The 144,179-nt window shown below is 34.7% G+C and overlaps 8 protein-coding genes, 1 long non-coding RNA gene and 8 pseudogenes across 11 annotated transcripts in view; 12 read left to right on the forward strand and 5 right to left on the reverse strand.

The window, feature by feature from the left end:
- Nucleotides 1-2,351: 2,351 nt before the first annotated feature.
- LOC120213000 lies at nucleotides 2,352-4,349 on the forward strand (annotated as a pseudogene).
- Nucleotides 4,350-9,072: 4,723 nt separating this feature from the next.
- LOC120213007 (sec1 family domain-containing protein MIP3) lies at nucleotides 9,073-14,021 on the reverse strand. Of its 3 annotated transcripts, none has more exons than XM_039211160.1 (9): nucleotides 13,930-14,021; nucleotides 13,674-13,765; nucleotides 13,127-13,270; nucleotides 12,407-12,556; nucleotides 11,667-12,176; nucleotides 9,630-11,159; nucleotides 9,465-9,533; nucleotides 9,153-9,290; nucleotides 9,073-9,114 (listed from the first exon to the last, which is right to left on the reverse strand). In XM_039211160.1, the coding sequence occupies exons 2-8, from the start codon at nucleotides 13,719-13,721 to the stop codon at nucleotides 9,162-9,164; spliced, it is 2,580 nt and encodes an 859-aa protein (XP_039067091.1). In that variant the 5' UTR covers nucleotides 13,722-13,765; nucleotides 13,930-14,021; the 3' UTR covers nucleotides 9,073-9,114; nucleotides 9,153-9,161. The 3 variants fall into 3 exon arrangements, with proteins under 3 accessions (XP_039067091.1, XP_039067092.1, XP_039067090.1); XM_039211161.1 differs by having other exon boundaries at nucleotides 13,674-13,726; nucleotides 13,930-14,017; XM_039211159.1 differs by having other exon boundaries at nucleotides 13,674-13,796; nucleotides 13,930-13,990.
- A 1,826-nt stretch (nucleotides 14,022-15,847) lies between these two features.
- Nucleotides 15,848-19,135, forward strand: LOC120213006. Its single transcript, XR_005524752.1, has 3 exons — nucleotides 15,848-15,967; nucleotides 18,262-18,347; nucleotides 19,019-19,135. It is a non-coding gene; the product is annotated as an uncharacterized LOC120213006 (long non-coding RNA).
- Nucleotides 19,136-19,564: 429 nt separating this feature from the next.
- LOC120213017 (F-box/LRR-repeat protein 14-like) lies at nucleotides 19,565-20,261 on the forward strand. Its single transcript, XM_039211166.1, has 2 exons — nucleotides 19,565-19,693; nucleotides 19,803-20,261. The coding sequence occupies exons 1-2, from the start codon at nucleotides 19,565-19,567 to the stop codon at nucleotides 20,259-20,261; spliced, it is 588 nt and encodes a 195-aa protein (XP_039067097.1).
- Nucleotides 20,262-22,276: 2,015 nt separating this feature from the next.
- LOC120213003 (protein LIGHT-DEPENDENT SHORT HYPOCOTYLS 10-like) lies at nucleotides 22,277-24,425 on the forward strand. The gene is made up of 2 exons (XM_039211158.1): nucleotides 22,277-22,885; nucleotides 24,317-24,425. Exon 1 carries the CDS (start codon nucleotides 22,371-22,373, stop codon nucleotides 22,881-22,883), a length of 513 nt encoding a protein of 170 aa, XP_039067089.1. The 5' UTR covers nucleotides 22,277-22,370; the 3' UTR covers nucleotides 22,884-22,885; nucleotides 24,317-24,425.
- A 21,735-nt stretch (nucleotides 24,426-46,160) lies between these two features.
- LOC120213009 lies at nucleotides 46,161-47,605 on the forward strand (annotated as a pseudogene).
- A 1,844-nt stretch (nucleotides 47,606-49,449) lies between these two features.
- Nucleotides 49,450-50,970, forward strand: LOC120213008 (cytochrome P450 89A2-like). The gene has a single exon (XM_039211162.1). The coding sequence runs from the start codon at nucleotides 49,450-49,452 to the stop codon at nucleotides 50,950-50,952; it is 1,503 nt and encodes a 500-aa protein (XP_039067093.1). The 3' UTR covers nucleotides 50,953-50,970.
- Nucleotides 50,971-51,478: 508 nt separating this feature from the next.
- On the forward strand, nucleotides 51,479-56,540 carry LOC120213010 (annotated as a pseudogene).
- LOC120213018 (probable LRR receptor-like serine/threonine-protein kinase At1g56140) lies at nucleotides 55,549-56,690 on the forward strand. Its single transcript, XM_039211167.1, has 4 exons — nucleotides 55,549-55,591; nucleotides 55,925-56,156; nucleotides 56,353-56,407; nucleotides 56,469-56,690. The coding sequence occupies exons 1-4, from the start codon at nucleotides 55,549-55,551 to the stop codon at nucleotides 56,688-56,690; spliced, it is 552 nt and encodes a 183-aa protein (XP_039067098.1).
- Nucleotides 56,691-58,070: 1,380 nt separating this feature from the next.
- LOC120213012 lies at nucleotides 58,071-65,645 on the forward strand (annotated as a pseudogene).
- A 399-nt stretch (nucleotides 65,646-66,044) lies between these two features.
- On the reverse strand, nucleotides 66,045-66,905 carry LOC120213013 (photosystem I reaction center subunit N, chloroplastic-like). Its single transcript, XM_039211163.1, has 3 exons — nucleotides 66,522-66,905; nucleotides 66,312-66,437; nucleotides 66,045-66,222 (listed from the first exon to the last, which is right to left on the reverse strand). Exons 1-3 carry the CDS (start codon nucleotides 66,816-66,818, stop codon nucleotides 66,133-66,135), a joined length of 513 nt encoding a protein of 170 aa, XP_039067094.1. The 5' UTR covers nucleotides 66,819-66,905; the 3' UTR covers nucleotides 66,045-66,132.
- A 466-nt stretch (nucleotides 66,906-67,371) lies between these two features.
- Nucleotides 67,372-70,077, forward strand: LOC120213019 (chromatin assembly factor 1 subunit FAS2-like). The gene is made up of 9 exons (XM_039211168.1): nucleotides 67,372-67,540; nucleotides 67,760-67,871; nucleotides 68,220-68,246; nucleotides 68,355-68,427; nucleotides 68,676-68,779; nucleotides 68,869-69,083; nucleotides 69,150-69,246; nucleotides 69,526-69,595; nucleotides 69,799-70,077. Exons 1-9 carry the CDS (start codon nucleotides 67,427-67,429, stop codon nucleotides 70,022-70,024), a joined length of 1,038 nt encoding a protein of 345 aa, XP_039067099.1. The 5' UTR covers nucleotides 67,372-67,426; the 3' UTR covers nucleotides 70,025-70,077.
- An 829-nt stretch (nucleotides 70,078-70,906) lies between these two features.
- LOC120213014 lies at nucleotides 70,907-92,310 on the reverse strand (annotated as a pseudogene).
- LOC120213020 lies at nucleotides 79,088-80,770 on the forward strand (annotated as a pseudogene).
- On the reverse strand, nucleotides 88,669-110,135 carry LOC120213021 (annotated as a pseudogene).
- Nucleotides 110,136-140,597: 30,462 nt separating this feature from the next.
- LOC120213015 lies at nucleotides 140,598-142,631 on the forward strand (annotated as a pseudogene).
- A 1,152-nt stretch (nucleotides 142,632-143,783) lies between these two features.
- Nucleotides 143,784-144,179, reverse strand: part of LOC120213016 (fibrillin protein 5 homolog) — a 1,534-nt gene continuing 1,138 nt past the window's right edge. Inside the window, exons 5-6 of the mRNA XM_039211165.1 lie at nucleotides 144,132-144,179; nucleotides 143,784-144,053 (exon numbers count right to left, since the gene is read on the reverse strand). The exon at nucleotides 144,132-144,179 is cut by the window's right edge and continues 26 nt beyond it. Coding sequence (XP_039067096.1) covers nucleotides 143,951-144,053; nucleotides 144,132-144,179 — 151 coding nt within the window. The 3' untranslated portion in view covers nucleotides 143,784-143,950. The remainder of the gene's footprint in view (nucleotides 144,054-144,131) is intronic.

The following is a 144,179-nucleotide window of genomic DNA, read 5'->3' on the forward strand; positions in this document are numbered from 1 at the left end:
ATGTTGAGATTAACTCATTGTTTTTTTATACATGGATATATCCATTTACATCCAGTGTAAAACTCTTGTTTTACACCTTTTAGGACCATTGGATTGAGGGAAATCAAAGGTTGTGATTAACAATTGGAAATGAGAATATATTCACTAAAAAACAAGGAGTTAATCTCACCTTTAATTTCCCTCAATCCAATGGTCCTAAAAAGGTATAAAACTCTTAATTTTACACTGGGTCTAACTGGATCCTAATCCACATGGGGGCATGATCTATTTACACCCAATGTAAAACTAAGAGTTTTACATCTTTTTAGGACCACTTGATGAGAGAAATCAAAGGTTGAGACTAACAGTAGGAAATGAGAAGATATTCACTGAACAAAATGAGTTAATCTCAACCTTTGATTTCCCTCAATCCAATGGTCCAAAAAAGGTGTAAAACTCTTAATTTTACACTGGTGTAAGTGGATCCTAACCCATATAGCAGTATGATACATATACACCTAGTGTAAAACTAAGAGTTTTACATCTTCTTAGGACCATTGGATTAAGGAAAAATCAAATGTTGAGATTAAATCCTTTTTCCCCAGTGAATATCTTCTTATTTCCTATTGTTAATTTTAGTAGTTGTGATTTCCATCAATCCAATGGTCCTAAAAATGTGTAAAACTCTTAATTTTGCACTATGTCTAAGTGGATCCTAACCTATATAGGGGCATGATTTGTTTACACTAGGGCAAATTATTAAGAATTCAATACTGTGATCAGGGATAGACTGAGGAAAACGGGTGGGACAGTCGTCCCCCTAAAAATTTAAAATCATCATAGATTATAGATTTTTTCTATACATTTACTATTGAAAATATGTTTTCGCCCTCTGAAATTTTAAAGGTTCAAGTTTACCCCCGAATATAAAATTTTGCATTCGTATAAATAAATATGTATAAATTATGTTAATAAAATTATATTAGTCTAATTAATATACTTTTTCTAGATTTAATCCATATATGTAATTGTTATTATACTTTTAAATTAAAAATATATATGGATTATTTTAGATACAAGTTTTATTATGTTTATATTAATCTGACCTGTAAAATTTTTATGAATTCATCATTAGTTGTCGATCCCCACGACCTTTCAGAGTACGAATCTAGTCTCCCATATCAATTCTCCAGAAAAGTGAAACTCTCATGCGTTTGGTGAGCGGTAAAAGCTAAGAATAACTTCCAAGAAAATCTATGAAAAAGATGGAGAGAAAGTACAAAGAATTTTCTAAATTTACTTTTTGAATTTTAAAACGACTTGTTTTGATATAAAATTAAAATTTCTAAATTAATTCCGTTTTAGTATTGTATTTATGTCATAATTTCGTTAACTTTCCAGAGAGGATGGATCAAAACAAGAGCAATAAATTTTGTGATTAAAGCGAAAAGTTTTAAATTTCAATGAGTAAAATAAAAGTAAGAATAATGATAGTGGGGAAATCTGTAAAATATCCTTTATATTTTCTAAAATTTCGAAAAAAACCCTATGATTTTATTTATTTTAGAGTTAATTATATACATGTTTTCACAGTATAACTCTCATTTTAAATTAGTTTTCAAAACTTTTTGAATTTTCTAATTTTAACTTAAACTATCGTATATACTAATGACATCTCTTGTTAATAAAATCGTTAGGTCAAGTAAGGGATTTAAAATACGATTGCGGTCACGTTTTGTTTATCGCAGTTGCAAATACAACAAATGTTATTATAGTCATTACGTGTATTGTAGTCGTGATTTTTTCTAAAATATTTATTTTTTTAAAAAAACTATTTTTAAAAAAATTAAAATAGCGAAACAATAGGGGATAACAATCCACTATTGTCGCGATTGGCTACTATCCATTTAATTGCTCCCACGATCCACCATTACTAGTGTGATTTCGCTCCACACTATTATTTTATGCGATAGCAGTTTCGACGTTGTCGCAATCGCGATATAGCGTATGCTATTCCACTATCCGACCTCTATTTCAATCCATGGGCCAAGTTATATTATTATATGTTTGAAAAACAAATTTTAAGTCAAAGTATGGTTGAAACTAATTACATGTTTGGATAAAATCGGAAAATTCAAAAGTTTGAGGACTAATTTGAAAAGAGAGTTATAGTTTAGGGATTAGAATTTCAAAAGTGTAAGCAACCATTTAAAATGGAGTCATAATTTGGAGATGAAATTAGAATATTCAAAAGATTAAGGACTAAGTTAAAATGATAGTTATAATTTGGGGACATAGGATGAAATTAACTCTTTATTTTTCAGATCAGAATATGTAAATGTTGAATCGAGTTTTAGAGCGTTGTTGAATTGTTGAGTAGTGAAAGGAGGTGAGTTGAGAATGGAGCATCCATATGTGCCCAGAGATCTGCAACTGCCCGGATATGTGCCCGTCTCCCTCTCTCAGTCCACCATTGTCGGCGTTTATGGCCTCTCTCTCTCCTCGTCGTCTCGCTTGTCTGGTTGCTCTCCGGTTTGTCCTCCTTTCTCTTTCTTTTTCTCCGTTTCTGATCAAAATACCTTCATTTTCAGTACGGATTCTGCTGATTTTTATGTTTTCAGATTCCTTTGGGTTTGAATTTAGCACCATCTGAAAATGGGTTGACTATTTTTTGTACTTGTTAACTACTTCTCAAGAGTATGGATCTACTCAGAGACTGAAACTGTGTTATACTATGCTTTCTTTGGGAATTAATCCTCAATTTGGTATTGAACTTTTGAGTGATTCAAGATCAAATCTTTCAAATAATTCGATCAAGGATCAAAATCCCTTTTGGACCTGTTTAAATAACGATTTCTCTGAGCAATTGTATCACCCTGAACTGTTATTTACAGGGCATTCAATCGAGTCGATTCAAAAACTTTTGAGTTATTTAATCTTATTTTATAATTTAAACTTTTTTTGAAATTGTTTCAAGTCAAATGAAGTTTATAAAATTGAGTAAAGTTGAGTTAGTCGTTTAAATTTAATTATAAATATTTATAATAGTACGGTAGTATTTGATTTTAATTTAAACGGTTTTTTATAATATTTATATTTCTTCATATTTTCATTAAGTGATATATATATATATACTTGAAAACCAATATACTAATCACTAAAAAAATTGAGTTATTTTAGTTCTATTTTATAACTTGAATTTGAATTTTTTTCGAGTCAGACAATTCGAATCGAAAAAGCCAATATTTTTAGTAGAGTTTTGCTCACCCCTATTTATTTGAGCAGATTCAAAAAATCTGTTGTTCAGCTCTTTTACTGAACAGGTCTTAAAAGGTTTGTTCTTGATTCAGGGCCTTAAAGGTTTAGGTACAAATGGAGCATAAGCTAAGTAGAAACATCTCTTATTTGGTATTTTAGAAATTTATAGAAGAAATTGTAACACTGATCCGAGACATGATCGATAATGTGTCTTCTTCTTCATGTTAGTTTCGAATGGATTGTAAACTTGTTTCATTTAAATATTGACTTGTTCTACCAGGGAGATCGCGCAACATATCGAAACTCGATAGGTTGCTCATGTGCTGGTGGGCTTTCACGGGACTTACGCACATCGTTCTCGAAGGTTATTTTGCATTCTCTCCCGAATTCTAAAGACAAGACTGGATTTTATCTAGCTGAAGTTTGTAAGTTCCCTTTTTTATGGTTTTCTAGTTTATGATAAATATTAATAGTTCCTACCTTGCAAGTGCTTAAGTGGGAAATTGATTCATACGAATACATTAAACCGCAGGGAAAGAATACAGCAAAGGTGACTCAAGATATGCAGGAAGAGATTCTGCAATTGTGGCTGTTGAAGGAATGACAGCAGTTTTGGAAGGTCCACCTTGCCTTTTAGCAGTGTATGCTTCATGCCTTCATACACAGTTCCATATATTGAATTTTCATCGCCTTTTTTCCGTTCCCGTCGATTATTCTCGTTGTAAAATGTTGTTTTCTAATCTGGCAGGTATGCTATCGCCAAAGGAAAGGGATATAGCTACATACTTCAGTTTGCCATCTCCCTGGGGCAGCTCTATGGAACTTTTGTATATTTCATAACAGCTATCTTGGAGGGAGACAACTTTTCTGCTAGCCCGTTTTATTACTATGCATACTATGTTTTGGCAAACTCCTTCTGGATTCTGATACCCTCGCTCATCGCTATCCGGTGTTGGAAGAAAATTTGTCTCGCGGTGCAGAGCCAAAGCCAGAAGAAGGTTAGGTGAGGTAAGACTGCATCACAGGCTGCAGAAGATTTCTTTGTTTAACAAATGTCTTAGTTTGTGCACTTGTGTGGCCCGAACTCGAAATCATTTAGTCATTCCAGTTAATCGGTTATCCATTTATGGACCTTAATTGTTTCGGATAGATTGCATGACGATCGTTTCCTGGTGGATACAGTCAAAATTGCTTGCATAACATATTATGATAGGGAAAGTCAATTATTGTGAGCCTTGGAGCTTAGCTGGTTCGTTGTACTCATGCCTCGATCGTGTATCGAACTGTGTGAAGTTCGGTACGAGAAAGCTGCATTTGTTCATGGTAGCAAGCTATGTTTATTGATCTCTTTCCTGGTCTTCCCTTGGGAGAATCAATTTGTCATTTGAATGCATGTTTTGCTTGGATATGTCCAACTATTTATAGAGAATACTGGTCTCAAGATTTTATTATTATAGATGTGAGGGACTAAAAATGAAAATTTTCAATTAATCAATGGCCTCCTTTTCATTAATTAATCAAGTTCTAAATTGTCAAGATTTATTTATTTCATACGTTGGAGATTGCGATATGAGTTTTGTTATTTATTTTGTATGTTTTAGATTTTAAGTTAAATTACGTGTTTAGTATCTAAATTATCAATTTTAGACTATTTTAGTATCTGAGCTTTTATTTTTTTCAAAATCATACCTAATGTTTAGTTTTTGATTCATTTTAGTATTTCGTCATTAAAAACTTTAATTTTTGTTTCGTATTAGTACTAATTCAAAATTTAACGTTAATTTTTGGAAATTTTTTTGAAATTTAGGTATTAAACATATCGAAATTGATAGTTCAGGTATTAAAAGTGTTAAATTTTTAATGATGAAATATTGAAATGAAATGAAAACTAGACATCAAGTATGATTTTAAAAAGTTGAAAATTTAAATATTAAAACATACCAAAATTGATAATTTATGTAATAAATGTTTAGTTAACCTTTTGGTTTAAGAGTCAAATTGATATTTTATCTAAAGAAAATAAATCAATATTTCATTTAAATTCCAGACATTAAATTAAAAATTAACTAGTGGTCGTATGAAGGATCCATATGAAATTCTCAAACTAGCTTCATAGGTAAAAAGCAAAAGGGAAATAAAAACCCGAATAATCCCTAAGGCTCAGGCCTTGGGCTCCTCGATTGCATTACGGAACCAAGAAAAGAAAAACCATAAGCCTCGTACGTAGAATTCCTTAATTTCATCACACTATCCAAGGTAGGATGTCTGAGAAATTACTTGACCCCCAGGCCCCAGTTGAAAACTGATCGAACTTGGCTTGAAAGCAAAACATAAAAGTACAAGGAAAACAACCCAAGATACTAAACTCTAATGTAACTGTAAAATACTAAATATAATTGTAGTTCAATTAAACATCAATGGTCTCTGGCATATTTTACATTGATCTCAAACTTTGAAACATATCAATTAAATCCCATCGGTCGAAAGAACTGCTAAAACTATAAGGGCATTTCTTTCTAATCATGGATATGGGAGGTTTGTTCCTACAAATATGTTGAGGGGAAAAATGAATGTACTGATGTGGTTTACTTCTGAATTCCCAGTTTACAACTAGTCTGGTTTCAGTTTTGTTATAGTCCTTCGACTTGATGATGCTTGTGTGAAGCGTTGAGTAAATCATTACCTAATAAATTAATCATTACCATACATATGTGTAGGACCCATCTATAGGTTGTGTAAATAATGCTTACTAATAGTAATGGATAGGAGCTTGACCTTTGTGTGAAGGTGTGTGATATTATTGGTTAATATGTTTGTATTTGCCGTTGCTGTTATGAAGGCACATCGGGAGTCTACAGGGACAGTATCAAGCAGCGACATCGGCATAGGAGAAGATCCGGTGGGTGCAGCCGAAGAAATAGCGTTCTGCAGGGCCTGTGCTCGATTCGGTCTCGGGCTGTATCTTTATCATGAACAACAATAGAAACATACACAAACAGATGCTGTAGAGAAAAATGGTCAATCTGTTCTTACTCCTACTGTTGAAGGACATTTCCATTACCATGAGGGAGCGTTTGGTTCATGAAATGTAACATTACCTTCGGGAATGAAAATATTTATATAAAAATTCATAGAAAATATATTATTGTATTATTTTCAATTTATATATATTTTATTACATTTAAATTCATAAAACTTATATAATTTTTTTCCAATATTTAAAAGATAAATGGGCATATTAAAAGTGTAAATATACCATATATTCTTTTAAACTTAATTAATTTTTAAAAAGTTATGATAATTTGTGAATAAAAATTTTGAAAAAAATTTGTGAAAACAAAAGATTATAGCTTTTAAATAAAAGTAATGATATTTTTGAAACAAATCTTTTGTTTCAAGGTCATTTTAGTCTAAGTTGAAGGGAAACAAAAAATACCTAAGAAAAACATGGGATTAGCATTCCCGTAAGGGGGTGATTGCTTCAAGGATTTCCCACATTCCCATGTTTGATTGGCCGGGAATCTCATTCCCGGTAATGTTTTATTACCAATAGTAGATTTTTTGGGGTATATTACCGGGAATGTCATTACCTCCCTTCCCTTAGGTATTGTAACATTACCGGCGTTTTGGACTAAAATGCGCTTAAATTTTTATTTTTTTCAAAAATATCATTCTTCTGTCATTGAATAATAAAAATTCTACGAAAGTTAAATTACAAATTTAAATTTATCCTTAAATTATTTTAGATTTACAAAAAAAAAAGTCTATAATTAAAATTTTATATGAAGTTCAGGGGTTAAAAAAATTTACCCTTTCATTAAACCTTTTTATATTTTAATTTTGTAAAAAAAAATTATATAAATATTATGAATTTAATTTTTTAAAGAAAATATATAAATATTTACAACTTGTAATATTATACAAATATATAATAAGGACAATTTGGTCAATATACATTCCAATAATCTTTATTCCTTTAACCAAACATGGTAATCTTACATTCATGCTAAACCAACCAAACACAAAATACTACATTCCCAATAATCCTATTCCCTGGTAATCTTTTATTCCCACTGGTAATCTTACATTCCGTGAACCAAACGCACCCTAAAAAGAGGAAAATTTTTACTGTTGGGAATATTTCCCATCCAAACGTGGGAATTTGAATCTGGAAAAAAATCCCACCAGGAATATTGAATTCCATGATCCAATCACCCCAAGAAGGTTTTAAAATTAGCTTACTCTGAAATTATAATTATTATTATATTTATTTTAGAAAGTTATTTGCATGCATGCATTATAAGATATTTTTATATAACATACAATGTTATAATGTATTAAATAAAAATTATCATGTATATTGATAAAGGAAATGGTAATTTACAATGTTATTATATTTATTTTAGACTGTTTGTATTTAATTTAAATTCTATGGTATGGTTAAAATCAATATGATATATGTTATGGAAATTTCAAAGTATTTATATTAAATAAGTTTATTTATTTTTTAGGATTAATAAAGTTCTATGATGAAGCAATTTCAATTTAACTTTTATTTATTACCGAATTAATTCATTAACAAAGTGTTTTGACGATATTACATTTCCTAGTTATGGATTTGATAAAATTTATTAATTATTTCACCCATTAATTGCAAAGTAACATAATTCAAAAGAATAACTATTGTACATGATTAAACCAATTGTTGTAGTCGTTGAACTATTATAATGTTAAATGCAACATCATAAAAATTGATGGACTGAAAATTAATACTAAAAGCTCCATTTTTCCTGAATAGTATCTTATAATATTATGGGTAAATTTTGTGTTTAGTACCTAACTATCAGTTCGTTTTAATACTTAAACTTTTATTTTTTTAACGTTTAGTTTTCATTTCATTTTAATACCCGCCGTTTAAAATTTTAGTTTTTGTTTCATTTTAATACCTCTGTTCAAAATTTAACGTTAAGTTTTGAAAAAAACTGAAAGTTTAGGTACTAAACTCGTTAAGTTTATAACAGAGGGGTATTAAAATGAAATGAAAACTAAACGTTAGGTATGATTTTGAAAAAAATAAAAGTTTAAGTACTAAAACTGATATTTTAGGTACTAAATAAGTAGTTTACCCTAATATTATTGATTCTTGTACTTTCAAGTAGCGACCCAAAAATTAAATTCAACATTCGAATGGTGACCTATTTTTGCCTCATTATCCATCCCATTCCCACTCATTTGGTTACACTAAAGAAAAGTGGGTTTTATGAGCCTTTTACTCGTATTTTGCAGGGTCCTATGTTAAACACGAAAATATGTTCTCCTCAAAATTTGTAATGGAGCTTTTGTTACCTCTTAAATTACACAAAATATTGGACGGCTGAGATGACAAAAACAAGACCATCCATGGATTCATATTATGAAAACAGTACACCAGTTTCCTCACCACTTCATTCTGGCCATTTCTTCTTTCCCATTTATCTATACTACCAACTCATTCGACTGTCCTCGTCTGTCGTCCAAAAATTTATCTTTCAGTGCTTTAATCTCCCCCCACGATCCTCGACGGAGCTAATTTTGATATATATTGTTCATCTCCTCAAAACAATACTCATAACCATTCGAATTTTAGCGTATAAGTAACCATAAAAACACTGAAAAACAACAATTTCCGATGATAACTGAAATTGGATAAAAGTTCGATATCCATTTGAAGGTCATTGGATTTCCAAATACCAAACATTTAGTATGAACAAATAAATTAAAAACCAGACACAATTACGCTAAATACATCATGATACGTGTATCAAACAAACATCAAGACTCTACTTATGCTTTAACCATGGGAAAGGAACATGAAAACTTTTAGCTTATGTTAGACAGGTAGAGAGAGAGAGAGAGAGAGAGAGAGAGAGAGAGAGAGAGAGAAGTCAAATGTAACTAGGTTGTCCCAATAGCAAATCAAGCATGTCATCGGGAGTTAGAAAAGTGGTTCCACCCAGAATTAACTCGATATCGGGTCTTCCGCTTTCTGACAATGCCTCGTGTGCTTCTTGTACCTTCCAACAATCGACAACAAAACAATGTGTCATTTTTATTCGGGTTGAAGGAAAATGTTTTTATGAAAAAGAAGTGGAAATTTTAATGAATCATTTTTCTAGTCAATATGTTTATACGTGGGAATAATGAAAATTTTCAAAGAAAAAACTGTAGAAGATGAAAGAAATTCAGACCTCAACACCATTAATGCCTCCAACAACAAAAACCAGAATGACATTTTGGTCTGCTACACTTGGGTTTGCCTGTAGTATTTTTTAAAACAAAGTTGAACACGTTAAAACTAATAAAATATATGCAGTAGGTAAGTTACAAAAAGGATCTGTGGGAACTAGAGTTACCTGTCCAAGACCAAATCTTCCAAACCCACTTTTAAACAGTCGACCTACTGTAGAGGAATGGTACTCCAATCCTGGCACATCAAACTTGCCCAAAATCTTTGTTAGAAGCTTATAAAGTAATCCTTTATTTGTGTAAGGATCGCCAGTTAAATTGCTTTCTGAAGCCAATGGTCCTTCTCTTAAAGGTCTATTCTTGCTCTTTAAACTAGAAAACTTGTGAAGATATTTGAAAAGGGTGTCCACTCGGTCGCGCAACTCCAACTTAAGCTGCATGTCATCATATTCCAGCTCTTTATTATCATTCTCTTCATCTTCATCTCCCCATTTGCCCCATTGTTCATCGTCAAAATCATCGATGTCTAAATGATCTATTGATGTTTCTTTAGTTACATCTGATTTAGGTTTGTTTAATTTGGCCTCAAGTTCTGGTGTTAGACCATGAAGAAACTTCAACCTAGCCACCGATGGGTTTTCAAGTATTGCATCCAAAATAGCTTCTTTAAGAAAATGCTCCTCTTGCCAAGAAAAAGGGCCACTGGATCCAGAAGTTGGGAAGTTTTCACCAGCCAATATATAACCAGTAATTGTGAGGAGCAAAGCATCTTGAAAAGAAAGTAGCCCATGTGAGAGTTCCTTTTTTTTGCCATCTGATCCTGCAAAAGCACTCTTATTGATCAGATCACTTATTTGAGCAGCCAGACTCTGGCTCGTGTCCCCGGCATTAACGCTCAATATTTTCTCTGCGCTGATAAATGCATCCCATCTGACACTACATGATTCATCAAGGGCAGATAATGCAGCTGTAGCTAACTGAATAATTCCTCCGTTTCTAATTAAGGACGAAGGCCTTTTAGCTAATGCTTTAATCATGGTTTTCAATTCCGATTTTGAAGCCAAACCAGGGCGAGTTTTCACATAAGTGCTCATATTTTCTCGACGAAGAGTTTCCTGAAGCCACTTCTTCACCAGGATAGCCCCATCTTTTGTCCTCCTATCTAGTATGGCTTCCAGATATGGTGTTCCACGGAAACTTTCGGTAGAAACCAAGGACCCCTGTAGTAGCTCAGCAGGAAAAATCCTTTGATCACTAGCTTTTTTACAAAGATTAATCAAATCTACCATTTCAGGAGCAGAGTTATAGGAATCCCAACCACAGAGAAAAGCTTCAATTCTATTTGAAAGACCAGAATCATCAATTTCGGGATCTTCTTCAGTTAAAATTTCTCCAATTGGTATCTGAACCTCGAGGGAAGCACGCTCTAGGCTTCCAGGTATAAGTTGAGCCTGTGAGCTTTTGATACTTGTAGAAGATGATATTCTTTCCTTACGGGGCAAAGCAGAAAAGATACGATCTACAAGTGAATCTCCATGACAGCATGGAGTAAGAAGGTCAAGAGTACGATCAATAAGTAATAACCCCACCGTTCGTTTTCGACGTCCTACATCATAGAGACTTGACATGTCTGTCAAAATCTTCCCAATAGTTTTTGACAAATCACCAAGAGAAAAAATTTCCATTTTCAAATCCATCTACATGTTTTAAAAGAAGATACAACGGTCATGATTCTGAAAAACAGCATGGCAAGCTATAGTGCAATATAACAAATTCAGGAGGTAGAAGAAGCTGCTACATGTGTGGTAAAATAGATTTTCTTTTAGTAATAGTGCAATACGAAAAATTGCTGAGATAGAAGAACAAGCTGCATGTATGGTACAAAAGATTTCTTTAGAGCCTTTTTTTGTTCTTAAATTTAACCCTTGGTGTTAGACGGTACAGAGTATAGTTCTTAAAAGTTCCATATAATTCAAACCAAATGATTATCATTCTGTCACAGGGAATTAAAGTAATTCCATGAGCTTCACCACACAGCTTTCACAGAATCTGCACTTTGAGTGGTTTCTACTTTCTACACTAAACTAACATATAGAAAATACGAATGTATCTGAAACAAACATATGCAAATCAATTGGGAAAAAATATACAAAATGCTACAGAAAAGTACAAATTTGGGTTTACGGCTGCATAGAACTTCTTACCTTGGCAACCAAATGATACAAAAAATGTGCAGTAAGCGTTGCAGCAGGAGGAACCTCATCACCATCTGATGGCAATCCGGTACTCAAGGAAGGCAATCCAGCACTGAGAGAATCCTCGTTCTCAGCGGATAAGCATGCTTCGGCAATTGATCCCTCAGAAGGTAAGACAAACACTTTAGGTGAAAAGGGGCATAAAATCATGGGGAAGTGATGGACAGAAACAATCAGTTTTGGCCCCAAATCTACCATTTTCTGTCTTGGATTATTCCCATATAGATTTTTCCCAGTGGAACTAGCCTCAAGGGAAGGAATATCTTCTTCAGTGGAGGTGACTCTGGACCATCCTTCATCTTCAAAGGTCAAATTTTCTTTTGTATTATTATCAACAGAACGTCCAGACTTTAAATCAGAATTTTCAATAAGCTCCTCATAATCTTGGAGAAGCAAGGATTCATACTCATGGAATGCATCAGGTCCAAGAGGTGAATCAGGATATGCTGAATGAGCTACCTACAATAGCGCAACATTCAATACGGTTCAACCACAGTGGACTTAAGAGATGAAGAGAAAACAATAGCATTGTAAGTGAATGCAAAAAGAAAGATCTGAAACACATAAAAAACATGGCACAGTATTCCATCAGTTGCGCCTTTGCAGAAGAGTAAAACAGAAGAGACTGCAATGATCAAATTAATAATATCTACTAATTGAAAGTATAAATGCCCAAAACGAGAGATTACCTCTGAGATAGATGTAAATATCGAACAAAACAAAACTCCTTGATGCATGCTCAGAGTACGTAGAATATAACGGTGTGCATCACTTAATAAACGAGAAGTCATAATTACAATTTTCTTTGCTGGGTCATAATTTCCATTCCAGTCAGCTACCTAGAGAAAAAAGGCATGTAGCAAATGAGAATTGAAATGAATATAATAAAGGGAAATCTTGTTAGCATTTCCTAACAAAACAAACAGGGTTGATGATTTGATAGATAACAAATGGATTCTAGCGGCTGTAATTCATAGCATTTGTCCACCTTCCTCTACTCTTAGTCAAGGTGTAGAACAACATGGTGCAGCTCAATCAAAGGGAAAATTCTGGTGCACAATTATATACATAAAACTTATTATTTAATGGCAAGAAATATTACCTAGAAAAGGAAAACATAATTAATTAATTAAAAGATAATGATTTGGTACATTTAAGTTTTGAGGTTTTGAGATAGCACACCATTCCTTGTCCGCATTTTAACATCCTGGAATACATAACTATTCACAATAACCTTCTTTTCCCATATTTACAGATTTAGAGCTACAACATTCTTGTTAATAAAATACAGGACAAATTCTGCATCTCTTTGGAACCAAGGACAGGTGGGAAACCAGTCGATTTTATTTTCAAGCTAAGATAAGAAGCACTTGAAAGAGCTAAGGTTTCATGTGGCATGACTAGCTTACCACATCAAGAGAATACGTGTTTTCCAAGCTACAAACAGCACGCACTCCAAGGTCCAGGAATATAGGAAATGCTCCCACGAGCTGGAAACTTTCCGTGCATCCAGCATCTAGGTAAACAATTGCATCTTCAATGTGTTCTGATATCTAAAAGGACAAGGAAAGGACCATAACATAACTTAATCCAAAACACATAAGGATAGTCATTATTCAAATCATACCAGATCTATGCATATTTAATGATACAACAAACTCAATTGTAGATTTGGAAGATCCATTGCCTGACCATTCACTGTCTTAGGCACCAAAAATTTCAGAGCAAAGAATTCAGGTACAATTTATAGATAAGATAGATACATGCCAACAAAAATCTAGCAGCAACAGGAATTTCTCACTTTGTTCACTGAAAGTAATACCTAATGTAAGATATGTTTCAGTTTCAACCAAGCATCTACCGTAGTTAAAAATCATAACGGAAATAGAATTACCAATACGCAATCGATACAAACGGAGATGCTTAATTCAATAATAGATAAAATTAAGAACTTACTTGGCGAATCGAATCAAGGCATGATTTGGTTACATCAACAAAAGCCATCAGATCTTCAACCAGAAGAGAAAATCCGTCAGATAAATCAGAATCTGAAGAAAAACCATTCTTCACAAACAGCGCCTATGAGGGCTTAAACATTATTAAAATTCATCTTCTTTTTCCGAAATCCACCCGATGAAACTCGACTGAAATCAACGGGTTATCGGGGAATTCGAATACCGAACAACCAAACCTTGTGAAATTAACGACCTACCTCGAATGAAACGTTGCACAAATGCTCGATCTTTGAGAGCATACCAGTGGCCTAAGCTCCTCTCCAAGCTCGGATTCTACCCTTCTTCTCCTTCTCTTATTTGCATCATAAAATAACAAATGAGTAAACTATAAAAGAGGTTGTTATTGTTTTGGTCAATTTTATTTTACCATTAATATTTAAGATTATTATATTTTAATCATTAATGTAATCAATTTATCCTAAAATGATTAAATCGTTAATTCTTATAAAATTAACGACGTGACATATTAATAAAAAAAATCCGTATCTAAAACATAATTAAAATATTAGTTTGATCCTTTAATAATTTTAATTTTGGATCACTTAACATTTAGATTATTTTATATTACAGCCATTTTTAAGTCGTTTGAGTTTAAATCAATCAAATTTAATATTTTAAATTTTAAAATATATATATAATTAGTTTATAATATTAATATTATTAACATTTTATACTTGTGATTGAATTTGTTGTACAATTGTGACTTAATCGATTCAGAAGTTAAATGATGTGATGCAAGGTTTTCAGTGGATCAATAATTTTGTTTTAACTTTACTCGAGCTAATTTTAAATTTTCTCAACAATTTTTTGGATAAATAGTTGTTGCTTATATTATTAAAAAAACAGCCCTCGGAGGGCTAGCCACTATCTCTGCCGGTTGCTTTCATACTGGTCTTGCAGCAGGCAGCAGTGAATTTAGCAATTGAGGCTCTGTCATTTTTGAGCTTGATTCCTCGGTCGTTGTTAACAAATTCAATAGGATGTTTCAACGCTTGGAGTTCACACGGGGGCCTATTCGTGCAAAATGTAATAATTTTTCCCATTGTTTTGTTGTGTATGTAAATCGTACAACGAATGCAATGGCACATTCGCTTGCTACGACAGCTCTACGATCTAGTATGTCTTATTATTTGACTCAAATTACCTCGAGTTTATCATACTGGATGTAACGAATGATATGTTTCCTATGCGATCAATGGACATTCTTTTTACTTATAGGACCCCAACGTAATGTTAATAGAAGAAGTTTTAATGAGACCCTTTAATTTTCAAAAAAAAAAAGAAATACAACCTATGTAGGTTTATCTCAACCTACGGGTCCTCAATCCATGCACAAATACATATTAATCATCTTGTTCATGTCTATACAATTTAATGAGTAATCTCTTTTATACACTCTACAATGTCGACAATCGTCTAAACTGTCTGTGATTGCATTCCTCCGAGACGCAATACAAAATTTCCGTTCAAATCAACTTAAGGATTCGTACAAGAGAAGATCCACGGCCTGTAAACAAAATATCATCCCAACACATAGTCCTACGAAACAATCTGTAAATTTTGCCCTGAACCCTAAGAACAACCAGAAAATGGGCCCATAGCAATTCCACATAAATCATCTGTAATTATTTTAAGCTGAGCTAACCTATCTGTAATAGACAGCCTATCCAAAATGATCATCAAAACAATAATAAAATGTTTAAAAACACGAAAAGAGAAACATATAAACCTGTGCCACTACATCTTATCTATTTTACCCTAATATTTTCTCAAATTCAGCCAATTAATACTAAATCATCTCTCTCCCAATATATTTTATAAATTATAAAATCGATTTAAATTAAATAAAATATTTAAATTTTTATATTATTCCGATTTCGATTTTTTTTTCTAAATATCTTATTAAAAATGGAGGTGAATAGACCCTACACATTGCTCACGCATTTAATGTCGTTGCAGCTAATTTGTTCAACTGCATTCAGTTCGACCCGCCTCGTAATTGACATATATACCCCTACTCTTTCCCATATGACCATAAACTCTTCTCACTTTCATTGACAAAAACCATCTCGCCTTTCACTTCCCGTTTCAACTACGACCTTCTTTGTTGGCGGTGGAGCTCGATTCATGTCGTGGTGGTGGCGTAACGTGCAGCCCGCCCCCAAGGATCCTATTCTTGGTGTTACGGAGGCTTTTTAGGCCGATCCCAACCCCGATAAAGTCAATGTTGGAGTCGTATGTTTCTTCTCTTTCTTTGCTCCTACGCTTTTCTGTTTTTTGAACGACTTACTGATGTGATCACAACTACACAAATGGATCATGAAGTTATGCCCAAAGGACCTATCACTCGTGCAAAGGCAAAACAATTCAGGGAAGTACTTTCTCATAAGTGCCTTAATGTTTTTAAATCTTTTAATGAGAAAGAACCATTAGATAATAGGTTGTTTAATATGTTACATATTGAATATTAAATAACCTATAGTCACATTTTTATAATATACACATTATATAAGTTTATATACTTAGTTTATTTTCTTATGATATGCATGTAGGCACATTCAGCCAACAATTAGGAGCTGCATTGGAGCTAAATGGAGCATGTAACAGCAAGGAAACTTACATGGGATCGATTAGGAGAGCACAAGGAACAATTGGTGAAAAGTTGTCTGGAGGCCGTGAGCTCATAGCTGAATTGAGCTGAAGATTTGAGCTACAAGATGACCTCATTTCAGCTGGGGAATTGCACCATCATCATCACCACTTAGGACGCTTCAAATATGTCCTAAGTCAAAATTTGTGAAATCGTACCTTTTCGCGAATAGTTGCCACCTCAAGAGGTACCTTTTCACAAGGAGCTGCCCAAATGTTCACCATGTTACAAGTCATCTAAGGCCAGCTCACCACCAGCTCATTCACACCCAAAGTAGCTCAAACATGAAGGGTTACCTTTCCAAACATTGTGACCTTTCATGAATGATGCTGCCCATGAAGATGCCTTTTCAATAAGGAACATGTGGATGAAGAGATCACACCTATTGGAAGCTTAAATCACCAAGAGATATGAGCTAAAGGATCCATGCCTATTCGGCCACATCACATGCCATGCACATGAGAGCCTTTGGCGCCAAACATGAAGAGACACACCACCATTCGGCCAAGGGAAGAAAATGGCGCCAAGATGAACAAGCATGCCCATTCGGCCAAGGGAGATATCTTCCCATCCTTAGTCGAATCATTAAGGCCTTTCATGAAGAGTTAGCCGAACCATCACAAGCCCAAAGGACTTATTCATTCATCTCAAGCATTATGTGTTTTCCTAGAGACATGTATCTAGCTGAAACAACTTGTAACCATTCGGCCAAGCCCTCTCATTTCCTATAAATAGAGTGGCTTGCCTTCATTTGTACTCATCTCATCTCTTATATAAAACATACTCTTGTGTGTTAATTTCTCTTCAAAGTTCTTTGTGAACTTTATCGATTAAGCAAGTATAATTCATATACTTGTGGCGTCATTCCTTCCATTTTGATTCCAAAATTCCTAGATTGTTATCTAGTGGGTTGAAGACACTATCACCACCCCTCAAGCAAGTTTGTGAAGACCGGGACTGTGCTTCATAGCATAGTTTCCTCTTTGGCGTGTTTGAGATACAACATCACCACCATTGCCATTTCATCATCACCATCATCCATCTCTTCCATCAATTCCGCAGCCATCTCTATCATTTCTTTATTTCATTTCATTCTTATTATTTCTTTTCATTACTTATATTATTATTCACTTATTAAGTCAATTATTAATCATATTTTTTATCTTATTTTGCAGCCCAAACTTATAAATTTAAGGACATCAGTACTTGTCAATCCTAGATCGGGACACAATAAGACTATCTACTCTCTTCCATCAAAGCGTGTAGATTCGCCTTACATCACTTACGCTAGCGTGTTTTTTTCGTTTTTGCATTCTAAAATATCTGTACCACGTTCCAGACTAATTACGTTGATCTCTTCTGTTTGGATTTGTTTTGTAAGTTTCTCAGCTACCAAACAGAAGAGGAGTTATTCACTATTGCTTTTGTTATTTGCTGTATGTACTTGATTGTATATTTGTCGGATTTTACATTTTTCTATTTTTTTTGAATTAATTATTTCAGTTGACTCCTTTTGGTTTATATTATAATTTAATCCTATTTGCTTGTCTTCATATTTGATTTTCTATTTGTTGTTTCAGGCACATAAATATATTAATGTTTGTATGCATGCATGCATAAACTTATATTTGTATATTTGTTTTATTGAGGCGGAATATGTTTCCAGAGTCCATCCAGGTAATAAAATAAATAGTTCGATTAATACGTGAAAGACATATCATGGCTCACTAGTTGAATTCCGCGGTGAGGACTAAAGTAAGGATTATTCAATAGTAATTTCAAGCACGAACAAGATGAATTTGAAACCTGTTGACAGAGATACGCAAATTTCTTTGTGTTGCTGAAAATGCAAAAGCAATGGTACAGGACTTGTTTTCAGGGTGCTTACCGTGATGATAATGGGAAGCCGGTTGTTTTGGAATGTGTCAGAGAAGCCGAGCGACGAATTGCTGGGAATTTGAACATGTAAGCCGTTTTTTATGCTAAACATCGTTGTTCCAAGTATAGCATAAAACTAAACTAGTTAGATTTTTTTCGATTATTATTATTTATTTGTACAAGGAAAGACAAAGCTTTGTTAATGGTATTACTAAATTTTGTTAGTCAGCTTGGTAAAATTAGAAGATCAGAGTTAGATAAACTTTTCGGTTTGACTCCTTGAAGTGGATTGTGTTGGGACCTTCAAAATTATAAACCGATTTCTGACTTACTGGTATATGTAACTGTTTTTGTATCCATTCTCTCTCTCTCTGTAAGTCTTTGGGTCTACTAGTCCTAGGCACAAGCCTTAACAACAAGTAATGTAGGACCATGTTTTGTTTTCTCATTTTGAAGATGGTACATAGAGAAATTTTCTCGCACTATTCCTTTTCTTGTGCACATAGTTCATTCATATCCGATTCCTATGAGAGCAAGGTGCATATAACACATCTATTTGTTGGACTATGCTTACTGAACTTCTTTTGCATGTTCTTTACCATCTTATGGGAGGATTGTATTGGAACTCGGGGATATTTAATCCTTTTCAACAATCATTTGAAATACTCGAACCTATATTTGTAATCATTTCCGTATTCTTTTATTATTTCTATGGACTTGATAGAAATGTTATCCATGTGTTTTTTTTTTTCTACCAGGGAATATCTTCCTATGGGAGGAAGTGTGAAGATGGTGGAAGAAACACTGAAGTTGGTCTATGGTGAGAATTCTGAGTTGATAAAAGACAGAAGGATAGCAGCAGTGCAAGCACTCTCAGAATGATTAAAAAAATGAACATCATGTATTTTCTAAATATATCAATATTTTAGATGTTATGGGGTGTTTTAACATTTTCCACACGTAATCAACTCTCGAATATCATTTTTTTAATTTAATATCGAGACCCATTTTAAAGTTTTCGATCACATCTAAACCAAAAGATCGACGAAATCTCCATTTTCAAAATATATACACTTGCTATAATTATTTTTGAACTACCTAATAGCGGTTTCCACCGTTCTTTAAATTATTAACTAAAATATTGGTTTAATCATTTAAAAAATAACTATAATTAAAAAAAACTTCAAAAATATCAAAACATTTCATAAAATGAAATCAAAAGTTAACCCAAAATTCTATTTCATAAAAATTTTAAGTATGAATCAAGCAATTTAACTATTAGGTACCTAATTGCACCAAAAAATATGCAGGAGCTTAGCTTGGTAAATTGCATCATCAGCCCTGGAAGAGGACTGGCTTGCGTATTAGGGAAGTTCCGGAACTTGGAGAAAATTCGCTTGGACATGCGCGTTGGAGTAAGAAACTCTGACATTGTAAGCTTAGCACAAAAGTCTAGCAATATTCGGTCGATATCCCTCCGAGTTCCTTCTGATTTCTCACTGCCTTTATTGATGAACAATCCATTACTCTTTAACTGATGAGAGTCTAAAAGTTATTGCTCTGAACTGTCCGATGCTTGAAACGGTGAGGATATCATTCTCTGACGGGGAGTTCCCTTCGTTTTCATCGTTTACTTTAAACGGTATTCTTAGTCTGATCCAAAATTGCCTAGTTCGGGAACTTGCTCTCGACCATGTCTATTCCTTCACTGATATCGGGATGGAAGCTCTATGCTCAGCTCAGCATTTAGAAACCCTGGAGCTTGTGAGATGCCAAGAAATAAGCGATGAGGGGTTGCAGCTAGTAAGTCGGTTTCCCCGTATCCGTGTTTTGCGGCTGAGCAAATGTTTGGGGATTACAGATGATGGGTTCAAAACTCTTGTTGGTTCATACAAACTGGACTTATTGGCTGTTGAGGATAGTCCTCAAACTTCCGAAAGAGCAATCTACGGTGCCGCTAGATCGATATTGTTCCGGCGAGATCTGTCATGCATGTATTGAACTATTTGCAGGCTTGAGTAGTAAAGTGTAATTTATATGTTTCCTTTGGTTTGTGCAGCCTTCCCAATTTCAATGAACATTTCTGCATCTCATTTTGGTATTGTATTTTCTTTACATGTAACAGTTGATAATAACAATTACATTTGTATATGCTAAATTCTATTATTGATTGCTGAAAATGCTATCAAAGGGAGATCGTTTGACAATAAACGCTTATATATTTGTATACATAATATTTAAATTCGAGACTTTAAGAGATATAATGAAATCTCTTAATTATTTATATCGTTTTGCTCTTGTGATGAAACAATATGGGTTGGAAAGAATTGAAAAAATAATAGAAGAAGTAATAAAGTACCTATATAGAGATTTGGGCATTGATACCAATAAGATAATACCGATATTCAATATTAGTACCAAAATCAATGGAGTATTATGAAATTTGATTTTGACTTTGGTATCAATACTCTTCCGTTAAAGAAAGTTATGCCTAGTTTACGAGGGGCTATAGATCTTGGTAGGCATGGACCTGATATTTTTAGTGTACGGACTAGATACCTCAAAAAATAACAATAATTAATTTACCATGAAAGTAGTTTCGTTGGCGTAAAACTTGGCTGCGCAGCGCAGATAGAGCTGGATTTGTTGAAGTGAATAGTACATAGTATGTTATGTATTTATTGTTCCACTGCCTTTGAAAATGACACCCAAAACAGCAACAACATATCTCCACAGTAGATCGCATTCACATCTAATGAGTCAAACTTGGAATGGACGGAGCCACCTTTAGAAAATATTGTAATTTTTTATACAAGTTTATTAAAAAAATAAAATTAACCCCATTTTAAAAATATTTTAGAATTATGATCAAACTAAAACAAAGAGTAAAAATGAGAATTAAAATTTGTTATTATTTCAATATTATTAATTGATACATAATCTTAAATTACTTTTACCTAAAAAATAATGAGCTTATTATCTTTTACTCAAATAATTATTTCGTAATTTTTCATAATTAAAGGAAGTAATAAAAAATACTATATAGGGACTTTTCTATCGTTTATCCTAATGGTTTATGTCGACAGAGAAAGATTCAATTATTATGTGCATGGACTTATATATAGCGGATAATACAGAAAGGGTAAATTACAAGTTTCATCACTTAACTTTACTATTACTTCTATTTTAGTCATTAAAATTTATGTTTTTAATTTAATCATTGAGTTTTGGACAATGCATTTTTATCACTCCACTATTAAATAGTTATGATATTGATAGGAGACACCAAAACGATGATGTTTTAAAAGGATAAAATCTTCATCAAAACGTCATCATTTCTGTAAAACTCGTTTTCCCTTCATTTACTCTTTGTTTCTTTTTTCTTTCTCTCCATCTACAGAGACTCTAGTTACCACATTGATCATTGCTTCGACCGCTGTCGACGATAACTGATAGGTCCCAAAATTTTTCTTCCACGCTTCTAAACACAAATTTAGAACATTTGATTAAAAAAACATTTAAAGTTCATAAATTTAGTCTTCAACTATTTGGTTTCTTATTCCTTGATCTATGTCGTCTGTTGTTAGATAGAATCCAATCGATATATGTTATTTTCCACCTTAAAATGAATCTCTCCACCGTAGAGATCTTCAAATAGAGACTTCGATTCTCAATCCTATCATATAAGAGTATGAGTTTGAGATCCAACTTATTTTCTCAAATTTTAGGGATATTGTCATTTACGTCGATATAGTCAATAGGTTAAAGTCCAACTCAGATTGCGGTCAATTTTTTAATGAAAAATGACGAGTTTGGAGTATAATAAATAGTTGGGTGACCATTTTATAACTTTTAATAGTCGAGGGAATCGAAAAAGTAACATCTTATAGTCAGGGACCATTTTGTAACTTTACCCTTAAAACAATGAAGGAAGAAGGAAAAGAGTAGTAGAAAGCAACATGTTGGTGATGGCCCAATGGCATGTCTAACATGCCCCATTGATGTGGGAATTCGTTTTCCTCCACTCTTTGCTTCCAACTATTCCTTTTCCCCTCATAATTCCTCGCCTTATTTAGCAAAAGTTTATTAATCTTCATCGATCTCAACGATATGTCGAGTGAGCGAGGCAAGCATATAGCTGAAGGATCATCAAGGGCTGATGATCCTCAGCAGCAGCAGCCGCCTAGCCGGTACGAGTCACAAAAGAGAAGGGATTGGAACACTTTCGGACAGTACTTGAAGAACCAGAGGCCACCGGTCACTCTTTCGCAGTGCAACTTCAACCATGTGCTCGACTTCCTCCGATATCTAGATCAGTTCGGCAAGACCAAGGTCCACCTGCAGGGCTGCATATTCTACGGACAGCCCGAGCCGCCTGGTCCTTGCACTTGTCCCCTCCGGCAAGCTTGGGGCAGCCTCGATGCTCTCATCGGGCGGCTTCGAGCCGCGTATGAAGAGAATGGAGGGTCACCCGAGACGAACCCTTTCGCTGGCGGTGCCATTCGAGTTTATCTTAGAGAGGTCAGGGAGTGTCAAGCTAAGGCTAGAGGGATACCTTACAAGAAGAAGAAAAAGAAGGCCAAGGGGAGTGATGAATCAAGCACATCCATTCACTTGTCTTGATGGTAAAATAATTTATCACCCCTACTTTCACTTACAAAATGCTTAGATCTCAAGAACCCTAATTTGCATTTATAGTGGCATGTGGAATTTTTAAACGGAAGAATAACAAATCAATATTATAATAGAAAAGATTACGAATAATAAGTGAGATTTAACGAGGTTTAACCTTGACTAGCTACAAGAAGAATAATAATTCACTATGAATGTAGTGATCATTTAACCTTGACTAGCTATAAAGAAGAATGAGAAGAATAATAATTCACTATAAATGTAGTGATCATGAATGGTACAAATATATGATATCCTATGTATCTAAATTCTAATATCTATATCAAAATTCGAAATATCCTAAATCACTCTTTCAATACCTCAATAAAACTCATTTTTATAACATAAACTCCTATAAAAAAAACCATAAAAGGAGTACATTTCTCATAATTTTACAGGTTAAGACTTATCATATTTATATAATAAACTCAATCACCAAAATAATCTTCGACTATTAAAATTACTATAGACAATATACAAATGATAGAAAGCAAACGACTGTTGAGCGTTTAAGGTCTCTCAAGAAATCACCGTAGATAATATTTTAGTGGTTAATCCATGGTTTTTGACATTTTGGTCGATTAAATTGACAATTAAACCAATACCCCACTTGAAATTTTCTTTTGCTTTTATCAAGTGCAGAAGATCATTGCAAGGCTAGTTTTGAGATTTTGCAGTAATAAATTAATTGTACCTTGCATAGATTGCATGTTGTCCAATATGGGATTTTGTGGGACACAGTTATATTCCATCTGCATTATATACATTCGCTTTTCTGATTAAAGATTTCGGTGGAGCTAAAGCTTTCGATGGGTACGCGCGTTCATCAGATAAACCGACCTTCAGACATCAAAAGAATACATGTTTGTTTGTTTGTCTTCATGTTTTTTCTCACGTGTTCTTGTCGTTCATCATCATCACCATGATTCATATGAAAGATATCACAGATCCTATTTATCTTTCATGGAATTTCTGCGGCTTATAATTTGCACGGTCAATTAGTTTTCCAATAAATTCAAAGGATCTGTTCCTTAATGATCGTTGGTGCTCGAACCCATGACCTCTAGGGATAATAATCATCATTTTAATCACTAAAATCACTTAGTTCGTGTTGGAGTATCCACGTTATTAAGTTCAGTTTCTTTGATAGTTTGTTCTTGGTTCAATCTGAAAATTATAAGTAAATTAGCGATACCAAATCATTAAAAATGAAATTATTTATATTTTCTCTTATTTCTTTGTACATATATATTGATATTTAATTTATGCGTACATACAAATTATTGTCACAACTATTCGAATTCAAATATTTAATCATTGAAGTTACTCGATGTGTTATTCAATACTTACAACTTGATGAACTAATGAGGTATAGTTTGATGCAGGGATTACAGGAGAAGAGGATCAAATGTGAAGGGATCATAATATGATAAAAATCAATCCAAGATTTAGCTGAGTTTGGAGTTTTTAATATATTTTTTGGGGGGTATATGGCAACTAGCCATAATCAAGGGATCAGTTGGGTGCCTAAACAATAATATGATCGTATCATTTGTAACAATTATATGAATAACATCTCTATCGTTCTAGTTAGGGACCATATAATTTTATGTTAAGGAGTATAAATTTATATTTAGAGAAAGAATTTTAATAATAAATTTGTGATTAATTTTTTATTATCCGTGAATTTTCCATAAAATTTCACGTAAAATTTATATATTTTCACATTACGATTACCCATATTTACTATTATTGTCCCATATAATATAGTGAAGTATTAAATATGATGTTGTTTAGAGACGCACATATGATTTTATGCTAAATGGACGAACCTCTTAAATTTTAGGCGGTGATAGATTTATAAAATTCCAATGAGGCAAAAACAAGTTCCCACCCATCCTTCCTCGGATCCATCTCTGGTGTTATTGATTTTTTATTTGAAAGGAGACAGTCGGCACCTGATGTTCATGTACAATTTCATAGACATAGTGCAAGCTAGGATTGTAAACGAGTCGAGTCGAGGTCAAATATTTTTAAATTCAACTTAACTCAAAAATTCACGAGACTAAAATTTTGAAGTAATAAATAAACGGAACAATGAGAAGTTGGAATGCAGTACTTTTAGGTATGTTTGAAAAGACCTGATGAACAAATGGGGACAAACAACTTTATACGTAGTTATGTTACCTGCATCAATTATTCTTACAAAACAAATACCAGATAGAGACTATTCCTGTTCAAATGTTTCTGGACACTTGTTTCATCTGCCCGATACAAATGGGAAGTTCTAAAACATTATTATTTCTACATAAAATATCAATATTTTTTAATATTTTTGGTAAAATGTTCAACAATAATAAAATCGCTAGAAAAAATAACAAAACCGGTAGAAATAATAATGTTTCTGATAATTTTTTACCGGTTTTGTTATTTAAATAATAACAAAACAAGTAACACTTTTTTAGCAGTATATTAATGTTGTCGCACGTGATCATTTCCCGATACAAATAGATTGCTACTTGTTTAACTCTTTCCAAGATAGCTCAGAAGAAACAATAACTTCATTTATTAAATTATTCGTTTAACGTTGTTTTATTAAGTTAAATAAATGAGTATGAATAAATTTTATACTCATTGAATGAACACAAACATGTGTATGTTCGATTTATTTATATTCACAAACAACTTGTTTATCGAATTGTATATAGAGAAAATAACCTCAGTGACCAAAAATCCCATATAATATACGATTTTGACCAACTTTTTTTGGATTTGCGAAAATGACCAACAAAATCGCAATGCGATCTCTAATTCGCATTGCGATCTCCACTATCGCAAATTCGCGTTGCATTTCGCGTTGCGATAGTTGAAAATCGCGTTGCGATTTTTCATTTTGCGTTGCGATAGTCTACAGTTGTCGTTGCAATTTTCCAAATTCGTTGCGAAAATTTGTTGTGATAGTTAAAAAAAATATTTTGTTTCTCTAAAAAGATAGTATCCGCACGGACGTGTCGAAGACACGTATTACCACGACCACGACCACGACCACGACACGACCCGACGACGGCGGCGGCGCACGAGAGTCCCCCTTGTTCTCTATCACTCAACAAGGAAGTGAGAAAGCCAAGCCTTAAATACTATTCCCAATAGTGTTTCCAATACTATGTGGGATTTGAGCATTACCAACACTTGTTCCCAATACTATGTGGGATTGAGCCTTAAATAGTGATATTATTTTTTGAATGTTTTGCTTAAAATTGCAATAATCGCGATTGATTGTAGATTGACTTTTAATTATGACATATTTAATCGTATAATACTAACGCAATTGGTTGCTAATTCAGTTGTGTTTAAGGTGCATGATTGTTAATTGTTTCCTGAATAATCACATTGTATTGGAAACAAGTGTTGGTAATGCTCAATCCCACATAGTATTGGAAAACACTATTGGGAATGGTATTTAAGGCTTGGCTTTCCCACTTCCTTGTTGAGTGATAGAGAACAAGGGGGACTCTCGCGCGCTGCCGCCGCCGCCGCCGCCGCCGCCGCCGCCGTCGTCCGTCTCAGGTCGTGGTCGGGGTCGTGGTCATGGTAATACGTGTCTTCGACACGTCCGCGCGGATACTATCTTTTTAGAGAAAATTCTTAAGAAACAAAATCTTTTTTTTAACTATCACAACGAATTTGGAAAATCGCAACGACAACTGTAGACTATCGCAACAACAACTGTAGACTATCGCAACGCGAAATGGAAACTATCGCAATTTGAAATGGAAAATCGCAACGCGAAATGCAACGCAAATTTGCGATACTGAGGTTTTTTCTCTTGTATATAAGCTCGTATATTCGGTTATTCCTTCCCTTTTTTGTATATTTCAAATATAGACGAAGACAATGACTAAATTGAATATAAGATGAACTTTAGTTTACTATGAAGTTTAGACATTTAAGGACTATGGATGTAGTTTCACCATATTCTTTGGCTTGCATATAAAAGGAAAAAAAAGAGAGGGTTGGTTATCCAACATGTTTACGAAGTTAAACGAACATGTTTATGAACGTCAACGAACTCAAAAATAAAAACGAACACAAATATAACTCGATTCATTTAGTCCTAATTACATGTTGGTCAAATAATATAGCAGTTGGTGGCTGCTTGAATTTTCAAAGGGGGTGCTTTAAATTTCAAAGTTAGGCAGCCCATATTTTTGAATTTAAGCAAGGGTTAATTATTTTTTGTCATTAGACTTTAGGGTATTTTCAAAGATTAGTCCCTAAGTTTCAACTATAAATACCCTAGCTCATTTAGCTTGAAAATCATCCCAAAACATTTCTTTCTTCCTATACTAGAGAGCTTTCTTGTGAGTAGCGAGTGTTTTGTAAACACCTGTAAATTTTCTCTCTTAGTAAAAGATCTGCAGCAGTCCGGAGACGTAAGCAAAATTGGCTGAACTCCGTTATCAATTTCGGGTATTATTTTTCCGCTTTTATTTTGCATTCTCACTAATCTGATTATAGGAAAATTACTTGTACTTGGCTTATTTCCTAACAACTGGTAATCAGAGCTTTTGGTTGTGAATTTTGTCAATTGTTGCGAGGTTACTATTCATTACTATTCACATGAATAGTGAATTTTGTGAATAGTAAAAATTTTGTCAGCGATACGAGTTTGTCGACGGAGGTGTTATAATACACGGTGGTTCGCACAAATTGTTAGAAACGATTCGAAGAAGCCAGATTCGAGTGGGAGCGATGGCTGCAGACGAAGGAAAGGTGAAAATTGAAAAGTTCGATGGTGCGGACTTTGGCTTTTGGAAGATGCAGATTGAAGATTTTCTGTACCAGAAAAATCTATATCAACCTATTTCAGGAAAACAACCAGAGGGCATGAAGAATGAAGACTGAGCTCTTCTCGACAGACAAGCCCTCGGAGTTATCCGACTGACGTTGTCCCGAAATGTTGCTTTCAACATATCAAAGGAAAAGACCACGGCGGGTCTTATGACGGCTCTCTCCAGTATGTATGAGAAGCCATCGGCCTCAAACAAAGTTCATTTGATGAGACGATTATTTAATTTGCGGATGGCGGAAGGGGCATTAGTGGCTCAACACCTAAATGAGCTCAACACAATCACAACCCAGTTGAGTTCCGTGGAAATTGAATTCGATGATGAAGTTCGAGCTTTAATTCTCTTATCATCTCTACCAGGCAGTTGGAATGCTACTGTTACAGCAGTTAGCAGCTCATCTGGAAATAGTAAATTAAAATTCGACGATGTTCGGGATCTGGTACTGAGCGAAGAAATTCGACGGAGAGAATCGGGTGAATCATCAACCTCCTTAGCCTTGCACACGGAGTCCAGAGGGAGAACTTCAGAAAGAAATTCAAATTGTGGCAGATTGAAATCCAGACGGGGAAAATCAAGAACGGGAAAGAAAGATTTTACCTGTTATAATTGTGGCAAGAAGGGTCACTTTAAAAGGGATTGCCAAGCACTAAAGAAAGATACTGGCGCATAGAAATCTGCAAACATGACAGAGGAGACAGGTGATGCCATGATTCTAAGCGTCAACAGTCTGATTGAATCCTGGATCTTGGATTCAGGGGCATCTTTCCACTCCACCCCATGCCGAGAAATCATGGAGAACTATGTCAGTGGTGATTTTGGGAAGGTTCATCTAGCCGATGATGAAACCTTGAAGATCATCGGAAAAGGAGACATCCGATTAAAGTTGCCAAACCAGACCACCTGGACGCTGAAAGGAGTGAGACATATTCCTGGCCTCAAAAGAAATTTGATTTCTGTAGGACAGCTTGATGGTGAAGGATTTAGCACAACCTTTTCAGGCTGTGAATGGAAGATTACTAAAGGAGCACTCTTCATTACTCGTGGTAAGAAAACTGGTACTCTCTATATAACCTCAAATTTAGAGAATATCATTGCAGTAGCAGATGCTGATGGAAAATCAAACCTATGGCACCAAAGGGTTGGCCATATGAGCGAGAAAGGGATGAAGACACTTTTGTCAAAGGGGAAGTTGCCAGTAGCAGATGCTGATGGAAATCAAACCTATGGCACCAAAGGGTTGGCCATATGAGCGAGAAAGGGATGAAGACATTTTGTCAAAGGGGAAGTTGCCGGATCTAAAGAATGTAGATGTCGGACTATGCGAATATTGCATCTTTGGCAACAAAAGAAGTCAGCTTGCAAAGATTGGTAAGACACCCAAGGCTGAAAAGTTAGAGTGGTTCATATGATGATGAGGACCATCTCCAGTTCCATCTCTTGCAGGCTCACTATATTATGTCACCTTCATCGATGATTCTACAAGGAAGGTGGGGTTTATTTTCTGAAGAAGAAATCAGACGTCTTTGATACCTTCAGAAAATGGAAGGCCATGGTGGAAAATGAGATTGGCCTGAAAGTCAAGCGGTTGAGGTCTGATAATGGAGGAGAGTACAGAAATAGGAGATTCAGAGATTTCTACGCAAACAATGGGATCAAGATGGAGACAACAGTTCTCATGACACCGCAACAGAATGACGTAGCAGAGCGCATGAACAGAACTCTGAATGAACGTGCCAGAAGCATGAGGATACATTTCAGATTACCCAAATTTCTATGGGCTGAAGCTATCAACACTGCAGCTTACCTGATCAACGTGGGCCCTCAGTTCCTTTGGATGGCAGAATACCAGAAAGTTTGGAGCAAGAAAGAAATAAACCTTTCACACTTAAGAGTGTTTGGTTGTATTTCTTATGTACACATAGACTCTGCTAAAAGAAGTAAACTTGATGCTAAGTCCAACAAATGTGCCTTTGTTGGTTATGGCGGTGATGAGTTCGGTTACCGGTTTGGGACTATGAAAATCGAAAGATCATCAGAATCAGAGATGTCATTTTCAATGAGAATGTGATGTACAAAGACAGGTCAACTGTAGAATCAGTAGCTCAAATACCAAAGTTGAACAAAGGAATTTGCTGAGTTCGAGGAGATTTCTAGAATGATGTTCAGATCAATCCTGAAGCAGTTCAAAAGAACCAAGCACACCAGAATTAAACGCTCCTCCAAAATTCCTAAACCAACCCAACGGTATTCTCCTTCTTGCACTACTTGTTGCTGACTGACAATGGTGAACCAAAGTGCTATGATGAAGCAATGCAAGTGGAGGATTCAGTCAAGTGGGAGTCTTCCATGAAAGATGAGATGGACTCGCTTATTTCAAATCAGACGTGGGAATTAGCTGAATTACCACTAGACAAGAAAGCGCTCCACAAGTGGATTTACAGGATCAAAGAAGAGCATGATGGGAGCAAACGCTACAAAGCAAGATTGGTTGTCAAAGATTTTCAGCAAAAAGAAGGTATTGACTACAATGAAATTTTCTCTCAGTCGTAAAACTGTCCACAATCAGACTGGTGTTGAAAATTGTAGCTGTAAGATTTACATCTTGAGCATTAGATGTAAAGACAGCTTTCCTTCATGGTGATTTGGAGGAAGAAATCTATATGAGGCAGCCAGAAGGCTTCATAGAGGCAGACAAGAAAAACCTGGTATGCAGGTTAAAGAAGAGCTTGTATGGTTTAAAACAAGCTCCTAGACAGTGGTACAAGAAATTTGATAGTTTCATGGGTAGCAATGGTTTTACCAGATGCCAAACAGACCATTGTTGTTACATCAAGAGGTTCGACAATAGCTTCATTATTTTATTGTTGTATGTTGATGACATGCTCGTTGCAGGCTCAGATATGCAAGATATTATAAACTTGAAGCAAAAATTGTCGAAGCAGTTTGCTATGAAGGATCTGGGCGCTGCAAAGCAGATTCTTGGGATGAGGATCAAAAGAGACACAAAGTCGGGGACTTTGATGTTATCACAGGCTGAGTACATCAACAAAGTACTCTCCAGGTTCAATATGCAAGATGCTAAACCAGTAAGTACACCGTTAGGTGTGCATTTCAGACTCTCCAAAGACCAATCACCAAAAACGGAGGAAGAACGTGCACACATGGTGAAGGTGTCGTATGCCTCAGCAATTGGAAGTCTGATGTATGCCATGGTTTGTACCAGACCAGATATTGCTTATGCAGTGGGAGCTGTTAGCAGGTACATGAATAATCCGGGCAAGGTACACTGGGAAGCAGTCAAATGGATCCTTAGATATCTACGGGGTACCACAAACAAAGCACTTTGTTTCAAATGTGGAGATACGATACTGACATGCTATGTAGATGTTGACTTAGCCGGAAATGTTGACATCAGAAGAAACACTACAAGGTATGTTTATACTCTAGGAGGAACCGCAGTGAGTTGGGTTTCTCAACTACAGAAGATAGTTGCTCTCTCCACAACCGAAGCAAAATATGTCGCTGTTACGGAAGCCAGTAAGGAGATGGTCTGGCTCCAAAGTTTCTTGGAAGAGTTAGGCAAGAAACAAGAAAACAATGTCTTGTATTGCGACAGTCAAAGTGCTATCCATCTAGCGAAGAATCCCGTCTTTTCATTCCAGAACGAAGCATAAACAATTGAGATATCATTTTATCCGGTCTCTTCTGGAAGATGGGATTTTGAAACTTGAAAAGATTAGTGGAGCTCAAAATCCGGCAGACATGTTGACAAAGACGGTGACCACAGATAAACTGAAGTTGTGTTCAGCTTCAGTTGGCATGCTAGTATAACAAGACCAGAAATGCTGCTGCATTGATCGAGGTGTGAAGACAGATTAAAATCAATCTTCAAGTGGGAGATTGTTAGTCAAATAATATAGCAGCTGGTGGCTGCTTGAATTTTCAAAGGGGTGCTTTAAATTTCAAAGTTAGGCAGCCCATATTTTTGAATTTAAGCAAGGGTTAATTATTTTTAGGCATTAGACTTTAGGGTATTTTCAAAGATTAGTCCCTAAGTTTCAACTATAAATACCCTAGCTCATTTAGCTTGAAAATCATCCCAAAACATTTCTTTCTTCCTATACTAGAGAGCTTTCTTGTGAGTAGTGAGTGTTTTGTAAACACCTGTAAATTTTCTCTCTTAGTAAAAGATCTGCAGCAGTCCGGAGACGTAAGCAAAATTGGCTGAACTCCGTTATCAATTTCGGGTATTATTTTTTTGCTTTTATTTTACATTCTCACTAATCTGGTTATAGTAAAATTACTTGTACTTGGTTTATTTCCTAAAATTACAAACTATCATCATATCTCCTTTATCCATAATTTTTCAAACCACCACAAATAACCGTAAACCACTGTCTCATTCATGGTATATTAACATTATTTTAAAAAAATGACTTGGCAAATAAGATTTTTATTAGAAAATTAAGCTTATTAGTGGGTTTGGCACATAAATGGCTTTTGATTGCATTAATCATTTGTTTCTGGGAGGGGCGTTTTGTTAAAAGTTTTTTTTTATTGAGTAAAAAAATAATTATGATTACAAAGTTAATGTCGATTTAAATTCACATAAAATGAGAAAATATATAAATATTTTTAACTATTCATTCAATTAGTAAATCTCATATTTTCTTAAATGTACTAATTGCACAAACTAAAGTGATATTAATTTCGCAATATCCCACATACATTATAAAAACTCAGAAAAATTATTTTAGGTATTATTAAACTCTGTATGTTGAGTGGTTTATATTATTAAACTTTTAATTTTGTTAATTATAGTATTAAATTTTAGTTATACACTTAATAATACCACTCATCGTTAAGCCAGTAATGAGAAAATGACATAACTAACGATTGTTGACTTGACACGTCACACAAAAATGTCATTGTTTTGGTATGGATGTTCTGATGTCTAAAACGGTGTTGTTTTAGACATTAAACTTTAGGGGTGTACTGATTTTTTCATTGAACTTTTAAACAAATTTTCTTTTTAACACTATACTTTTCACCCATCTCCAGTAGCCAAGCACCGCCCATCATCAGTTCTATTTCGCGACAAGATCAATATCAAAACATTCGTATTTCACTCATATTTCTTCTCGTAAAATTGACTAAAGTGGGCGGTCTTAATTAATCTATATACGATAACCCATACCATATCATGCCTTCCACGGGTCATCAACAATCCCGTCACAAAGTCCATTGTCACTTGATCTCACTTCTAATGTGGAATACAAATAGATTAAAACAATCCTGAAGAACCCTAGTGCTCTATGTTAACTTGCTGCCAAGCTAGACATATCGATACAAACCCAGACATCTTTCTTTTTATATCAATTCATGGATACAAACGTTGAAACTCTTAGTATATCTTACTAATTTTGAAATAAATTGAAAATAAACTGTTATGTGCCGAAAAAAACCCTGTCTCTCAACTGGTCATCTGCTGGAACATATTATCGACCTCTACAATACAATACATCATTATCTTACAGCTCGAAGTCCGAAACCTCTACTCATTATACTCGCTCTGCCCTAACGAAATTAAACTATCATCCAACTTCCGAGCTTACTTTACCTCTAAGCTATCAAAATGATCTCTTTTTAATTTCCTTTTCATCACCATTGCAAAGAAAGACACGAACGTGCAGCTTGTCGGAATTGTTTTTGGCCTCCTTATCGGGTCTTTATTTTCTTCTGTATTTTATTCGGTAAATATTGTCGCCTCTAACTATCTAATCACACGGTCATGCCCCTCTCAAATCTTGTCTTCCATTGCTCGTGTAATATAAAAATATTTGGGAAAGATGTAGAAATCTTTATTTTGATTTCAAACCCCCTCTCTTAAGGGGGTGTTTTTACCCAAAAATCACTCAAATATTATAATATTATATATTAAGTATTGTTTCTTCAAATTTTATCGATCTAGCATTTATTATAATAAGACGCGTTACGTGAAACACGTTTTTATATAGGTAGACCGAAGGCGCGTTCCTTAAAGCGTGTCTTCCAGGGGAAATGTTGACATTACACCACGTGAGAAGGCACATTTCTAGGGGTCCGCCATCCATGGTTTTCTTGCCACATCAGATTCCCTAAAATAATATTTAAAAAAATATGCTTTAAAAATTTGAAAAATAAAACTATGGGAACTAACATCGTAATTTAATACATATTAGTTTCATGAGTTAAGAGCTTAACGAGGTTAGTTTATATAGAAATATTAGAGTGTTTATGTTATGTTTCTTGACAATATGTGATAAAAACTAAAAGGTGTATTCCTTAACGTTGTTATATTTATATCTAATGAATCTACTTATACACTATTGTTAAATTACATTATGTTAATATTTATTATTAAGGTTTATATTAATTAAGATTATATATTTTTTATATGTTAATATATTTAAATATTTATTTTTTAATTATGAGTTCAAAAAAAATTATGTAACACAAATTAAAAATATTTCATTGACAATATCTGATACATATAAAAATATCTAATCTTAATTAATAAACCTTAATAATAAATAATAAAATAATGTAATTTAACAATGGTGTATAAGTAGATTCATTAGATATAGAGATAAAAAAAATTAAGGAATACATATTTTAGATTTTATCCCACATTATCAATAAACATAACTTAAACACTTCAATATGTCTATATAAACTAACTTCATTATGCTCTTCAAGTCATGAAACTAATATGTATTAAATTATTATGTGAGTCTCTAAAGTTTTATTTTTCAAATTTTTCAAAGAATATTTTTTATTATGTTTTTCGAGAATTTAATGTGACAAGAAAATCTTGGAAGGCGTATCCTTTGAAACGCACATTCTCACGTTGAACCATGTCAACATTTCCTGTGGAATGCACGCTTCAGGGTATGCGCCTTTGGTTTACCTAAGCAATGATGTGTTTCACGTAACGTATTTTATCGTAAAAGATGTTAAATCGGTAAAATTTAAAAAAACGATATTTAAAAGATGATATTATAATATTTGGGTAAAACCGTCCTTTTTTGGACTTTTTTTTTCCAAATCATATACCTCTAGATTGTAGGGCATACCTAGGTTTATAGGGAACACTTTGATATATGGGCAGGTGCTTCTATGTCTCGCAAGAATTAGAATATGGGATAAACTACATATTTAATACATAGTATTTAATTTTTAATTCATGTTAGTACATTGCCGTTAAAATCTTAACGTATTTAGTACTTAAATTATCAGTTTTGGTCCGTTTTAGTATCTAAACTTTTATTTTAAAAAAACTTAAAGTTAAATTTTTAATAGGGTACTAAAATGAAACAAAAATGAAACTTTAAGTATGGTTTTTATAAATGAAAAGCTTAGGTACTAAAATAAATTAAAACTGATAGTCTAGGCACTAACTTGTAACTTACCCTATAATATAATATATTTGAGATTATCTTTTGAGAAAATCGCCTCAGTGACCAAAAATGTCTTATAATATACGATTTTAACCAACTTTTTTTGGATTTGCCAAAATGACCAACAAAATCGCAACGCGAAATAAAAATCGCAACGCGATCCCCAGAATCGCAAATCAGTTTCCAAAATCGCAACGCGATTCTTGACAATCGCAATGCGATAGTACAAATTCGCATTGCGATGTTCCAGAATCGCAACGCGAACACATAAATCGCAACGCGTATCCGTAAATCGCAACGTGTATCCGTAAATCGCAACGCGTATCCGTAAATCGCAATGCGTATCCGTATATCGCAACGCGTATCCGTAAATCGTAACGACAATACGTAAAATCGCAACGCGTATCCGTAAATCGCAACGCGATTTTTAAAGCGCCATTATAATCGCTACGCGTATTTTATTTTCAAATTACAAAAACGAATATTAAGACAAAATCCCGTAATCGCAACTCATAACCTAAAACCTAAAATCACAACTCAGTCCCATCTCCATCTCTCACTCTCTACGGCGAAATCCGTCCCCATCTCCGGCGAAATCCCTCACAACCATTCACGGTCAGAAATCCCTCACAATAGTTTAATTGATTGTTTTTTGATTGTTTAATTGATTTGTAAAAGTTGATTCAATAGTAGATGATTGGAAATAAGAATTATTGCTTATTTTTTTATTGTTTAATTGATTTGTAAAAGATGATTTGTAAAAGTTGATTTGTGTAATTGATGCGAACATAATTCTTATTTGTGCTTGTTTAATTGATTGAAATGTAATGGTTGATTTTGTTGATTTCAATCTGCATTATGTTGAAGGCAAAAATGACTATCACAATGCGAAATGAAAATCGCAATGCGAAATGAAAATCGCAATGCGAAATGAAAATCGCAACGAGAGAATCGCAATGCGGAAATGAAAATCGCAATGCGGAAATGAAAATCGCAATCGATTTTCATTTCGCATTGCGATTTTCATTTCGCATTGCGATTTTCATTTCGCATTGCGATTTTCATTTCGCATTGCGATTTTCATTTCGCATTGCGATTTTCATTTCGCATTGCGATTTTCATTTCGCATTGCGATTCTCTCGTTGCGATTTTCATTTCGCATTGCGATTTTCATTTCCGCATTGCGATTCTCTCGTTACGATTTTCATTTCGCATTGCGATTTTCATTTCGCATTGCGATTTTCATTTCCGCATTGCGATTTTCATGTTGGGATTTTCATTTCGCATTGCGATTCTCTCGTTGCGATTGTAATTTCTGTGTTGCGATAGTCAAATGCATGCCTAATAAGTGATAACAACTGAATAACAAGAGTTGGTTAAGTCAAAATGGTTGGCCTGAGTCATTAATTCAACTGAAAATGTTAAAAGTTCACACATAAAATCCACATAATACAACGTTTGCATTTAAAAATCACCTAAGTTAACAGTCCCAAAAGGTGAAGCCAATTGTGATTGGGATTTTAAAGATGATTGCCTTTTGCTTGACACTATATGAGCTTTGGATTTTGATGAGGATCCATATTTTGGTAGAGGAAAAGATGATTTTGATGGCACTGGTGATCCACATGTCAACCTTGTATGACCACTTTCCTTGCACCGACTACATGTCGATCTCTTCTTCTCTTCACCCTTAGACGTATACGATCGTGACTTTTTGGTCGGCCAGGTAGCCTTCTGTCCATGGCTGGTGGCAAAACTGTTTGTAAGTCATCTGGTATGTCCCACTCAGAAGGATGTGGAATAGGGTAGACAATCTCGGCATAAGTCTGTCGATAAACTTCTGTAGTGTAGCAATCCATAGCGTATGCGCTTGAATCATCTTGGTTTAAATGAAGAGCAACTTTTATAACATGGCCACACGGATAACCAGATGTTTGCCATTTCATACAACTACACGTCTTTGCATTTAGACCGACTAGCCCATTTAAGTTATTATCCAGTACTTGAAACAAAGTGTTTGAACATGGTTCAACTCTCCATGACGTTGACTTCACAACACGTTTCGTTATCTTTTTTTTCAGTCCATGGTGTAACACGATGTTCCAATGTTCCTGTAAATTTAAATAAACAATACTTAGTAAATATATAAATATGATAAGTTACGAATTCAAAGAAATAATACCTGCATGGTTTCTTTTCTTGTAGTACCACTGTGAATAGAGGCTCGAAAAAACTCCATTAACATAGTAATGGGTAATTTCCGGGAATGACGACTTAGAGCGTTGATTGATTCTGCACTATTAGACGTCATGAAACCATATCTTGCTCCAAGTTGATGTACTCTTGACCATCTTTCAAACCCGACATCTTCTAGTGTTTGAGCACACTGAGGCAAAACACGTCTTAAACAATTTATATGCTTATTGAAATCCACTTCCCGATAAGCTTTTACAGCCTTCCAGTATGTCCATTTGTGCTTTTTTATACCAGCAGACCTTGATTTTAGATTTCTATACAAATGAACACCACAAAGTCCATGAAAAGCATCTGGGAAACACCTTCTAACAGCGTTGTCAATTGAGTTTGCCCTATCGGATATGATTGTCAGATTGCTAATAGGACCTATGCAATCCCTAAGATGCCCCATAAACCATGTCCATGAATCAGAGGTTTCAGATTTGCCAACCCCGTAAGCTATTGGCAATATCCCATTGTTAGCATCCATGGCTACTGCTAATAAGTTTACTCCAAGGTATCGACCTTTCAAATGTGCTCCGTCAACTATAATAACTGGGCGCATGCAAGTAATAAACGAACGAATCTACAAAATAATATACACAAGAAATATAATCATTTAAATGTGAAATGCATGTAACTAACAAAAATGAGTCAACAAAATTATATTGATTTACTAACCGTAGCACCAATGGCGATAAACAGCAACTCAAAGTGTCCATCTCTATCTGTTTTGATATGAGTACCGACCCAGGATTTTTCAGCTTTAAATTGTGACAATAAGCCGGCAGTTGGGCAAACGATGCTTCTGGCGACCCCCTCAACAATTCCAAGGCATAACATTTGGCTCTCCAAGCTTGAGAATATGATATACTAATCTTGAACCGAGCATTCATGTCAGTCATAATTCATGTCCCCGATATACCCTGCCATTCAAAAACATTAACTCAGCCAGAAAACCACCCAACACCTTTTTGTTTGCCTGTCTATGGTGAGGAAAAACTTGGGTTCTTGAACATGTATGTTTATCAATAAAAGTCCTAACTTGAAACATTTCGCAATCTTTTATTCTCTTTGCAATCATACGCCACGTACAGTTTTTGTCAATCATACACCTTGTTTCGAAACGATCTTTGCTTGATTTGTTAACTTTTAGTTGATAGCCATCTTCCACACATTTCGTATACAAAGCTATCTTCAAGTCTTCCTTTGTATCAAAACAATCATCTTTCTTGATACGAATAACTTTTGTGTAACAATCAACTGCTTTCTTTACCAACTCTTCTTCCGGTATCTGAAGTAATTCTGGCATATTCCAGTTATACGCCCGTGGCATTTTCTTTTCTTCGGGGACTTTTTCTTCTTCTTTTTCTTCTTCAGGATTATATGAATTACAGAATGGATGTTCAACATGTTCATTCACAGTCGTAACTTCCTCCTCATTATCATCAACAATACATTCTTCGGCAACGGCTGTTTCATCATCAAAATTCGGGTATTGACCAATATCAAAATCATTACACGCAGGGTCTGTTTCTTCTTCTGAAACATCATCAAAATCCGTGTATTGACCAATATCAAAGTCCGGATATTGACCAAGACCAAATTTCGAATACTGACTAGTACTCACAATTTTTTCTGTTGGCTCATCATCGTCTAACTGGTCAATACGAAAACCGGAATTTGGTGCTGAAAGTTGATTGGGATTTGGATTAGAGAAAGGTTGTGGGTTTTGAGAAAAACTTAGTTGATTACTACCCGCTACTGACCCAACAATACTACTTCTAGGTTCAACAACATACAATGTAACATCATCTTGTGAAACACTAATGTAAGCAATGAATCGTTCAACATCTTCATTGTCGGTTAACAAATAAACTTTACCATTTCTCTGATAAGATAGCCTAAATCCACTTAGGGGCTCTAAATTCAATTTATTTGAAACACGTAGCATTAGAGTTTCATAAGTTAACTTTTGTAAAGACAATTTTAGTTGAAGATTCATGGGTAAAGGCATATATTGTAAAACACCATGAACATTATCCCATGACCTCCAAAACACAAATCTATCCAAACATGATCAACATTAGATGATTTCATGGTTGTAAATTAATTTACTAAACAGACGAGCTGCGAAACTAAAACCTGTTGCCGGATTGGGAAGGATGTCGTTGGATATAGGAACAGATGTCGCCGGAGAGAGTGATAGATGGAGATGGAATGAGTTGCGATTTAGGGATTTAGTTTATGATTTGCTGCTGTTGCGTAGTTATATACCCAAAATTTCAGTGTTGTGATTTACAGATTCTCGTTGCGATTTACGGATTATCGTTGCGATTTACAGATTCTCGTTGCGATTTACGGATTATCGTTGCGATTTACGGATACGCGTTGCGATATACGGATACGCATTGCGATTTACGGATACGCGTTGCTATTTACGGATACACGTTGCGGTTTACGGATACGCGTTGCGATTTATGTGTTCGCGTTGCGATTTTCATATTCGCGTTGCGATTCTTGAAAATCGCAATGCGAATTTGTACTATCGCATTGCGATTTTCAAGAATCGCGTTGCGATTTTGGAAACTGATTTGCGATTCTGGGGATCGCGTTGCGATTTTTATTTCGCGTTGCGATTTTGTTGGTCATTTTGGCAAATCCAAAAAAAGTTAGTTAAAATCGTATATTATAAGGCATTTTTGGTCACTGAGACGATTTTCTCTTATCTTTTTTGTTTTTTTTGTACGGACTGGATTTTCATGAGTCTACTTGATTTCTTTTTATTTCCTCTTTTGGATATCAAGCTCAATTGTCCATGTGCACATCACCATTTTTTTTTTTGGTTCTAGAGATGAAAAGAGCTCAAATCAACATTCCATTAGCGAGTTAATGGGTGAGTAATTTAAATAAGAGTAAACTATGCGAATAGTCTCTTATATTTAGAGTTTGATTGATTTTGATCGGCAATTTAAAAATTAAGGGGAAATGGTTCTTAACATTATCAATTCGTTCGATTTTAATCTCTCAACAATTAATTTTCATTAATCTCCTTTTGTTTAAGTCCCTAACATGACTGAAGGACTAAAATTGAACGGGAATTAATGGTTGAGGGATTAAAATCGAAATGATCGATAGTGTCCTTTAATTTTTAAATTGGTGACTAAAGTCGGTTATACAAAAAATATAAGGGACAATCTACATAGTTTACCCTTTAAATAATCAATTTCCATAATACTATTACAAAATATATATATATATATATATATATATATATATATATAATAACTACATAATACCAATAGATCAAATACATCAATATTTAAGTGAGTGTGATATAATTTATCCTAATTGTTTTAAATAAAAAGAATAGGCTTATTGTCAGTGTCATAATAAGTTGAAAAGATGTGAAATGATTAAGGGGTTTGTTTGTTATCAGGCCTCACTCCATTATTATGAAATGAGCTTCATAATTTATTCATTCTTTGTGATAAAAGAACTCTGATTTCTCAACGATGAATTATTCCTTTAAATTCTAACAGTGGACAAATGGAAAAAGAGAAAGAAATTTGTCAATCTCTATTTTACGATGAGCGAATGAGAGATATTATAGATTATAACGATTTAGAGTTTCATAAATTTTAGGTTTAGAGTTAAATTTTGTGAATTTTAAAGTGATTTTGAGATAATTTAAATTGATAGAGTGATATGAAACGATAATGAGAGTTCATTTGTATCCTGAGTAGAAGATATTGGAGAATGGTAACCGACAATTACAGCACCGACGTTACGCATGGTAATTGATAATTGACAATTACAACACTCGAATGACCCAATAAAAAATTATATGTAAATTTAAAAAAATAAAGTGTTGTTCAAACTAAGTCAATAGGGGTGGATGACCCAAGCCTAGACGAATGCAAATGTAGTGAGATTAGAAGTAAAATGGTACCCTAGCCAGGGAACACCCCCCCCCCCTCTCCCCACTATTCTTTTCTCTACAAGTTTCAGCACTCTATGCTGTCAACTAAGCCTTAAATTGTCATTAGTACATCTCATTTTATATTTGAATTGCATTGCATGTATTGTCATATACTCATATATGGATGGAAAGAGACCGGCAGAGGTAGTTGTCTCTTTGAAAAATTTAAAAAGAAAATATGTTTTCATCATCTAAAATTTTATAAATTCAAATTCATTCATAACATAAGATCATACGTCTGTCCATGTATATCGTTATCGTGAGAAAAAGCTTCACAACATAAAAAAGGAACAAAAGGAAATAATGAAAATTTGCAATACTAGTACTAGTGCATATTACAATTCACAATTTGGTACTGATTCACTTATCTTAATTGATCAATCAATGTGCGGGTTTATAATTCCAAGATAACGTTTTAGTTGGGAGTTCTGAAAATGAAAGGGAAGGGACGCAAGGGACAGCTCAGCAAAACAAAATTTTTGCCTGGTATTTATTCGAGTAAATTACGTATTTAGTACTTAAACTATCAGTTTTAGTATTTAAATTTTCTATTTTTTAAAAGTTTATTTTTTTTTTGTTTCATTTTAGTACTTCACCATTAAAAATTTTAGTTTTTGTTTAATTTTAGTATCCCCATTCAAAATTTAACGTTAAATTTTGAATTTTTTTAGAAGTTTAGGTTCTGAAACGGACCAAAACTGATAGTTTAGGTACTAAACGCTTTAAGTTTTTAAAGACGGACACTAAAATGAAATGAAAATTAAACGTTACGTATGGTTTTAAAAAAATTGAAAGTTTAGATACTAAAACATATCAAAACTAATAGTTTAGATACTAAATGTGTAGTTTATCCTATTTATTTACATGTATTCATAAGTTAAATGAGATACATAAATATAATAGTAATCTCATGATTAGTCATTGAAATTACATTATGATTGATTATGGACATACTTTTAACATTTTCTCTCTATTTCAATTTATACTTCAATTTGTTGCAATTGAGTTCCAAATCTGGCACGAACCAATTTACCTCAACGGTTAAATGAATTGTTGTTGTTCTTAGATATCATGGGTTCGAGCACCAGCGACTACAACATGATGATTGAGTGTTTATTGTTAAATAGTTGAAAATGTTTATAGAACAGATACTATCGTACACCAATATCTATGCTATATTAATTGAGAATTACTCCTCTTAGAATCGAAAATTCGCTGCAACAAAATTTTTCGTACATGTCTCTAATCTTGCTAACACAATCTACAACAACAAATTCCCTCGATAACTACTTATGAGCACATCATCATGAGTCTTAAACCATAAATTTGACATAAGTTGTTAAGAATATGCAAATAAAAAAGATGAATGTGAGAATATATCAAACACAAGAGATGGTTCAACTCTCCTTACCTCCACAAATAAGAGAATAAATCTGTTACAGACTTAGAGATTACAAATTTAAGTTCAAATACATAAAATTCCCTTGTCCCAAAATACCGCTATATCTCCCAAACTTGGTGTTGAACTAAAACTCTTGTTGCATCCCGACTTAGAGATTACAATCTTGTAAACAGAGATCTCAAAAATTAATAAATCTTATTTCATAAGAATTGTCGCTCGAATAGATTTAATCATCAAATAATTTTTAACCATTGGAATTATACTAAAATTTGATTTAATTACAATTATAATTTGATTTACCATATGACAATATATGTTGTTTACATATATATTATCAGTCTAAGAAGGGTAACGAAGAACATGAGCAAGTTAACGTTGTGTGTTTTGTTTTTCACATAATAGGAGATGCTGTTTGGTGCCCTTGAGAATATACTCTTAATTTTTTGAATGAAAATCCGCTAGTTTTATTAGAAGTAGAAAATATTGAGAATTACAATGAAGATTTACAAGCATAACCGTAACCGTAAACGTAAACTAAATTATAATTAAGAAATTTTCCTATAATCATTGACAAAAAAACTAGTCATCTAGATCACACAAGCACCAAAAAAGAAAAAAGTTAAAAAACTTAATTAATGCTCAAACAAAATAAAGATACGAACAAATATAATTGTATCAGCAAAAGAACCACAAAAGAGGACGAATCTATTGAAAGACCACCGATAAATCGCAAATCAGAGTCAAGTGACGTGAGAAATTATCCATGAATGCAAAACACATATCTAAATCAATCCGAGCGTCCAAAGGATGAAGAAAATAAGCATAATAACAAATAAGGACAATCTTAATCAGTCGAGATGATGTCAAATCTAACCCTGAGGAAAAAGATAAACGAAAACAACGGTCATACAATTGAAAACTACTAAAAGACAGAGAAAAACGTGTCACAAAGACATAACTAAATGTGTCATAAAAACAGAGATAAACATATTATAAAGACAATTATTTTTATTTTAAAAAACTAAAGAAAACAAAGAAAAGAAAATCCACGCGGCTACCAAAATCAAAATATCCAAAAAAAGGTAAGAAGTGGTCCAAAAGGTCCATCAGCTCTGCGGCAATCGGTGCATGGACCTTGCTTGACTGTGTTGTTAATGGGCCACAGACCCCGTTGTGTGTTAGACGCCGAACACCTTCGGTTGAAATGTCACTAATTTGAATGCCATAAAAGCCTTAAAAGCATAGTTTGTCCATTAAATTATACTTTTTTTTTATTAATCCATTAAATTATACTATGTTTTTCCATTTTGTCCCCTAATTTTTATATGTATAGTTTTGTCCCTAATGTTTAATTTCATCACCCATTTAACCCTAAATTATTTTTTAAAAAATAGGATAAATTACACATTTAATATCTAAACTATCAATTTTGGTCCATTTTAGTATTTAAACTTTCAATTTTTGTCACCTAAAGTTTAATATTTATTTCAATTTAGTATCCTCATTCAAAATTTAATGTTAAGTTCTGATTTTTTTTTTGAAAGTTAGGTACTAAGACGGACAAAAATTGATAGTTTAGGTACTAAACGTGTTAAATTTTTAACGGTAGGTTAGTAAAATGAAACAAAAACTAAACGTTAGGTATGATTTTTAAAAATTAAAAGTTTAGGTACTAAAATAGACCCAAACTAATAGTTTAGATACTAAATGTGTATTTTACTTTAAAAAAATATCATTAGCCAATAAGATCATGTCATGCAACATTTCTATAAAAGTAAATTATCTGACCTTAGTAAAAAAAAGTAACTGACATGTCAAGTCTCTAAAGTTTTCTTTCTATTTAGTTTAATTCCTAAATTTTTTATTTAATTCTAAACTAAACTTTAATTGTTTTTAAAATTTACGATTTAGTCCAATTTTACCATTGAATGCCTTGTAGTCTCGACTACTCGGTCCACAATAGGTTGTGGTGATCCAATCATCCAACAAGGCTAGGAAGATAACTGATGGGAGAATATCATGAATATGAATTTATAGACAACATTTTCAGAACCACACCAATACAGTTGAGAGCAGCGATCGTGCTTGTATACACCCGTTTTTGTCCGAACCTTTTGTCGGCTCCTACAATTATATAAGTACTAGAGTAAAAAACATAAAATTAGAGCAGGGGTCGGGGCCCCCCTTGGGCCCTAAGGGCCCTTTGTCTCTTAAAATAATCACGGATAACTAAAATGAAAGTAAAACTAAATATTAAATATGATTTTAAAATAAAATAGTTGAGTAACTAAAACAAAATAAAAATGATAGTTAAGATACTAAATTTATATTTTACCTTAAAATTTAATGGCTAAAGATGTAATTTCTTATTTTCATTGAGTTGTATTTGTAACATCCAAACAAACAAAAGATTCAAAATTTGGAAATTACAAGAAAACATAGGTAACACCAAAGTGAAAGCATCTCTAAGAACTCCCATTTCTTGGGTCTTTATACAAAACCATCTTTCATTAAAACATAATTACATCAAGAGAAATTATTAACAATATGCAAAAAGGCATAAGAGTTCCCTGAACTTTTGGGAAAAAAATTAATGTGGTTCTTGTGATATTTTCCCCTTAAACGTGGCTCTCTAATTCATAAAATAAATTCAATGTGGTCTTTTGACCAATTTTCTTCGTCATTGACCATACGGAGTTGGCGTGACAGTTCAAATTGCTGACACGGCGGTCCATAATGCTGATGTGACAGTTAATTTGCTATGTTTGAGTTACCAATTTAGCCCATCTATCATGTCATCCGCCATGTTATTAACCACCGTAGACTACCATGTCAGCACCATAATGGTCAACGAAAAAAAAAGTTGATCAAAGAATCAAATTAAGTTTATTTTCTCATTTGGAAGGCAACATTAAGAAAAAAATAATACGATATTCATATTTTTAAAATACAAGGACTTCTAGTGCAATTTTACCTAATAAAAATTTATAGATTTTATCTAAACTAATCAATCAACATTCCATGCACCGAAACTTTTAAAGAAAACTCCTTTTGAATTGTCTTCATGTAAACCCCAAAGTTGATATCTTATTTTTTTCTTCTAATTAACAATGTCTGAAACGGACACAAAGGTGAGGATAAATTAAGAGTATTACCTCGGAGAAAGCTAATACATGTTCATAATAGGACATTAATAATCGACCAAATCATTCAATATCGAACTAAAAAATGTCCACATTCCCTCTAGCTTTCCTGCTTAATAAATAGCTAGGTCTTCACTGCATTACCATCACAACTATACACAACTTAGCTTCCACTAAAGATGGAGCCATGGGTCATCATCCTTATCTCCATTTGCATGTCTGCTGTCATCATGTACATCTTCAACCTTCTTATCACCGCCAGAAAACACTTTCACCGTCTTCCTACGGGACCTTCGACCTTTCCGATCGTCGGCAACTTTCTATGGCTCCTCCTATCTTCTTTCCAACTAGAGCAAAGGCTCCGATCCATCCACGCTAAGTTTGGTCTTATGGTCACCCTCTGGTCCGGCCCGCCATCTTCATAGCCCCTCGTCACCAACAAAGCCTTCAACATCAGCTCCGCCTTCTACGGCCCTCTTTGGCGCCTCCTGCGGCGCAACTTGACATCTGAAATTCTCCATCCTTCGCGTGTAAAATCCTACAACCATGCACGCAATTGGGTGCTCAAAATCTTGTTGGATCGCCTCGAGTCACAACATGAATCCGGTGAGCCAGTTTATGTACTAAACCATTTCCAACATGCCATGTTTTGCTTGTTAGTATTAATGTGTTTCGGCGACAAGCTCGAATCGGAACAGATACGAAGAATCAATGACGTCCATCGGAACTTTTTTTTGAATCTTCTTATATTCAACATACAGAATTTCATGCCGAGTGTGACAATGGTTATATTTCGTAGAAGATGGCTAGAGTTCAAGCAATTAAGAAGAAAAGTAGACGATGTTTTGATGCCACTGATAAGAAGAAACATAAAGAAAGAGAGCAAGAAGAAACAAGAAACCGATCATGAATCCGTCTTAGCCTATGTTGATACTTTGTTTGATCTTCATCTTCCAGAAGAGAACAGAAAGCTCAAGGAAGAAGAAATGGTTACCCTTTGCTTGGAGTTTCTCAGTGCAGGCACCGATACTACATCAAAACAGCTCTGCAATGGATCATGGCGAATTTGGTTAAGAATCAAACATACAAGAAAAACTATACACGGAAATCAAATTGGTCAAGGGAGAGAAGGGTAGCACTGAAATGGTGAAAGAAGAAGATGCACATAAGATGCCATATCTGAAAGCCGTCATCTTGGAAACTCTAAGGCGTCACCCTCCGGCACATTTCGTGGTGCCACATGCGGCAACGGAAGACGTGGTTTTGAACGGTTGCTCGGTGCCGAAGAACGCGACGTTGAACTACATGGTGGCGGAGATGGGGTGGGACTTGAGGGTGTGGGAGGATCCCATGGAATTCATGCCCGAGAGGTTTGATGGAATGGAGGAAGGGTTTGACATAAGTGGGAGTAGGGAGATTAAGATGATGCCATTCGGGGTGGGAAGAAGAATTTGCCCAGGCCTTGCATTGGCGATGCTTCACTTGGAATATTTTGTGGCTAATTTGATTTGGAAGTTCAAGTGGACTTCTGTTAATGGCAATGAGGTAGATTTATCAGAGAAACAAGAGTTCACTATAGTGATGAAGTATCCATTACAAGCTCATATAAACCCTAGGCTTTGACCACGATTATGTCCATGAAATCTACAAGCTTATATATCCCTCTACCATTATATATATATATATATATATAATTGTATTTTTTTCTAGTCCTCGATTATAGGACGTTGATTTGTTACATTTATTAAAAAACTATAAAATGGTCATCCAATTATTCATTATGTTTCAAACTCGTCCATTTCTATTAAAAAATATCAATTTTTTTAAGCCGGAAGATAACATGATAAATGTGATATAATAATCGTTTAAGATTCTAAGATAAATATCGAGATGATGAAAGTATGCAATCCGACAAATACTCAAAACACAAAGAGCAGTTTGGAGTGAACTGATAGTTCCACCCCAAGATGCTTCATAATTATTATTAAATAATTAAAAATTATTTGGACTATTGGGAAAGTATCTTCATCTTCTTTGATTCCTATTTCAGATTATTGGATTTTTGTTTTAATTTGATACACCTACCCCATTGAAACTTTCCTGTTAATTTTAACATAAATTTTGTTAGATATGTTTAAGGATTAGGGTTTGTACAATCCCATGAGTTTGGTTCAATTCAAGTCAGACTTATTTTTTTTAAATATGGGTAAAATATACAAGTGGTCTCTCAGCTATAATGTGTTACTTTATTGATTCTTCTGACTATTAAAAGTTATAAAATGGTCCACTGACCATAAGATATTGCCTTTTTAAGTCCACCTGACTATGAAAAGTTACAAAATAGTCACCCGACTATTCATTGTGTTCCAAACTCGTCCTTTTTCGTTGAAAATTTAAGTTGGACATTAACCTGCATGCTGACCGGGATGTGATAGTTGTTTGGAACACAATGAATAGTTAGGTGATCGTTTTGTAATTTTTAATAGTCAGGGAACTTAAAAAGGCAACATCTTATGGTCGGAGACAATTTATAACTTTTAATAGTCGAAGAATTGAATAAAATAAAACAATATAGTTGAGGGGCTATTTGTGTACTCACCCAAAAAAAACATTTGAGGTTAATTTTACTAAAATACACCATCATAACTATAAATAGATTTTAATTTTAATGAGATGAATTTTATTTTTTAATTAATCAGTCTATCAGACAGCTAAGCTCTACAAGACCATTTTGAAAGTTTTCTTTTGTTCCTCAGCAACTTCCGGCTTTATCCATTGAGATACCTGGTGTTTATAAATGATTTAAGTCTAAACTACATATTTAGTACCTAAACTATTAATTTTAGTCTATTTTAGTGCTTAAACTTTTATTTCTTTCAAAATCATACCTAACATTTAGTTTTCATTTCATTTTAGTATTATGCCTTTAAAAACTTAACACGATTAGTATCTAAATTATCAGTTTTGATTCATTTTAATACCTAAACTTTCATTTCCCCCCAAATTTTAACGTTAAATTTTGAACGAGGTACTAAAATGAAACAAAAACTAAAGTTTTTAACAGTGAGTATTGAAATGAAATAAAAACTAAACTTTAGGTATTGTTTTGAAAAAAATTAAAAACTTAAGTTCTAAAACGGGTCAAAGCTGATAGTTTGGATATTAAACACGTAATTTACCCATGATTTAAATATATCAATGAGCTATATTAATATTTGTTAACTTCTTAGGTGACCTCGAATATCAAAGTATTTGAGCATTCATTATCAAAAATTTTTATAACATATACGGTGGTCGCTTGTAATTAACCTACGTTAATAAAAAAATAATTATAAACCTTTATATACTAATATGAACTCAATATCAGAAAATGGAGGTATAGAGATTAAATTCTATATAAACCTTTGTAAACTATAAAGCATACACGTTGGAATCTCTTGTAGCACATGCAGTAACCATTCTCAACAATGGCGGTTTGGTTCTTCATCTTCATCTCCATCTCCATCTCCATGGCTGTTATCCTCAAACTCATCTTCAACTATCCCTCTCAAAAGTTGCCACCAGGGCCACGTCCTCTCCCCATAGTTGGCAACTTGTTCTTCTTCCGCAAATCTTTTAATGACCTACATCATATACTTCACTTCCTTCATGCCAAATTCGGTCCCATAATCACCCTCCACTTCGGTTCTCGCCCGGCTATTTTCATCGCCGATCGCTTTCTCGCCCACCAAGCCTTGGTTCATGACAGTGTCGTTTTCGCGGACCGTCCTCCAGCTTTAGATGGTAAAGAGGAAGTCTTTATCACCACGGCCAACTACAGCTCCACATGGCGTGTGCTCCGCCGTAACCTAACGGCCGAGATGCTCCATCCTTCTCGTGTGAAATCTTATTCAGCTGCACGCAAGATGATGTTGGGGAGACTCTTGAAACTCCTCAAGCTTCAGTCTGGTCAATCTGCTGATCATTCGGTCCAAGTGATGGATCAATTCCGGAACTCCATGTTTAGCTTGCTCGCCTTCATGTGCTTCGGAGAAGAACTTGAAGACAAGAAAATCAAGGAAATAGCCGATGTCCAGAGAGATATGATGCGTACTTTCGGTGAAATGAGCACGGTTTCGATTCTTCCGACAATAACAATGATCATGTTTTATAAACAAGGGAAAAAGATGTTACAGCTACAAGAAGAAGCGAGACGTTTGATCATACCATTGATACTAAATCGAAACAAGGTAAAGCAAGAACAGAATAACAAACAAGGCTTCTCGTCCTACATGGATACCTTGTTGGATGTGAAGCTACCAGAAAAGAATAGGAGCCTGAATGTAGAAGAAATTCTGGGTTTATGCTCGGAATTTCTCAACGGAGGAACTGATAATACATCGGCACTCATGTTATGGACCATGGCAAACTTGGTGAAACACCCAGATATCCAGGAGAAGCTGTTTGAAGAGATGAAAAGAGTGATCGGAAACGAAGAGAAGACGGTGGAAGAAGATGATTTGCATAAGATACCGTACCTAAAAGCAGTGGTATTAGAAGGGTTAAGGAAACATCCACCGCTTCGCTTTTTGCTGCCTCATTCAGTGACAAAGGACGTGGCTTTAAATGGTCATTTGATTCCAAGAAATGGGAGTGTAAATTTCATGATCGGAGATATGGGGATGGATCCCAAAGTGTGGGAAGAGCCGATGTTGTTTAAACCAGAAAGATTTCTAAATGATGAGGAAGATGGAGAGGGATTCGATATAACAGGGAGCAAAGAGATAAAGATGATGCCATTCGGTGCAGGAAGAAGGATTTGTCCCGCGTATGCATTGGCCATACTTCATTTAGAGTATTTTGTGGCAAATTTGGTGTGGAAATTTGAATGGAAAGCTCGGGGTGGATATGATGTCAATATGGAAGAACAGCATGAGTTCTCTGTAAGGATGAAGCATCCGTTGCAAGCACTTTTATATCCAAGATTTTGATGTCTATTCGCACTAAATTATAATGTTTTGTAAAACCTTTTCCATCTATCTCTACTTCAAGCTTGTTTCATTCTTATATGCAGGAAGGGGAAATCCAATGTTTATCCAAAAAAAAAAGAGTTTAATGATCAAATAGAAAGAATGACTTAAAAATTTAATGACTAATGGTAAATTACCCATTAATTTATTTATTGGTTGCACAAATCAAGTCCCATACTTCATCGGATTCGCTTCCTGTATAGGCCATTCTGAATGCGATCCAGATAAGTGTCCAAATGGGTGTTGGCCATTCCTCCCTTCCGTCTTCCGTTGACTCATTTTTGTGTCGCTGCTTCTAAGCCACACCCAAAAACAAGAGCATTATACGGTCCCACTCCCCAAAAGCATCTCTTTCCCACTAAAAGGCAATCTCTTTTTGCTGGTCTAAAAATTGGGTCTTCGAACCACGGGAGAGTACCTGGCGAGATGGAAATCCAAAAGGGTATTGCCGCTGCACGAAAACCCATCGTTGATATTCATGGTATTGATGAAGGTTTGATTCAAAAGATAGTTTATGATGCTTTCGTTTGGAGTTCCCTTCATGGTCTTGTTGGTGGTGACAGAAATGTTCAGGTTCATCTGTCAGCAGTTTTTCATTCTTTGTTTATCATTTACTCTTTTTTACCATTTCTGTGTATACCCTCGTATTCTCCATTCATGTTGATCGTTTTATGGTAAACCGAGAAAATAATATGGTTTAAGTGCAGCAAACATGATCGTACTGAAATCATCTTTGTGCCCTATTGTTTAGTCATTGTTAGGTCATATTTCATCCCAACTACTCTGCTAGGATTTTTCTCACTGAAATGAATTTCGTTTGCAATTCTGTCACCATTTTTTTGTTGTTGACTTCTGGTTGAACTCATAATGTGAATCTAGAAAGTAAGTTTAGGGAAAGATGCTCTAAGTAAGGGTGTGGATTATATTATTCTTTTGTGCTTGACTTTGATGGGTGTGTGCCTAATTACAGAGATTCTGGGAAGCTACCTGGTGTCGGCATGGTTCACGCTCCAATTGCTTTGTTGCCTACCTCATTTCCAGAATCCCATTGGAAACAAGCATGTGAACTAGCTCCAATTTTCAATGAACTAGTCGATCGTGTAATGTTAGACGGAAGGTTTCTGCAAGACTCCCTAACTAGGTATGCTCTCTTGCTCAATCCCTCCCCACCTTTGATTTTTTGTTATGTATCTACTTTGTTCTTGTAGCTTCATTTAAGTGACATGCCATTTTCTGAACCGTTATCGAATTTGTTCTGTGAGAATACTGTTCGCTGTAAATTGATATTATCGATGCTTGACATTGCAGGACCAAAGCAGCAGATGCTTTTACCTCTAGACTTTTTGATATTCATTCCAAGATGCTAGAAAGGAATAAGAAAGAGGTAAGTGAGTAATGATTATGGATGTTTTGTCTTTAATAATGTGGGAAAGATTTATTTTGATCGAGGAAGTGGAGTATTCTAATGTTCGGATCGGGATATACTTCTAGAATCTCTGTGCATTTACCTTTTGTTCTTCATGCACTTTGTCAATGTTTCAACTAGTGTTTGCTTTCCATTTTTATGTTACCATGTAAACTAGGTTCTATTAAGAACAAAAAACTACTTCATAAGGTCTTATCTTTCCCTGGTGCATGAAAATATTGTCAAAGATTGTTAAAGCTGTTTGATAATAATGATAAGGTATATTTGCCAAACCATTTGCCCTAAATGTGGAAACACGCGTTGTTTGAATATTGCTGAAACTGGAAATACGCTTGGGTTTACATCGATCAGATTACATGCTTGATGAGAAAACCAAATTACTCCTCCAAACAATTTCATCTTCTTTTGCTGGTCTTGGTTGTCTTGTGACTGACCTTCTCAGGTTGAGCAAATAAGCATTTTTGCTTAGCATCTCGAACATAACTTTATTATTTACCCGCTAAGTTTGAATATTGCTGTGCTGGAATTTGCATGTTGAATGAAGCTTATTGAGAAAAATTAGTCAACTGACGTATGTTTGTTATTGCAACTTCAACATTGAGTTTAATTTCAGGGAATTAGATGCAGTGCTCTTTAAACATGTAAAGAAAAAGTCACGATAAACAGGGATGGCATATCTTTTAATCAAGGTTCCCTTATGATTTTACTTGGTAGTGATTAATTACTAAAGAAAGTTTCACCAGCCTATATTAATACTAACCCAAATTGAAAAGAGCATAACCATTATACTCGTGAAGTTTGACATATTTTATGCAATACAGCTTCTTTGTGTCCCTAATATTCGGAAATATATCATAAAGGGGTAGTAGAACTATTTGTTGTTAAACTGATGCAAAAGCTTGAAAGATATTCAGAAAACTGAATCATCAACAAGTTTCTCTACCATAGCTAGTCATTTTGCAGGACTCTACTTGATGACAAGGGAGAAAACCTTGGCTTAGATTCTAAAAGGATCCCAGGAAACACTGCAAGACTGCAGCTTGCTGAGGCATTGGCTAAAGCTTGGACTGAATATAATAACCCCAGGTTAACTGTGAAAGAATCTGCCCTGGTCTTTTTCATCTCGCTGCAATCGTTCAAGTCATTTTGACGCTTATAATATCTTCTTTTTGGGGTACAGGGCTGTAGTTATGGTTGTTGTTCAGAACGAAGAACACAATATGTATGACCAGCATTGGCTTTGTACAGTGTTGAGGGAAAGATATCCTTTTTAACCTTATCTCTATTGGTTGAACAAATACAATAAAACCTTCCATAAAAAACGAAATATGTTCAATTGTTTTTCCATTTTGAAAGCTTTGATCCTGACCTTACTTGGCATTGCATTCCTTATCTTTGTTTCACGTGTAATGTAAGAAGTATTAGGAAAACACTGACTGAAATTGATAGTGAAGGCCAACTTCTCCCTGATGGCACACTTGTTGTGTATGTATCTTCATAGTACTGCATAGAGTTTTTGTCTAGATTTTAGAATTGGCATGCCATCTTCTACTTTTAATATCTGAAATTCTTGCACCTGTAGAGGTGGCCAAGCAGTTGCGGTTATCTATTTTAGAGCAGGGTATACGCCAGCTGATTATCCTTCAGAATCAGTAAGCAATTTAACTCTATTTTTTTTCTTTCCACTTGTCACAAATAAGATTTTAATGACTATTTTTCTTGCTATTCTCCAAAAACTGCTGTCATTAATATGGTTTGGATGGATACTCTTTTATTCTTGTCGTTTCTATAGTTACCAAACATGTGTGCACACACTCTGAACTAGTCATCCTTGAGAATTACAGCAACATTAGACCAGTTTGTACTATTTGTGCTTCTGATGTGGTTGTTACATTTCCGATTTCTAGGAGTGGAGTGCTCAACTGCTAATGGAGCAGTCTTCAGCTATCAAGTTCCCATCAATATCATATCATTTAGCAGGAACTAAGAAGATTCAACAAGAACTTGCAAAACCTAATGTGCTTGAGAGGTAAGTAATTCTCTGTCCAACCTATCAACGGATTTACCGAGTTGACTTAAGAACCACCTCCTTGAAAGATTTACTGCATACATATTGAAAGTAGAAGAATGGCAACCCTTATGGATCTTGAAACTTGAAAGATTATAGCATGTCGTTGTCCTGGTAATGCTATTATATCAGTCTTAACTTTTAGTGAACAACTACAATTACTTCGAGTTGTATGTTTTCTTTAATTTTTTTCCATATCCATGGAAGCAGGTTCCTCGACAACAAAGATGATATCTCCAAACTACGGATATGTTTTGCTGGATTGTGGAGTTTGGTTGACCCGGACATCATAAAAGAAGCAATAGAAAAACCGGAGTTATTTGTTATGAAGCCCCAAAGAGAAGGAGGAGGTTCTATAACTTAAGACTTTACAATACAAATACAGTTGTTCATTGTATTCATTCAGTTGAGAATTGAGTCTTTAATTCCGCTTCAGGGAACAATATCTATGGTGATGATATGAAAGAAACCCTTCTACGATTGCAAAAGAAGGGCTCTGGAGAAGATGGTGCTTATATACTTATGCAGAGGATTTTCCCAGCTGCTTCTCCCAGCTGCTTCTCTAACATATTTGATTCGTGATGGCATTTGTCATAAAGATCATGCCATATCAGAGCTTGGGGTATACGGTGCTTACTTAGGGTACGTACATCTTCATGGTTTTGTTTCATCTGATTACAACTGCTAGTGTTGTTTCATCTCGATCATGTGTATGTTTCTGAAATCTCCATATATTTGTCGGACCCAGCTATAGAAAATGAAGAGGATAGACTGAAACGGTTTTCACATCTTTAAATCTTTACTGTCAACATTTATATTTTGGGATGCGCAGTCCTCAGTTTGCACTCGCAGGAATAAGGAGAACGTCATCATGAATTACCAATGTGGCTACTTGATGCGGACCAAGGTATCATTGTCGAATGAAGGAGTTGCAGCCAGATTTGCAGTGTTGGATAGTATATATCTGACTCAATGATGCAAATTTTGTGGATACAATCAATCTTACATACACTTTCAAACATTTACTGCTGATTTATTTATATCTCACACAGTTTGGCAAATAATGGTCCACGATATCTTGAAACAGCTTGAAGAGCTGTTCAAGTGTTTGCTTACACAGAAAAGGAAACGGATAACTTTTTCTATATTTTTCTTATGAGAAATACCCAAGTTGAGCCTTGTAGCTGTTGTGGTGAGTTGCAATGATTTGAAACTAATTGGATTGATAAAGCTTCCCTTTCTTTCTTCATGTATTGTATTTGTCATAACGGATGCTGTTCTGGTCGGTTGATAAGAGAGACTGAAACTGCAGAATAACGATCGTTACCCAATTGGTTCAACATTGCGTATCGATGCCGATGCCGATGCTCTTCCTCTTCTTCTTCGAGCTTTCATTCTACGTATCGATGCCGATGCTCATTATGGATGAAAATCAACAGGTGAACAACGAGGTTCTCTGAACTGGATGCAAAGGTGTGATATCATTCTAGGCACCGTGAGGGGCCTCTCGTATCTGCACGTGGAGTTTCATGTATGCATCATTCATCGAGATATAAAGTCGAGTAACACCCTTTTGGACGATGATTTCCAGCCTAAAATAGCTGATTTCTGGCTAGCAAGACTTCTTCCTAAGGACAAGAGCCATTTGAGCACCAAATTTGCTGGGACCTTGTAAGTATATTTCCTTGATTAAATGCTATGAATAGGGATGGATCGAGAGAGTACGTTTGTGTTTATTTAACATTAAGGTTACTGATGATTTGTTTTGAAAAAGGGGATACACATCGCCGGAGTATTCAATCCATGGACAACTATAAGAGAAGACTGATGTGTATAGCTATGAGATTGTTGTGCTTGAAATTGTAAGCTGTCAAAGAAGCCATGAGACCACGAGCGATTCTGATGCCTGTCTCCTCAAAAAGGTAAATTCATTTTGTTTTCAATCAAACCATCGTCTTGCTAACGAGTTATGAAATGATGCAGGCATGGACATTGTACGAGAATAAAATGCAGCACCGATTAGTGGAGGAAAGCCTGGATCGGAATGAATATGAAGAAGAAGAAGCGAAAAGAATGGTGGAAAATAGGGTTGATGTGCACACAATCAGCAGCGGCGTTGAGGCCAAGCATTTCCCAAGTGGTAGTGTTGCTGAAGAGCAAAGGGTCAATGGAAAGCAGACCACTCACAAGGCCTACCATCATTGATTCAAACGTGGGAGTTGAAACATCCACTTCCACCGCCTCCGTTGCCGCCAACTCATCCCGCTAACTTTATACACATTTTGTAAATTTCAATAATTATATCTTAATCCCAATTTATTAATATATACACTTATTAATTTTCTCACAACAAATCTTATTTGATTTCTTATTCACAATAAATTTTAACTAAATCATTAACATAACAACCATCCAATTTATTTATATGGATGAGTAGAAATTTTTAAAAAAATTACATCAATGTTGTAATAAATTTTTAATTGTTAAAGATTAAAATAAAATAATAATAATTTAGTGATTAATAATGTAATTTATCTTTTTTCTTTTATAAAAAAAAAAGAAGAATTCCGTGCGATATACCTTCTCCAACGGACACGAGACTCCAAGAATAACATTCAAACTTAGATATATACACCACGTGGCCACTATCTATTGGCTCGACATATCAATCTTCTTGGTTTTATTTTTTGAACTCCTTTACCGAATCAACCTGATGGTCCTGATCCCAAAATACATGTATATCGTTGCAAAGTTTTGGGGTCTAACTTTAAATCTCATCCCTTCGTTCTATGAAAAGTTATAAATTAATATTTTTACTTTGATTTGTTAAAATTGGATCCTCATACTTTAGGGAAAAATAGAATTTAGTTTAATTATTAGTGAAAACATGAATTTAAATCACTGTTTTATTTTTCTTATTCTGATTTATTATATATATATATATATATTGTTGAATGACATATTTTAACTAAGTTCTTGCGTGTAACTTGGCGAACCACTGTTTTTTTGTTGTTGGTGATTTATAATAAATTTTAAAGTATATCATTAAGCTATATTCAAACACTCTAATTGTTTATCATTAAATTTTTTAAAAGTTATAAAATAAACATTAATTTTATCAAACTATCATGAAATAAATATTGAATTTTATCAAACTGTTGTAGAATGGTCATTACATTTATCATGAAATGATCATTTTGTAAATTCTAAAAATTTATGACCAAAATATGATTTAGTTACATCTAGTTCACTATGTCCTAAACTTGAATCGTGTTGGACTAACTTGACAGCTTTTGTAAAGACGAGTATCAAATTCTTAGGAAATAAGATAGAGGGAGAAACGTCTAATTTGTATAAAGTAAAAGGATTGAATAGAGAATTAAACCAGATATTATTCGTATTTTAAGGCGCATCGTTGACGTACGGGTAATGGCGACGTGAGAATTTTAGCGTCTTCTTCGTCGGCTTTCTTCTTTGCTAACGTATGCAGAAAAACGAAATGTAATTAAGATGATGAAATATCCATTCGAGTTTCTGGATCCTTTTCACTTACAGCAGTAGAGATTCAGTTTTGTTCAACAAAAAATGGAGCCCCAGAAGCCACATTCTGGTTCGATAATGGCTCTCTTCAAAAAACCGTATTGGGTTTTCTTCTCCTCACGGCCTTAGCCATTCTCTCTGTTCAAATCGCCACACAATCCATCGTCCCTTTTCAAATCTTTCGGGTTTCCGGATCCGAGAAAATCGCTGCCGTCTCCGACTCGAGCTGTGCCGGGTTGTTCGGAGAGTTGCCGGTGAGAAGGCATGTCGTGTCGATAAAGGAATTCGGGGGAGTGGGCGATGGGAAAACGTCGAATTCGGCGGCGTTGATCCACATGCAGCGTTTTGTGGACCATGGCGGGTCTCAGCTAAACGTGCCGAAAGACTTTAATCTGACCAGTAATTTCATTCTGTTATTTTAGGCTCTCAGGATCCAAAGGAATGGCCTCTTGTGGAGCCATTGCCGTCTTATGGGGCAGACATACAAGATGGCCTTAGCAATGTTGTCATTACAGGTAATTCTGTTTTTAAATTGTTTGTGCCCGGATTTACATTATGCTCTTCTCAAATTAGATTCAACTATGAATGCTCTTGATAATTTAAATATTATTTTAGTGATTGTCTAATTTCTAATCTCCTAATCTAAAATTCTAATATAATTTCTTAAATTTGTAACCATAATAACAAAGTGAATGCTTTTGCATTCATGCTAACTCCGGTGTTAAAAAATACACGTCCCATCTCGATTAAAAAATGCCATATATTTGTAATAAAAATATCTTACTTTTCGAGTCAGGCCTAGGTCAAAAACTATTCTTTATTCGGATATTCGTCCATCTGGTACTTAGTTTTTTATGTATATTTTATTCTACTTTATTTTATATTAGATGTTTTATTTCTGATTCTCTATTTCACCCTAATATTCTATATTCTTAATTTCTTAAATTATTTCACCATAACAATCTAAATTATTAATTTCTTAAATTATTCAGCCTAACAACCTAAATTATTTCTCAAATTGTTTTTTTAATTTTAAAATTCAATATATTTCGTTATTTTTATTATTAATAATGTAATTTGAATTTTTACTTATTATGGGTGAATTATGTGTTATGGACTTTTAAATTTTAAATTTTTTAAATAATATAATGGGTAAAGTATATAAATAGTCCCTGAACTTTTAGGACGCTTACATTTTGGTCATCCAACTTTTGAAATTTGTAATACAATCATCAAACTTTTAGTTTATCTTCATTTTTATCCATTCTATTACATCCGTTAGTTTTTCGTTGACGTGGCAGTTAACCTCCCTCTTCTTCCTCTCCTTTTTCTTCTTCTGAAAATCCTAACCTCGAAACCCCCCGAACATCATAACCCTATTAAAAATCATAAGCTCCTCATAATCATAACCTCCACAAAATCAATCTAATGCTCCCTAATTTTAATACTGGAATATGTTGAATTTTGCTAACCGGGGTTAGGATTTTGTGTTATGAGTTATTTTTATAACTATCATTTAGTTTTAATATTGGAACCTGCTGAATTTTACTAATTGGGGTTAGGATTTTGTGTTATGATTTAGTTTCATGAGACTCTGGATAAACAACCCTCCTAAATGTAGCCTTATCTTTTGGTTTATCAACCACATTGCAAGATCGACTAAGGCGGTGTTTGTTTTCACTGTTAAAGGTCTTCAAACCTCTCATGTATGCGCCGCGCAGACCATGCGCAGACATTGGGCTTTGCAGACCGTTTGTTTTTTAGAAGACAGAAGCTCTTCTAACATCTGCACGTGGTCTGCGCGACGCAGACGTGGTCTTATATCTTTAAAGCTCTTCTAACCTCTTCAAAGAACATTAACAAATATGGTTATTTATTAAAATAATTTTAAATAATTTAATAAGGTTATTTATTAGTATGGATTGATTTATTTTAAAATAATTTATTTTAAATAATTTATTAGTATGGATTGATTTATTTTAAAATAGTTTATTTTAAATAATTTATTAGTATGGATTGATTTATTTTAAAATATAGATTGATTTATTATTGTAGTTGTATGGATTGATTTTTTTAAATAATTTATTAGTATGGATTGATTTATTTTAAAATATGGATTGATTTATTATTGTAGTTGTATGGATTGATTTATTTTAAATAATTTATTAGTATGGATTGATTTATTTAAAATATGGAATGATTTATTATTGAAGTTGTATGGATTGATTTATTTTAAATAATTTATTAGTATGGATTGATTTATTTTAAAATATGGATTGATTTATTTTAAAAAAAATATTATTGTAGTTGTATGGATTATTAAATTTCAGTGTTGTAAAACTAAAATTATTTAAATCTCAATATTGCAAAACTCTTTTAAGTTTAAAAAATCAGTTTATTTATATTTCAGTTCATTTTAGCAGTTTGCAGACGTTAAAAAAAAACAGTCTTCTTCTTGCAGACTGCAGACTTTGGGTCCACCTCTTTTGTTGCAGATGCCTGCAGACTTTTTACCTCTACAAAAACAAACTCCACCTAAGTATCTCTTTTAGCTCATCTAGCTTCCTCAGAAGCTCAACTCGCTCTTGTTCAAGCTAAGTTCCATTAGAACCATACTGGTCAGTGCAGCTATGCAGGGAATCATTATAAGAACAAGAAGAATCTAAATGACGGTTTGCTGGGCCTTCGTCTAGATGATTTAAGGTAGAAAATCGCAAACCTTCAACGATTGCTTTTGGAGTTCTCTGCAACCCTGTCATATCTCCTTGTGATCTGAAAGTATATCCAAAATTGGAATCTGTATCCTCTTGTTCTTTTTCAACGTAAATAACTATAATATCCTTATTCCTGCTGGAACTATTTGCATTCTCAACAAGCCGTTTATCACCAGCAACCATAGAATCATTCCTACTTGTATCAATGCAGTCGACATTCTTCTCCTTCTCTGCGCCAGTTTGATCACACCTCAAAGAGTTGTCACTTGATTTAGCATCCGCATCAGAGGCATCACTCGAGTCTACTATTCCTTTCTCTAAGGGAACCTGGGAGTTGCTAGATATTCCTCCAAGTCTATCTTCTTCCAACTTCTTGAATCTGCTTCACGGTTCCTAATTTTTGTTGTTAAAAAACAACATTCCATTATTAAAATTAAGGAGCTTTACATATTTCATGAATGATCGATACAATAAGTTCACAAAACAGAACAAGGAACTATAATCCAAAGCCTTAAATGTTTTCATTAGTTTGAATTAGAAAAATTCAGCATATTTCAATTATAAAACTAAATGATAGGTTTTTGGGTTTGATTTTGTGGAGCTTATGATTTTCAATGGGTTATGATTTGTGGAGCTTATGATTTTTTGGAGGTTAGGGCTTTCAGAAGAAGAAGAATAAGAGTTGACAGAAAGTTAATTGCCACGTTAGCAAAAAACATAAATGAAAACGAACTAAAAGTTCGATGATTGTATTGCAAATTTCAAAAGTTGGGTGACCAAACTGCAAGCATCCTAAAAGTTTTGTGACTATTTGTATACTTACATTTAACGAGTCGAGACACAAACTTGCATTTTGATACCCGAAAATTGGATACCTAATTTTGAACACTCCTAAATACTAGGTATTATCTTAGAAACCATCTAAAATAACACTTTTACATGATATTTCTTCCCTATTAAACTAGCAGTTGGATTTATCTAAAAGCATACTAACGATTTGAGGTCTTTACTTCCAACAGAGAAGCTGGTTGCCATCATCCTTTAGCTTGATTCGAAAATTTACCATTACTAAAGCAACTTTTACAGTGAAGAATTTCTACCGTCTCGAAGGATTTATCAAGTATGTGTGATGAGTAGTCGTAATTTTTTAGGGCAGAATGGGACAATTGATGATCAAGTTAGGATGTGGTGGGATTTATGGTGGAACAAAACGCTAAACCACAAAAGAGGCCACATTATCGAGATAATGAACTCTCTTAACATTCTTATCTCTAACTTAACCTTTAAGACCATTCGCCATTTTGGACCATTCCTCATGTTTACATCTGTTAGAGTTTGACTCGAATTCAAAGTGACACAAATGAATTAATATATAAATATTGGGAAAGTAGGAAACTCAGTTTGATTAAAAGTATAAAACTTTATTAAATTAGATTTATACTTTATTTAGTTTTCTTTGTAATCAAGTATCTATCTCTATAAATAAATACTATGGGTCAGGGTTAGATATCAAATTTTTCTTTCATCAAAACCCTCTTGTATTTTCTTCCTTCATATTAGTGAAATTCTTCTCCTCTGCTCGTGGTTTTTCCCTTTTGGGTTTTCCACGTAAATCCTAGTATTCTTTGTTTTCATTTTCGATCATGTTTATTTGTTTACTGATAATCATCGTTCTGATATTATAACAAATTGGTATCATAGCTTCGGGTTCAAGATTATGGCAACAATGAAGTATGATATTCTGCTGTTAGATCGAAATACCAAGTTATCGCTATGGCAGGTAAAGATTCGAAATGTTCTTGCATAGTTAGATCTCGATGATACAATAGAAGGATTTGATGAGAAACCAGAAACACAATGAAAGAATGTGAAAAAATGTAAGGATCATAAATTTCTTTCTCAGATTTGTTTACACTTATCAAATCAAAATTTACAGGATGTGTTGAAAAAAAAAGCAATTGCATCTTTGTGGGCGAAATTAGAGCAACTTTGCATGCAGAAATCATTGACCAGCATGTTACACCTAAAACAACGTATTTATTCACTTAAGTTGGCAGAAGGTTCATCTCTGGAAGAACACCTGACAACATTCAAGGATAATGTGTCTAATCTAGAGACTTTAAAAGTAAAGTATGATCAAGAAGACTTAGGACTGATCCTCCTATGTTCACTGCCTTCTTCCTTCTTATATTTCAGAGACATAATATTGTATAGTTACGAAACTCTCATTCTTGAAGATGTGTATAATGGCCTACACTCTTTTGAAAAGATGAGACATCTTGTATCTGATTCCGAGCCCCAGACAGATGGTTTCATGATGCATGAATCGACTAGCTCAGATAGTGGGAGAAAAGGCGAGCGTTCTTCTGATAATATTGTAAGGAGTAGATCAAAATCTTTCAACCAAGGTAAAACTTGTCACTATTGTAAAAAGAAAGGTCATATTAAATCGTAGTGTTACAAGTTGCAAAATAAAATCAAAAGAGAAGCTGAAGAGCAAAACTCTAGAAAATTTGGTGAGATTGGTATAGTAGAGGAGTACGATGACAGAGAACTCCTAGTTACGGCTGACGACAACTTTATAACAAGTGATGAGTGAATATTTGGCTCTGGTAATAGTTTTCATATGAGTCCTAATCGTGACTGGTTTGCGACGTATGAAACTGTATCTACAGGTGATTTATTTTTTGGAAAAAATGTCTTTTGCAAAGTTGCATGTATTGGCACAATCAAGATTAAGATGTTTGACGAGATTGTTCGAACACTTGGTAATGTGAGACTTGTTCAATATTTAATTAGAAATCTAATTTTGTTAGGTACTCTATATTCAAAAGGTACAAATTTTCCAATGAAGGTGGAGCTATGAAAATTTGTAAGAACTCTCTTGTTGTGTTGAAAGGGCAGAGAAATACTACCAAGTTTTATGTTCTACAGGGTTCAAAAGTTTTAGATAATGCATTTGGTGTTTCATCCACCGTGTCAAATAACGTTGTTGAACAAAAATAACCGCGGGCAGAACTATTATGCGAAGTAGAAAAAAGTTCAATTTCGTGAAAAAAATGAATTTGAAGATAGTACTATCATTGATGATCGGGAACGTGTTATGCATGATATTGCTCGTGGTGAGACATTTGTGAACAAAATTGACACTTATGATAACCATGTCGATGTGAAGACTAAATTCAAGCCTAGAAAAAGTTTGGATTCGGTCGGTGTCCATTATTGAAGATTACCCCTTTGAGGGGTGTTGTGGAAGAGGTGGAGAACTTGTTCGTTGAAGTCAAGAATTGTTTTTTGTTGAGCTTAGGTGTCACATTGAATTTGAGTGTTTTATCTCGAAACCTTTGCACTTTCAGAATTCGTGTCAAGGTGGAGATTTGTTAGAGTTTGACTCGAATTCAAAGTGGCACAAATTAATTAATATATAAATATTAGGAAAGTAGTAAACCCACTTTGATTAAAAGTAGAAAACTTTATTATATTAGATTTATATTTTATTTAGTTATACTTTGTAATCAAGTACCCATCCCTATAAATAGATACTAAGGGTCATGGTTAAATATCAAGTTTTTCTTTCACCAAAATCTTCTTGTATTTTCTTCTTCATATTAGTGAAATTCTTCTCCTCTGCCCGTGGTTTTTTTGGGTTTTCCATGTAAATTCTGGTGTTCTTTGTTTTTTTCTTTTCGATCGTGTTTATTTATTTACCGATAATTATCATTCCGATATTATAACAACACCAGGTTTTACCTCTCTACCATCTAATACCTCATTTGTTTATCCATTCACTGCGTTTCTTGTATTGTTTTGTGCATGATTATGTAGTTCTGTTTAGGTAAAAGGAACTAACAGTCTGTTTTTCGACTCTTTTCTTGCAGCAATGTTGTTATTAAGGGAATGCAATATTGGCTCCCCTCAATGCACCAAACACATATGGAATAGACGCCGGTATGTTACTGTCATTAGTCCCCATCTTCTCGTGCAATTTATTCTATGTTGCGTCTCGCATATAACAACATAAACCTCATGGCCGAGACCTTTTTTTCCGACATTCTCATTAAAGCTTGTGCAGACTCATGTATCAATGTATGTATCGAGGACTACTATATCGAGAGCGGTGATGATCTCGTAGCAGTAAAAAGTGGATGGGACCAGTATGGCATCAGAATTGCACGACGGAGCTCAAACATAATAGTGAGGAGAATCTCCGGCACTACACCATCTTGTTCTGGCGTTGGCATTGGCAGTGAGATGTCATAAGGGATTTCTAATGTAACTATTGAATATATGAATGTTTGGAATTCAGCAGCTGGTGTACGTATAAAAACCGACAAGGGTAGAGGGAGATATATTTCGAATATTATCATAAAAAATATAACGATGGATGGAGTCAAAGTCCCCATTAGGTTCAGTACAGACTCCAGTGATCACCCTGATGATGGATGGGACCCTATAGCATTTCCTAAAATAAAGGGGGTATTTATTAGTAACATCATTAGTTTGAATTCAACAAAAGCCCCCGAACTCACTGGTCTCAAGGGTGCATCATTTGAAGGGGTGTGCTTTAAGAATGTTATGGTACTCGGACTTGCCCCAAATGCGGCATGGCATTGTGAGTTTGTTTCAGGTTGTGCCAATGCTGTGTTTCCATTGCCATGTCCCCAGCTGCAGATCAATGGCTCCTCGGCATGTTGCCTTTAGGCTCAAGTTTGTGGTCACTTCCCGAGTGCATTTCAGTTTTCAGTTGTGGATGCTTTGCACAAATTCTGACTTTTAAGGAGAATCATTCACTAACTTGATTAGCACGGACTTCACTTGCTCATGTGATTCTTCCTCTATTCTCCTTATGGGGGAGATATGAAGTTGGGGTCCGAAAAAATTGCTGGCTAGAAGGGTTACTGCCTGAGTTAGCGTCCTGCAATTTTGTCTAAATATACAATTTTCCGAGCAGTTAGGCTTGCTTGGGTGGTGGTCCTGGTGGACAGGTTAGTCTCGTGACTGGATTTTAGAATGTAGTTTTAACTTTTGATTTTTGATGACACTTTGAATATGATTGGCATGCTCAGGGTTTTCAACCAGCTGAGTCATCATAGACACACATGTACAAAGCAAACTCATAATTTATTTCATTGGTGTTAAGTTATATTATTATTATTGTTGTTATCATTACTCATCTCGTACTTTCTTCCTATATATTGTTTGTTTGAGTTAATGTTTTGAAGATGCAACTTGCAACTGCCGGGAAAATTTGTAGAAGGAGATGCTAAAATGAAAAAGCATGTAGCTAAAGTCTGTGAAAACTAGTAAAACAGATGGATAGGGAAGGCTGCTAAAATGGGAAAATTAGATACATATGTTGAGAGGTAGAAAGTGAAAAGTACATTTGGATCTAATCACCATTTCCAGAAAACATTGGAACCACACTTGTATTTGTCCTTTCCTTCACACTCCAAGGCCAAATCATCAGAGATGAATGGTACTTTCTGCAATAAAAAAACCAACAAGGATATCATCGACTGGAACTTTGAAACTAGGAAAAGAAAGATGCAGATTCAGATGTTAGGATTAGAACTTTTTGCTTTGCAAGATCCTGGCAGCCAGTGAAGTTCTCAGGGAACTTGCAAGAGCCAAATTGAACAGTGAATGCTCTGGCAAAGTTTGCTCCACTAGTGGCCAACCTCTTCTTGTCGTTCAATTCCTGCAGAAAATCAGGTTAAACCTATTATTCTGCAACTACAAAAGTTTCTCCAGAAGTAGTTGTCATTGAAAGAAACAGACAGACCTTGTTAGCTTTGCTCTTTTCAAGGTAATCATCAATGACTCCAGCATTTGCAGAAGAAGCAACAGCTGTGGTGAGAAGGGTAGCGGCCAAACAGAGCATAGCTGTTCTCCTTCCTTCACTGGCTCTTGATTCGTCCGAACAAGAAACTTTAGCTTGCTGTGCTCTGATCACAGGCAACCTGTGACCACCAGACACAACTGGGGAAGCAACTGAAGGGAGCTTGGTGTTAAGCTCAGATGATCCAGTGGCAGAGAGAGCGTAGTTGCTTGCCAAAACACTGGAGTTCATGGCTGCCATTTGTGTTGGAAAATAGATCAAGTTTGGAGCTGAATTGGGTTTGTTGTTGTAGTATAATAGAACTGTGAGGGAGGAGATCTGATAAGGAGTGAAGATGAGATGATGACTTGGATAAAAGATTGTGGTTGGAGTGTGGATAAGGTTGAGATTGCCTCACTCCTACTGGGAAACTTTGCTCTGCTTTCTATTTTATCTTTGTGTGGCATAGGGCCTTCTTCATTTGTGGCTCCACTTTGGAATCTAAATGTGTGCTTGCCATTCTGTCATGAGATCACTTGGGTTCTTTTTTGACTTTATACAGCCGAGACTTATAGGGCCAGGAGGAAGGAAATAAAACCAACATTTAAAGATATAAAATTGACTAATTGCCTCTAATGACAAACAAATTAAATCAAATGATCATCGTTTCATGTTCGACTGTAGTTCATTATCAAATAATTATTAAAACCCGTATTACTTTTGATTCGAAAAGAGAAAAAGGGAAACATTTTCCCGCCAAATTGGAAGAAGGGCGCCTAAAACAAGTCCCCTCCATTACTCATTTCATCAGCCAAACCCTAAAAACCAGATCATGTTGTTTTAGTTCTGTTACAAGCTTAAAGAGAATTATGAAAGGAGGTACGGTTCAGATAATTTGGCACGATACTAAGCCCGTCCTTACCCTAGACCTCCATCCCATCTCCGGTCTTCTCGCTACCGGCGGCGCTGATTTCGATATCAATGTGTTTTTTTCCTTCTCCTTCTAGATTTCTTTTTAATTTATCCATCCTTGCATTTCTCCTGCTATTTTTTATGCAATCAAGAGCTGCGTTAAACCATAGTGGTGAGTTAAACCATGTCTTAGGCAAGGGATTTCAAGGCTTAATATCAATTTTATTTTGGTAATTGAGTGTCCTGCCAGGCTAATTCGATTATTGTGTTTTATTTGTTTGAATTTTCAGATATGGGTAATCAATTCAGGCCAAGTGCAGAAGAAACTGCCGACTGCTTCATATCAAAATAGTCTCTCTTACCATGGCTCCGCTGTTAATGCCCTTCGCTTCTCTCCCTCGGGTAATGCATGAAAACCCCTTCTTTGAGCGCTTAATTTATTGTATATAAGGATCCCGGTGAAGTCATGTACAGGCACACTGAGTATTAACCTCTCGAGTTGTCTGAAGCTCAGAATTTCAATATCCATTCACTTGAGCCTGAGTTGATTGTTGTTCCAATTTTGAATATCTTATTGCATCTACACTCCGTTTGCAACTTTTTAAGAAATAAATGTAGTTTGTAGTTTCTTAAATTTATGACATATTTTTGAAGTTGTGTTTATCTAAGATAAAATTAACTTGTACACAAATCTAAGTTTTCTATTCTCTTTGATGGCTGGGATAATCTTGTCCTTTTTATGCTGTGCAGGAGAACAGCTTGCCTCTGGTGCCGATGGTATATCATTTAAATTTTCATCACATAATATGTTGCCGTTCTAATTCTTTTTGTTAATAAAGTTTGGTGGTGTCAGCAAATTCTGAAAAGGAGTTTTCTGTTTGATAGGAGGTGAACTGATCATTTGGAAATTACACACTACAGAAACTGGTCAAAGTTGGAAAGTTTTCAAGAGTTTGTTGTAATTCGTTAATCTGAATGCATTATAAAGCTTCTATAAGATTGTTTGTTTCTTACAAATTGGTTTTTCACTTTCGAGTTTGGGTGAAACTTGATTAGGATGAAAGTTCCTTGGCTAAAATAATTATTTTTATCCTTCACCTGTTCGATAGTTAATATTGAAGTAAAATTTTCAGTTTAGGATCCCTTTTTACGGTCTAGTCTTGTTGCTATGAGTTCTATGCTTATGACAGGCTTCTTCTTGCCTAGATTTCACCGTAAAGATGTTCTAGATTTGCAATGGTCAACTGATGGCTCATTTCTCATATCTGGATCTGTTGACAATTCTTGTATCATATGGGATGTTAACAAAGGTATAAAAGAGATTATCCAGAAAACTGATAAAAATGCTTTGTTTATTCTTTTTTTTATCATTATGATTTTAGCTTTTTATCATCTTCAGGTTCTGTCCATCAGATATTGGATGGACATTTCCATTATGTTCAAGGCGTTGCTTGGGATCCCTTGTCCAAGTATATTGCTTCTCTCAGTTCAGATAGGACTTGCCGAATTTATGTCAGTAAGCCTCAAACAAAAACAAAGGGTGCTGAGAAGCTGAATTATATTTGTCAACATACCATCATGAAGGCAGAACAGCAACCAATAGATGATGCTAAGGTTGCAACTATCTTGTTGTTTTCTGTATTCAAGGTATATTTGTTACTTACATGGTTTGAGACGCAGTTGGTAAAAAACCATCTTTTTCATGATGAAACACTTCCATCATTCTTCTGCCGATTAGCTTGGTCACCCGATGGATCATTTTTACTAGTGCCAGCAGGTATTCGCTCAAATGCATGTATAGTTCAGTTACATACTTATGAATATAGTTCAATACTTTCACTCCAGTTAAAGTGTTTTTTTTCTTAGACAAACATTGTCCCTGGAACCACACGTGGGCAATAATTTAGGGTTCTATCCTCAATAGTTCTGAACCACCTTCACTTACAGAATTTAATTGTAGCTCCTCACATCGTTTATGCTTTTATAAAGCACATGTACATGCTTTTTTGCTTCCATTGATACCATTGCATTTTGTTTGACATTTCTTACATTGCAGGTTCGTATAAAATATCTTCATCTGAAACAATAAAAACCACTTGTGTCTTTTCCAGAAAAGACCTTTCTAGGTAAAGACGTTTCCAATTTTTTAATACAAAGGCTATACATCTTCACTTATTAAACCCTAAACCACTTATTGATAGAATTTGAGAAGGACGAACTGGGACTACCTATTTCTCTATCAGGTTTAGTCTTGTTTCTCCATTTATATTGCGATGTTTATCTACCAGTTTTATACTCGTTTGGTCTTTACTTGCTTCTGATGCTTTTTTTTCTTTCTAGAACCTAAAGCCATGAATATTGAGAATACAAACTCAACTGCCCAGAACCCTGGTGACATGGTGGTTGAAGTTGATGATCCAGTCACAGCAGATGACAAAATGTCGGAATGTGCAGAAAAGAGCGAAGGGAAACAGGCATCACCAATAATAGCGAATACTCCCATATCAAATAAGCCAGCCAAGCGGCGAATTACTCCAATGGCGATCGACCCTTGATATTGTCATGATTATGGTACTTTTTTTTGTCAACTTTTTTTTGTTTGCGTATTGTTGAACTAGGTATCATACATCCATTGTGAAATGGATCATGTATCATTTGTGGTATACATAATTGAATGTAATCTGTGGTTGATCAAGAATTGCATTCTAGCAGCTTTGTGCATGCATTCATCCAACTGAACAAGAAAACCATGAATTAAGCTGAATACCATTTGCACCAGCCCTGGTTGGTAGTAAGATAGTGTCTAAAAACTTGAATTCAATTTGATTATCATCAAAATGAATTCGAGTGGCTCAAGATATCAATGAAACTTCAGTCCCAAAAGTTCAAAAATGCGTTAGATTTCTTACAATATAACTTTTGCTTCATTTTCTACAATTACCATGTTTTACTTTTTTTTGGTTTACTATTGTTGAAATAATTTTGAAAATTCATCTTCTAATTACAAAACAACTTGAGTTGAGCCCAAGATAAAAAAGTTATTAATCAAATTCGAGTCCAAGTTTCGAGCAGCTATTTTTAATCGAGCTCAAGCTTCTCACAATTCAACTTCAGTTTGGCTCGTTTACACCCCTATAAATGAACCCATATAATAATCATATATATACATTATTAATAATATTTAATACATACAAGTATGCAATATATGGGTACTGAAGCATAACTACCATTATTCAGCAAGCAAGATGATAAATAGAGTAAATTATAATAACTGTTTCCGGCACTAGATTTTGAATCATCGCAAGCAGTCAACGCATACAAAAGGAAAGCAAGTTCCAGCATCATATGTTAAACTTCCAACAAAATATCTACACGCAGTTATGAACCTACTTCTAAGGACTAAACATAAATATAAATTGACCAGTTTAGTATTCTGTGTTTACATAAACTAGACGGGAGCCCAAAAAACTGATGTTGCGCTGACCATAAGAATAATATCACGAAAAGATACTATGATCCCCTGTTTCTTTCATTTTTTCTGAAACTTTTTCCACATATGCCTGCAACAGGATAAAAATTTGTAAAGCCAGCAAATTACACATGAAATGGAACGGTCTAAAAAATAATAAAATCAATGCAAGAATCTCTCTATCAACTTGAACCATGGACATGAAACCGAAAATCTTTCAATGAGTTGTAAGAAAAAAAGTACATTGAAGTTCCCTGTCTATTAGCAAGTTATTGGGTGATAACTAATAACACAAAACATGAGAATGATGGCTTAAATGAAAACAAGATATGAATGCAAAGCGTAAGGGAAAAGACGACAAAAGGAAGGTCTCATGTTATTATTCTTCCCCTGACCTCAATTCTAAACCCTTCAAGTTAAAAGGAAGTAGCATTCACCTGTACAAGTTTGCCAAGCTTCAGTTTTGAAACCGACAGATATTGATCAATTTTTTCACGTGTTTGAGGAATACTCGTCCCTTGAACAGTGGCAATCACTTTGTCAACAACTTTTTTCACAATGTTTTTGTAAGCCTCTTTGTCAATGTGACCTTCTTTCCATGTTGGTTTGAGAAGATCCTTGACAAACTCAGCGAGTGCAAATTTAAAAGCACGGATTCCCTTATCATCCTTTTTTTTCTTGCCTTCATCAGCATCTATATTCTCTGATGGGCCATTTTCCCCTTCAGCTTTCTTGGTTTCCTCAACTCCTCCATTTTCCTTCTTCCCCTCAGAACTTGCAACAGGCTCCAGCTGGTTTGGCTTATGGCTATCGAGATCAGGCTCTCTTTTGGAACTGTTCTTGTTACGATAATCATTACCGCTATTACCCAAAAGAGATGACGTTAACAACTTACTAGCCGATAGTTCAGTTTGGCCATCTGCCGTCTTTTTCTCTGCACCAGGATGTACTGTAAACCCCAAAGGTTTAGCATCTGTGCCCTGCTTCTTGGCAGGCTCAATGCCATCAGATATAGGGTCATATTGTTTAGAGAATAAAATGTTTTGATCTGGCTGTACAGTTGGCACAGAATCCGGCTCAACATGACCCCCAGAGTTCACAAAAGAATTTACCTGCATTCCATCATGGGAATTAAGAGCAACCTGAAGCAATGGAAGTTGCTGTCCCTTTCCAAATAACTGAGCTAGAGAGGCTGAAAGATTGGTAAATTGGGTGATCTGCTCATTGAATGCCATAGTCTGAGATCCAAAATTACCGTGTAATATATTTGCATCCCCAGCATTTAGTTTGTTTCTCGCTTTCTCCTCTTGAAACAGCAGGCTTTGTTGGGTACCTTTCATATTTACTTCGTTTGAAGGGATCAGCAATTGATTATTTCCAATAGCATTTAAGTTTGAATAAGGAACAGAACTTGGACTTGGAGCAGGCTGGTCAAAGATTGGCAATGGCAGGACGTTGGTAGACAAATTTAGATTAATGTGTGAGTTAGAATTTGCGCTAAGGGCACTGCTAACAGATGGCAGTGCTACAGCACTGCTGCCCCTCACGTGGTCCTGATGAATGCTAGATTTCTCAGTTAATGTTGGCTGCAAAGCTGCAAAACCATCATGCACCTGACCAATGGCCTCTTTAGTTATATTCTTTTCTTTAGGTAAAAGTGTTTCGACAAGAGTTGATTTTGAACTATAAGAATGTTCCTTTTCAACAGAAGATTGGATCCTGTAATTCCACTCTGGGGACATTTCCATATCACCAAGTGACTCCTCGGCACCTTTTGGTTCAGATACATGCATATTATCACCAGCATGTTCTATCTTCCTAGGAAATACTTCTTCCTTGCAAATATCAACTGTTTTATGCTGCACATTACCCTCAATGTTCTTTCCACCGAGATCATAGTTGTGCTGCCGTGTCTCATGCATGGGCCAATTAGAGTATCTTGATTCGGAGGCACCCTGATTTTCAACTGTGTCCTTGCTCAACTTTGTAGCCCCTATGTAGGCACCTGCATCAATCCATTTTGAACCAGTCCATGAGTTGTTCCTGTCATTGGCATCACTCTGTTTTGAACAAGTCCATGAGCTGTTCACATCATTTGAAGCATCAAGATCACTCCATTTTGGACCAATCCAGGGTATCTCATCTTCATCTGCATCTCTCAACGTTGCACCGTCATGCAACTTATCCACACTAACAGAGCTAGGACCCCATACACCTCTATCACCACGTGACCTTTCAGGGCTTGCACGTGACTGCCCGTGATGAGAAAACCTACAATATTTTCCATTATGACAATTTCCTGCAGCAAAGTATTTGCAAGGAATATCACTGGTTCTACGAGCTTCACGCTCACCATCACGTTCTGGTGTTCTAACTCGGTTCCTCTTGACGTGTTCACTTTCACTACTTATCTCATTTGTTTGTCTTCTACTGAAGCCATCAGTAGCACCATCATGAGCAAACCTACATGATGCACCTCTGCGGCAGTTACCTTTCAGATAATCAGTGCAGCAATCAGTAGACCTTCCACTCTTAATGGGGTAATCTTTACCATCATCGTGAGTAATATACTTTGAAGCGCCAGCTCTATTTTGTCTATTATCCCAACCATCCTCGCGATTTTGAATATCTTGGTGAAGAAAGTGACACTGACTGCCTCTCCTGCCTCTCCCAGCCATAAAATCTTTACATAATTGAGTTGAAACTCCAGATCTGTTTCTGGTTCTCTCATGGAATCCTGGTTGCCACTTAATGTCACGAACTGGACTCCGGCTCCTGCTTCTACTGCGACTTCTGCTCCAGCTCCTACTGCTTCTGAGGATATAACTAAGATTAGGTACAAGCAAAAAAACAATACTATTCAAAAGAAAAGAGAGAGTTACACAGGCAGAAGGATGGAAAAACAGAATCCTTTATCCACAAAAATAAGCATGAACCATAGAGGAATACTATTTAAGAGAGTACTAAAGCATTGTATTCAAAAAATTAAGCTGAGATGCAACCTCAGTAGTAACACAAGATTTCAAGAGAACCAACATGAGGGGAAATTTGTAATATATTTAGCATAGATAAATATTTTCAACATAAATGAAAAAGCAAAACAGAAGCATCAAGTATATGAGACTCAATTTTGTACCAAACATTGAAGAACTAGTGTAAGCCATTGATCTAATGGAGTCAGGTTATACAAATGGTATACAAACAACCAGGATAACATTTAGATAAATAACAACCAACAATAAACAGAGTAGACAATCCAACCTGCGAGACCTGTTCCAATCACCTTTAGGAGAACTGTGTCGTTTTTTAAGCCTCCAATCGTCAAGACCAGGTGACATTTTCTTACTGTAGGTCTCATCCCTGTCCCATGGAGTTGCAGTGTTACAATTTTTGACAAAATCATTATTATCATCCTTTTCGCCAACTCTGCTTCCATGTAAAGATTCCCTGATAGGCTGTCCATGCTTAGATTTCATCATGTCACCAACTCCGACAGCAGACCACTTGTCCTTCCCACCAACCTCTGAAGAGAAATATCTGTGTGCTGATTCTCTATCATGAAAAGTCATACCAGCTTTTGCAGGCCAAGCTCTATCTCGTACATTTTCAAGGGAATGCTGGTGGTTCCTCTTTCGAATTCCACTTAGAACCTCGTCTTCTGTTTCCACTCATCTCACCAGTAACACAATTTCTTATAGATGCCGTATGATCTGGAAGTATGGAATTAAGCCATTAATCAACTGCCACCATCCATCTGTCTTAGGATTACCATTGATTTATTTCAAGATCAGATCACATGGCAGTCAATCTCATGTCCACTCTGCTGCATGGAGGAAAACCTGATTTCATGAAACAGAGGTCAAATTTCCGTAAACAAAATCAGAACATGGAAATAAAGATACCCCACATCCAGAAGTTAATGTTCAGTACAGCATTACATACTGTTTGAAACCAGATTTAGCTTAATTTTTCTGTTCAATTTCTGAAAAAACTATTTTTCCTATGGATATATCTCTATGAAATATCGATTTGCTTCTAACACATGAGAGTAAATTTAATATCATCCTTCATGCTGCACATACAAGCTACACTAAGGATATATCTCTATGAAATGTGTATCAAATTAGCAACTATAAAACACCTCCAAGGAACACATTAAGATTTTCTAGCAATTCAGCAGATAGTGCCTGTAACACTTCAATCCCTAGCAAGGACTAACACAAGGGAAATGCTATAAATACATGTTTCATATTATGTCTCATAACAAAAACGATTATGTCAAGTAAGAACGACCGGCAGGGCATAGCATGCCTTAAAGTTGATTCGTTACACTAAATCTCAAGTGCCACCTCTTTAAATCTATAGCAAAAAATATTATTAAGCCAACTTTCAAATGCAATTACATATCTCATAAATCTCTTATTGGACCCTAGTAGTCCCCCAAGTTATGTATGTAATTTAACTCAACAATAATGAGGCAAGAACATTTCCACCCAGCATATGTTAAAGAAAGTGACATATTATAGAATTCAGTAATTCAGCAAAAAATTGCTTACATTACACTGATATATGAAACATGTAAAGTGCAGATTAGCACATTGTTTTGCAGTGACCAAGTAAGGTGAAAACATCCAAAATGGGGAAAACAATATCCACTCATGCCCACACCAAAAAAAGTTAAAACTTAAAAACTGTTCAACTTAATATCTTGAGCATCCAAGCGCATAATAAAAAAATCCAACCAAGAGTGGTGAGTTTAAATTTATCATAATGTGAAACACGAAGCAGTAGCACAAGTCTAAAGGCCAAAATATACAAATATCGATCGAAAGCTGTGTATAGCACCCTCATGAATTGTTAAGCATCCACGTATTATGTTTGGGTACAAAGAGATATATGCACACTACAATAGCCCACTGCCTATTTCTCAACATCATCAGGCATAGAGTATCCTCAAATTTAGAAGTATAATTTTTGTAAGAACGGGCATAAATCAAATCAATACAATCAAATAATTATAACTAGGAAAAACCAGATATCCAGCAACACCTGAACTCTTATTGCTCTTACAATACTAAAATGTAAAATCTTGTAATCTTAATACATAAATATAGCAATTCTCATAATGAAAACTATTTTTATTCTGATAATGTGCTTTATTTTTTGGATAATGGAGAAATTTTTCAAATACTAGGACCGGAGTGAAATTTGAATTATGACGGTAAAACAAGCTAAATCCATGTACAATCACCAATTCGGCACATAAATCATCTGACTCTTCTTTAGATTGTCACCAAATATTCCTTGATATACATAAATGAACTACCGTCTATATAATTTATCTGCTTTATATCATGTTGAGAAGTACATTCAGGTTATGTACTTGTAGACATTTGTTCCAACCAACAAATACACGATCTTTGGCCATTTCATGCATGGAAGCAATATGTATCCCTTCCGTAAACATCGTTCCCTCCACAATAACAATGATATTGACCATCAGGATGATTCAGCAAAACAAACTCCAAAGATTAAGAAACTTTTCATTCTTGAATTACGATCCAGACTTTTATATGCAATGTCAAAACCTTTGGCACTCTTCACTAACAAACTGCTATTAATGCATTAATATGGGCTCGTATCCAATGTGTCATTTGAGGAAGGAATTCCTTTGCAAAAACAATTGCATCGGTTATGGAGTGCACTTGGAAATTCCTCCAACCACTGACCTTGTAAACAGTACTGCAGCAAAATTATGTCCGATATTAGAGCCCTAACAAATGCACTCTTATGGGATACATAGAACTATAGCATTCACAGGACTATCTAACCAGCCATCTAAGCTCATGTTGTCTAAGCAATCTCTGGGAAACACGATAAAACCTAATCAAGACTCAAGCAGACAGATATCACAATGCCCACAAGGTAATAGTGTTCGCTACACAAAATGATAGGTGCCTAAAATTCTATTTAAACAACAAAAAGATGGTCCGGATCTATCACAAGCTAACAACTATATAAAATTTTCAAATTCTATTTTATCACTGGTAACAATAACACACTACTTTTCACAACAAATTCTTTCCACATGAGTAACTAGCCATCTGAAAGATAACCAGCGTAGTACAACTTTTTTTTGTATTAAAAACTGAGAGCAGAAGATCCTCGCCTAGATCGAGTAACTAGCTATCTGAAAGAGTAGAATATCAGTTTGTTTAAGCTTAGAACTTAACAATCCAAATGCCTATCCAAGAAACAATAGAAAGCTATGAGCTTTCAATCTCAACAAAAAAAAAAGCTCAAAAACAAGTTGCTAGCATTTACAATCTAAAACAGCAAATACAATCACAAGAAAGAAAAAGAAACTTTATCACGCACGCACTACACAACGACTCAACGGCTTGAAAAACAAACAAGGAAAAACCAAGCAAAAATTTTCAACCTTCATAATAATTCAACAACTCAATCAACTACAACCACCCTGAAAGTTCCTAAATAAGTAAAAAAGATTTCAAGATAAAATCCAAAGAAATCATCAGAGACCCATTAGTCAAGAGAGCTACCGAAACCCTAAAAAAACCCTAATTAGTTTGCCTTCTCAGGATAAAGCCGAAATTTTTTAGACAGAGACAAGAGATAAAACCCTAGAAACAGTCGGAAGAGAATGAGATAAAAAAGGACTCACCATGACAACAAGGAAGATGCAAATGGGTAAGAATCGAGCGGAAGGGGAGAGAAAATATGAGTAGAGCCGCCAATTGATCTTCAATGGATGGAAAACGAGAGCATGGAGTTCAAAAAGGAGACTTGGTCTGCTCAAGTGATCCGCTCGGTATAAATAATAGGGCAAAATTACCATTATCATGTCTAAAAAAACACATGTAAGCATGATATTGGTAGAATAAAATCAAAAAAATAAAGGGTAAACTATACATTTAGTACCTAAACTATTATTTTTATTCCATTTTAGTCACTCAACTATTTGTTTTCAAATTCATGCCTGATATTATATTTTGGTTTCATTTTGGTCATCGGCCTTTAAAAAATTAATAGAACCGTTGATGTAGTATTTTTATTTTTTCAATGATGATGTGGCATTATATTATGATGACACATTAATATCATTATTATTTTTTAACGATGAGTGAATAAATTGAAACAAAAATTAAACATAGGTACGATTTAAAAAAAAGGTTGGTGACCAAAATAAAATAAAAGTGATAGTGAAATACTAAACATGTAATTTACCCAAAAGAATTGGTTGCCGATGAAAGGCAAGGAAATTTAAAGCCAGGACCCTTTACGTAAGAGTGTTATTCTTAACCATTGAAGTAGGTTTAAAATTTATTATAATTTTATTTGATTAATATGGATCAATAGTGTAGAAGTTCGAAGAATTTTAGTCTAATTTGTTATATTCATACATTACAATTTAAATTCTTAATTTGAAGATATGAGGGTGACACGTGTCTTTTAACGATAAAATTTAATGTCGGGTATTTAAAAATGTAACATATAAAACGTTAGACACATATCTTTAACAAAAAAAATTGACACTAAAACGTTTTACGAGATATAATTTGAGCACTTATTTTATATTAAACCTTAAAAGATAAAACATTTCATCATACTAGATCCATTGATAATTAATGAGTTATATAAAAGAAAACACGAGTCTACAAACAAATAAACTAGGGATGTTTAAAAATTGAATATGCTATGTTGGTCTCTTATGTTAGTGGTCCATTAAAAAAGGATCACTTACCTTATGGATTCAATATATTTTATATCTTAGACATAAAATCCACCTTTTGCAGTTATATATATATATATATATATATATTGTTTTTTATTTGGAGTAACTAATAATATTAAAGGGTCAAATTGTAATGAAAATGATTAAATACAAAAGTCTTAGAATAGTATAGGGACTAGAAAGTCTAAAAGCACAATCAAACCTAAAATACTATTTTAGAATATTGCATAGCCTGTGCTTACGTCTTCGCCACCCACGTTAACTAAATCTCACGAAAGAGATCCTCTATTAAAGCCTACCCGAATACCGGCTCTCTCTTGTCCTTCAACTCTAATTAGTGTTTTGATTTTTAATCTTAATCTGCTACGATCAAGGTTGTATGAAATCAAAATCATGGCCATTAACATTGTTTTTCTCGTTTGCCTCATTTTCTTCGCCGTAGTTTCTTCTGCTGGTGTCGTCCACCATGGAAATGCGCATGTTTACGTCTCTAGATCGTCTCCGATCCGGCATGCATGTCAAGCCACTCGCTTCCCGCAACTCTGTGAAACATCCCTGGTTCTCCCTCCCAATCCAACCACCATCCAAATCATCCAGTCTGCCATTTCCGTCTCCAAGGACCACCTTAAGAAAGCACAATCCATGGTGGCAGACGTCAGTGATAGCGTCACCGCCAATGTTAACCACACCTCCGTCGTCCTTTTCTGCGTGGAGATGATTTCATTCTCAGAGTACCGCATGGAACTAGTCCGCGCCGCGTTAACGAAAGGGAAGATGAAAGATGCACGTGCATGGATGAGTGCGGTCCATGGCTATCAAAGAAGCAGTTGGGGCGCACTCAAGCGCATCAACGATGCCATGCCCATCGCCCACGTGATGTCGTTTCTGGACACTTTGGCGCAGATCAGCAGCAATTCTTTGAGCATGTTGGTGGCCTACGATAATTACAGGGAGAACACTGCCTTGTGGACACATCCCAAAACGGAACGGGACGGGTTTTACGAGGACCGACCGTGTCGAAAACCGGAGTTGAGATTTAAAGGAGGGGGTTCCCACGAATTTGAAGGCGGACGTAACGGTGTGTAAATATCATATAGAGTGTACTTACAAGACAGTGCAAGAGGCTGTAAACGCGGCGCCGGTAAACTCAGCGCGTCGCTTTGTGATTAGAATAAGGAGCGGGGTGTACCGTGAAACAGTGAGGGTTCCGATTGGGAAGAAGAATGTGGTGGTTTGGGGGGAAGGGATGGGTAAAACCATTATTACAGGTTCTTTAAACGTGCACCAACCTGGGATCCATACCTTTAATTCTCCTACTGTGGGTCAGTCCTCTCCCTTTTATCACTTGTTTTTGAAGGTTCGTTTCCTATATATATATATATATGGTTTTGATGTATTGCAGGTGTTCTTGGGGATGGTTTTATGGCGAGAGACCTCACGGTCGAGAACACGGCAGGCTCCAATGGCCACCAAGCAGTGGCATTCAGATCAGACAGTGACATGTCCGTGATTGAGAACTGCGAATTCATCGGCAATCAAGACACCCTGTGCTCCAATTCACTCCGACAGTTGTACAAAAACTGTCGTATCCAATGCAACGTGGACTTCATCTTCGGAACATCGGCTTCGGTGTTTCAGGATTGTCTACTCTTGATCGCTCCTCGAACATCAAATCCTGAAAAAGGTGACAACAATGCCATCACGGCTTATGGCAGAACCGATCCTGCTGAATCAACAGGTTTCGTCGTCCATGATTGCGTAATCAAAGGAATGGAAGAGTACACGCGAATCTACAATAAGAAAGTGCACAAGAATTATTTGGGGAGGCCATGGAAGGAATACTCGAGGACGGTTTTCATAGATTGTGATATCGAAAAGCTTATAAGTCCAGAAGGATGGACGCCATGGAGTGGAGACATTGGATTGAAGACTCTTTTCTATGGAGAATTTAGGAACATCGGAGGAGGATCCGATGTTTCCAAGAGAGTTCCATGGAGTAGCCAAATTCCACCACAGTTTGTACATGCCTATTCAGTTAACAATTTCATTCAAGGAGATCAATGGGCTCCCAAATGATTACAGGTGTCAAAGTGTAAACGTAAAACAATGTAATGAAACCCCAAAACAAAAAAAAAATGTTGATATATAATGGGGGAGATGATGGTTGTGCTCTATGCTTCTCGTTAAATTAAATCGTGCGGGGCATAAGATGTTGAAATCGTAATTGTCATATTTTTCTATGAAAATCTGGAGATATTACTTGCATGGTAAAGTACCACATATTGAGGAATCACAAAACTGTAAAATACATTTTAATTTGAAAGGATCTTAACCTCTAAAAAGACGACGGTTAAAACTTTTAAAAGATTATCATCTTAAAACTAATTACCATCTGAGATAAATGTTGAGACTAATGCATTAAGTCACAAAAATTTCAAGCACCCTCCTTATGTCCATCATCTCTTGAACTGTTACTTTAAATTCCTTGCTCGTTTGTAACTTTGAAGTGACAAACAATACTCCTCTAGACATAAATTAGGTCCACTATAAAAAGATAAAAATATGTGTCTCTATAATTAATGCAACAATTTTTGTTTCATTTTCAACTCGGAAGTCCACATCTCTTCTAGTTAGAATCTTACTACTCTGTAGTCAATGTATTGAAGTATAAATATAGAGTCAAAATTAATATGCAATATCAAAGAAGTAGATGTTGATAAGTTAATATCTATAATATAATTACCTAAAAGAGACGTCTCGTTTTCTTTTATCTTCTTGTCTTTTTCAAGGTACACATGGTAATTCCTCTTCTAGTGTCCAATTTTACCATGGTGGAAATATTTTCATAGTAATTCCTTCTTTAGGTTACAATCCGTCCTTTTCTTTGGGATTGGATGTTCCATTGCCTTTAGACTTTATCTTATATTTCTTTTATCTTGACGACCATCAAAATGAATTTAGATTCAACTTTTATTACGTTACTCTCAGTAGTTGTAACATATTGAGCAATTGTTACAAAATGTTGTCCATTTCATTCAAATTGAAATTCAATAAAAATAGACTAAATTATTTTGGCAACGATGGTAGGATAATTTCAATGGTTGACTTATCCGAAATCCTAATTTTCAAGGCTTTTAATATAGCCTATCATCTTAAGAACGTGAGTTCCTACCAGAATTTCCTCTTCCATTTTACATTAAAACAAAGTTTTCAAGTTCTTATTATCTTTATTGACATGCTTATTTCACATATAATTTTTTGAGGTACTTTATCCTATCATAAGCGATCATATCCTCATGTTGCTTTTGAAACTTAGGAGTTATGGTGACAAGCATCATATATTTTAGGTTTATCATGTCATCCATGTATTTCTTATACAGTACCTTAATATCTCTACGTGTTCTTTAGGAATGCGTTCTTTAATAATGTGTGACTTCCTTTTTGTTTGAGGACAATTCTTAAATTTTGGATCTACTCAAAGATGTAGCACCATAATATCAAATATTTGAGTATCATATGAAATTATTAAAGTGGCTAATCATTTTTAATATCATTTACTCAACATTTTAAAATATTTACTCATAATATGAAAACATAATAAGTTATAAAAGTGGGGTCACTTATTTACAATCCCATACACGCATAAATAAGATATTATATTTTGACCCAATTTCAAACCATAACTTAAACATGCCTACTAGGTCGTCATAATTGTATTTTAGCATTTTGTTAAGATTCCTCCAATAATTATTATCTTCTTATCGCGCTCCATAAAACATGTAACATGTAAATATAAACACATTCTAAACGCTAAACTAGTAAGCTCAGTGTCGCACAATAACTCTACTTTACTACACGATTTCATAAAATTAATATGTCGACAAGTATAGTTAGAGAAACAATACTACCAATGCCATCAATGCTATTAAGTCATCTATCCAATGCATATTCGCAATCACAATCACAATACAACATTAAAGATGAGGCTCATATCACAAAGCTTAAACACTCATCCTAAAATCAATACTAAGGATGAGACTCGAATCACATAGCTCAAACACCCATCTAAAACACACAAGTATGTGTCATGATGTAGTTTGGGGTCACATGTTCATCACATGTGTAATACCCAAAATTTTTCTAGTGATTAAAATGTAAGTTTTGAAAGTTTGGTGATTAAAGTGTAAACTTTGAAAAGTTTAGGGACCAAAAATATAATTTTGAAAAATTATATATTTTATCTCGTAAATGAACAGTTTGATTTGAAACAAGGATATATGTGAGAATCGGATTTTCGGTATGGGATTTATGTTACAAGCTATAAAGCATTAAAGTTTGATATAGAAATCGGATAGTCAGATCGAACTGAAATTTTACGAAAATTTGAAGGATGTTAGAAAATGGTTGTAAATATTATTTCCATATTTTAGATTAAATAAATTTGGCTCATAACAATGTAATTTTTCAGATTTGGTCAAACTGTGGAATTTTAGTGACTAAAATGCAATTTTCAAAAATTGTATGATTAAATTAGAAACTCAGAGCCAGGTTGATTCATTTTGGACAAAGAAATATTTTAATGGAAAATAATGCAATGACATTTGGTAATTTTCAAGTTTTGTTAATGGTGTTTTTGGAAATTCTCATTAATTAAATTATATTAAGACAAGTGTCAAGTTTTATAAAACTAGAATAATCAAGAGAATTAAGCATCATTTTTCAGCCAATTTCCCTCATTAGGCTGAAACATACAAGCTACAAGGTAAGAGATTTATTTTTTATTTTTAAGCTTTCATGATTGATTTTTGGAATATGTTGTAAAATAAAGAATTAATCTACATGAAATTCTCTATCATTTGGTACCAATATTTCATGGTGAAGAAGCTTATATGTTGAGATTGAAAGTTAGGGTTTATGTAAGGTTTTTGAAGAATTGATTACGAGTTTTTATGTGTTTGATGTTGAAGATTAATTTTCAAGCTTGTGTGACGTTTAAAATCATGTGTAGAACTTTGTATAGGATTTGACCATACCTAGGGTTTTAGGAGATTGGTTTAATTTGATGTTGTGATGGTTAGAATAACATGAATTTCATGCAAGGAAGATGAATTCATGCTTGAAATTGAATGAAAACCTTGTCCTAAAGTACTATGTAGGTTCGACCATAGGGAGGAAATTGGGGGAAAATTATTCAAAATTTTCGTATAGTCTACAAATGATATTATAAGTTTTTTATTTGATTTGGAGATCAATTTGGATCAATTTAGAAGCTTGAATAAGAAAAAAAGGCTAATATACAAGTTTTGAGAATTGTGGGAAATTATTGAAAGAATGTGATATTGAAGGATTCAGTGCTGACTTTTAATAATTGTAGGAAATAATTGAATTGTAAGTTTATAAAGATTAGTGGTTGAATTCGAAAAGTTTATGAAACTTTGGGATGAAATTGCAAGTTTTTTAATTTTAAAGTATTTATTTGAGTATTTTAGTAAGGTGTTGAAAAATTTAGTATTTAATGAGTAATGATCATAATAGTGAAGGGCTATTATGAATTTAATGAAAAAGTTAAGGTGAATTCTAGAAAGAATTTGTAATTAGTGGCATGATTATGTAATTGATAAAAGTCGAGGGGTTAATGTTGAAAATAAATATTTATGAAATTTTAAGAAGAGAAAATAACCTCGGTGACCAAAAATGCCATATAATATACGATTTTAACCAACTTTTTTTGGATTTGCCAAAATGATCAACTAAATCGCAATGCGATCGATAATTCTCAACGCGATCTCTAGTATCGCAAATCAGTTTTCAGATTTGCAACGCGAACTTCGACTATCACAATGCGAACTTCGACTATCGCAATACGAACTTGGACTATCGCAATGCGAATATGTAAATCGCAATGCGATAGTCGACTATCGCAATGCGAACTTGGACTATCGCAACGCGAACTTGGACTATCGCAACGCGAACTTCGACTATCGCAATGCGAACTTGCGAACTTGGACTATCGTAATGCGAATATGTAAATTGCAATGCGATAGTCGACTATCGCAATGCGAATATGTAAATCGCAATGCGATAGTCGAAGTTCGCGTTGCGATAGTCCAAGTTCGCATTGCGATAGTCGACTATCGCATTGCGATTTACATATTCACATTGCGATAGTCCAAGTTCACATTGCGATAGTCCAAGTTCGCGTTGCGATTTATTCCAAATTCGTTGCGATAGTCCAAAATCGCAACGACTGGTGGTATTGTATTTGTTTCTTAAGAATTTTCTCTAAAAAGATAGTCCAAGTTCGCATTGTGATAGTCGAAGTTCGCATTGCGATAGTCGAAGTTCGCGTTGCGAATCTGGAAATTGATTTGCGATACCGGAGATCGCGTTGCGAATTATTGATCGCATTGCGATTTAGTTGGTCATTTTGGCTAATCCAAAAAAAGTTGGTTAAAATCGTATATTATAAAGCATTTTTGGTCAATGAGGTTATTTTCTCTTTTAAGAATATGTTGAGAAATTTGAAACTATGAAGGATGTACGATTTAGTTTTATATCGATTAAGTATTGATTTTATTTTTCTAGACTTTACATTTTAAGTTTAGATTATGTTAGTTCGATAATAATATATAATTTGAATATGTTATATTATTATGTTACACTATCAGATTACGAAAAATCTAGTGATCCGAACAATACGAAAGGAAAAGACAAAGCTCGTGATTAGGAATATCGCATAAAAGGTTATGTATGAGGCAAATGGTGAGCGTAATTTATTTATTTAATTATTATGAGCGGGGACGACAATTGGTCTATGATATTTATATATATATTCTTTAAATTTGATTCTAATTTTAATAAAAATATATATTTTTTTATCTTTATAATCACTTAAAAATATATTTTTTAAATATATAAATTTAAAATATATTTAAATATTTTATTATTAATTTAATATAAAAATATATATTATTTGTATCTTCACTTAAAAATATATTTTATTTTTATCTTCACTTAAAATAAAATTATTTTATATTAAATTAATAATAAAATATTTAAATATATTTTAAATTAAAATATTTTTAAAAATATTTTAAAGTGGTTATAAAGATTTTTATATCAAAATACAAAATATATATTTTGTAAAATATTATTAAGAGTAAACTATACCATTGACTACTTTACTATTTAACCCTTTTACTTTTACCATCGATCTTTCAATTTTGTCAATCAAACCACTTAGCTATTTAATTTTTGCAATCAAACCACTTACCGTTAATTTTTGACAGAAGTGTTGACGTGTCAGTTAACAAAATTTATATAATTGTATATTTGACCCTCAATACTTACACATTCTATCAATTTGATCCTAATTTTAATTTAATTCAATAAATTTAATCCTCCAATCAAATTATGACATGTCATAGTTTGATTCAAGGGTTTTTTATAATTTAAATTTATTTAATTATTTTTTGTCCAACCCATCTAGTACCAATATACAATACAAATGAAGGCGTTAAAATGGTGATAGAGGGAAGGCTCAAACCCAGATCATGGTGATGGTTTTCTTGCGCCTTGCCACTGAAGTATGATTTATAAATTTTAATTATGGATGATTTCCATAATATTTTCAGAAATTTTTATGAATGATTTAGGTATGAACTGCCCAAGTACGATTTGTATGATGATGAATTTTTTAAAGGCTCATGAATTTCAGACGTTGAATAATTAATGATTTTATTATAATATATAAGCCCATTGTATGTTGCATTGAGAGTCGTAGGTACGTTTGGCATGTCATTAAGTTGAGTATTTTTCAGTTATCAGTTCAGCTATGGTACTTCATGTACTCTATTATCATCACCGTTGGTACACGGGTTATGATTGCACTGAAGTGCATCATATCTCAGTTTCCGTTATTAATGGCACCGTGATGTGCCTAGTGTGCACCTTACTCACGTACCTTGTGTTCTCATAAATATGCATTGCGCTATGGAAATGAATATGAAAGTTTTATATAGCTTTAAGTCGACATAAAACATGTTATGTCTATCTTATCAGATATTGTTTATCAATATTTCATGAGTTCAGGAAATAAGATGAATTTCAGGTGACAATGAAGAAATTGACTTGAATAAGTTGAATGCTTTATTTAAATTTTTTTATTTATATTTATATATTTTCATGTTTTATCTCACCTTAGCTTATTACTACCTCACTAAGTTATACTTGGGGTGTGATGCTTTCATGCATAGGTTCTGATAGAAATAAGAACGAGCAGTGAGGAGCCTCTCGAGCATCTTTTTGGAAGTCACATTTATCATTAGTATCAGTAAGACATCTACGATGTTACTTTTGAATTTTAGTGGTATGTATAATTATGTCAGTAGTTTTAACTGTCGGATTTACTTTTAAATGGTCTATAATAGTAAACTATAACTATTTTAATTTGCCTAGTATAATTTTATCAGTATTTATACATGAGTAGAATATATATATATGATGTTTTAAAATTATTTACGAAAATACATTAAATTGCCTAATCATTGTTTAACAAATAGATTTATTTTCTACAACAAAACATTATTTTTTTTAAGATATTAAGCAAATAGTTTATAGTTAAAATAGGAGTATTTTGAAATGAAACAAATTTTTTTAAGCATATCAGTTCAAGGAAAGTCTGTTAAGTTGATGTGACATCTGTGACTCATATTTCTAGACATATACGAGTTATGGGTGTTACAACATAACTTACACCCTTCTAGTCCACTAACATATATAATTTAGATGAGACATGAATCACACTTGCATAAAGAACATATATCTAATGACCCTACGTGACTAGCACCTCGAGTGAGACCTAAGTCACTTTCACTTTAAGAATGAATATCAATTTTTCCAAACTTGATCAACACATATCATGTCTTTCTTGAAGAAGCAATAGAGTAGATAAAATATTTATTTTCTTATATTTGATCTTCTTGAAGTAGTAATGAAGCACATCAAACCAGATCTTAAAGCAAAAGTGAAGTAAATCAATCTAATTCCTATCTACCTCAATTTGTAGTAGAGTACTGGATTAGTTTCCAAGTTTTCCAGGTTTGATATACTTGAAGTTTCAAATCAACTTTCGGAACAAATCGATTATTTTTGTCTTTATTTTATTGATTTCTTTCTATATCTGATGTAATCTCATACTTATGGAATACATTGATAGTCTTGATTTAACTTCCTTAAATAGAAGGATTGTGTAGATATGATTTAATCTTAATCGTCAATATAAATGATCTATATTATTAGATGTAAAGAGACTCAGTTATAAATAATGACATTCTCCACCTCATTAAATGCACACGAAAATTAAAGGAGATTATTTTTAACCCTAGTACAATAAAAACTAACATTTGTTATATTCAAGTATCTTTCGCTCGAAGTTTGCCATTAAAAGAACCAGGAAGTAGGTCATCCAAATAGATTCAGTGTGAACTAAATTCTTTCAAGCTCAAAATGAAGTCTAATTCGTGAATATAAACATTCATTAAACTAAATTTTATATTTTATGATACAATCAATTATTGTGGATGTTTGATTTATCAAAATATATGACTCGTGATGTTTAGATAATAATGATCTCAAATGTATGAATCATATACATAATTATCATTACGAGTGATGTTGTGATTATTATGTAATAGTTGAAGAAACATATATTTATAAGGGTCAGTCTAATCTGGTGTACTCTAATACATAATTTTGTTTTATATACGGTAGAAAGTTCGAATAATAAGGATAATTTCTTATATTGATAAATGAGATAAAATAAGTATATTATTACAAATTTACAATGATTGATCTTTTGACAATACTACAACATTTTTGTGTCTGTAAATTTTCGTCTTACCTTTACAAACAGGGATGTAACTCGATCAAAAAACACCTTAGTAAATTTTGCATTTATGAAAACTGAAAAAAAATCATTGTGGTTTGGGAGTCCATTGATCTCCTCGAATGAAATTGTCAACTAAATAGGTATGTACAAACTGTGGTGGAATTTGGGTACTCCATGGAACTCTCTTGGAAACATCGGATCCTCATCCGATGTTCCTAAATTCTCCATAGAAAAGAGTCTTCAATCCAATGTCGCCACTCCATGGCGTCCATCCTTCTGGACTTATAAGCTTTTCGATATCACAATCTATGAAAATTGAAAACCGTCCTCGAATATTCCTTCCACTGCCTTCCCAAATAATTCTTGTGCACTTGTGGATTCTTATTGTAGATTCTCATGTACTTTTCTGTTCCATTGATAACGCAATGATGGAAGACGAAACCTGTTGATTCAGCCGGATCAGTCCTGCCTTGAGCCGTGATGGCATTGTTGTCACCTTCTTCTGGGTTTGATGTTCGAGGAGCCACAAAAAGTAGACAATCCTAAAACACCGAAGCCTGCCGCGGTTCCCAAGATGAAGTCTATGTTGCCTTGGATACGACAGTTTTTGTAGAACTGTCGGAGTGAATTGGCGCATAGGGCGTCTTGATTGCCTATAAATTCGCAGTTCTCATTCTCAACCACAGACAAGTCACTGTCTGATCTGAATGCCACTGCTTGGTGGGCTTCGGAGCCTGCCGTGTTCTCGACCGTCAGGTCTCTCGACATAAAACCATCCCCAAGAACACCTGCAATACATCAAAACCATATATATATATAGCAAACGAAACCTTGAAAAACAACTGATAAAGGGAGAGGACTCACCCACAGTAGAAGAACTAAAGGTAGTGATCCCAGGTAGGTGCACATTTAAAGAACCTGTAATAATGGTTTTACCTATCCCTTCCCCCCAAAACACCAAATGCTTCTTCTCAATCGCAATCCTCACCGTTTCACGGTACACCCCGCTGCTTATTTTAATCACGAAATGACTCGTTGCGTTTTTCGGCGCATCATCTACGGCCGCTTGCACCGTCTTGTAACACCCTATATGATCTTTACACACCGTTACGTCCACCTTCAAGTTCGTGGGAACCCCCTTTAAACCCCAGCACCGATTTCTGACTCGGCCGATCTTCGTAAAACCCTTCATGTTCCGTTTTGGGAGGGGTCCACGAGAGAGTGTCCTCCCCGTTATTATCATAGGCTATTATGAAGTGAGTATAACAGAAAGTATACACAGGAAAGAATGACTTGTTATTCATCTCAGCTGGTGCATTACATTTATAAGAGAAGATTAAGCTCTCATTAGCTGCCAATAACCGTCTAACAAACTAACACTCTTAGCTAATCAACCTAACAGACTAACTGCCTCCTCATGCATGTGCTGCATTGATAACAGTCTAACATTCCCTCTACTTTCTCTTCCTCCTTCAACAAGGTAAGACACATCATTCCGTTCGACTTGAATCGAAAGTGCCGATGCTTCCTTCCGTTCGACTTGAATCGAAAGTGCCGATGCTTCCTTCCGTTCGACTTGAATCGGAAGTGCCAATGCTTCCTTCCGTTCGACTTGAATCGGAAGTGCCGATGCTTCCTTCCGTTCGACTTGAATCGGAAGTGTCGATGCTTCCTTCCGTTCGACTTGAATCGGAAGTGCCGATGCTTCCCTCCGTTCGACTTGAATCGGAAGTGCCGATGCTTCCCTCCGTTCGACTTGAATCGGAAGTGCAGATGCTTCCCTCCGTTCGACTTGAATCGGAACAAACTTTTGATGTGAATGAACATTCAACAAAAAATTCTAAAAGAAAAACCTATTCTATAACAACAATGTGAAACAAACCAAACACCAACAACATCATTGAAACATTTGATCCGCATCACCACAGAGTAAGTTGAACACAGCTCCCTTGCGGCCGAAATGCTCTGCTCTACCAATTCTATGCAAGTAAACCTCACAACCAGTCTCCATATGGTTGTCATGTTTCACAAGAAGATCATAGTTGTGAGGATACACAACTGATGAATAAAGGATACGATCAATCTTGATCAAACCAGTTCTCTTGTGAAGTTCATATTTCACCTTGCTCCTTTTTCCAATTTCAACCACGCAGTTAAAAATCGTAGAAGTTCCAGGTTCAATCTCAAGATCATGCCATGGGTGCGCAGCGACGAACCTCCTGGTCATTGAAGAAAGGGTCCTTTCATTCAAAGGAGGATGTGAAGAATTTTGAGAGTCGAAAGACTTGGCAGGAGGCTCAATTGGGGGAGACATCACTACAGCGGTTTCCAGTTCTGAAGAAAGAGAAACTTTTCGAGGATCTTGAAGGAATGCGCAGATCTCAAGAACAGAGGAAGCAAAAAATACAAAAGGATAATAGCAAAGAAAGATGTGCCCTTTGAACAGGCGCCTCGACGATCTTTTTGGTTTCTTGAGGCGTTGGTACCTCGGCAGAGATGACGGTCCACAGAACCACGACGGTGAGTGAAATTCTTGTGCCATATCGCACAACATTTTCTGCAGCTCCTCCAGGCTTCAAACTTTCTCCTCTTCCCTTGTTTGAGCCATAAGGGAGATCATTTCAACCATAAAATCAGACAAGCCCTGATCGTCTTCATCATCGGGATCAAATAATCCAGCATCGTAATGAGTTCTCTTCCTCTGATCTGATAAAACAGAATAAGCTTCTTGAATCTGTTGGAATTTACGCCTGGCTTCACTCAATAGAGAAGGAGTGCTCATCCACTTATCCAGATGCCATTGCATTGCAAGCTTTCGATAAGCACGCTTGATGTCTTGAATGGAAGCATCGATCTCGACTCCCATAACATTATAGTACGATGGTAAGCCACGTTCAGCCTCCATCACCACAATCCAAATAATATTTGAGAATGAGCCCCAAAAGCTCAATGAATGTTGTGTTATAGTGGTGTTAAAGCCCGAGCATGGTAACTAAGTCAGCAGTTTGCTGACTAGACCCATTGTGCACCATGAATGAAAAACTAGAGAGACAGAAAGTTTAGAAGCGTGAAAGCAAAATTCCCAGGACTTTGGCGAAAAATACCATATTAGGAAGTGAGTATAACAGAAAGTATACACAGGAAAGAATGACTTGTAATTCATCTCAACTGGTGCATTACATTTATAAGAGAAGATTAAGCTCTCATTAGCTGCCAATAACCGTCTAACAAACTAACACTCTTAGCTAATCAACCTAACAGACTAACTGCCTCCTCATGCATGTGCTGCATTGATAACAGTCTAACATAGGCCACCATTAATCTCAATGCATTGCTGCTGAGACGAGTCAACTCGTCCAGAAACGTCATCACGTGGGTGATGGACATGGTGTCGTTAATGCGCTTGAGGGCGCCCCAACTGCCTTTCTGGTAGGCAAGGGTGGCACTCATCCATGCACGTGCATCTTTTACCTTTCCTTGTGTTAACGCGTCGCTGGCTGATTCCATGTGGTGGTCTGAGTATGCAAGGATCTCCAAACAAAGAAGGATGAGGGTGGTGTGGTTAACATTGGAGGTGGGGATGCTGTCGGTGACTTCTGCCACCATGTCTTGTCCTTTCTTAAGGTAGTCCTTAGAGACGGAAATGACGGATTAGATGATTTGGACGGTGGTTGGTTTGGGTGGAAGAAGGGAGAGTTGTGCTAAAGAGCTTTCACATAAGAGCAGGAACCGAGTGGATTGACATGCATGGCGGATTAGAAACAATTTAGAGACGGAAACATGGGATTTTCCGATCTGCTCAGTAGCAGAGGAACCATGGCCAAGGAAATGAGGCAAATGGGAAAAATAATGTTGATGTTAATATTGGCCATGATTTTGATTTTTGGTTGAATGGGAGGAAAGATGGGATCTTCTTATAGGTTTTGAATATCAAAACACAATGTTCAACCATAAGAGAAACCACACTTTTTTTTCAATTTACCTAAAATAGTGTTTTAGGTTGAATTTTGATTTTAGTTCTTATATTTTACTAAAAAAAATTGTGTTAAAGTAAAAATAAGTAATTAAATTATGTTCTCTTAAGCTCCTAAACTATTTTTGATCAAATTAAGTCCTTAAATTATTATATTTAATCATTTTAAGTCTATATCATTATTTTTGTTAGAAAAATATTTTTCGACCAATAAGATATTGACACATATAAGTAAGACTAAATATATTATGTACTAATTAGTGGAATGAGCAGTTCTTCTCTTAACAAATGAAGGAATCTAGAACTTGTTAAAATAGAAGTAAACTCATAACATAAAAATAAAATTTTCACCAAGTGAATTCCGTGATAGATCAACAAATTTAGCCCATACATCCCAAGTGCCCTATAAATATCATCCAAACTCTTTCATAGAAGTGACTAATCTTTCACACCCTTTCATCAAGTTTATCTCATTATAGACCACTCAAATCATAGATGTGAAATCATTAATAAGCATCTAGGAAGATCTTACACAAAAGATAAGAATTTTTTCTTTTTAAGGATTCTCAACAAAATAGCTTCCTAAAACATTCGGCCTCTTGATTGGTTAAGTCAAGACTTATCATAATAAACTTCACAATAGAATTACTAAAATAAATTTTACAAGCTTTCACAAAGCTACTCTGCCTATGATGAGCACACACCCACTAAAATTTTATCATTTATTAATTAGTTTTCCAATTTGTTCAATCACAATATCCTTTTAGTTATCAACTTTAAGCAGTTAATATTTAAAGCTCATGTCAAATAAAAAAAATGTAATACTAAACTCAATGTTCTTTCACCAGATCCAAGAATCATAAAGATTCAAGCAAAACATGCGGAATCAAAAACTAAACGAATCACTCAAGTCAGAGTGGTAAAAGGATAATAGTAGACAATTCAATATTTAAAATAAAATAAATAATTACATAAATTTTGTACTAAATAATTTTAAAAAAATAAAATCTAATTAAAATTTTATTTTATAGAGAAAATAACCTCAGTGACCGAAAATTCCTTATAATATACGATTTTGACCAACTTTTTTTCGATTTGCCAAAATGACCAACAAAATCGCAATGTGATATCCAGTATCGCAAATTAGTTTCCAGATTCGCAACGCGATTTTGACTATCGCATTGCGATTTTGTAAAATCGCAAAGCGAATATGTAAATCGCAACGCGATAATACAAAATCGCAATGCGATTTGCAAAGCGCCATTAGTATCGCAATGCGTATTTTATTTTCAAATTCCAAACACGAATATTAATACATCCCGTAATCGCAACTCTTAACCTAAAACCCTAAATCACAACTCAGTCTCATCTCCATTCTCACTCTCTACGGCGACATCCGTCCCCATCTCCGACGAAATCTATCACCATCTCCGACGAAATCCGTCTATCTCCATCTCTCAGAGCCACCCTCACAATCATTCACGGTCAGAAATGGAAAATCAACCACCGAGGGTTAGTTTTTTTAATTATTTTTATTTTGAAATTTTTGCATTATTATTAGGTTTTTCATATTGAAATTGATGATAAGTTTACTAGTAATTTCAATAATAGATTAACCATTTCACTTAGATTGCTTATTAAATTCATTCGATTGCTGCCAATACTGCTAAACTGTTTAGTCTTTAACCCTGTAAAGTTAGTATTTGTCTTTATTTTGTCTTTTGGTTGAAGTAATGCAATTCATTCAAGTTTCAATTTTAGACAATGACTATTTGAAACCGAGGATCGCAACGCAAAATAAAAATCGCAACGATAGTCAAATTCGCGTTGTGATAGTCATTTTCGTGTTGCGATTTTCATTTCGCGTTGCGATTATCTCGTTGCGATAGTCAAATTCGCGTTACGATAGTCATTTTTGTGTTGCGATTTTAAGTTTCAGAAACTATTATTCTTCTGCAAATTGAAACTTGAATGAATTACATTACTTCAACCAAAAAACAAAGACAAATACGAAATTCACAGTGTTGCAAATTTAAGTTTGAAGAATAAACTACTACTACTCTTTATTGTTTTTGGTATATCTTCACAGTGTAGTTTTTAATCTAACTTGATATGTTTATTGTTTTTGTAGAACTTTTTTTCGGCTCAATTGACCTTAAGGAATAAAATAAGCCTAGTCACTACAATTGCGTCGAAGCTTTCACCTGTACAAAGAACATTGTTTGAGGATACTTGCTTCGGGCCATGGCTGAAAGTACAATATCCGAGTGGAGATGCTATGTTGACCCATTTGTGGCTTCAGACCATGACTAGCGATCTACCCAAGAGTATAAAACGTGGTAATGAAGAGATATGGTTTCATTTTCCACCGGCGTATACGTGTTTTGGGCGGGAGGAGTTTTGCTTAATCACTGGTCTACGCTTCAGACACGATGATGTAGGTCGATACACTAGTCATATTACCCGCCCATCATGGTTATCCCGGGTTTTTCCTGAGCTATCAATGGAGAAGCCGAATTTACACGTCGATGACTTGACGAGATTATTGAATAAGAAAGATGGTTTTACTCAGATGGATGACGTCGATGTTGTCCGAGTATGCCTTTTACTACTTTTTCATGCTGGCTTTTTAGGCAGAGAGGCCAGACAACCTATTCCTAAGGACCTAATATTATTGGTAGAGGACCTAAATGCAAGGAACCTGTTTCCGTGGGGTTCGTATCTATGGAAAGCTATCTGGAATAAGTTGTCGTCTGCCTTTGATGACTGCAAAAGTTTGCGTGGCGATGGTTCCAAATACACTTTGTCAGGCTTTATTTGGGCCTTTAAGGTAAGAATTTATATATAATGTTTCCAAAATTATAATTAATTATTTAACAATTACTAATGTTTGTGTATTATATTGTTTTTGTAGATTTGGTGTAATATCCCAAATTATAGGTTAGTGACTAAATTGTAAAATTTCAGAATTTGGTGATTAAAGTGGAAAAGTTGAAAAGTTTAATGATTTATGTGGAGATAATCCCTGGAAGTTTTTAGTAATTATCCAAAGTAGTAAAGGGAAAAATGGTCATTTGACAATAAAGATATTTTTATCCCCTTTAATAGGAGATTAAAACGTGGAAGATGAAAACATTTCATCTCTTCTTCCTTTCTTCTTTCTCCTCCCGTAAGAGCTCAAGGGCAAAGGTAAGTTTCTTCATTAGTTGATTATTTGTTCAACTAAAGGTTGGGTGTTGTTCATTGGATAGTAATTAAGCTTAAGGAAAGCTTAATTGGTTATAAAACAACAAGATGAAATGTATAGGAGAGGTTAAAGATTTTGAGTTTTTGAATGAAATCTTGAAATAAAGTTGATAAGTTGAATTTGACTTGTCAATAGTTGAATTATGAGATTTTGAGTGATAGAAAGGAATTTAGAACATGTTGAAAATTGAGTATAATTCTTGAATTTCATTAAGAGGAGAGGATTTTGAGAATTAAGATGGATTAAATGAGTACAAATGGGCTTAAGTATGTGTGTTTGAGTTTAGTATATAGGAGAGGTTGAAATATGAAGTGTTTAAGATGAAATGAAGTAAATTTCGTGCTGAAAATATGATTTCTGGGCAAGGGGAATCGATACCCCTCAAGCGAACCAGAAATTCCAGAATCTCATAGGGGAACCGATTCCCCCACAGGAGGGAATCGATTCCCCTTAAAGGAAAAATGTGAATATTGGTTTAATAAGTTCGTTTAAGTTGCTAGTATCCAATTACAAGGTGTAGGTATCTAATGATTGCCTCAAAATGTACATTTATGTAGATTCTGCGCGTAAAGTAATTCCGGAACATTTGGCAAGTAAGATCGATCAAGGGAAAGATAAGAGATTGGAATTTACTAGTGAGGCCAAGGTGAGTGCATACTAGTGATATGTAGTGTTTAATGGAAATAAGACTTGCGATGAGTCTATTTCCTAGAGTAATATGCATGAAGTCATGGACATGATTATGTGTTGTTATAATTATATGTGATTATCTGTATTACATTGATTGTATGTATGCATGACTAAAGATAATGATATCCTTTGTATATGCTATATGATTTATGTAAAACTTTATTATGTAATAATGGAAAAACATGGAATAAGTTATATGATAGGGTCATAAGAAATGAAATGAACACGAGAGAATAAGATAATCAAGTATAAGTCATATGATATGGTATAAGTGATTATACGAGAAATGTTAGGAGACTCTAAGAGAATAGTATAAATTCGAGGGCATAAATAAGGATACATAAGTTATATAGGGAAGATTGATAAATTAAAGGAAACTATGGTTTATGTATTATAGTGAAGAGCTACAAAGTTTTATTAAAGAGTATTGTGGAAGTCATGAGAAATTGAACTAAATAAATAGATGGTTTATGTGAGTGGAAAAGGAAAATGATATAAAATAAGTGGAAATTATTTATAAGATAGAATGAGACAATTGAACCTGTAATATAAACTTTATAAAGGAGTACTTGGGTAAAATCATTATATGATACAATTATAGAGTATTACTATACAAATTATATTAAAATATGATATATGAGAATATGAGTAAGTTTATAGGTTATTGATAGGACATATAAGAATATATAAATGTATGATGATATGAAAAAGGGCACTAAGTTTAATAATGTTGAACTCTATGAGTAGAAGTTATGTGATTATAAGTAACATGATTATATGATCACAAGATATGATCCATGATATGAGATATATGAAAGAGAAAATATATGTTATATGAAATATTATATGACTATGCGATTATATGGAAATGTTCTACGCGTAAGTGAACCATGTGTTTATATGTATATGGGATATGTGATTTATATGACGATGAGCTATGTGAAAGAACTACATGACTATGTGTATATGTGAATGTATGTTAACATAAATATTAATGCCCATGTTATGTGTCATGAGAGCTAGGGGTATAGTTGGCATGCCAAGAGTCGAGGGTCTACGCAGTCCTTCGGGACATATATGTATTCTTTGGAACATGTGTGAAGTCTGGTGAGACACATACTTGATCCTTGGCATATGTATATGATTCTTAAGGAATGATATATGGTCCTTCGGGACATATATGTATTCTTTAGAACATGTGTGAAGTCTGGTGAGACACATACTTGATCCCTAGTATATGTATATGATTCTTAAGGAATGATATGTGGTCCTTATGGACATTATTATATGGCACTACGGTGCAATTCTACGTGACACTCCGGTGTAATTCTACGTGGCACTTTGGTGCAATTATACGAGTTGTGGTGACAGCATAGTGCACAACCTCTATAGACTCACATATCTATAGTTCTCACATGTGTACATGGGCTTTGAAAAGAGAACATAATTTGATATAATGATATGTGTATTTCTCGTGACATGGTAGGAGTGCATATATGTCATGGTGATATGAGATGCTATGCGTTTATGTATTATATGATTATAGAAATTAGTAATGTATTGTGGCATATTAAAATATATATAATATGTTTATATTCATTATATGCTCATATGACGGAATTGAAGTAATGACAAGGGAATTAGTAAGGATAAACAGGTTGGTGATATGAGAACAAATGTATGTGATATATGTATATGATGTGTGATATGATTTGCATGATATGATATATGTGTGATAGGGGTTATGGTATCTGTTACATAATATACATGAATATATGTTGATGTATATATAATTGAGTTGTATAATTTGATAGCATAAAACAGTCATGCATGATTAGTGGGTATGAATTCCATTAGATGTGTTTTCTTTATGCCTTACTAAGTCATCGACTTAGCGTGTGAGTGTTTTACACGCAGGTTACAGAAAGTGAATATAGAAGCTGTGAGGAGCAATACAGGTCAGCATCTCCCTTACAAAATTTCAGATCAGAAAATAGAGGATTTAAATGTTTCTGGTTATTTTTGAGTATAGTTGGCATGTACTAATTGGTTGAATTAAGTATGCTCTGATTGATTTTGGTTATGGTGGTCAGTTTATGTAACTAAACCGCTTTTACTTTAATGAAATGTTTAAATTTTCTTTGAATTTTGTCAAGAGTCAAAGTTTGAAAAGTCAATGTGACACCTTATACTCGTATCCGGGTCGGATACAGGTTGGGGTGTTACATTTGGATATTTGAGGCTTTTCTCGACATGCAGACATATGCATTAAAAACTTCAAATGATATTCCTAGAGCTATTTCCTGGAAGAGGAAACGACGGTTGTTAATTTGGGAAGAGTTACTACGGTATACGACAATAAATGATGTAAGTTAACACAAATACTACCATATATATAAACAAGTTATTACTAGTACACGTTTAACTTTGTTTGAGCTTTTATATTGTTAGGAGGCCAACACTCCATTACAGAGGCTGACACCCACGGAGGCTGAGCTTGCCACTGATTGGTGGCAAGCTAGTAAGCGTTTTTTTTGATGGTATGGATGATGAGCAGCCTCCACTTCGAGAGCCATCACCTCACCCAGAGCCATCACCTGATCGACCACACTATATACCTCTATAACGAGAGCCATCACCTATTTTGTCACATCATCGAGCCTCTTCTCCACCATCACCTCATGATAGGCGACCGGCAAAGATGCCACGACATTTATCTCCCTGTTCTCCACCTCTACCTCCACGAGATGAGTTAGGGGAGTTACATGATGAGGTCAATGCCTTGCGTGAGGAGGTCGATACTTCACGCGATGACAATGGTGCATGGCGTGACGAGGTATCTACTTTACGTGGTGAGGTAGCGGCTCTACGTGAGATGGTAGCATCGTTGCAGAATGAGGTTCATACTCTACGCAATGAGATATGTTTAAGATTTTTCACATTTAACTTGATTTACTCGTAATTTCACTTAGATTAACCATTTCACTTAGATTGCTTAGTAAATTCATTCGGTTGCTGCCAATACTGCTAAACAGTTCTAAAATAACCCTGTGAAGTTAGTATTTGTCTTTGTTTTGTCTTTTGGTTGAAGTAATGCAATCCATTCAAGTTTCAATTTGCAGAAGAAGAATAGTCGCAACACGAAACTTAAATCGCAACGCGAAAATGACTATCGCAACGCGAAGTTGACTATCGCAACGCGAAGTTGACTATCGCAACGGGATAATCGCAATGCGAAATAAAAATCGCAACGTGAAAATCGCAATGCGAAAATGACTATCGCAACGCGAATTTTTATTTCGCATTGCGATTATCCCGTTGCGATAGTCAACTTCGCGTTGCGATAGTCATTTCCGTGTTGCGATAGTCATTTTCGTGTTGCGATTTAAGTTTCGTGTTGCGATTTTAAGTTTCAGAAACTATTATTCTTCTGCAAATTGAAACTTGAATGGATTGGATTACTTCAACCAAAAGACAGACAAATACTAACTTCACAGTGTTGCAAATTTAAGTTTCAAGAATAAACTACTACTCTTTATGTTGTCCTTGAACATGCACTAAACTTATATGCTGTCCTTTTAAATGTTTAAAAGTGCTTACTTCCGGAATGTTATTTGATGCATTTTGTGAACTATGATAGAATAATGACTTGGGTGAATACCGTGCAAGTTTGAAACATATTTGTCTTTGTTTTCACTGTTTAATATCATGTCTATTTATTTACTGATTTATGTATTAATTTATTTTTAGCGGCCCGATAAGGTGGATGCTTTACGTCGAGTTTTTCTTACACGACAGGGTTTACGCATCAGACGACGTGCACGTGCCATTACGTCTCCGTTCACCCCAATAGTGCGAAGACTCCGTAAGAAGAAGCCCGACTCACATGTCATCGTTCAAGAGGCATCTCCTATCGTTCAAGAGGCCCCTATCATCCCTCAAGAGTCCCCTCCCACCATTCAAGAGGCCCCTGTCATCGTTGAAGAGGTCCCTCCCACCATTCAAGAGCCCGATTCATACGGCGTAATATGTCAAATTATTGAGAAACCCCCTCACGTGCTGGACACGATGGATGACTGTTGGCTTTTGTATGAGTTACCGGCCAGTACTATTCCGGTAGATGAAGTGGAGAGGAAACAACTACCGGAAACAATTATGGATAATACCCTTTGGGCTAAGACCGCTGTTGATTTTTATCTACATGAGCGGAGCCAAGGGTGTTACGCTGACATATACAAACTCAACGATGATATGCATTTGTTGATTGATCGGTCTTGGTGGGGTGTGTTATTAGGGGTTGAAGACAAAGGCTATTTCGATTGGGGGGTAAGTCTTATATTTCTTATTATATTTCATTTTGATTAATTTTTTTAAATTTATGTAATTCACTAATATATGTCTTTTTTTGTAAAACAACATATTTATGCATGGGTGTCATGTATTCTAATAGTAAGGAAATTGAAGAAAAATAAAAAATACGCGATATACAATTATGCCGATGTCTTTTCACGTAGTTCACTTGAAGAATCAACGACAGGAATCATATGTGTTGGCTAATGGACAAGCTAAACTTTATCCTGCATGGTGAGAGGTCGATAAGGTTAATATTTATTTTTTTTAATATTTTAAAGGTGTTCATAAATAAGTGCGCAATTTGAATTATTACTTATGATTGCAGGTGTTTATCCCTGTTTTGGAACGTACTCATTGGCTTCTCGTCGAGCTTCAGCTCCCATCCCTGAAGACAATAGTATATGACAACATGATAAATTATATATCATTGTCTGATTTGAGAGATATTATTAAGGGATGAAGCTCTCATTTGGCTAAATTCTTGGATGCGATTAATTATTGGACTTATTCTAGAAACAATAAGCCAAAGAAGTTCAATGTTACAGTTATCAGAGACGAGACCGCGCCACAACAAACATCGGAAGCTAGAGGGGATTGTGGTCCTCTCGTATGTATGTGCTTGGAGCATTTGACGAAAGGAAGTACACAGTTTCTACCTCCCACCGATAGAGATAGAGGTGCAGTAGGCTTGTGGTTTCGACATTTTATGGCTAGAGCGATATATGCAAGACACTGCCTACCTGCATCCGCGTTATGAAAGTGTCCATAAACAATTTGTAAGTCAAATGCAAGCGTTGTTAAGTACCTAGAATTCAATAATAATTTGATGTTTGTTGGTTTTAGATGTGTAGAAAGTGTTATTTGAGCAAATGTTTGGTTTCTGCAGGTTAATCCTGAAGTGAGCTGCGTGAAATTGATGTATGGGTGCATAAACAACTGTCTGGGGTACACTTTTTTTGATTTTTTAATTGATTCTTAAAAGTCTTATTTGTTTAATTGATGAGGAAAATAAGAATTATTATCCTTTTTTTGCTTGTTTAATTGATTTGTAAAAATTGATTTGTAAAAGTTGATTTGTTTAATATTGATGTGTAAATAATTCTTATTTGTGCTTGTTTAATTGATTGAAATGTAAAAGTTGATTTGTTGATTTCAAATCATATTGAAGGCAAAAGACCTGTTGAAGGTACACTTTCGCAACGCTAAACTCAAAATCGCAATGCGAAAGCCAAAATTGCAACGCGAAAGTCAATTCGCGTTGCGATAGTCTAATACGATTTGCGATTTTCTCGTTTCGATAGTCAAATACCCGTTGCGATAATTAAATTCGCGTTGCGATAGTCAAATTCGCGTTGCGATAGTCAAATTTACGTTGCGATTTTTGCGTTGCGATAGTCAAATTCGCGTTGCGATAATCAAATTCGCGTTGCGATATTCAAATGAATGTGTAATAAGTGATAACAACTGAACAGATCATGGCAATGTTCAAACTCAAGTTACTAATACATGCCTAACTGAAAATGTTAAAAGTTTACACATAAAATACACATAATAGTCAAATTCGCGTTGCGATATTCAAATGAATGTGTAATAAGTTATAACAACTGAACAGATCATAGCAATGTTCAAACTCAAGTTACTAATACATGCCTAACTGAAAATGTTAAACGTTTACACATAAAATACACATAATACAACGTTTGCATTTAAAAATCACCTAAGTTAATAGTCCCAAAAGGTGAAGCCGGTTGTGATTGGGATTTTGATTTTGATTGCGATTTTGATTGCCTTTTTCTTGACACCATATGAGCTTTGGATTTTGATGAGGATCCATATTTTGGTAGAGGAAAAGATGATTGTGATGGCACTGGTGATCCACATGTCAACCTTGTATGACCACTTTCCTTGCACCGACTATATGTCGATCTCTTCTTCTCTTCACCCTTAGACGGTATACGATCGTGACTTTTTGGTCGGCCAGGTAGCCTTCTGTCCATGGCTGGTGGCAAAACTGTTTGTAAGTCATCTGGTATGTCCCACTCAGAAGGATGTGGAATAGGGTAGATAATCTCGGCATAAGTCTGTCGATATACTTTTGTAGTGTAGCAATCCATAGCGTATGCGCTTGAATCATCTTTGTTTAGTTGAAGAGCAACTTTTATAACATGGCCACACGGATAACCAGATGTTTGCCATTTCATACAACTACACGTCTTTGCATTTAGATCGACAAGCCCGTTTAAGTTATTATCCAGTACTTCAAATAAAGTGTTTGAACATGGTTCAACTCTCCATGACGTTGACTTCACAACACGTTTCGTTATCTTTCTTTTCAGTCCATGGTGTGACACGATGTTCCAATGTTCCTGTAAATTTAAATAAATAATACTTAGTAAAATATATGATAAGTTACGAATTTAAAGAAATAATACCTGCATGGTTTCTTTTCTTGTAGTACCACTGTTGAATAGAGGCTCGAAAAAACTCCATTAACATAGTAATGTGTAATTTCAGGGAATGACGACTTAGAGCGTTGATTGATTCTGCACTATTAGATGTCATGAAACCATATCTTGCTCCAAGTTGATGTACTCTTGACCATCTTTCAAACCCGACATCTTCTAGTGTTTGAGCACACTGAGGCAAAACACGTCTTAAACAATTTATATGCTTTTTAAAATCCACTTCCCGATAAGCTTTTACGCCTTCCAGTATGTCCATTTGTTATTTTTATACCAGCAGACCTTGATTTTAGATTTCTATACAAATGACACCACAAGTCCATGAAAAGCATATGGGAAACACCTTCTAACAGCGTTGTCAATTGAGTTTGCCCTATCAGATATGATTGTCAGATTGCTAATAGGACCTATGCAATCCCTAAGATGCCCCATAAACCATGTCCATGAATCAGAGGTTTCAGATTTACTAACTCCGTAAGCTATTGGCAGTATCCCATTGTTAGCATCCATGGCTATTGCTAATAAGTTTACTATCGACCTTAAATGTGCTCCGTCAACTATAATAACTGGGCCTTTAAATGTGCTCCGTCAACTATAATAACTGGGCGCATGCAAGTAAAAACGAAATCTACAAAATCATATTCACAAGAAATATAATCATTTAAATGTGAAATGCATGTAACTAACAAAAATTAGTCAACAAAATTATATTGATTTATTAACCGCAACACCAATGGCGATAAACAACAACTCAAAGCGTCCATCTCTATCTGTTTTGATATGTGTTACCGACCCAGGATTTTTCAGCTTTAAATTGTGACAATAAGCCGGCAGTTGGGCAAACGATGCTTCTGGTGACCCCCTCAAATTCCAAGGCATAACATTTGGCTCTCCAAGCTTGAGAATATGATACTAATCTTGAACGAGCATCATGTCAGTCATAATTTCATGTCCCCGATATACCCTGCCATTCAAAAATATTAACTCGGCCAGAAAACCACCCAACACCTTTTTGTTTGCTATCTATGGTGAGGAAAAACTTGGGTTCTTGAACATGTATGTTTTCAATAAAGTCCTAACTTGAAACATTTCGCAATCTTTTATCCTCTTGCAATCATATGCCACGTACAGTTTTGTCATAATAACCTTGTTTCGAACGATCTTTGCTTGATTTGTTAACTTTTAGTTGATAGCCATATTCCACACATTTCGTATACAAAGCTATCTTCAAGTCTTCATTTTATCAAAACAATCATCTTTCTTGATACGAATAATTTTGTGTAAAAATCAACTGCTATTTTTACCAACTCTTCTTCGGTATCTGAAGTAATTCTGGCATATTCAGTTATACTCCCGTGGCATTTCTTCGGGACTTCTTCTTCTTCTTTTTCTTTTCAAGGTTATATGAATTACAGAATGGATGTTCAACATGTTCATTCACAGTCGTAACTTCCTCCTCATTATCATCAACAACATCTCCGGCAGCGGCTGTTTCATCATCAAAATTCGAGTATTGACCAATCAAAATCATTACACCAGGGTCTGTTTCTTCTTCTGAAACATCATCAAATCCGATTATTGACCAAGATCAAAGCCAGTTATACTCCCGTGGCATTTTCTTCGGGGACTTCTTCTTCTTCTTTTTCTTTTTCAAGGTTATATGAATTACAGAATGGATGTTCAACATGTTCATTCACAGTCGTAACTTCCTCCTCATTATCATCAACAACATCTTCCTCGGCAGCGGCTGTTTCATCATCAAAATTCGAGTATTGACCAATATCAAAATCATTACACGCAGGGTCTGTTTCTTCTTCTGAAACATCATCAAAATCCGATTATTGACCAAGATCAAAGTCCGGGTATTGACCAAGATCAAATTTCGAATACCGATTAGTACTCACAATTTTTTCTGTTGGCTCATCATCGTCTAACTGGTTAATACGAAAACCGGAATTTGGTGCTGAAAGTTGATTGGGATTTGGATTAGGGAAAGGTTGTTGGGTTTTGAGATTGTGTTTGGTATTGGAAATGTGGTGAAACAAAATTTGCTTGGTGATGAAATTGTGGTGGAACCATTAAATTTTGAGCACCATAAACTGGGGTTGAAAAACTTAGTTGATTACTACCCGCTACTGACCCAACTTCACTACTTCTAGGTTCAACAACATACAATGTAACATCATCTTGCGAAACACTAATGTAAGCAATGAATCGTTCAACATCTTCATTGTCGGTTAACAAATAAACTTTACATTTTCTATGATAAGATAGCCTAAATCCACTTAAGGGCTCTAAATTCAATTTATTTGCAATACGTAACATTAGAGTTTCATAAGTTAACTTTTTTAATGACAGTTTTAGTTGAAGATTCATGGGTAAATGCATATATTGTAAAACACCATGAACATTCTCCCATAACCCTCCAAAACACAAATCTATCCAAACATGATCACATTAGATGATTTCATTATTGTAAATTAATTTACTAAACAAACGAGCTGCGAAACTAAAACCTGTTGCCGGATGGGGAAGGATGTCGTTGGATATAGGAATGGATGTCGCCGGAGAGAGTGATAGATGGAGATGGAATGAGTTGCGATTTAGGGATTTAGGTTATGAGTTACTTCTTCTGCGTAGTTATATACCCAAAACATTTGTGTTGCGAAACTAAAACCTGTTGCGAATTTGAAATTCAGTGTTGCGACAGTCAGAATCGCGTTGCGATAGTCAGAATCGAGTTGCGATTTACATATTCACATTGCGATTTTACAAAATCGCAACGCAAATTTGGAAAATCGCAATGCGATAGTCAAAATCGCGTTGCGATTTAGAGATCGCATTGCGATACTGGAGATCGCGTTGCGATTTAGAGATCGCATTGCGATACTGGAGATCGCATTGCGATTTAGAGATCACATTGCGATTTTGTTGGGCATTTTGGCAAATCAAAAAAAAGTTGATCAAAATCGTATATTATAAGGAATTTTCGGCCACTGAGGTTATTTTCTCTATTTTATATTTTAAAAAAATGCGAATTCGATCAAATCTGTAGAAAAGCATAAATATCAAAGACCAACAATTAAACTCTTGCAGAGATACAACTTCTGTATCCGTCTATTAAAGACCACCTCCGAAGGGACTCGCTCATAAAGGATATTTTTTTTCTCGGCAAAATTAATAACTCTATTTAAGAAATTATCTGAATTGTGTATCTTCTCTAATCCTAAATGTAAGAAAAAGGTATAACACAACAGGGGAACGCTCGTACACAAGTAACTCAAGTGGTAGAGTGCAAACATACAATGACATACTAAACACGAATGGTAAACTACAGACATGTACAACTCATAAGGGAAATGATAAGAGTAGTCAACCACCTTAATCTTGCTGTTGGGATTCTTCCTTTCCTCCAACAACATTATTAGCTTCATTATCTATTATTTAAATATATTATTGTTAAATAATTTGTTATTTTATATATATACACATATGTATGTACATACACGTTGGTACCAAGGATGATATGAATAAACAATTTTCTCTATATCACTTTTTGTTTCTCTCATCCTATATGATATCAGATTTAGAAAATTCATGGGGGTCAAATTTGTTAATCGACGACTACACTTTGCCGACCTTTATTTAAGAAATGATGGTCCTAGATTTGACACGGGGTCAATATATAAACCCTTTGGAAAAGAAGAGGAGGAACATCTCAACGAGGTGAAACAAGGGTGGTCAACAGCAGAAAATTTAGTTTGGTCATAGAAAGAAAGCAGCATTACAATATAATGGAAATAGACTGAAATTTTCAAATCTCCTAAACAAAAGAATAAACTACAAATAACTTGAATTCCTAAGTTAAAAAAAAGTATTTAACGTGGCATTGTAAAAACCTTAACCATCATAATTCAGAGTGGTAAATATTTCCCACATAATTAATCCCACCAACCATATAATGGAAGACTCAATGATGACACTGGCTTGATGGTTTTAACAGATGACCCAATTTGTTTCCATCTTGTAGGATGAAACTTAATGGTCACCACCCCTCCATCACTAAGTGTCGCTAATTTGCGTTTCCTATATATACCACAGGTTGCACTATGGAATGATCAAAATTTGTTCTAAATATCGATATGGGAAAGCAAAGAGGCATTGGCTGTCTATTGTTTCTACTTCTTCTTGTTGGGTTTCTTCATCCTCTTTTACTAGCTGCCTCAGCCATACCCTATACCCGTATTTACTGTCCACCTGAAACCAGGTACGGACGTCGGGTACCACCATGCAAGTTAGAACCTATCCCAGTGTCACCGCCGCCACCAGCACAGATATGCTCACCTCCTCCGCCCACTGAATTGCCTCCACCGCTGCCACCACGGAGACGCCACCCCCCACAACGATTATATGCCCTCCCAACTGCCCTCCCAAGTGCATAATTGACTAATAAACCTTAAAGGCATAGCAAATCAGTAAGTCAGTTTGCCACTGTATTATATGCCCCATGCTATTTGTACTACAAGTCGGCTGGTTCTACCCTTTAGCTGGATCATACTTGTACGTGGAAAGTTGGAGACTACGTTTTTATTTACGTGTAGGTTTTCTCTTTTACTGAATGATTTTGAATTAAAATATAACTCGAGAAATTAAATTTGGATAAATAAAGTACGAAGCATATCCACTTAACCACTGCACCAAGATATTAATTTAGTTATATTTTAATAAAGATATAAGAAAATATATCTTAGACTTTAAAATTATATGATAGAATTATTTAGAGTTATATAATACTTTTATAGTCTCTATAAGTTTTGGGGTTTACTTTATAGATATGAATTTTGTAGGGATGAAAGATTGTTATAAATCGAGTTTTGAGATACATCAGATATATGTATTTATACTTTTCATGATCTCTATGTTTATAGTGAATTATTGTTTCTCTCATCCGAGAAGATAAAATTGAGTCAAGTTAAATCTTATCTCTTGTGAATATTATTTTATGTTGATATCGTTTTTTTATTTTTTATTTTCCACTTCTAAACTTTTCAAATATTCATGCTGCTTGTACATACCGCAAGCAAAGATTCATGTGTTGATGATGCATTTCATATAGAAGGTTTGTGGATATTCTGTGCATTAAATCAAGTATATATAGCATCATCGTTCAATTTCATAATCACGGTTGTATTTAAGTGTTGATAAAAATGAAGTTAACTTGCTATATATGTTTTTTTTTTCTGAAGCAGTAGGTCATTGGGGCAGCAATGTTTTATGCAAAGGTAGGAGATGCTGCCATGGTGTACACAGGACAGGAGATTATAATATGATGCATTTTGTTTTAAAAGTGTAATAAGGACATTATGATATTCATTTGTTTCATTTTGTATGTTTCGGTTTAACTTTGAAATTATTTATTTGGATTTTGGATGAGCATGTTGATGAATATGTAGTTTTAGGCTTATCATTTTGGGGAGCATGTTCAATTTTGAGGCTTTACATGGTTTCTAATATAGTCTAGCATAATGATTTTAATATTCAAAACGCGTAGGTAACAATACTTAACCATTTAGGTAAATTTTGGTATGCTTAGTTCTTAAAATTCAATCAACCAATTGGCTTGAAATTACATAAAATCGACTTGAGTACCCAAATCCTACAATTATGATGATTTGATGTGTTCCTGATGCTTAATGAATGTGTTTGTATGTAGGAATTATGCTTTGTTGGTAGCAAAACAGAGAATCGTAATTAATAATTCTAATGAATTGAGAACGAAGACGATATAAAAGATAGAGAAAGATCAAGATAGAGAAAATCCCATTTCCTTCGATTTTACATGAGGTTTAGATACGAAATTTTAATATTGATGTCTTGTTTAGATTGATAATGAAATTTTAATATTAACTGTCATATAATAAATTTAGTCATGGTAAAATTAACAACGATCAAATCAAAAGATTGTGATTATATAAATTTAAAAATCTTAATAGACGAAGGATTGACAGCTAAATTACAATTGGTGGAGGAGGTACGACATGCTAGATGAATATGCTCAACACTAGTAGAAAAGATGAATTGTTTATATAAGCTTAAACATGCATGTCCGTTTTGCAAATTGGTGTCTATCCATAGAAAACTCAAAAACATGATATTTTCTTTAAATAATTGTAAATACTATACCAATTCGTATAATATTAAATCTTTGATATCTAAAAGTAACAAAAATAAAAGATAAAAAAGGAAGAATCTAAAGGGGTCCCTTTGGGATATCTGATTTTTATGAAAGGGCTAATTATAAGGCAATTAAAGATAACGCTACAGATACCATATCTCTAAAGACGAAAAACAAAAGTTGTAGATAAAAAAAAACAAAGTAATGATATGACAATGTCCCAATGGATGTGAATCCCAATCTTGTAAACTGACGAAGTTCCAAGCACAAAATTCTACGTCTTTATACCAACAGAGCATGATGAAGGTGAAGGGAAATGGTACAAGGATTGTTACAGGTTGTGAGTTGAGTCTGAGTCGGACATATTTTGGCATGTATATGGCTTTAGCACATCGCACACTGACATGGGTCCACCACTGCATTTCAAGATATGATGGTGATTGCCAACTAAGTGCTGTTTGATAATGGACACCTTCTATTCCTTACTTCAAATCTAAGCCTCACCTTGTATGTAGGCTTCATTGCATACTTTGTTCATATTTTATACGATTTAATCTTAATTTCATTGATATAGAGAAAACTGTGATACGGCCTCTCAAGCATAATTGATAGACAGATACGACCTCAATGAAATTATCTCACCTGAACTCATCTTTGTTTTACCTCTTTATGGAAATAGAACATTGAGATATCGACCAACAACCGATCTATCATTAATTGAGACTCTTCGTCTAAACTAAAAGAAAGGTGATTAATGGGTTATAATAATATATTTTCTTTTCAATGCAGCGTTAAAAATGCAAATTGCCAAATCCAAACCCCAACCTTTGCCTATATATAAAAGACCCTAGTCCACCAACCTCCGTGAAAAATAAACAATCTCAAACTTACAACTAACCCTGCCATTACCAAACTATGTCCATTTCCATATCCACTCAAGTTCTTCAAGGTTTGCTTGGAGAATTCCACTCCAGAAGGTTGCTTCTTTCTACACCAACCTCAGCAGCTCCTCCGAACCCAGAAATCCACCGCAATTCGTCGGACACTTACACCGGTAACAACAGCTTCGATACCAACATTGTTATGGTTCTATCAGTCCTCTTGTGTGCCCTTATTTGCTCACTCGGACTCAATTCCATCGTCAGATGTGCATTAAGGTGCTCGAATTTAGTAGGTTCAGAATCCGGAGCGAACACCTCGGGCCGGTTAGCCAACAGAGGGGTGAAGCGTAAAGCCTTGAAAGAAACCGTTGTGACCATCGCGCCTGTAGATCGTGAGGGTCTGATGCATAGTTATAGGTGAATTAGCTTTGTCAGAATTTTTTGTTTATTGTATCAGTGCAACCAATAATTCAGCTTTTTGACTTGGATATTAGAACTAGAATAGCATTTACAAGCAAGTGTATATTTAAGTTGTAGATTGATGTAAAGTTTGAAATCCCAGCTTCAGAGATAAAAAAAAAAAAAACACTATGATTGCTGTTAGAAAAAAAATTGTTTTTTAAGGCTATTAATAAAGTAAAATGTCAGGTGCTTCAAAATATAAATAATAATTAATCAACTTTAAGCATATTCTCATGTCTAAGTGCATTATAAATTATTTAGTTGACTTTATTAGTGATGAGTAGTTCTGGAATTATAAACAATCACTGTGAAATTGCTAAACGAAGATAAAATGAGGGGGCATATATAAAATTACTCACTTTGCATTACCAACAATACGAAGCACTAAACAGAGGGTTGAGTGTTTGAAACGCAATTTCTTGAAGCAACAAAAATGAATGGAAGGTGAAGATGAATCCACTATGGGTTGAAGAAAAAGGTGGATTTTGTTTCATAGTTATAGAGGGGCTGACTCATAACCTCACTACTGCCGCCAAGTTTTAATTTGCCTTAATCCATATCTGCATGAGTAAAATATGATTTGAATACAGATGCTAAACAAACAGAGGGTTGAGTGTTTGAAACGCAATTTCTTGAAGCAACAAAAATGAATGGAAGGTGAAGATGAATCCACTATGGGTTGAAGAAAAAGGTGGATTTTGTTTCATAGTTATAGAGGGGGCTGACTCATAACCTCACTACTGCCGCCAAGTTTTAATTTGCCTTAATCCATATCTGCATGAGTAAAATATGATTTGAATAACAGATGCTAAACAGATAACTTTAATATATGATATATTATGAATTAAATCACATTCTCAAGCATAACAAAAACCAAAACCATAATTTAAAACATCCAAAATATACATTGAGATAAATCACAACTTTGTAATTCCTATCTCCATCCCTCTGGATTTGATAGCACTCAAGCATCATTAAAAAGAAGTAATGCAACTAACAGGGCACCATAAATTGTAGGAAATCATTAGAAAGGTGTGTTGAGCTACTACCTCACTAGTTGACCATTAAAATTGGTGAGGGAACTCATTCCCAGCCAAAAGAATTGAGCTGAAGTAACCCCGTACCCAGATTCAAAAATAGTATTGAGAGATCCAACCTACGAGAGAAAGAAAGAGATTACAAGCAGACTAGACATAGTTAACCTTAGAAGGAATACCAGTGAGAAGACAGACAAAAGTTTCCATCGCCAGAAAGTTGTGTTGGTGAAGACAACGCATTTGGTGGTGGAAAATGATGGGAGGGTATTGCCTGAGGATGGCACTGGCCAAGAGAGACGCGTAACAGAACATACAACATTGACAAGCCAATCCATAAGGTTCCATATTGAGAATAGTATAGGTGTGGTTATGATTTGTTGTTTAGTTGTAGAAATTGGCCAGGAAAAGCTAGTTAGAAAAATACCTCATATTGTAGAAATATATGGATGTAATTATAGTGAAAACATCCCATTAAAGCCTAAAAGAGAATAACATCAATGATAGAAATATCAAAATTTGATGTCTCGTTGAATATTAACACAAAGAAATTCTACGGGTCAATGATGAGATTAACAGGTTTAGCTTGGTTTACCATCACAGTAAGAAAAGAAACAAAATTGTCAAGATCCAGATGACTAAAAGAGATTCTCATGAAAATCGATCATATTTCAATTTGTTTTCACTTTCCAACCCAACCGATACTATTTATCTGGAATACCTTTAGCAAACACAAGTTTCATTAAATGTTGTTATATCACAGCTCCATCAGAACAAAAGTAAATATGTTTCCACTTTCCAACATGAAATTGCTTTTCCTCTGCTCTCCTCTTCTTTCCATTCTGTTTTACTCTGCTCTCCTCTTCTTTCCATTATGTTTGCTTACATTTTTTTCCTTTGTTAAAACTTGAAGTTTGGGAAAATATCAGGTTTTAAAATAAATACATAAATAGACAAACTTGAAGTCGCCATCGATCTTTGAGTTAGGTAAGTCGAATACCTAAAAATATCTTTCAAAATAATTTTAAAAGATAAAAAATTGATCTGCATTTTACCAGAAATTCATTTTGAAAACAGGTTCGAGAGCCGGTTACGTGTGGGGGAAGGATTAACACCCCCACAACGCCCGAAATCGGTACCTAAACGATTATACGTCATTTAAATATTGAAATTGGAAAATTCGAATAACATTTAAATTATGATCATTTTTTGGAAAAATAAAAAGAATATTATTTTATATGAATAATCCTCAAAAATACCTCCCTAGTCAATTAAGGGATTATTTTTATGGATTCCTTGTACAAAATAGAATTACCCTAAATTTTAGATACAATAAATATATATAAAAAATAAATTCATTTAAAACATAAAAGATGTTATCTTATTCAAGCAATCCTTAGAAACACACACTTAGTTAGTTAAGGGGTATTTCTTTGAATTACTCATATAAAATAATATATAAAAATTTTATTTTATTAACAACTTTATAAATATATAAATAAAGGATTAAAATAATAAATATAATTATTTTAGGGATTAAATTATAAAAATAATGAAAGATCAAGGCCATAATTACAAATAATTCATATTTTAGGTACTACAATTGTAAATAAACCAAAAGTATTATTAGAATTAAAAATTTAAATTCAAGGATTAAAGTAAAAAGTAATTAAAATTCATGGCCATAACAGAAAAGTCATATAATTGAGGTACTGAAATGATAATTTAACCCTAATTATTATTCAGGATTAAAATAAAACTATTAAAATTGAAGGACTAAATCAGACATTTTACACAAAATACATATAAACACGTTTAGTGACTAAAATAGAAACAAAATAAAATTTGAAACCCAAATTAAAATATAGGGAAAATTCATTCAGTGACCAAAATGGAAATTTACATAATATAGGGGCTGCGGGAATGATTGACCCGAATTGAAAGCAACTCAAATCGAAATTAACGCAAACCAAAATAAATCCAAATCGAATTTTAACTCAATCTGAAAGCAACCCGAACCAAATTTAACCCGACCTGAAAGCAATTCGAACGAAAATTAATCCGAACTAAAAGTAAGAATTTTATTGTAAGATTGAAAACAATAACAAATAAAGTTTATTTATGTTACTTGTAATAAAAAGGCAAAAGAGTACCTTTTACCCCTATAGTAGATGTTGAAAACATTTTGATGTTTCGATATAACAAACTAAGATAAATGAATTTTAAGATTTTTCAAATGATTTTCTAAGTATATTCGATACAATTATTCGAATATCTAAATATTACTCCAAGTCTTTCAAAGTTTAATTTCAATCCTTACTAAAGTGTAAAATTGTATTTTATACTTAAAATATTTTTGAAACAATTTTCACAAAGTATTTCGAACAAAAAACGAGCCAAAAATTCAATTTTCAAAGGGATGTACCGATGCACTACTTCATGCATCGATGCACTCCTAATTTAATTGAAATTTCCAATGCATTTAGTGCACCGATGCACAAGCCATGCATCGATGCACCGTTGAATATTTTGAAACATCGAATGCATTCAGTGCACCGATGCACAAGACATGCATCGATGCAGCCTGGTTATTTTGTAACATCGAAGAAGATTTGTGCACCGATGCACACCCTAGTGCACCGATGCACTTGGATAGCCAACAGTCGAAATATTTGAATTTTACACTTGATGCATCGATGCACCTTGACTATTCATCGATGCACACACGCTCCCAACTGATTTTATTAATTGTTTTCACATAATAAAAACTTTATTAACTACACTAATGATCCCCAACGTTCAGAAATGATCCAAGGAGTATTTAAACAAGCTTAGAAGCCATTGATAAAAAAACAACAATTATCAAATAATCAAGAGAGAATCAAAGAGAAAGCATCAAACCTCAAGTTTGAGCATTTTCAAGCCTATTTCATTCAATATTCATTTTTGCTTTCAAGAACACTTGTTGTGCTCAATTGTATTATTCTTGAGTGTTCTTTCTTTATTCTAGAATTGTACAAACATCTTTCCTTGTGAGAATTTTCTTGTAAGTTTGTAAAATTTGTATTGTTCTCTTTGGGAGAGAGTGTTCTTAAGAATTTGGGGTATAATTCTTGAGGGATTTGTAAGGTTACTCTTTTTCCTCAAAAGAAAGACAAATTAGTGAATTTGTGGAAAATCCTTAGTGTTGATAGCTAAGGTAGTGGACGTATACTTTGGTTGAGAATGTCGAACCACTCTAAATCGTTGTGCAAATATTTTCAATTTTCTGCAAAAACTTCCACCAAAATTTTTATTGCTAATTCACCCCCTCTTGGCCTATTTTGTCGATCGATTAACTCAACAATTGGTATCAGAGCCTCACTCATTTGAAGGTTTAATTGCCTCTTGAGTCGATTTGGGAAGAGTTTTATCGATAATCAAGTCATCAATGACCTCCACTTTAAACTCCGACTTCGGTCTTGATTCATTGCCTGTCAACAAGCCTCCTTTTTTCAATAGAGCTAATTATGCTTATTGAAAGAATAGGATGATGTATTTCATTCAAGCAAGTGACATGAGAGCATGGAATATTGTAGAAGACGGATACATCAAGCCTTCTACTCATCCAAGATTATGGAGTGAATGAGAGACAAGAATGTTTCAGCTCAACTCCAAAGCCATTCATATTATCTTTTGTGCTCTTAGACCGGATGAATACGACAGAGTTTCATCTTGTACAACCGACAAGGAGATATGGGACAAACTACAAGTTACTCATTATGGCACAAACGAGGTAAAAGAATCTAAAATTAGTCTTCTAACTCATAGCTATGAAAATTTCAGGATGAAACCGGATGAAGATGTCAAAGTTATGACGGATAGATTCTCTACGATTGTCAATAGTCTCAAATCATATGGAGAGTTTATTCCAAATGACAAGCTTATAAGGAAGTTAGTTTACTCTCTTCCAAAAGCTTGGCAATCAAAGAATAAAGCAATCATCGAGGCTAAGAACTTAAAATCCTTGACCCTCGATGAGCTTATTGGCTATCTTCTCACACATGAAATGATGCTTAAAGAAGAGGAAGACCTCGAGAAAAGAGACGATCCAAAGAAGGAGTTGGAAAAGAAGAAGAATGTGGGAGTTGTTCTTAAATCCACAAGAGATGAGAGTGATTCGGATGACGATGACGAGGAAATGATATTAGTTGACAAACGGTTCAGAAAATTAATGAGGCCCAACTGAGGAAGAAAATTCAAATGAAATGAAGGATTAAATAATGAACCAAAAGAGAAGGACCCGATCATTTGCCATGAATGCAAAAAGTCGGGGCATGTCAAATATGATTTCCCACAATTGAAAAGAAAAGGTCAATCAAAGAATAAGCACAAGGCTCACATGGCTATATGGAGCGATGAAGAAGGTTCAGATGAAGAGGAACAAAAAGTAGCAAACTTGTGCTTGATGACATTAGAGGAAGATTCTTAGGTAACCTCTAACTCATTTAATTTTGAAGATTATTCGTTTGACGAGCTATTAGAGGAATATAATGGGTTGGCTTCGAATTATGAGAAATTATTTTTTAAATATAAAAATGATATTTCAAAATTGAAAAATAAAAATAATCTCATATCCAAGACCAACAATGATCTTGAAAGTAAAATAAAAATTTTTCAAATCAAACTAGAAGAGTTTGAAAAGAAAAATTCGGATTTGCATAATTTACTTTCAAAGGTCATTGATGATCATCAAAAGAAAATTGATGATCTTAAAGCTTCTTTTGATAATGTTGGAACAAAACGTTTTGAAAATGGAGAAAATTCAAAATCCAACTTTGTTAGAAAAAGTTTTAAAACTACAATCATAGAGGTCCCCGAAGAACCTTAATGGAAAAATCTTTAGAAGTATATGGGTTCCTAAAGAACTCATTACTACTAAAGATAAAGATATCCTACACAAATTGATACCTAAGGGGACTAGAATTTTGGAGACTAATGAATATGGACCCAAAAGAATATGGGTACCAAAAATAAAAAATTAATCTATATTTGTAGGGAAATGAGCATTGTTACAAGGCACGAGAAACAAATTTAAACTCATGGTACCTTGATAGTGGATGCTCAAGATATGTGACCGGAGATAAAAGCCAATTCATAGAGCTCAACGCCAAAAATGGAGGAGAGGTGACTTTTGGTGATAACTCAAAAAGTCTCATTGAAGGTATATGCACTATAGGTAATACCTACTCCATACAAATTAAGAATGTTTTATATGTGAATGGATTAAAGCATAATCTATTGAGTATTAGTCAATTGTGCGATAAGAGATTCAATGTCATGTTTGATATTAATGGTTGTAAAGTCATTGACATTGCATCTAATCGAATTATGCTTGTTGGTCATAGAATATGAAACATATACATGGTGCATTTAGATTTTATAGATATGACTAATTTATGCCTAGTTGCTAAGGATGAACATGATAGTTGGTTATGACATATGAGACTAGGACATGCTAGTATGAGTGTTTTGCAACGGTTAATTCAAGGAGATTTAGTTCGAGGGTTGCCTAAACTAAAATTTGATAATGATAAAATCTGTGATGCTTGTGCTAAAGGAAAACAAAAGCGAATTTCTTTTAAATCCATTACTAACGTATCCACTAGTAGAGTATTACAATTGATCCATTTAGATCTTTTTGGGTCATCTAGAACTACTAGCTTGGGTGGAAAACAATATGCATTTGTCTTGGTAGATGACTATTCTATATATACTTGGGTTCTATTTTTAAATACTAAAGATGAAGCATTAGAAAAATTCATCACGTTTTCAAAAGAAATCTAAAACGAAAAAGGTTACTCTATAACTAGTGTTAGGAGTGATCATGGAACTGAGTTTGAAAATCTTGGATTTACTAAATTTTGTAATTCTAATGGTATTAGCCATAATTTTTCATCACCTAGAACCCCTCAACAAAATGGAGTTGTTGAAAGGAAAAATCGAACTTTAGAAGAAATGGCTAGAACCATGCTTTGTGAAAATGATTTGCCAAAATATTTTTGGGTGAAAGCCACAAATACCGCTTGTTATGTTATTAATCGAGTAATGATTAGGCTTATTTTGAAGAAAACTCCATATGAACTTTTTAAAAATAAAAAGCCTAACATTAGTTATTTTCATTCTTTTGAATGTAAATGCTTTGTTTTAAAACAACTGTAAAGAAAATCTTGGAAAATTTGATGCTAAAAGTGATGAAGGAATTTTTTTGGGCTATTCCTTAAATTCTAAAGCTTATCGAGTATTTAATAAAAGAACTTTAGTTGTAGAAGAGTCTATACATGTTGTTTTCGATGATAATTTCCTTCCAAGGAAGGATTCTCGTGTGAATGATGATGTAGGTATTATAAACACAAATGACGTTAGACATGACGTTGGAGAACCATCATCAAAGGAAGAAACGAAATATGAGGAAACTCAAGATCCTCTTGAGAATCCAACCATTGAAGAAAGGGAAGTCTCTTACCCAAGGGAATACAACTATGTCAAGTATGGTGAAATAATAGGTGATCCATCCAAAGGGGTAACAACTCGATTTCTCTTAGAAATATATGTAATTATGTTGTATTTATTTCATGCATAGAGCCTAAGAATATTAAAGAAGCATTAAATGATGAAAATTGGATTATGGCTATGCAAGAAGAGTTAAATCAATTTGATAGAAGTAGAGTATGGACATTAGTTGAAAGGCCTAGTAACAAATCTACTGTAGGTACTAGATGGGTATTTAGGAATAAGCTTGATGAAAGTGGTAATATAGTGAGAAACAAGGCTAGACTTGTTGCTCAAGGCTATACTCAAGAAGAAGGCATAGACTATGATGAAACATATGCTCCCGTAGCTAGGATGGAAGTAATTAGAATGTTATTAGCATTTACATATTTCAATGAATTTAAATTATATCAAATGGATGTTAAAAGTGCATTTTTAAATGGTTTTATAAAAGAAGAACTATATGTGGAACAACCTCCGGGTTTTGAAGATTCAAAATTTCCAAATCATGTTTTTAAATCGACAAAAGAACTTTATGGTTTAAAACAAGCTCTTAGAGCTTGGTATAAAATATTGTCAAATGTTTTAATTGAAAAAGGTTTTTCAAAAGGGAATGTTGACACTACATTGTTTTTAAAGAATAAAGGTAAAGATTTATTAGTAGTTCAAATTTATGTTGATGATATAATATTTGGTTCTACTAATGATGTTCTTTGCCAAGAATTTTCTAAACTGATGCAAAGTGAATTCGAGATGAGCATGGTGGGGGAGCTCTCATTTTCCTTGGGACTCCAAATCAAGCAAAGAAAATATGGTATCTTCATCAATCAAGCAAAGCACGTCAATGATATGCTCAAGAAGTTTGGACTGGAAAATGGGAAACCTCGTGCCACTCCAATGAGCTCATCAACAAAGCTTGACAAAGATGAAGGAGGTAAATGTGTGGATGTTAAATTATATAGGTCAATGATCGACTCTTTGCTTTATCTAATCGCAAGTAGACTGGACATTATGTTTAGTGTTTGCTTATGTGCTAGATTTCAATCATACCTTAAGGAATCACATTTACTACCTGTTAAGAGAATCTTTAGATACCTTAAGGGCACTCCTAGATTAGGACTTTGGTATCCTAGAGACTCTAGCTTTAGTTTGTATGCCTTCTCTGATGCGGATTATGGAGGATGCAAAATAGATAGAAAAAACACCTCCGATACTTGCCCATTCCTAGGAAATATGTTGATTTCTTGGTTTTCAAAGAAACAAAATTGTGTTGCACTATCTACCACTGAAGAAGAATACATTTCAGCTGGTAGTTGTTATGCACAAGTTTTATGGATGAAACAACAACTTTTTGATTATGGAATTGAAGTAGGTACCATATCTATCAAGTGTGACAATACTAGTGCTATTTGTTTCACTAAAAATCCCATCTAACACTCTAGAACTAAGCACATTGAAATTATACATCATTTCATTAGAGATCATGTCGCTAAAGAAGATATAGTTCTAGAATATGTTGATATTTTGCACCAATTAGCGGATATTTTCACAAAACCTTTAGATAAAGAAAGATTTTGGACACTTAGAAGAGAATTAGGTTTGACCAACCTACCTTGACTTAGTGTTTAAAATAAGTTTAGCATTGTTTAATTAGTTTTGGAAAATGCTTATAACATTTTTGATTGCATTCTTTCTATTAGTTAGGGGGAGTTTATGATTCTTGGTGAAAAATTAATTATATGTTCTGATTTTGTTTAAAGATAGATTTAATTGATTGAACATTGTTAATTTTCATGATATGAGTTGCCAATACCACTAGAGCTAAATAAGTTGGCATTTTGAGTGTTTAAAAAGAATTTTTGACATTTTTTTTGTGCATAATGCATCGATACACTAGCTAGTGCATCGATACACCATGAAGGTGCACCGATGCACTCCTTGAATGTGCATCGATTCACTATGCCATGCATCGATACACCCGTCTGGTTTTGGGGTTTAAATGCATATTTTCTTATTCTTTCAAAACCCAATATAACACCCCCAACTCGTATCCGACCATGATTCGAGTTCGAGATATCACATTGACTTTTCAAAACTTTTGCTTGTACAAAATTAGTGAATAATTTAAAACTTTTATAACATATAACTTATTCAAAACTTTTACAAAACTATTCAGAGCTTATACAATACATTATTTTGAATACATGCCAACTAAAACTTTAGTTGTTAACATACATATTATTCATCTTTCTTCTAATCTGACATTCGGTAAGGAGAACTGACTTGTCTTGATCCACATTGCTCTTTACTCTTCTCACTTCTGTAACCTACGTGTGAAACAATCACAAGCTAAGTCTATGACTTAGTGAGGCAATAAACATTTACTATTAATCATTTCTTACAACTCATATACTGTTATATGTAACAAATACATACATACATACATACATATATGTCATTATCATTCATAGCTCTTATCTCCTGTTCCTATGATCTTTTATGTCCATATTATATATCTGATAGACTTGTTATTATATCATCATATCAATCAATTATACTCATTCACATATACCTTAACATGTACTCACGTATGCCATATAACATATATATATATATATATATATATATATATATATATATATCATGTTAGGTAAAACATATATACTATCGTAAATCAAACACACAAGCAACTATATCATCATCTTCATTCTTATCACTATCATTGATTCCTTTTATCATATAATCTTATAATTACCATTTGTACCATCATATATCACACATAACATTTCATAAGGAAATAAACATATCATCATATTCAGTTTATTAATATTATCTCTTTATTAACCCATGGTACACATGTGAGAACTGTAGATACGTGAGTCTATTGAGGTTGTGCACCACTATGCTGTCACCACAGCTCGTATAAATATACCGAAGGACTTATCCAGAGGTCACAAAGACCCCAGTAACTATCCAGAGGTCATAAAAAACCTCGGCAACTGTCTATAGGTCCCGAAGAACCTAGGTAAACTGTCCAGAGGTCCCACTGTCAATATGTCTCGAAAGACATAGGTAAACCCTCGACTCTTGGCATGCCAACTATACCCCTAGCTCTCATATCACATAACATGGGCATTATCATTTATAACATTTTATATCACTTGTTATTTCTCTTCTGTCACATACCACATGTATGTGTAACCATTTATCTCATAACATATATCACATGCTTATATCAATTCACACTTAGTCACATGGGTCATTTCTCATAACATATATCACATCACATATGTTCATGGGTATATCTCATAGCATACAAAATAACATATAAACTTATATATGTATTCATGTATATACTTTCATCTAGCCTATATATCAATGTCATATAACTTATCTCATAACTTATTTGATATTCACATATATTCTCATCTTATAACTTATATTACCTATGAGCTATTCTTATATTACCTTATATCAACCATACTTTGTTTATCTCACTTTTCATATCATTCATTTATCACATATATGTCACTTTGCTTATAACACTTCTCTGGTTTTCATATGACATGTAAATCATTGTCATCTCTTGTTCTCATATAATTCCAAATAGTCACTTATCACTTATCACATAGTTTACATCCTATGATCATAGAATCATATCAATAACACATATACTCATGCACACATATAAATCATAGCAAACGCATACCTCTATGAATTCATGCATTTTACTATTGGAAATAGACTTATCATAAGTCTTATTTTCCATTTAACATCATATACTAAATAATGTGAACTCACATTGGCCTCACTAAGTTTCAATCCACTTTATGATTTCCTCACTTCCGATCGAATCTTAACTTGATACACAACCTGGAACTTGTTCGTGTTCGATATCTACATAATTATACATTGATACATATCAGTATCCCATTGTTATAATCTAATCTATCATTTCTTAGACCAGAAGAAATGTCTATTTCAATTTCCCCTTGAAGTGCATCGATGCATGCTACAGTGCATCGATGCATTCTTTAACATGTGCATCGATACACAAATTACCTTCGATGTTTTCATTTTAAAGGGATGCATCGATGTACTCCTTATGCATCGATGCACCATTTGCATTCGATGTTTCTTCTTTAAAGAGTGCATCGATGCACATTGAATGTGCATCGATACACCTTGCCCAGAATTTGCATTTTAAGCCCGAAAATCCATTTAATTCAACTCAAATGCTTCATATTTCATCCCCTTTCATATTCCTTACTTACATATACATATTTGCCCTCATTTCTACTCAATAATCACTTCTTTGACCTCTATATCCTATTCTCCTTAAGAAATTCAAGAATCATACCAAAATTTTAACATGATACAAATCCAATTCTAATACTTCATACATGTTAATTAGATTGATGACAAGTCAAATTCACTCTAAAACCTCATTAAAGAACCTTCTTTCAAGATTTCACTTATTCCTCTCTTTTCTTTAATCCCCTCTATTCTCTTCATCTTATTGTTTCAAGATAATTTAAGCTCTTCTTATGCTTAATTATCACCTAATAATCAAAACTCAACCTTAAATTTCAGCTAATAATCAACAAATAAAGAAACTCACCTTTGCCTAGCTTGAGCACGTTGGAGAAGAAGAAAGCAAGTGAAGAAGAAGAGAGTTTTCATCTTCCTCTCCCCCACGTGTTAATCTCCTAATAAAGGGGAGAAAATATCTTTCATTGTCAATTGAATATTTTACCCTTTACTTCATTTAATAATTACCAACAACTTTTATGATTTATTTCCAAATAAATCATTGAACTAATCCATGGTTCTACTCTAGTCACCAAATTCTGAAACTTTACAATTTGATCACTAACCCGGTATTGAGGATATTATACCCCAAACCTAGAACTCTCTCATATCATCGTACTGCTCTCACCCTACTCTCAAATTTGCCTCAAAACAACTGTTTTAAGTGTGAATCATCTTGCATTTCAACTCTAAATCCTGCTATAATCATTAAATCATGCAAGACAACATCACATTCCTCTCAATCTGAAATTTCAAGGTAAATTTTTCTAAAACCCCTGTTTTATTAATTTTTGAACTTAGGACTAGTTTTGATTAGTTCTAGGATGAACATTACATCGGGCATTGATTGTTTAGTGTTTAGAAACTAAATTTTACAATCAATTTCGTCAAAAACACTCAATTTTTCAAAAATATTTTTGAATTTCGAAATAAAAAATCGAAAATTAATGGTTTAATTAATGTTTTTGATTCAATTATGTTGTTTTCATGAAAACTATTCATATTATGATCTTCAAACATTATTTTTCAAATAGTTTTTCAAAACTTTGCCCTTTAGGATTCGGTTTAGAGAACCTTAAAATATTGCGGACTCAATTGAGTTTTGGGATTGATTGAATTACATACATATGTTTTTAATATGCATGTTACCTATCCTTAAACCATGTCAAACCCTAAACGACCTAGGTCCTCATCGAGTCGATCAAACCGTCCTCCTATTCCTCCTCCACCACGAAATCCAAATCCAAACGAACTCGAGTTAACCATTCTTAACTATTACTTTAACCAACCCGATCGTCGTAGAATTGAATTATATGATAGGTTTGTTAGTTATTTTCAATCCTACAAAATTCGAGAGGAATGTATCACTTCCATTCAAGCAATGGAGGATATTAACTTTAAATATCTTCCTGTCCTTCGTTCCTGAAAATTTGATAAGTTGTGCCAAATTCAACCCATTGTCTATCAACAATTAGTTTGCATTTTTTTACTCAAATGCGATCTGTGTTCAAAATGCTCGTCAAACCGAAACCATAGGCATATGATCCTATCTCTTAGGAGAAATATTTTTTATCAATTCAAAAAAAATTGATGATGTTTTTGGTTTAGACGATGATGGGATAGATAATGAAAGAGATCTTGTGGTTACTCCCTATAAGTCTAATGATAGTGTTAGTACCTTACGAACTCATCACGATCATTTCCTTCATTTGATGATCTCTTGGTGGTTTAGACCATCCGGAGGTAGGTACTCCAAACTTAGTGTAACACCCCCAACCCGTATCAAACCCGGATCCGAGTCCGTGGTGTCACATTGACTTTTCAAAACTCTTTTATTTACAAATCTACCAAAATCTTAAATTCGTCATTTGAAAAAGTGAGTACTTTTTAGAAATAAATATAATTAAATCGTTTTACAAACTGATCAAAGCATATTCAATCCAAATCTTGTAACTACATGCCAACTAAATTTTATAACATAAAATACATAGACTCCATATGTTTCTGATCTGATATTCGTAAGGAATGTGCTAACTTGTCTTTCTCCTCTTAACTTCTCTTCTCGTCTCTGTAACCCGCGTGTGAAACAATCACACGCTAAGTCTATGACTTAGTGAGGCATTAAATTATAAAAGAACTCTAACTATTTAAACATGCATGAACATATCATCTTATAATGCCACATCAAAACAATATAACATTATATATTATTTTAAATATCTAACCTTAGTCCACTATCAATATTCTTATCATTTATATCTTATAATTATATCCTCTTATATCTATTCTTTGACTCAACATATTATTCAATTAACCAAGCAATACAGACATCATCATATAAATCATATCACAACATATATTTGTTATTATCTCTTGATTAGCCCATGTACATATGTGAGAACTATTGATATGTGAGTCTCTAAAGGTTGTGCACTAATGCTGTCACCACAGCTCGTATAAATGCACCGAAGTGCCACGTAGAATTACACTGAAGTGCCGCATAGAATTGCACCGAAGTGCCATATAAAATGTCCCTAAGGACCACGTAGAAAATTCCTTAATAATCATATACATACGCAAAAGATCAAGCATGTGTCTCCAAAAGACATCACATATGTTCCAAGGAATACATATATGTCTCGAAAGACCGCGTAGACCCTCGACTCTTGGCATGCCAACTATACCTCTAGCTCTCATGACACATAACATGGGTATTAATATTTATGTTATCACACATTCACATATACACATAGTCTTATTATTACATTTTTTATAAGATCACACGTAGTCAAGTAGTTCATTTCCATATAAATCACACATACACGTAGATCACTTGCACGTAGAACATCTTCATAAAACTCACATATCACATAGCTTATACTTGTTCTTATATCTTCTCATAACATATTCTTTTATAGCTTTCTGGCATATCATTCTCACCATTTAATTTCACCTAATTCATAGTCATGTGGCTTATCCTATATACCTATATTCACATACCTTATAATTACCTAGTTTACTCCATTTCACACATAGTCACATAATCACGTAATTTACTTACACATAGATCATTTTCATACCTAAATCATATAACACCCAATTCTTCCTCATAAAGCTATCCTATATATTCATATAATCTCATATTATCCTATAAGTAAATACTTATCTGATGGTTTGGGATCATCATTTATACTCAATTCCCTTCACTAATATATTATTCTCATATTACTCTATAATCTAATCTTATTTAACTCGTCACCTTTCTCATGTAGTCATATAAATCTATTATATTGATTTTTATAATTGATCACGTATACTATGTAACATGTGTGGTCACCTATCACATAACCTATTTCACATTCCCATGTAATCATATAGATCATTCATATTAATTCCTATAACTTATCATAATACATGTATTCACACAAATCATTTAATACATATTGTAATATATATCACATATACCCAAATCAAACATATGCATATGATCATAAATTCATGCATTCTAATATAGGAAATAGACTTGTCGCAAGTCTTATTTCCATTAAACATCATAACTAACTTGTATGCACTTACCTTAGCCTCACTAAGTTCCAATCCCCTTTTATGATTTCTTTTCTTTCGATCGAATCTTAACTTGATGGTCATCCCGGAACTTGTTCGTGCTCGATATCTACATGTTTATACATTGATATATATCAATATCTAATTGATGTATTCTAATCTATCATTTCTTAGACCAAAAGAAAGACATAATTCTATTTTCCCTTGAAGTGCATCGGTACATTCTACAGTGTATCGATGCATCCCTTAACATGTGCATCGATGCACTAATTGCATTCGATGTTTTCATTTTTAAGGGGTGCATCGATGCATTTCCTGTGCATCGATACACACTGAACCATTTCTGGAAATTTACCCTTGATGCATCGATACATGTTGAATGTAACCCCCTAGACCCGGCCTATGCGTTTCGACTAAGTCTAGTGGATCACATTATGATTCTTTAAGACATTTTTCGAAACCGTTATTCAATCAATGTAAAATCACATTATAAATGACATGAAATTATAATAAATCATACTATCAAAACCTAACTTGTAAATATAATACCAATAAGTAATAAATTAATTTAAAACATATCTTAAAAATCAAATCACGATAAACCGAATAGTAATAGTAAAAATGTCATCATATTAAAATCCCATACTTTAAAATAAGGTCCATGTTAACAAAATAAAGTCAACTTGCAAAGTAAAAACATTACAATCAGATATATTTCAAGAGATATGTTGATCCTCCAAGTGCTCAATCCAGGGTATCTAACCAATAGTATCTGAAAGGGGGGAAACATTTTCGAAAAGTGAGCTAGGCTCAGTGTGTCCCAACATTCCATAAAATTACAATAGGTACACTAAACAAATCATAGTCCATTAAGTCCCATAAAATTATACTGCAGTAAATCTCTTTAAAAAAGCGTTACCCTAAGGGAACATCTTAGGGCATGAGAGCCTACCCAAGATAGATATCGGGGCTGTGGGGCCTACCTAAGAACACATCTTAGGGCCGCAGGGCCTACCCGAGAATGATCTCAGGGCCGCAGAGCCTACCTAAGAGTCACATTAGGTCTGTAAAATTTTCCAGCTTGATCAGAGCTGTACTTTATAAATTTGTATTCCAAAAATTTAATTGCACCGTGTTATAAATTCCATAAATCCATAAACATGGTAATCATATACCATTTCAAAACAAATATCAGATAACAGTCATAATCCATAAATCATCACATTAAATCGGTGCATCAACAATACGGTAACCAAAGAATTCAGTGTACCACATATTAAAACAAATAAAACAGTTCAGTAATAAATAGGGAACACACCTCGATAGTAGTTTCAAATAGTAGATCTACTGATTGCTAGTTTCACCACGCTCTGCTATAGTTTTCGAACCTATTTTGTAGAAACACTATATTACTTATGGGTAACATAAATAAATCTCTAAAATCATAAAATTTACAGGTCTTACGGGTGAATACTGGCATACATGGTTTAACTGATCTAGAAGAGCTGGGTCGAGCTGTTGAACGATCCGGTGAGTCTCGTGTACCTTCAAATAATAATAATTTATCAGCCCCAAATCTTACTTAATTGTTCAAAGCTAAAATTCTTAAGTATATAAGCATTTTTTGAGTTTGACTATCAATTTGGGGTATTTCGAGTCTGAATTTGGCCAAACGGATTGCGGAATCGTAATCAGGACGTCGAAAAACATAAAGTATGACTTTCCGAAAATTCAGATTCTTGGTCAAAGTTAAAGTCAACCACTTTGACCATCGATTTGGAAGCCTTAGGGTTCGAATTTGACAAAACGGACAGCGGAAACGGATTCGGCACATCGAAAACTATCAGGATAGGTATACTCAGAAAAGATAAACGGTCATTTAATGCTCGGTCAAAGCCATTTTAAGTTTTGGTCAAAGAAAGTCAACGGTCAACGGTCGGGTCGGGTCAACAGTCGGGTCAGGTCAGTCGGGTCGAGTCAGACCGGTCCAGACCGGTCAAACCGGTTCGAACCGGTCAAACCGGTTCAAAACTGGTCAAATCGATTTTCCAGCAGCTCACTCTCCCTACGACGGCGCGTGCGGCGCGTGAACAGTGCCACGGTGTCGGAAAATTCCCGGAAAAATTTCTAAAAATTATTTTGAGCGATTTCGAGATACTTACAACGATCGGTTCAAATTTTTGAACGGCGGAGAGCTCGTATTCCAACTCGGCCGAATCTTAGACTGCTCCACCTCCTCACGCGCCGCCGTCAACGGCGAACAAGGTTGACACCGGTGGACTCGCAACGACACAAGGAACACGATGGTGCAGGAGATGTTGTAAACGGAGCAACGATCGGCGGTGAATTTAAGATTTTCCCGGCGATAGAGCTAAAAAAAACGTCGATGCTTTGACTGTAAATTCCCGACGTTTGGCAGCGTTTCACTTCAATTAATTTGAAGGGTTTGTTCCTCGCTCGATGATGAACACAATGGTGTTTTCAAAACGACGATCGAAATTCGAACGGCGCTGGAATCAAGGTCAGAAACTAACTTAGGGGAAAGGGAATTTGGGCGTGATTTTTCTGTTCTGAACAGAAAATCACCCCACGCTTATAACATATAATACCCAGCTTACCTAATTATTTTGGGTAAGTTCAGGGCTTAATCCCTGAATTTTCTTTGACTCTAAAACAAGCTCCAAATTTTAAAATCTTTCAATTTAGTCCCCAAAATTTCGCCAATTTTCTCAATTAACCTCCAATTTCAATTAAATATATTCTTTTAGTAAAAATTCGGGTTGTTACAATTCTCCCCCTCTACAAGAAATTTTGTCCTCGAAATTTACCTTATGAGAATAGTTGAGGAAACTGAGCTTCCATTGACTCCAATGTCTCCCAAGTAGCTTCTGAGGGGCCTCGATTACTCCATTGAACTTTGACCATTGGAATACGCCTATTCCGAAGAACTCGCTCATCTCTTTCTAAGATATGGATGGGCTCCTTCTCATATGACAAATCAGGTCTCAGCTCCACCTCATCAACTTGAATGATGTGATCTGGACCTGGATGATATCGCCTCAACATTGATACATGAAAGACATCATGAATACGACTAAGCTCAGAAGGCAACTCAAGCTGATATGTAACAGGTCCTACCCTCTTCAAGATACGAAATGGTCCAATAAATCTTGGACTCAATTTACCCTTACGTCCGAATCTCAATACTTTCTTCCACGGTGAAACTTTTAAGAAGACCTGATCACCAACCTCAAATTGTATATCTTTCCTTCTCTGATCTGCATAAGACTTCTGCCTATCAAATGCCTCTTTCAAACGGTCACGTATCAATCTGACTGTGTCCTCCGTCTCTCGCACTAACTCAGGTCCCAACGTTTTCCTATCACGCAACTCAGTCCAACAGATCGGAGTGCGACATTTACGCCCATAGAGTGCTTCATAGGGTTCCATACGAATGCTGGTCTGATAACTGTTATTGTAAGAAAATTCAGCCAAAGGCAAAAAGTTCTCCCAGCTACCATGAAAATCGATTACGCAACCCCGCAACATATCCTCAAGAATCTGAATCACTCTCTCAGATTGACCATCAGTTTGTGGATGAAAGGATGTGCTATAATCCAATCTTGTTCCCAAAGCCGTATGTAGCGCCTTCCAAAATCTCAAAGTAAATATCGGATCTCGATCAGAAATTATAGACAATGGAACACCATACAATCTGACAATCTCTGAAATATACAATTTTGCCAGCTTGTCCAAAGTATAATTTACTCGCACAGGAATGAAGTGAGCTGACTTTGTAAGTCTATCAACAATCACCCAAACTGAATCTTTTTTCAAAGGAGTCATAGGCAAGCCAGTAACAAAATCCATAGTAATACGCTCCCATTTCCATTCAGGAATCTTGATAGGCTGTAACAAACCTGATGGATGTTGATGTTCTGCCTTAACTTGTTGACAAGTCAAACACCTAGCCACAAAATTAGATATGTCTTTCTTCATCCCAATCCAATGATACCTCTCTCTCAAATTCCGATACATCTTATCTCATCCGGGGTGCATAGCATATGGACTACTATGAGCCTCAGTAAGGATAGTCTGCCTCAACTCAGCATCATCAGGCACACAATATCTACCTTTAAAACATAAAACTTCATCCTGATCAATTGCGTAATCTGAGTTTGTCCCCTGCTCTACTTGCTCAAAGATGGAAAGCAAGGAGCTATCAAGGGGCTGTTTAGCCTTGATCTCATCAACCAAGGTCGGCTTAACTTGTAATTCTGCTAATAAAGTGCCATTGTCATATAAATTCATCCTGGCCATTAAAGATCTCAACTCCGATATCGTCTTTCGACTCAAAGCATCCGCTACAATGTTAGCTTTACCAGACTGATAATCAATCACACAATCATAATCCTTCAGAAGCTCTAGCCAGCGCCGTTATCTCAAATTAAGCTCCTTCTGGGTCAGGAGATACTTTAAGCTCTTATGATCCGTGAAAATATAACACTTTTCTCCATAAAGATAGTGTCTCCAAATCTTCAAGGCAAAAATCACTGCTGCTAACTCCAAATTGTGAGTAGGATAATTACACTCATGCGGTCGCAGCTGACGGGATGCATAAGCCACCAACTTACTTTCCTACATTAAAACACAACCAAGTCCTGAATGTGAAGCATCACTATACACTGTAAAATCCTTCCCGGACTGTGGTTGAATCAACACCGGTGCTTGAGTCAAAACCACCTTTAATTTCTCAAAGCTCTCTTTTTGTGCCTCGCCCCAGTCAAACGACACATTCTTCCTTAACAACTTTGTCAAAGGAGAAGCAATGATCGAAAAGCCCTCAACAAAACGTCGATAATAACCAGCCAAGCCCAAGAAACTGCGGATCTCAAATACGTTCTTAGGTCGTTTCCAATTCATAATAGCCTCTATCTTGCTGGGATCGACCTGAACACCTCGCACAGAAATAATATGCCCCCAAAATGACACTTCTTGAAGCCAAAACTCACACTTGCTTAGTTTGGCATATAGACGATGCTCTCTCAAAGTCCGTAGAACGATTTTCAAATGCTCGTCATGCTCTACCTCAGTACGAGAATAGATCAGAATATCGTCAATGAAGACCACCACAAATGAATCCAAATATGGTCGGAACACCCGATTCATCAAATCCATGAAAGCTGCAGGAGCGTTCGTTAAACCAAAAGGCATCACTAAAAATTCATAATGACCATGTCTAGTGCGAATGGCCGTTTTTGCAACATCAGATCCTTTAACTTTCAATTGATAATACCCCGAACGAAGATCAATCTTAGAGAAAACAATAGCTCCTCGCAGTTGATCAAATAAGTCATCAATCCTAGGTAGTGGGTATTTATTCTTGACCGTCATCTTGTTCAACTTTCGATAATCAATGCATAGCCTTAAAGACACATCCTTCTTTTTCACGAACAAAACTGGAGCTCCTCATGGTGAAGTACTATGTCGGATAAATCCTCGATCGAATAATTCTTGCAATTGGACCTTCAACTCCTTAAGTTTCTTTGGAGCCATGCGATAAGGTGCCATAGAAATAGGTGAAGATCCCGGATAAGTCTCAATCTCGAACTCTACCTCTCTATCAGGAGGTAACCCAGGCAACTCCTCAGGAAAAACATCAGGAAACTCGCTAACTGTACGAATCTCCTCGATTGTGGACAATGCACCTTTAGTGTTCAAAATATAGGCAATGAACGTCTCATATCCCTTTCGGATCATACGATCAATTTCCATCGCTGAAACTATATTGGAGAGATAGCCACGCCGTTCACCAATTAACATAACAGTCCGACCATCTAAAGTCTTCAGGGTAGCCCGCTTGTACTCGCAATCCAGATTTACCTTGTGTTTATTCAACCAATCCATCCCAAGAATTAGATCAAACTCCTCTAGAGGAAGCTCCATAAGATCAGCGAGAAAAATTTCTCCCTGCACCTCCAAAGGACAACGCCGAAATACCTTATTCACTAATACCGCTTGTCCTACTAGACTTTTAACTGTAACAGTATTTTTAGTGTTCTCGATCGGAATCTGAAGGTTTCGAGATACTGAGCTCGATACATAGGAGTGGGTGGAGCCATTGTCCAATAGTGCAAAGTATGGAATGGAATAAATAGTAAATGTACCTGCAATAACCTCAGGCTCATCTCTGTCATCACGATATCTAGTGGCATAAACCAAGGCTGGATGTCTAGCCTCAGAAACTGTTGGCCCTCTATTTTGCTGAGGTCGGGCTCTATTGTCTGTCCTGGACGCTGAACCACGAGCCTTTACTTGGCTACAATCTCTATTTGGAGTCTGTACTGTAGTCTGAGAACGCACAGGAGTCTGGGTAGCGGTCCGCTCAGACGAAGCTAGCTGAGGACAATCCCTCCGAAAATTTCCACTAGATCCACAATGAAAACATGCTCCGGTCTTCCTATAACACTCTCCTCTGTGTCGTTTCCCACAAAAGTCACACTGAGGCACTAGAACCGGAACCAAAGAACCACCTCTACTAACAGCTGAAGGTGATGATGTTATAGGCCTGAAGCGTGTATTGCTCCTCTGAGGGGCTGAAGTACGAGTCCTCTTACCAGACTGTGCGGACGATTCAGTAGGGCTAAAAGATTTCCTAGATCACTTCTGATCAACACGCTCTCTACCAGAAGCTAACGCCTCCATCTCCTCAGCATCCTTGGCTCTGCTTACCAGCACATCAAAAATCTCATCTTGAAGGGCTACCACCTGCCTACGTAGCTCGTATCTGAGTCCGAGGGCGAATTTACGGCATCGATCTCTCTCGGTAGGCACCTGACTGATTCCATACTTTAACAATTTCAAGAACTCTATCTCATACTCTGAAACAGTCATGTCACCCTGAACCAAGTCCTGAAACTACTGTCGTCTCTGGACTAAGTAGCACTCACCCAAGAAAATACTCCGAAAGCGCTCCTTGAAGAAATCCCATGTCAAACGATCAGTAGGAACACTACCGGTCACTGACTCCCACCATGTGTGGGCTTTGCCATCTAACATCGCTACTGCCCCCAAATATCTCTTAGTTGAGTCCAAACCCAACTGATCCATACGTCTTTTTGTATCCTGTAGCCAATCTTCTGCTTCAGTAGGAATTCCTCCAAGCTGTCCTCCAAAAGTCCTGACCCCATTAGCAATTAGAGTCTGCATAATAGGAACCTCAGATACAACACCAGCAGCTCTGACTGCTCCCTGTATCAACTGCAGAAACTGTCTACCAAAAGTCTCGTCCAAAGCAACTCCGGTAGATTCTGGCTCAATATCGGTCGCTCCTATGATCGGTGTAGTCATGCCAATATCATCGGTAGGAGGCATATTCGTTGGGGTCGAAGGAGCAGGATCACCTATCGGAGGTGGGGGATCTACTGTATCTCATCGATCAGATCTGCAAATCTAGCCACTCGACCTCGTCCACGGCTAGTTCGACGACCACGTCTAGCACTCATTTTTGGTGGATCTCAAGTTTGCTACAGAAGATAAAACTTAGGGTTAGATAAGCACTTGGAGTCTCGAACACAGTTACAAATTTAATAACTTTGTGACATGACCTTAGTAACTCGTTTTGTAAATATTTCAAAATCGTATTTTCAATTTGGACTCATACACAGTCCGAGGTTTAAAAACCAAAAGCTCTGATACCAATAAATGTAAAATCACATTATGATTCTTTAAGACATTTTTCCGAAACCGTTATTCAATCAATGTAAAATCACATTATAAATGACATGAAATTATAATAAATCATACTATCAAAACCTAACTTGTAAATATAATACCAATAAGTAATAAATTAATTTAAAACATATCTTAAAAATCAAATCACGATAAACCGAATAGTAATAGTAAAAATGTCATCATATTAAAATCCCATACTTTAAAATAAGGTCCATGTTAACAAAATAAAGTCAACTTGCAAAGTAAAAACATTACAATCAGATATACTTCAAGAGATATGTTGATCCTCCAAGTGCTCAATCCAGGGTATCTAACCAACAGTATCTGAAAGGGGGAAAACATTTTCGAAAAGTGAGCTAGGCTCAGTGTGTCCCAACATTCCATAAAATTACAATAGGTACACTAAACAAATCATAGTCCATTAAGTCCCATAAAATTATACTGCAGTAAATCTCTTTAAAAAAGCGTTACCCTAAGGGAACATCTTAGGGCATGAGAGCCTACCCAAGATAGATTTCGGGGCCGTGGGGCCTACCTAAGAACACATCTTAGGGCCGCAGGGCCTACCCGAGAATGATCTCAGGGCCGCAGAGCCTACCTAAGAGTCACATTAAGTCTGTAAAATTTTCCAGCTTGATCAGAGTTTGTACTTTATAAATTCGTATTCCAAAAATTTAATTGCACCGTGTTATAAATTCCATAAATCCATAAACATGGTAATCATATACCATTTCAAAACAAATATCAGATAATAGTCATAATCCATAAATCATCACATTAAATCGGTGCATCAACAATACGGTAACCAAAGAATTCAGTGTACCACATATTAAAACAAATAAAACTGTTCAGTAATAAATAGGGAACACACCTCGGTAGTAGATCTACTGATTGCTGGTTTCACCACGCTCTGCTATAGTTTTCGAACCTATTTTGTAGTAACACTATATTACTTATGGGTAGCATAAATAAATCTTTAAAATCATAAAATTTACGGATCTTACGGGTGAATACTGGTATACGTGGTTTAACTGATCTAGAAGAGCTGGGTCGAGCTGTTGAACGATCCGGTGAGTCTCGTGTACCTTCAAATAATAATAATTTATCAGCCCCAAATCTTACTTAATTGTTCAAAGCTAAAATTCTTAAGTATATAAGCATTTTCTGAGTTTGACTATCAATTTGGGGTATTTCGAGTCTGAATTTGGCTAAACGGATTGCGGAATCGGAATCAGGACGTCGAAAAACATAAAGTATGACTTTCCGAAAATTCAGATTCTTGGTCAAAGTCAAAGTCAACCACTTTGACCATCGATTTGGAGGTCTTAGGGTTCGAATTTGACAAAACGGACAGAGAAAACGGATTCGGCACATCGAAAACTATCAGGATAGGTATACTCGGAAAAGATAAACGGTCATTTAATGCTCGGTCAAAGCCATTTTAAGTTTTGGTCAAAGAAAGTCAACGGTCAACGGTCAATGGTCAACGGTCAACGGTCGGGTCAACAGTCGAGTCGGGTCGGGTCAGACCGGTTCGAACCGGTCAAACCGGTTTTCCAGCAGCTCACTCTCCCTGCGGCGGCGCGTGCGGCGCGTGAACAGTTCCACGGTGTCGGAAAATTCCCGGAAAAATTTCTAAAAATTATTTTGAGCGATTTCGAGATACTTACAACGATCGGTTCAAAATTTTGAACGGCGGAGAGCTCGTATTCCAACTCGGTCGAATCTTAGACTGCTCCACCTCCTCACGCGCCGCCGTCAACGGCGAACAAGGTTGACACCGGTGGACTCGAAACGACACAAGGAACACGATGGTTCAGGAGGTGTTGTAAACGGAGCAACGATCGGCGGTGAATTTAAGATTTTCCCGGCGATAGAGCTAAAAAAAACATCGATGCTTTGACTGTAAATTCCCAACGTTTGGCAGCGTTTCACTTCAATTAATTTGAAGGGTTTGTTCCTCGCTCGATGATGAACACAACGGTGTTTTCAAAACGACGATCGAAATTCGAACGGCGCTGGAATCAAGGTCGGAAACTAACTTAGGGGAAAGGGAATTTGGGCGTGATTTTTCTGTTCTGAACAGAAAATCACCCCACGCTTATAACATATAATACCCAGCTTACCTAATTATTTTGGGTAAGTTCAGGGCTTAATCCCTGAATTTTCTTTGACTCTAAAACAAGCTCCAAATTTTAAAATCTTTCAATTTAGTCCCCAAAATTTCGCCAATTTTCTCAATTAACCTCCAATTTCAATTAAATATATTCTTTTAGTAAAAATTCGGGTTGTTACATTGAATGTGTACCGATGCACACTGGTCCAGAATTCCAATTTAAGCACGAAAATCACGCAACTTAGCTCAATATTGCCATAATTCAACCCATTTCATATCCTTAACTTACATACTCTTACTTAAACCAATTAATACCCATTTATCTCATCTTAAACCTCAAAATCCTATCCACCTCTGGGATTCAAAAATTAAACTCAATTTTTCAACATGTTCTAAATCCATTTCTAACACATCATATCTCTTAATTCAATCATTGACAAGTCAAATTCAACTTCAAAATATACTAACTCCCTATATTCCAATAAGTCACTTAAAAACTCTTAATATTTAATCCTTCATAACTCATCCATTTTGAAGTTTCAACATGCTTTAATCTCTAAATAATCTTTCTTATCACCCCAAGAATCAAAACTAAGCTTAAAACTCAAGAATTAACCAGTTGAAATTAAACTTACCTTTGCTATGGAGCTTACGGAAAGAGAAGAAGAAGAAGGTTGAACCAAGTCTCCAGACTTTTCTATTTTCTTTTCTCCCTTTTTCCACGTGACATCTCTTATATAAAGGAGGAATAAAAATCTTTCTTATGCAATTCCTATTATACCCTTCAAAATTTCCATAATTACCATTTAATATAACACTGAAATTTTCCATTTAAATCCTTGAACTTTTAACTTGTTTCAAAATCGAGAACAAAGTTTCCAAAAATTACTTTTTAGTCACTAACTCTGATTTGGGATGTTACACTTAGAGTCATAGATTTATGGTGGATACATTGTATCCAACATAATAAGAAAATTAATTTGCCACAAATTATCTTTGGTGAGCTTGTCGATACTGTAAACGTCATTCATTCCAAAAATGTAGAAACCTTAGTTTACGGTTGTCTTTTTTCTAATCTTTTTATCAAGTTAGGGCTTAAGGTCTTCGTTGACATTCCCATGCCTCTCCAAAACCAAATCAACCTAGCTTCCTTAAAGAAAGCCGGATGGAAACAAGATAAGGTAACGAGTCAATGGGAATATAGACCCACTAAGCAAACACCGAGAGCTAGTTCTTTACGAGCTCCTCCAACACCTAGCTCTTCTCGTGCTCTACCTCTTCCGGCACCGACTGCAGATGATTATCCCGAGTTTCAACAACTAATGCAAGATATTGACGATGTCGTATCTGATGATGAGCCAATACAACATGGAGAATAAGCTTAGTAAGAGGATCAAATACCTCCTTACTTTCGATCATTTATGGAAATATTTGATCTAAGGTTTGCATCCATTGAGTCTCATCTCACGGCTATGGGAGCTCAACAATGGGAGATGAACGAACGTTTAGATGCGCTCACACTCGAGATGTGAGCACGTTATCCTCATCCTCCTCCCGACCCTCCTTTGGTTGACTAGACCTATCTTGCTTTAGTTTCCTTTGATTGAATTTAGAACTTGGATTGATAAACATTTTGATTTTTTGGATTGTTTTATTTTGGATGATTGGATGTTTGAACTTATTATATATATTTGGTTTGGTTTGAATTTTCAATTTAAGCTTAATGTTTATTAATTTTTGCATCATTTATATATTAGTTGCATTATGACCAATTTTACCATTTCACATTATGAATATTGAATTCTGAAACTAATGGCTAACCTTTATCTTGATTGTGATCTTAACAGCTTCAGCTATATTTATAAGTATTAATTGACTATGTTTCAAAACAAAAATTTTCTTTAAAATAGTTTTAATAGAGTCTTTTTTATTTAACAAAAAGGGGAGAAGATGTTTTATAGTAAGGGGGAGTAATTTCAAAATTGATTTCACAAATAATTTTCATAGAAAATCTTAAATTTTCTCAAATATTTTGTTATATAAAAAAGGGGGAGATTGTTGAAAACATTTTGATGTTTCGATATAACAAACTAAGATAAATGAATTTTAAGATTTTTCAAATAATTTTCTAAGTATATTAAATACAATTATTCGAATATCAAAATATTACTCCAAGTCTTTCAAAGTTTAATTTCAATCCTTACTAAAGTGTAAAATTGTGTTTTATACTGAAAATATTTTTGAAACAATTTTCACAAAGTATTTCGAACCAAAAACTAGCAAAAAAATTCAATTTTCAAAGGGATGTACCGATGCACTACTTCATACATCGATGCACTCCTAATTTAATTGAATTTCGAATGCATTTAGTGCACTGATGCACAAGCCATGCATCGATGCACCCCTGAATATTTTGAAACATCGAATGCATTTAGTGCACCGATGCACAAGACATGCATCGATGCACCCTGGTTATTTTGAAACATCGAAGCATATTTGTGCACCGATGCACTTAGACAACCAACGGTCAAAATATTTGAATTTTACACTTGATGCACCGATTCACCTTGACTATGCATCGATGCACACGCGTTCCCAACTGATTTTATTAATTGTTTTCACACAATACAGCTATATTAAATCCACTAATGATCCCCAACGTTCAGAAATGATCCAAGGAGTATTTAAACAAGCTTAGAAGCCATTGATAAAAAACAACAATTATCAAGAATCAAGAGAGAATCAAAGAGAAAATATCAAACCTCAAGTTTGAGCATTTTCAAGCCTATTTCATTCAATATTCATTTTTGCTTTCAAGAACACTTGTTATGCTCAATTGTATTATTCTTGAGTGTTCTTTCTTTGTTCTAGAATTGTGAAAACATATTTCCTTGTGAGGATTTTCCTGTAAGTTTGCAAAATTTGTATTGTTCTCTTTGGGAGAGAGTGTTATCAAGAATTTGGGGTATAATTCTTGAGGGATTTGTAAGGTTACTCTTTGTCCTCAAAAGAAAGACAAATTAATGAATTTGTGGAAAATCCTTAGTGTGGATAGCTAAGGTAGTGGACGTAGACTTTGGTTGAGAAAGTAGAACCACTCTAAATCGATGTGCAAATATTTTCAATTTTCTGCAAAAGCTTCCACCAAAATTTTTATTGCCAATTCACCCCCTCTTTGTCTATTCCATCGATCGATTAACTGAACAGTAGACCTCATTTATCACTTTCACCCTTATCATATTTTCACATCATTTTAACATTTGAAGTTGTTCAATTGTATCATTCTATACACTGTGCTTAACTTAAAACCTTAAATCGTAAAATATAATCACATAACCTCTAGACCCTAAACTCAAATTCGAGATTTATAATTTAGAGTTTTAAGTTAGAGTTAAGATATAAACTGACGCATTTAAACAACTTTGAGGCCTAAATTGATGCGAAAATATGACTGGGACAAAAATGATAAATTTGATCTATTACAAGGACAAAGATGACCCCCTAAACCTAATAAAAATATTAGATTTATAATAAAAATAATAGAAACTTTACTTATGTTTTATGTTATTACATAAGAGATTATAAAAGTAATAATCTTATTGTAAGATTGAAAACGGTAACAAATAAAGTTTACTTATCTTACTTGTAATAAAAATATTAGATTTATAATAAAATTAATAGAAAACAATTAAAACAAATGAAATAATATATTTATAATAAAATTAATAGAAAATAATTAAAAAAATGAAATAATATTAGATTTGTAATAAAAATAATATATAGTTTATTTATATTACGTCTAAAACTTAACAAATAAAATTATATAATATTTTTTAAAATTTAATAAAAATATTAAATTGAAAATTGAAAATATTTTTTTAATAAAAATATTATTTCTTTATCAAATAGATAAATTTTTCATACAAGATCAATATAAAATTTTGATAATAAACTCTAACACACATTATAGTATCGTATTTGTGTCAAATTATCGATTTATCATCTCTAAATGATGATTTAATTCAAAATATTGAACGATTGAGAATTAAAATTAAAATTAAATGAAGAGATTAACAAACAAGAAGACATTTTTTTTTGAGAATATTAATAATTTTATATATACTTGATTAAACTTATAACCAATTCAACCAGAATTGACATTATCTAAAGGTTGATCCAAATTAAAAATCAATCGATTCGACAAACAAATGACAATCGAATGACGCATTCGCCACTCTACTCATGTGGTAGATAAATATCGCCTTCCTTTCTTTTCAATCCCTCTCTACATTTGGGTCTGCACTACCACTTCAGCAGGAAGCAGAGAGAAAAAAAAATATAAAAGCGTCGTCGTTTAGTTGCTCCTTCTTCTTCTTCTCGGAACATCCTCATTCTTTTCTTATCCAGATAAATCTGCTATCTTTCCTTTCATTTTACTTTCAAGTACACTGATCTGTAGATTCTGATGTTTTCACGATGGTGGAATTGAGATCTAGAATTCTAAAGGTTTTTATAGACTTCGAGTTAGCTTAATCTGCTTCTCTTTGGATCTGGATTTTTACTTTTCTAGTTAGCTTGATGCCTTGATCTGCTTTCTATAGTTCTTGTGAGAACTTTTTTTTACTTTATTTTGAAATTGATCTTCCTATTTGTTCTTTATTATAGATTAATGCTTTTATTGTGTGAATTTAATGCTTCTCCAAAGCTTTAGCGTAAGAAAAGCCTCTAATCTTGATCTTTGTTTCAATATGTTGTTCATCGAGTCATAGAGTATAGCTCGCTTATATGCTCCTGAAATGAATGTTGCCTACCATTTGAATTGATTGTACTTGGTTGCGCAACTACGGTGTATTTTCTGTATTTGAAGAGATGAATGCTGGCGTAAGCGTTTCTGGCTCTTTTTTAAAAGAGAAAACATGACTTGATTTGCCGAAGACTTTAATTTTTAATTGTTTAGATTATTTGAAGGGCCTTAGATTCCCGGTTGACAAATTATTTTGTTATACTCACTATCTCAGTTATTTTTGTAGTATTGCAAAAGATGGCCGATACTGAGGATATTCAACCCCTCGTCTGTGACAATGGAACCGGAATGGTGAAGGTTAGTTGATTCATAGACCTGAGTTGTGTTCTCCGTTATTGCCTATTTCATTATGGAGATTCTGCTACTTTGTTGTGGTTGATATGACTATGTTTATCACGCAGGCTGGTTTTGCTGGTGATGATGCTCCCAGGGCAGTTTTTCCCAGTATTGTCGGTCCACCCCGACACATTGGGGTCATGGTTGGGATGGGTCAGATGCCTATGTAGGAGATGAAGCACAATCTAAAAGAGGTATTATTACTTTGAAATATCCCATTGAGCATGGTATTGTCAGCAAATGGGATGATATGGAAAAGATCTGGCATCATACATTCTACAATGAGCTTGTTGCTCCTGAGGAGCATCCTGCTTCTCACGGAGGCACCTCTCAATCCCAAAGCCAATAGAGAAAAGATGATTCAGATCATGTTTGAGACCTTCAATGTACCTGCCATGTATGTTGCTATCCAGGCTGTTCTCTCATTGTATGCCAGTGGTCGTACAACGGGTTTGTTCAAATAGAGACCTTACTGAGTTTCACACTTTTTTTTTATTGATTATTCAATAATCAAGCTGAGACCTTGGAACAGGTAATGTGCTGGATTCTGGTGATGGTGTTTCTCACACTGTGCCAATCTATGAGGGGTATGCCCTTCCTCATGCCATCCTCCGTCTAGACCTTGATGGCCGTGATCTTACCGATGCATGGATGAAGATTCTTACTGAGAGAGGTTACATGTTCACCACCACTGCTGAACGGGAAATTGTCCGTGACATGAAGGAGAAGCTTGCATATATGGCCCTGGACTACGAGCAGGAACTGGAAACTGCCAAGAGCAGCTCTTCTGTTGAGAAGAACTATGAGTTGCCTGATGGACAAGTCATTACTATCGGAGCTGAGAGGTTTCGCTGTCCTGAAGTCCACTTCCAGCCATCTCTCATCGGGATGGAAGCTGCTGGAATCCATGAAACTACCTACAACTCCATCATGATGTGTGATGTGGATATCAGGAAGGATCTCTATGGCAACATTGTGCTTAGCGGCGGCTCGACTATGTTCCCAGGTATTGCAGACCGTATGAGCAAGGAGATCACTGCCCTTGTTCCAAGCAGCATGAAGATCAAGGTTGTTGCTCCACCAGAGAGGAAGTACAGTGTTTGGATTGGAGGATCTATCTTGGCATCACTCAGCACCTTCCAGCAGGTGAAATATTTTTGCTCATATTTGGTTCATGCTTTCCTTTTCCTGTAAGTTGGCTGTCCAAGACTGACATTCTTCCTTTACCTGTTGCATCAGATGTGGATTTCCAAGGGCGAGTATGATGAGTCTGGTCCATCCATTGTCAACAGGAAGTGCTTCTAAGTTGTCTGCAAGTGATTTGACGGTGAGTTACATTTAATGTTTAGTTGGTTTCTCGTGTCCTGTGTCAAGTGAGCTCAAAGTCTGGTTTATGTGGGGAAATGGATGTAAGCCGTTTGTCTGTTATGACTTGTGAATCCCGCTGGTGTCACTGTGATAGAGATGATGGCCTTCTGGGGGTGGTGGTGGGCAGGACAATTGGTGCTTTCTTTTCATCTTTTCAATGCATCTTTCAACCATGTTTGTAGCCGGAGAGTGAGTGTGATGCTTCTTTATTATATTTTTCTCAAATTTTCATATTCAAATTAAAATTTAGAACATTAATGTTAATAGCTGTTGTATGAACAAAATTAAAAGTTGATGCAGAAATTATATTTGAACTCGGTTTTGAAGTCTTGATGTGAACCTTTTTCTCCTAATTGTGAAGAACGTGGTTTGTTTTAATGCATGCGTTAGAATGAGAATTATGTCAGCTTAGTTGTGATTAATTATTGTTATGGACATTGAAGCCAATGATTGAAAGATGGGTATGCCAGGCCTGAGTGACAGTTATTTAATGACAGCATGTTCCACATTGTAAGTGTATTGTATGGTTGAATATAGAAATGGTAATGGGTCGGAATATCTGTAAATTTTGAATTATTTGAATTCAAATTTATAAATTTATCAAAGTTTTTTAATCTACTTTTTATCTGCAAACCATTTGAATATTAGTATTTGAACTTGTATTAAAATTGAACATTGCTATCCATCAAATATTAAAGTTCGGGGCAAAATGATAGAATATATAAATTTTGGAACTAAAATTATATAGATATTTTTGTTTCAATTTTAACGTGATAATATTTTAATGGTTAAGAGTCCCTGTACTTTTGAAAAAAAAAATGTAACCATCATATTTTTTTTCTTAATGTAATCTTCCAACTCATAAAACAAACTAAATGTGACATTTAATCAATGGTTTTTGTCGTTGATTGTTACAATACTAACGTAACAGTTTACGATACTGATATTATAATCCATCTGTCATGTTTGAGGACTATATTGATTTTTTTGACCTTTGATATGTTTTTGCCTATTTTAGTTCATGGAATAAATTGTAACTTTTAGAGAAATAATAACCTGTTTGTAACCAAATTAGTAATATCATTTGTATAATGAGAACAACAAGAGTAATTTTTCCTAGGAAAATGAATCAAAAGATTAATTAATCAACAATCACGATCAGATGAGAAACTCCAACAAAATCAAAGGCTAACAAAGTCGATGATGATGCTATTGGAAACTTAAGCCATCATCAGCAAGCGATGTTCCTTGGGAAAGCTGAAGTCTAGAGATCAACAACTTCAACTGCATTGATGCTTATGTATATAGATGGGATGCTACATAAAATCAGAAATTGATGTGTAGAGCTAGACTGTCTTGTTCAGATCTTTGTAAAATGAAGAGGTTCCCTTTGTCATCTCTTCCTATCCTCATCGTATCATCTACATATCTGCAGTTTCAAACTCAAGGAACAACCACCTCTCTCAAGTTTTACAATATTAATGAACTGCACTAGGTAGAAGGATACGTTATCTCCAGCCACCCCTCTGGATTGAAGATTCCAAGCAGCAGATCG

The sequence above is a fragment of the Hibiscus syriacus genome, unplaced genomic scaffold (assembly GCF_006381635.1).
Source record: "Hibiscus syriacus cultivar Baekdansim isolate YM2019G1 unplaced genomic scaffold, ASM638163v2 tig00110019_pilon, whole genome shotgun sequence".
In the NCBI taxonomy this organism is placed as follows: domain Eukaryota; kingdom Viridiplantae; phylum Streptophyta; class Magnoliopsida; order Malvales; family Malvaceae; genus Hibiscus; species Hibiscus syriacus.

What these genes read in the sequence shown, in the direction of transcription:
- LOC120213008 (XM_039211162.1), top strand. Translation starts at nt 49,450, where the DNA reads ATGGCGGTTTGGTTCTTCATCTTCATCTCCATCTCCATCTCCATGGCT.
- LOC120213013 (XM_039211163.1), bottom strand. Translation starts at nt 66,818, where the DNA reads ATGGCAGCCATGAACTCCAGTGTTTTGGCAAGCAACTACGCTCTCTCT. An exon ending in AAAAGAGCAAAGCTAACAAG is followed by an intron (nt 66,438 to 66,521) that starts GTCTGTCTGTTT and finishes GATTTTCTGCAG; the next exon opens with GAATTGAACGACAAGAAGAG. An exon ending in AGGATCTTGCAAAGCAAAAA is followed by an intron (nt 66,223 to 66,311) that starts GTTCTAATCCTA and finishes TTTTTATTGCAG; the next exon opens with AAAGTACCATTCATCTCTGA.
- LOC120213007 (XM_039211159.1), bottom strand. Translation starts at nt 13,971, where the DNA reads ATGCTCTCAAAGATCGAGCATTTGTGCAACGTTTCATTCGAG. An exon ending in TGTGCAACGTTTCATTCGAG is followed by an intron (nt 13,797 to 13,929) that starts GTAGGTCGTTAA and finishes AAGCCCTCATAG; the next exon opens with GCGCTGTTTGTGAAGAATGG. An exon ending in GCCTTGATTCGATTCGCCAA is followed by an intron (nt 13,271 to 13,673) that starts GTAAGTTCTTAA and finishes TTGTCCTTTTAG; the next exon opens with ATATCAGAACACATTGAAGA.
- LOC120213018 (XM_039211167.1), top strand. Translation starts at nt 55,549, where the DNA reads ATGGTCCACGATATCTTGAAACAGCTTGAAGAGCTGTTCAAGT. An exon ending in GCTTGAAGAGCTGTTCAAGT is followed by an intron (nt 55,592 to 55,924) that starts GTTTGCTTACAC and finishes GAAAATCAACAG; the next exon opens with GTGAACAACGAGGTTCTCTG. An exon ending in ATGCCTGTCTCCTCAAAAAG is followed by an intron (nt 56,408 to 56,468) that starts GTAAATTCATTT and finishes GAAATGATGCAG; the next exon opens with GCATGGACATTGTACGAGAA.
- LOC120213019 (XM_039211168.1), top strand. Translation starts at nt 67,427, where the DNA reads ATGAAAGGAGGTACGGTTCAGATAATTTGGCACGATACTAAGCCCGTC. An exon ending in GCTTGCCTCTGGTGCCGATG is followed by an intron (nt 68,247 to 68,354) that starts GTATATCATTTA and finishes TCTGTTTGATAG; the next exon opens with GAGGTGAACTGATCATTTGG. An exon ending in CATATGGGATGTTAACAAAG is followed by an intron (nt 68,780 to 68,868) that starts GTATAAAAGAGA and finishes TATCATCTTCAG; the next exon opens with GTTCTGTCCATCAGATATTG.
- LOC120213003 (XM_039211158.1), top strand. Translation starts at nt 22,371, where the DNA reads ATGTCGAGTGAGCGAGGCAAGCATATAGCTGAAGGATCATCAAGGGCT.
- LOC120213017 (XM_039211166.1), top strand. Translation starts at nt 19,565, where the DNA reads ATGCAGGAGCTTAGCTTGGTAAATTGCATCATCAGCCCTGGAAGAGGA. An exon ending in GAGTAAGAAACTCTGACATT is followed by an intron (nt 19,694 to 19,802) that starts GTAAGCTTAGCA and finishes TTAACTGATGAG; the next exon opens with AGTCTAAAAGTTATTGCTCT.